The 144,179-nt window shown below is 42.8% G+C and overlaps 2 protein-coding genes across 5 annotated transcripts; both read left to right on the plus strand.

The window, feature by feature from the left end:
* The first annotated feature begins 8,080 nt into the window (after positions 1-8,080).
* LOC141147910 (olfactory receptor 5V1-like) lies at positions 8,081-9,010 on the plus strand. The gene has a single exon (XM_073635069.1). It carries the CDS (start codon positions 8,081-8,083, stop codon positions 9,008-9,010), a length of 930 nt encoding a protein of 309 aa, XP_073491170.1.
* Positions 9,011-38,303: 29,293 nt separating this feature from the next.
* On the plus strand, positions 38,304-101,655 carry LOC141148224 (uncharacterized). Of its 4 annotated transcripts, XM_073635470.1 has the most exons (10): positions 38,304-38,431; positions 45,295-45,585; positions 57,156-57,431; positions 61,935-61,985; positions 72,722-72,778; positions 75,712-75,725; positions 85,040-85,072; positions 85,215-85,250; positions 93,889-93,924; positions 100,780-101,655. In XM_073635470.1, exons 2-10 carry the CDS (start codon positions 45,309-45,311, stop codon positions 100,855-100,857), a joined length of 858 nt encoding a protein of 285 aa, XP_073491571.1. In that variant the 5' UTR covers positions 38,304-38,431; positions 45,295-45,308; the 3' UTR covers positions 100,858-101,655. The 4 variants fall into 4 exon arrangements, 3 of the variants coding, with proteins under 3 accessions (XP_073491571.1, XP_073491573.1, XP_073491574.1); XR_012245186.1 differs by lacking the exon at positions 75,712-75,725 and having other exon boundaries at positions 100,780-100,855; XM_073635472.1 differs by lacking the exon at positions 93,889-93,924.
* Positions 101,656-144,179: the final 42,524 nt, after the last annotated feature.

Genomic DNA, 144,179 nt, shown 5'->3' on the forward strand with positions numbered 1-144,179 from the left:
CCCCCTTTAACAGGGGGACCCCCAGATCCCGGCCTGCCCCCTATGTGAATTGGTAACTGGTACATTGTACCTCTACCATTTCACAAAAAAAGTGTCAAAAATAGTAAAAAAGACAGGAGACACTTTGGGACAAGTTAAAAGATAAAAAAACAAAAATGCCCCACAATGTAGATCCATCTCACGCCGCTCAACTAGCCAAAAAAAGAAAAAAAAAGCTGCAACATCCATGGCGTCAGAGGAGGGGTGGTGTCACCCGTTTATGTCAGTGGGTGGCCCCGCCTTCAGCTATATAACAGCTGTCACCGAGAAGAAGCGTCACTCGGTGGGAGTCTCCCATGGAGGCAGAGCTGTTGCGGCTTTTTTTCTTTTATCGGCTCGTCGGGCGGCGTGAGATGGATCTACATCGCAGGACATTTTTTACTGTATTTTTTTATCTTTTAATAAAGGACTTGTTCCAAAGTGTCTCCTGTCTTATTTACTATTTTTGACACTTTTTTAATGAAATGGTAGGGGAACAATGTACCCGTCACCAATTCACATAGGGGGGGAGGTCGGGATCTGGGGGTCCTCTTGTTAAAGGGGGCTTCCAGATTCCTATAATCCCTCCGCCCGCAGACCCCCACAACCACCGGGCAAGGGTTGTGGGGTTGAGGCCCTTGTCCCAGATAAGGGTCTGGTATGGATTTTAGGGGGATGAAATAAAACAAAACACCTTAAACCTAAATTAACTATACAAATAAAGAATGTTACAATATCAATTAAAAGAACTAGAAGTAGAATGGATCCATTGTAAAATTCTTTATTTGTATAGTTGATTTAGGTTTAAGGTTTTTTGTTTTGTTTTATTTCACTTTGTCTTATTTTACTTTTTTACAATAGGATCAGCATGGGTTAATTTCTTCCCCTTGGAATGGGGAGTGATTGCCATTTGTCTGCTATTGTTCTAATACCCACCAATAACAAAATAATCATGCGTTATGGATACAAGATAATTACTTCAGTTGTTCCTTGTTCAGTTCATTATTTTGTTTATATATATATATACTTGTGAAACATGTATGTTATTCAGATGATGTTCTAGCCTGAGGAAGGGCATTCTATACTTTGCCCAAAAAATTTTAAGTGCAGAAATCCTTCTTTGAATTTTCTATATATGACCAATGGGATGGTCTGATTGTTTTTGCGCTTTATCTGGAAACGTTGGGCTCACCGCACCTTTCTTGAAAATATATATATATATACAGTAAAACTTTGGATTGCGGGAATAATTCATTCTGAAAGCATGCTTGTAATCCAAAGCACTTGTAAATCAAAGAGAACTTCCCCATAAGAAATAATAGAAACTCAGATGATTTGTTCCACAACCATTTATTCATAGGTCTTTCAGTTTATAATCCATATAAAAAGATTATAGCAATGTGATTGTGTAACCATAAAATGTCCATCCACAAATGGCCGCCTCCACAAGGTGATTAGAAGCAAAATCCAGCAGGAGCTCCAGTGTAGAGAAGAGAGGCGCCTTTGAGTGTAGCAATATGGTTACATTTAACCACTTGGCTGGCCCGGACCATTTGGCTGGCCAAAGACCAGAGATTCGGCACTGCGTCGCTTCAACTGACAATTGCGCGGTCGTGCGACGTGGCTCCCAAACAAAATCAATGTCCTTTTTTCCCCACAAATAGAGCTTTCTTGGTATTTGATCACCTCTGCGGTTTTTATTTTTTGCGCTATAAACAAAAAAAGAGCGACGATTTTGAAAAAAATGCATTATTTTTTACTCTTTGCTTTAATAAATATTACCAAAAAATATATAAAAAAAATTTTTTTTCCTCAGTTTAGGCCGATATGTATTCTACATATTTTTAGTAAAAAAAAACACAATAAGCGTATATTGATTGGTTTGCGCAAAAGTTATAGCGTCTACAAAATAGGGGATAGATTTATGGCATTTTTATTAATATTTTTTTTTTTTTTACTAGTAATGGCGGCGATCAGTGATTTTTATCGTGACTGCGACATTATGGCGGACACATCGGAAAATTTTGACACATTTTTGGGACCATTGGCATTAATTCAGCGATCAGTGCGATTAAATATGCACTGATTACTGTGAAAATGTCACTGGCAGTGAAGGGGTTAACACTAGGGGGCGGTGAAGGGGTTAATGTGTGTCCTAGTTTGTGTTCTAACTGAGGCTGGATTCACACCTATGCATTTTTAGTGCTTTTTGCATTTTGCAGATTTGCACTACTGACCATTGTACATGTTTCCTATGAAACATGTTCTGTAGTGCAAACCTGCAAAATGCAGAAGCACTGAAAATGCATAGGTGTGAATCCAGCCTGAAGGGGGAGGGGACTGTGCAGGGAAACTACTCTGTATGAACAGACGATCTGTCAGTTCTCCCCTCAGAGAACCGGAAACTGTATGTTTACACACACAGTTCCGGGTTCTTCATGTGCCCTGAGTGATCGCGGGAGCCCGGAGGTGATCGAGACCACCGGGCAGTCGCATCTGCTCGGGAAGGGGGCGAGCGGGAGGCACGCACGTGCCCTCTATTGGCCACAGGGCGAAGTGACGTTAGACTTGTGAAGGGAACTCTTAAGGTATCACCATACCAAGACATTTTGGACAATTTCATGCTCCCAACTTTGTGGGAACAGTTTGGGGACGGCCCCTTCCTGTTCCAACATGACTGTGCACCAGAGCACAAAGCAAGGTCCATAAAGACATGGATGAGCGAGTTTGGAGTGGAGGAACTTGACTGGCCTGCACAGATTCCTGACCTCAACCCGACAGAACACCTTTGAGATGAATTAGAGTGCAGACTGCAAGCCAGGCCTTCTCATCCAACATCAGTGCCTGACCTTACAAATGTGTTTCTGGAAGAAGGGTCAAACATTTCCATAGACACACTCCTAAACCTTGTGTACAGCCTTCCCAGAAGAGTTGAAGCTGTTATAGCTGCAAAGAGTGGGCCAACTCAATATTGAACCCTACGGGCTAAGACTGGCATACCATTAAAGTTCATGTGCGTGTAAAGGCAGGCGTCCCAATACTTCAATACTTTTGGTAAAATAGTGTGTGTGTGTATATATATATATATATATATATATATATATATATATATATGTTTTTTGTGTATAATTTTTTTTCTGCACAATCTAAGTCAGGGGTCTTCAAACTATGGCCCTCCATTTATTCAGGAACTACAATTCCCATCATGCCCAGTCAGGTCTGTGAATGTCAGAGTTTTGCAATGCCTCATGGGATGTGTAGTTCCGCAATAGTTGGAGGGCCATAGTTTGGAGATCCCTGATCTAAGTATAGCATAGTTATTAATTTAATTTATGGTCACTATTAAACTAATAATGTCATAAAAGAGCTCATAAATAAGACATCAATAGATAAGGTTAGGTGTGCTGACTTATCACACTACAACTGGGATGAATGGACACTGTTTAGTTCTATCACTGAAAGTCCCTTTTACTGCCGGATTCATATCTTAAGGAGTTCAAAGAATTTACAAATGTCAATTCACAGACTTTGCACATTGTTTTGCTCATTTTAATACAGCTACGGACCTGACATATTATAATGATAGTAATAATAATAATAATAGTGATTTATATTAACCAACAACTCTCAGATCTCTCTCTGTATTGTTTTTTTTTTCTGTGTCTTTACAAGTATAATGTATATTGTACCCAAACTTTGTCATATGAAAATGAATGTATTTAAAAAATAAATAGGACATGAATACATTTTATTATGGCAGTCAGCTTCTTTAACCACTTGCCGAAAGGGCACTGTTACTCCCTTCCTGCCCAGGCCAATTTTGAATGACAATTGCGTGGTCATGCTACACTTTACCCAAATGAAATCTTTATCATTTTTTTCACACAGTTAGAACCTTATTTTGGTGGTGTTTAATCACCACTAGGTTTTTTTATTTTTTGCTAAATAAACAAATAAATACCGTCAATTTTGAAAAAAAACCCAAAAAACTGTTTTATAGTTTGTTATAAAATTTTGCAAACAGGTATGTTTTCTTATTTACTGATCTGCGCTGATGAGGCTGTATTGATGGGCACTTATGGGCAGTGATGAGGCGGCACTGATGGACATTGATGGACACTGCTAAGCTGCACTGGTCGGCGCTGACAAGAGGGCATTGGTGGGCACCTATGAGGCACTGATGGGCACTGATGAGACTGCAATGATAGGTGGCCCTGATGGGCACTGATATGCGCACTGATTGGTGACACTGATGAGCACTGATTGTCAGCACTGATGTGCATTTATTGGCAGCACTGGTGAGCACTGATTGGTAGCACTGGTTGCACAGTTTGGCAGCATTGGTGGGCATAGTTGGGATTGAACTGATAATCAGTGCCCTGATTATCAGTGTACATGTCCCTTTTAGAGAAGCTGATTATGGCCTCTCTTCTCCTCTGCTCATGCTGTCAGCATGAGGAAAGGAGTGCCAATAACTGGCTTCTTTTTTCATCCATAAACATCTGTGGTTGTGTCCTATCACAGTGCGCGCCACCCGCCTCCTGCAACGGGAGGTTGTCATATGATGGCTTCCCAGAACTAGCTGGCCGCCTGTGGCCATCATTCGGCTATAGTCCAGTCGGCAAGTGGTTAATAAGAATAAAAAGGTTAAATATACTCACTAAAAGGAGTGTGTGCGTGTGCAGTGCTCTATCGAATACTGCCTCCCAGGGAAAAACCCCTTAGATGGGTCTGCTCATGCATAGTACCAAACGTCACTCCAGCTGATATGTTGATCAGCTGGCGTGACGTCAACGCAGCACATGCGCAGATCGCTTGGTTTTAGATTGATTCAGTTTGAGGAAGTGATGTGACGTCCAGGCTGATATGCCTGTTAGTAAATCAGTGATGTGTGAGGAGACTGATGGGGTGAGCTGAGGAGTAGAGAGATATATTTAGGTGTCATTGGCATATAAATGGTATTGGAAGCCATGGGAGGTTAACAGCTGACCCAGGGAGGATGTGTAAATTGAGAATAGGAGAGGTCCAAGAACAGAACCTTGGGGGACCCCAATGTTAAAAGGAGTTGGAGAAGAGGAAGTAGAGTTGTAAGTGACACTGAAGGTGCAGTGAAACAGGTAAGATTTGAATCAATGGAGAGTGCAGCCATGGAGACCAAGCAAATTGAGTTTTTTGAGGAGGAGAGGTTGGTCAACTGTATCAAAAGCAGTAGAGAGGTCCAAGAGTAAGAGTACGGAATAGTGACCGTTGGATTTAGCTATTAGTACTGTAAGTTGTGAGTTTTAGGAGAGCAGTTTCTGTGGAGTGCTGCGGGTTAAATCCAGACTGAAGGGGATCAAGAAGGTTATTCTCAATGAGTTGGTCTCATAGCCGGTTGTAGACTAGACGTTCATGGAGTTTGGAGGCAAAAGGGAGTAAGAACATGGGTATTGGGTTGTTAGGATTCCTCATGTCTAAGCTCTGGGCGGTGGAGTAAAATGCATTGGGGGTCGTTGTCCAGGCTGAGGTTTGCCACTCCACTCATCTCTGCAAGACACCATAGATGTGTGGCTTCCAGGGGCTACCCTTCTTCCCTTCCCAGGATGGGCTCCATCTCTTGCCATCACTTTAGCAGCAGCTGCGGATGCATTGTCTACATACCCCCTCTCTATCGAGCCTGAGCAGCACACATACATTTCCCAGGTCGCAGGTTGTTAGGATTGGTGGGGTCCAGTGAGGTCTTTTTTGTTATGGAAGTGACTAGTGCATGTTTTAGAGGGTTGGGGAAGATTAAAGATATAAGGCAAAGCGGAGGTCCGCCCACCCCTGCAAAAATTAAAAGCCAGCAGCTACACATACTGCAGCTGCTGGCTGTTAAGCCAATGTCGGCACCGCACTATGTGCTGCCGCCACCATTGCCGCTAAGGGAACCCGGTAATGAAGCATTACGGCTTCACACTGGGTCCCTACTGTGAATGCGTGAGGCACCGCTGCGCTCTCCTACTGGCCCGGAGGCGTGGATGGAGGAGGGAGGAGGAGGGAGCCGAGCTGCTGACTTAATTTGCCGTGGCCCGGTCTCCCGGAAGTGGGTGAGGGTACTGTAAAAAAGGTACCCTGGTATTCGCTCCCCCCCGAAAGGTGCCAAATGTGGCATCGGAGGGGGGAGGAGACAAATGAGCGAAACTTTCACTTTTGGGTGGAACTCCGCTTTAAACAGTATAGGATAGAGCCAGAGGGTGACCGTAGTATTTAGGAAAGAACAGGGTCCAGGGGGCAGGAGGTTAGATGGGCGTTAAAAAAAAAAGTTTAGTGACTTTTTCTATAGTAGCAGGGTTAAACGAGGGAAGTATTGATTGTGCAGGAGAACAAGATGTGTAAGGTTAGGGAGATATCTGTACAGTGGAGATCTCATCACGAATTGTATCTTATTTTTGAAGTGATTAGCAATCTCCTAGGCAGTGAGTAAGTTAGTCGGTGGAGGTAATGGAGGACGAAGTAGAGAGTTGACGGGGATTCAGCCCTTCTCCTCTTATTTTTTATTTTTCTGTTGATTTTTTATTTCTAATTTTTGATCATTAATATTTACCTTTTTTCATTTTCATTCCTTTTATTTGTTCCTTTTTTAGTGTTGCATAACAATAAAAGTCATGCCAATAAGACTTATTTGCAAGTGCAAAGAAATTACCCATGTTTTGTAGCAGAAATATAATTTTAGTCTACTTTTAAATGTGTCAAAATATACAATAAAGTGCATGTTTTAATTTATAGTAACTACTAAAAAAAAAAAAAAAAAAGAAAATGGCATAAAAAATATTTATGTTTATAGATTTTAACCACTTGACCTCTGGAAGATTTACCCTCCTTCATGACCAGGCCATTTTTTGTGATTCAGCACTGCGTTACTTTAACTAATAATTGCGTGGTTGTGCAACACTGTACCAAAATAACATTTGTGGGAAAATATTTTTTTTCCCCACAAACAGAGCTTTCTTTTGGTGGTATTTGATCACCTCTGTAGTTTTTATTTTTGGCGCTATAAACAAAAAAGACAGACAAAAGTTATAAAGTCAACAAACTATGGGATATTTATATGAATTAAAAAAAAAATTATACTAGTAATGACGGCAATCAGTAAATTATAGCAGGACTTCGATATTGTGCTGGACAGTCATTGGACAACTGACTAACTGACACTTTTTACACTTTTTGGAGACCAATGACACTAATACAGTGATCAGTGCTAAAAATATACATTGTCACTGTACTAATCACATTGGCTGGGAAGAGGTTACATCAGGGGCGATCAAAGGGTTAACCGTGTGCCTAGCTGATGGGTTTGTGTAATGTGTGGGAGGTTCTTTTACTAGGGGGAGGCACGGATCCATGTCCCTTTGCAGGAACATAGGATCCATGCCTTTCTTACTGACAGAAGGGCAATAGGCCTTGATTACCTAGGCAGGTCGTCATTCTGGCTCTCTGCCTAATGATCAGCCGGTGTGCCGGTGGACATCGTTGAGGTGGTCGCTCAGCAGGTTGTAAAATAGATGTTCAAGGAGTTTGGAGGCAAAAGGGAGTAAGGTGATGGGTATTAGGTTGCTAGGATTTCCCATGACTAAGCTCCAGGGAGTGTAGCGAAATGCGTCGGGAGTGTGCCAGCGCCGTGCATGCATGCCCCAGATCTAAAAGTGTCATATCACGTACTCAGTGCCACCTTGCCACTGTATAAGTAAGTTATACAAGTGGCAAGTGGTTAAAGAAAAACACTACATTGCAAAACAATATTGCCAAAAGACTCGTTTTTTTTTCTGAATAAACCCAGTGTACAGTATTTATTACTCTGTTATTCTAAGATATGACAAAAGTATTGCCAAATAAACAAGCCTATTGTGGGAGTGCAAAAATGTTCTTGTCCATAAGGAGTATACAGATAAAACAGAAGTATTGAATACTGTATATGAATTTGCTTTTAATGTCTTGGTGTGCATGCACCTTTTACAGCCTAGTCAATAATGTCTTCTCCAGTACAATGTCTTCCTGAACCCTCACATTATCGCTCCCTCTCCTAGTGAATTATTTGGTTCTGATGGGAAATCAAACTTCTCAGTCTGAATTAATTTTGCTTGGTGTGTCAGACTTCACAGATTCTCAGATCCTGGTATTTCTGCTGATCCTCCTCATCTATGTGGCTACACTGTTTGGGAATCTTCTCATCATTTTCTTGGTGGTCTTATACTACCATCTACACACACCCATGTACTATTTCCTTGGAAACCTCTCGGTTTTAGACATCTTTGATTCCACCATCTCCGCATCTCATTTATCTTTTGACATAGTTACTGGAAACAGGCTGATTTCATACCCAACTTGTATCACCCAGGTCTTTTTCTTCACCTGGTTTGTTGGCACTGAGTCCTTTATACTTGTGATGATGTCCTATGATCGCTATGTTGCCATATGTCATCCTTTGCATTATACAACCATGATAAGCAATCTGCTGTGTTTTCAAGGGGCGTTCTTCTTCTGGGTCTTCAGATTTGCCTGTTCCTTGTTGCACACACTTTGTGCAGTAAGACTGGACATCCCTTACCGTACCACCATCCCAGGGTTGTTCTGTGAATTATATCAGCTGATTCAACTGTCATCTTCTGACACATTCCTCAATTACGTCATTTTATATTTTGACTCTGTAAGTTTTGGAATCACTGGCTTTTTCATTACTTTTCTTTCATATATCTACATTTTCAAAACCATCCTGAAAATAAAAGTGAAGGACGGAAGACAAAAAGCTTACTCCACCTGCAGTTCCCACCTCACTGTGGTCTTCATATTTTATGTGAGTGCTCTTTTAAACTACGTTCTCCCCAAAACTAAAGATTTTCTGGCAGGCAGATTGTTGTCCATATTTTACACGGTTCTCACTCCTCTATTGAATCCAATTATTTACAGCCTGAGAAATAGTGAACTTAAAGGAGCAGTTAAGAAAATTCTATCTAGAATGGACTCCACATCATGAACTGTCACTCAAGGAGAACCGCACAATATTACTGTTAATCTCACAACTGCACGTATTAACCACTTCAATACCGGACACTTATATACCTTCCTGCCCAGACCAATTTTCAGCGTTCAGCGCTGTCGCACTTTGAATGACAATTGCGCGGCCATACAACACTGTACCCAAACTAAATTTTTATTTATTTTAAATTTTATTTAAAAATTTTTAAAATTTATTTTAAATTTTTATCATTTTATTCCCACAAATAGAGCTTTCTTTTGGTGGTATTTGATCACCTCTGCAATTTTTATTTTCTGCTAAACAAATAAAAAAAGACCGAACATTTTGAAAAAAAAAATGTTTTTTTTGTTTTCGGTTACAAAACTTTGTAAACAAGTATGTTTTCTCCTTCACTGATGGGCACTGATGGTACTGCACTGACGGGCACTGATAAGGTGGCACGGATAGGCACCAATGAGGTGGCACTAATGATGTGGCACTGATGAGGTGGCACTGATTGGCACTAATATGCAGCACTGATAGGCGGCACTGATGGGCACTGATAGGTGGCACTGATATGCAGCACTAATGGGTACACATAGGTGGCACTGATGGGCACAGAAAGGCAACACGGATGGGCACTGATAGGCGGCACAGATGGGCACTGATAGGTGGCATGGATGGGCATGGATGGGCACTGATAGGTGGCACTCATGTACACTAATGGATGGTACTGATGGATGCCAATCAGTGCCAAACAATAATGCCTGCCAATCAGTGTTGCCCATTGTGGGCACTGATTGGCATCCATTGTGGGCTCTGATTGGCATCCCTGTTGGTCTAGGGTGGCATACCTGGTGGTACTGGTGGCATCCCTGGTGGTCCAGTCCAGTGTGGGCATCCTTGGGGGGGGCTGCACTGATAATCAATCAGCACAGACCCCCCCCCTGTCAGAGGAGCAGCCAATTGCTCTTCCTGTTTTCATCATGATCAGCCATGATTGGACATGATGATGACATGGTAAAGATTTACCTAGATCAGAGTTGTGGTGTGTCAGACTGACACACCGCAACAACCATCGACGTCATGTTTGCCCCCGGGGGCACGCAGAGGCCTAGATATCCTGGCGATGCCATATGACGTCCGGTCAGGATATCGCAACCACTTTGCCGACGTTATATTGCTATATGTCGGGTAGCAAGTGGTTAATAACTAACTTACCTGTTTTTAATTTTTTTTAAAAAGATTGTAACCCTAAAGAAAAAAATATCCTGTTCCTTCAACTACTTCAGCTCCAGAAGGTTTTACCCCCTTCCTGACCAAGCCATTTTTTGCAATATGGCACTGCGTTATTTAAACTGAAAAATTGCACAGTCGTGCGACGTTGTACCCAAACAGAATTGATATCCTTTTTTTCTACAATTACAGCTTCCTTTTGGTGGTATTTGGTCACCTCTGCGGTTTTTATTTTTTGCACTATAAACAAAAAAAGCCAACAATTTTGAAAAAAAAAAAATTTTTACTTTCGCTTAGAAAACCCAATAAAAAAGTTTTAAAAATCGAATGTATTCATCGATTTAGGGCAATATGTATTCTGCTACATGTTTTCCATAAAAAAAATCCCAATAAACGTATATTAATTGGTTTGTGCAAAGGTTATAGCATCTACAATCTATGGGATAGATTTAGGGATTTTTTTTTTTACTAGTAATGGCGGCGATCAGCGAATATTTAGTGAGACTGCTACATTGCGGCAGACAAATCTGACACTAAGTGACACTTTTTGGGGACCAGTGACACCAATACAGTGATCAGTGCTAGCAAAAAATGCACTGTCACTGTACTAATGACCCTGGCTGGGAAGGGGTTAACATCAGGGGCAATCAAAGGGTTAAATGTGTCCCTAGGGGGTGCTTTCTAACTATGGGGGGTGTTCTTTAACTAAAGGAAAACATAAATCTGTGTTTCTGCTTAGCAGAAACACAAGATCTCCATTTTCCACTCTGGCAGAACGGTGGTCTGCCTTGTTTACATTGGCAGACCCCCATTCTGCCTCTCTCCAAACAATTGGCAGGTTCCCGGCAGACATCGCACCTGTTGGACCCGCTGATCGGCTCCCGCTGTGTCCAATCACAGCAGGAGTGGGTCTCTGGCAGCGTGCGCGCGTCCCAGACTAGGAAGAAGAAATCACGTGCAGGTACGTGATTTTATGCTTAAGGGCCACCCTGCCACAGTGTATGTATGTGAAGCGGTCCTTAAGCGGTTAAAGAGGGTTAAACAGCATAGTGCTTGTGCTGTGTAATTTGTCCCTTTCTGTGCTGTAAAAAACCTGATCGATCCTGCTTGTGCCTGTGTACCCCTAGGTGTGCTGACCACAGTAATCTTTGCTGCTGATCTATGATACCGTGGTCAGTTTACATGCCTCCATCATCCCTCACAGTGGCACTCTGAAATAAGATATTTAGCGGCATAATTTTTAAAAAAACATTGGCATTGTGTATTATACCTTGTTATAACAGATGGGCTGCTAGTAATGCTCTTCACTGACCTTACAATAACTTTAACCACTTACACAATGCTGGATACCCTCATCATGTAGGAAAAAAAAAACACAGCCAAAATATGAGGCTTTACATCCAACACTATCAAAATTGCCTTTTACAAATTCAAACTAAATATATGCACAAATATAATTTTATTAATAAAGTTATCAGAAAAAAACTCTCAAAATGCACCCATAAAAAAATGACCTGTCTGTATGCAACATTTCTATGAGATTGACCATGCTAAAGCAACCTAGAATACCATCCTAAAAAAGCCAGCTGTAAAATATATTTTAACCCCTTCCTTACTGGCGCATTGTAAAATGATGTTGGCAGAACCCTTCCCTCCCTCCGGGCGGACATTATATGGCATATGCCCGCTCTCGCTGCTTTTGAGTGATCAGGGTAAAGGACCAATAAAAAAGGCTCTTTACCACGTGACTGGATGTGTCTAATCACAGCTGGTCTCATGCACTTGTCTTGCCACTCTGACACATCCCATCCCTGATCAGGGTAAGGAGGCAATGAAATTGGCTCTTTACCCTGTGACCGGATGTGTCCAATCACAGCCGGTCACAAATTTTAACAAACCGTGGCTACTTGCTGTTACCGGGTTCTCCTCCTCGCACGCTGATGCAGTGTGAGGAGATTGCAGTAACAGCTAGTTACCGATTACAGTTTACAGTAAAACACACAGATTGCTCCAGTAATAAAGAGCACCTGTCACCAGCCCATCCAAGTACCTGTCACCAGCCCATCAGAGTACCCGATTACCTATCTGCAGCCCATTAGAGTACCTGAGTACCTTTCTCCAGCCCAGAGTACTTGAGTACCTATCTGCAGCCCATCAGAGTACCCGATTACCTGTCTTCAGCCCATTAGAGTACTGAGTACCTATCTCCAGCCCAGAGTACCCGAATACCTGTATCCAGCTCAACAAAGTACCCGAGTACCTGTCTCCAGCCCGGAGTACCCAAGTACCTGTCTCCAGCCCAGAGTAACCAAGTACCTATCTGAAGACCATCAGAGTACCCAAGTACCTGTCTCCAGCCCAGAGTACCTGAGTACCTATCTGCAGCCCATCAGAGTACCTGAGTACCTGTCTCAAGCCCAGAGTACCCGAGTACCTATCTGCAGCCCATCAGAGTACCCGAGTGCCTGTCTTCAGCCCATCAGAGTACTGAGTACCTGTCTCCTGCCCATCAGAGTACCTGAGTACCTGTCTCCAGCCCAGAGTACCCGAGTACCTGTATCCAGACCAACAGAGTACCTGAGTACCTGTCTTCAGCCCAAAGTAACTGAGTACCTATCTGAAGACCATCAGAGTACCCGAGTACCTATCTCCAGCCCAGAGTACCCGAGTACCTGTCTCCAGCCCTGAGTCCCTGAGTACCTATCTGCAGCCCATCAGAGTATCCAGGTACCTGTCTCCAGCCCAGAGTACCTGAGTACCTATCTGCAGACCATCAGAGTACCCGAGTACCTGTCTACAGCCCAGAGTACCAGAGTACCTATCTGCAGCCCATCAGAGTACCGAATACCTCTGTCCAGCCCATCAGAGTACCTGAGCACCTGTCTCCAGCCCAGAGTACCTGAGTACCTGTATCCAGACCAACAGAGTACCTGCATACATGTCTCCATCCCAGAGTACCCGAGTACCTGTCTCCAGCCCAGAGTACCTGAGTATCTATCTGCAGACCATCAGAGTACCCCAGTACCTGTCTCCATCCCAGAGTAACTGAGTACCTATCTGCAGACCATCAGAGTGCCTGAGTACCTATCTCAAGCCCAGAGTACCCGAGTACCTGTCTCCAGCCGATCAGAGTACCCAAGTACCTATCTGCAGCCCATCAGAGTACCTGAGTACCTGTATCCAGCCCATTAGAGTACCCACGTACCTATCTGCAGCTCATCAGTGTACCTGAGTACCTATCTTCAGCCCATGCCTCAAAGAATATTTGTTGGGTGTTTGCTTTCCAAAATTGGGTCATTTTGTGAGCATTGTCCTGCTGCACCTGGGCCTTCAAAAGTGTGATCAGTAGTCAGGAAATTAGATATGTAATTTATGCTCCTAGAACGTCTGAAGTTGCTACTTGGATGTTGAGCCTCTGTATGTGGCCAGGCTGTGTAAAAGTCTCACACATGTGGTATCGCTATACTCAGGAGTAGTAGCAGAATGCATTTTGAGGTGTAATTTTTGCTATGTACATGCTATGTGTTTGAAAAATCTTATAAATTGACAACTTTGTTTTTACATTTTCCAAAAACTTGTGGAAAAAATTCATACAATAATACAAAATTAGTGCAGCGCAATATCAGAAATTAAAAGATAAGAGTCATTGAGATATTAAGACAATGCCAATTTTCTTGATGGAACAAACACCGGTGTAAATCTTCACAGGCATCAATAATATTCAAACCAATAGGAAAATGCGTGATGGACCTCTAAATTATAGGAGGTCAAATGAGCCTGGTTCCCAACGAATTGGTAACAGCCTGGATCGCTTGGAAAACATCAACATCCGCCAGTAATCTCATGCAAATTGCAGCAGTGAGTGAAATCAATTGATACATTCCTTATGGTAATCCTCAATGCGGTGTATAGTAAGGTTCCCCAAAAATAGAAACGGAAAAACCTCTAAGTGTACACTGTTAAACAGTTTATTAAAGGATTCCAAAGCAGGGTAATAAAAAACAGCGCTACAGCGCAATTTTATGTAAAAACACACAGCAGTTCAAAGCAATAGAATAATCCAGTTGGAACTGAGAAGGCTGCAGGTGACGTCACAGGCAAACTCCGCCCCGTATGCGGCGTTACGTCCACTGGACTTCGTCAGCGAGGGTGGAGTTTGTGAGTCACCCTAGCTTCCAAAATAGCCGCTGCCTGTCACTGGGGAGTGCCGGGTTCCCGGATACGGAACCCGCTCAACATATGCAAGAACCGCTAGTGGAGACACCAGCCCCAGACCTGACGGAGACCAAATAAAAGCTAATAAAAATTATAAAAAATATTATAAAAAATAATGGACTAAGTAGCCTCGTATATAAGGGACATTAGCACTAAATAGTAGTCTAAAAAACGTTGCCTAGTATTGAATAGCACATGCTCCAGTGTGAATGCGGTCTCCAGTATGTTGGTAGAACCTCTAGACCTATGGGAATTCGCATAGGGGAGCATGTAAATAATATTAAAAAAGGCCTCAAGACACATTTTGTGTCTAAACATTTTAGGTTATGTCACAATAGAGATCCTAAAAAACTCCAATTTTGGGGGATAGAGAAAGTGACAAAACACTGGAGAGGTGGCAATTTTATTAGGCAGCTCAGGCAGAGAGAATCCCTCTGGATACATGAGACACGGGTAGCTGTTCCAAGAGGATTGAATGTTGAGTTGGACCTCAACTGTTTTATCTCAGACAAATAAACAGTCATTTTGTGGGATTTTTTAGCCATGCATATTTATTTTATGAAATTATCTTCTATATACAAAAGATTATTTTTTGTGATATATCATGTATTTTTTATGTATATATTGTTATACTTAGGATATCAGATTTTATCTATTGTGAGAGAATGCTGCGGGTGCACACAGGTTATTGTGTATATATTTAATGTACAAAGATTTTTTTAGAAAGGTAGAATTGAATGTTTTTTTATTTTGATTCCCCCCTTTTTCTAGATGGAATTTTTGTGATAGATTCAAGTTGCTATTCAATACTAGGCAACGTTTTTTAGACTACTATTTCGTGCTAATGTCCCTTATATACTAGGCTACTTAGTCCATTATTTTTTATAATATTTTTTATAATTTTTATTAGCTTTTATTTGGTCTCCGCCAGGTCCGGGGCTGGTGTCTCCACTAGCGGTTCTTGAATATGTTGAGCGGGTTCCGTATCCGGGAACCCGACACTCCCCAGTGACAGGCGACGGCTATTTTAGGAGCTAGGGTGACTCACAAACTCCACCCTCGCTGACGAAGTCCAGTGGACGTAATGCCGCGTACGGGGGGCGGAATTTGCCTGTGACGTCACCCGCAGCCTTCTCAGCTGTTCGGACGTGAACAGTCTGAGTTCCAACTGGATTATTCTATTGCTTTGAACTGCTGTGTGTTTTTACATAAAATTGCGCTGTAGCACTGTTTTTTATTACCCTGCTTTGGAATCCTTTAATAAACTGTTTAACAGTGTACACTTAGAGGTTTTTCCGTTTCTATTTTTGGGGAACCTTACTATACATCGCATTGAGGATTACCATAAGGAATGTATCAATTGATTTGACTCACTGCTGCAATTTGCATGAGATTACTGGCGCATGTTGATGTTTTCCAAGCGATCCAGGCTGTTACCAATTCGTTGGGAACCAGGCTCATTTGACCTCCTATAATTTAGAGGTCCATCACGTCCGGTAAGCGCATTTTCCTATTGGTTTGAATATCATTGATGCCTGTGAAGATTTACACCGGTGTTTGTTCCATCAAGAAAATTGGCATTGTCTTAATATCTCAAGGACTCTTATCTTTTAATTTCTGATATTGCGCTGCACTAATTTTGTATTATTGTATGTATTCTTTAGGTTTGGTGAATCCTATAGTGTTCAGCTGGCAACCTATATTTTCTAATTATTTTTGCGCTGATTGTTCACAGTTTAATATTGTGGAAAAAATTATATGCTCAAGAGACTCATAATGCCTCACCAAATATATGTTGGGGTATTTTCTTTCCAAAAACGGGGTCATTTTGTGGGTAATTGCACTGTCCTGGTGCTCCAACGTCTTCAACAGTGTGATAGGTCGGGGGCGTGGCTTGCTACGGATGCGGATGGCAGCTTAACACGGAAGCTCCTGGCATAATGGAGACACAGCGGCACACAGCGACCCACCGGGACACTATTCCACCCGCTTTTTCAGGCAATCTGACTCCAGGACACCCTGGGATCATGCCTAGAAAGATGAAGGAGCAAAGGAAGCCACAGCGCTTAATGGACTTCTTCATACAAAAGCAGCATGGAGGTAGGCAAGATGGCGCTGGGTCATCATCTACCCCAGTGGCCAGATTACAAAAAAACTCCTAAATCGGGTGAGATGGCATAAAATAGTGGCTCCCCCAATAGCTCACAGTCCTATCCTCCTTCCCCAGCATCTGGCAGCCCGGCCAAAGCCAAATTCCGGATGGAGGGAGCAGGATGCAGCCCAGCACCAAGCCCTATCATAGATTCAGTTGATGGCATGAGGGAGCTGCCTAATTCTATAGAATCCTCCCCTACCATGCATCAGCCTGTGATGGACACTGTATTAAAGGATATGCTTCTGTCCCTCAGGAGCTCATTGCAGGCTGACATGATGAAATGCATGTACAGATTTAATAATGGCATCCAGGCTGCAGAATCTAGAGTGGAGCACATAGAAAACAAAATGGGAGAGTATACATCCACCATCAATGACTTAGTGGATTACAATGAAGAGAAAGAGAGGGATACTGAGCGGATTAAGGCTAAATTAGCAGATATTGAAGACAGGTCCAGAAGAAACAATATGAAAATAAGGGGGATCCCCAAATCAATCCAGCAATCTGACCAGCACTCCTTTGCCTCATCTCTGTTTAAATCTCTTATTCCTGACCTCTCTGATCTGGATGTCACAATAGACAGAATTCACCATTTACCCAAACCAGCATACTTACCTGAACAGGTACCCAGAGACGTGATTCTCCGTCTCCACTTTTACCATGCTAAAGAGCAGCTTATAATGATAATGAGCAAACGGGACCAAATCCCTACATAATATCAGAATTTGCAATTTTATGCTGACCTGTCCCAATATATTTTGCAAAAGAGGAAAAATGTAAACACTATCACCAAAGCACTCAGAAACCATAAGATCATTTACAGATGGGACTATCCCACCATACTTACCATCGTGAGAGAGGGACGCACACATACTGTAGAATCCCTGGAGAAAGGCCTTTCTCTATTGGAAGAATGGAAGATCCTCCCCGAGCGTACAGACAACCAAAACACCGCAAGGCCTGAAAGACGGGTTGAACCTGACTGGAAAAAAGTCACAAATAAAAATGCCAAATTGCATACTTAAACCCAGATGGGAAGTAGAGCTAACTTGAATCCCTGGAAGGAAACCCAGGAGAGCCTACAGGCTTGAACTTACCCCTCACCTAACTTGAGCAGCAAAGTGTTGCATACGGATATTTCTTTACCTATCACTGTTAAGGGAAATCCCTTAAATATGTTGGTATCACACCAGTAATATAGTTACTTAATTTTTTTATTTCTATGTTCCTATGTTCCTTCTCTCATTCTTTCACCTAAAAACACAGTCAGCAGCTGCAGGAGTACCACAACGAGTGGCAAGCTCCACACAGCAGATTCCTATGGAAGAATTCCTCTCTGGATGAACATGCAATCCTCCAGGAGTTCGAAACTCAACACAAACAGTGAGTACATTACAAACTTTTTTCCACATGTACCACCCTCTGCCTAAAGGTAGGTGCTATAGTAGTATTTTTCTAGCTGCGGGACTTAAGTGCAGGTAAATTTAGCCAGGCCTGTGCTTTGGGCTAGGCCTGGTTGTTTTGATTTGGGACTGGGAGTGTTCAGTGTAGTGCGGGGTGTGGTCACCTGTACTTTGGCTCAGAGATGCCTTCTCTGCCTTCAGATGGATTGTTCTGGAAAAGAGGTGGCACCTGAGACCTGAGTGGCAGGCAGCTCATGTGAGGAGCCCTGACCAATTATCTCTTGGTATTGGCAGGGGGCAGGCCTCCCATATAAGCTGGGGTCACATGCTTCCAGGGAGGAGTTCTGTGGAGCAGAAAGACAGAATTGATGTTTGAGTTGTTGTTCGACGCGTCCCCGCATTGGGGATGTGGCGGGCTTGGAGGAGGGATGGAGGAACCGCTAGGAAGAGGCCAAAAATACAGATCTTCATTGCTAAGAAGACATTCGGATGCTGTGACCGGGGAACACAGGACCTGGATGTAAAGAGGATCAAGCAAAGGGAAGTAGCAGTCAAGCGGAAGAGAGTAGAACAGCATTCTGTGACCGGGGACTCTTTCTTGAGGGAGTTAGCTTGCGGGCGTGCTCCTGTGTCATACACTTGGCGTCCATAGACGGTCCCGCCCCCCCAGCGGCCACGTCATTGGATGTGATTGACAGCAGCGTGAGCCAATGGCTGCGCTGCTATCAATCTATCCAATCAATGGCCAGACTCAGTGGAGAAGGAGATGCCGGGGAAACACACAGCAGGTTAACAGGCTCAGGTAAGTAAAATGGGGGGGCTGGTGGGGCCCATGACAGCGAGGTGATTTTTCACCTTAATGCATAGGATGCAATAAGGTTAAAAAACATGAACCTTTACAACCCCTTTAATATAAGCATACTAACTTATCCAAAATGGGAATTTATCTTCTCTCTATAAACTTGAAAGACCTTAATCACCCAGTAAAGAGGAAGTCCCTGTGGAAGGAAGCACTCTCTTATAAATGTGATATGTTATGTGCACAGGAAATGCACTATTGCAATTTATCTCCGCCTGTTTGCTCCCACAGAAACTTTTCCCACGTATTCACTGCTAACGCAGAAACAAAAACAAAATGAGTCCTCACGGCATTAGAAATTCTGTGGCATTTACCTTGCACAAGGAAGTCAAAGACTCTCAGGGCCACTTCCTAATTCTAGTTTGCAACCTTAACTCGATCACTTACACCATTGTAAATGTCTACTCCCCTTATCAGCCCCTACGCTTTTTACATAAATGAATGCGGAAGGTGCGCATCCATCAAAAGGGACTTCTAGTGCTATGCGGAGACTTCAACACAACACCGGACCCTTCTATAGACTAGATTGAAGCATGGGAACAAGACATTCTTATTCCTTATTTCTTATATTTCTTATACCACAGAACAATGGCAAAAAGCACTGCACGTTACATACACAGCTACCAAGAGTGTCAATCTATGGGAATTAACCCACAAAATACTGCTACGTTAGTATTTGACACCCTTTAGAATCTCAAAATTTAACTCTCAAACTTCCCTACTTTGTTGGAGGAACTGATTTAGTGGCACGTTGTATCACATCTTGTGGACATGTCCAGCTATACATGCTTTTTGGTCCAGAATATATAGATTAATTTCATGAATCATAGGGATACAGGTTCCTCTATCTGCTGGCATGGCTGTCTTATCCCTAGGAATAGAATACATCCCAGCGGCTTCAAGAGTCATAATAAAACACATTCTCCTTAGCGTTAGATTGTCAATAATGAGACACTGGAAGGACTTAAGACCACCCTCTGTAAAAGAGGTAGTTGAGACGACCAACATCCATGCCACTTATGAGTTAATGTTTGCGGCAGCAAAGGGTAGCTACCAAGTTATGAGTTCCCGTTGGAACTAGTGGGTAGAATGGTATAAAATAAGTAGTAACGGTTATGTCAAGTAATAATATAACAATCACACTCCATTTTGAATAAGCTGGACTGTGTACCTATACAATTTTCTTTTTTCTTTCCTCATTTCTTTTATTTCAACTCTGTTTTATTGTTTTACTGTTTTAAAACTATGTTTTATTGTTATACTCAATTCTAGTTTAACATAAATAAAAGTATAAATCTCAGAGCATACAAGAAACATCCAGGGACACATGATATCCAGGGACACATCCATGGACACATGATATGCTCTTTATATTTTATATTTAGTAGGTTCTTTTTGTAAATGTTTACAATATAGATGCTGCCTTAAGATGTTAATTGTATGTCTTTATACTTAAAGCGGAGTTCCACCCATAAAATTAACTTTGCATTATTCAGCAGCATTAAACCTAAGAAACAACATTTGGAATGTTTTTTTTTTTTTACTCACTTTTTCATGTCTGTTGCTAAGGGGTGCCTTGTAATCTGCCTCTTCCTCTCCCTGGTGCCTGACGTCATTTCCCTCAGCACCCCTGCTTGCTAGTGCTCCTGGGAGATGCTTGTCATCATTTCCCAGGAGTCACCTGGCAGTGCCGAGGGCTTCGTTGCCATCACAATGGGGCGGGCACTTCCGGTGTGATGGCACGCTGCGAGCCGTACATACTGCACATGCACAAGAAAGGGCAGTGCATGCTGGTCGCTCAGCTGCACCTGATCCCGGAAGATAGTGCTTGTGGGCTTCACATGCCCACAAGCAAGATGGAAATTGCCAAGAACGAGCAATATAACATATCTTCCTCTATTAAATAGGCAATCGAGCGGCGATTTATCAGAGAAACGTGAGTGCTATTAAAAAGGTTTTTTAAAAAAAGATATTTTTTAACAATTTTTTTAAAACAGTTGGAACTCCGTTTTAATAAAAACGATTGAGATTAAAAGTGTGATAGGTCGGGAGGAAATTATATGTGTAATTTATGTCCCTAGACCACCTGATGGTGCTCCCTGCATGTTGGGCCTATATATGTGGTCAGGCTGTGTAAAAGTCTCACACATGTGGTATCGCCATACTTGGGAGGAGTAGCAGAATGTATTTTGGGTTGTAATTAGAAGTATGCATTTGCTGTGTGTGAGAAATAACCTGTTATTATGACAATTTTGCTTAAAAAAAATATATATTTCTTCATTTTCCCAAGAATTGTGGGGAAAAAAATTACAACTTCAAAAAAACTCACCATGCCTCTTACTAAATACTTTGGGCTGTCTACTTTCCAAAAAGGGGTAATTTGGAAGGTATTTGTACTGTCCTGACATTTCAGGGCCTCAAGAAATGAGATAGGCCGTCAGTACATCAGGTGTGATCAATTTTCAGTGATTTGCACCATAGCTTGTAGAATCTATCATTTTCACACAGACTAAATAATATCCACTCATTTGGGTTATTTTTACCAAAGATATGTAACATTTTAAATTTTGGCACAAGTTTATGAAAAAAAATGTACTTATTTGCAACATTTTATAATAGAAACTAAAAAAAGTGTTTTTTTTTTTTAAATGTTTGCTCTTTTTTCACTTACCACAAATATAAAAAACTCAATGGTGATTAAATACCTCCAAAAGAAAGCTCTATTTGTGTGAAAAAAATGTTAACATTTAGTTTGGGTACAATGTTTCATGACTGAGTAATTGTCATTCAAAGTGTGAGAGCACTGAAAATTGGTCTCGGCAGGAAGGGGGTGAAAATGCCCTGTATTGAAGTGGTTAACACATAGGTCTACTCATTCTGAAACTCAAATCCACTTCCCTAGAAATGGAGGAGTTTTTTTTTTTTTTTTCATTTAGAGCTTTATTTATGAGCATTAGGTTGATATTCTCTCACATTCATTCACAGAAGTCTATAGTTTTGCATATCTAATTAATGTGAGACAATATTGACTTAATGCTGATGAATAAAGCGCTACATAAAAGAAAAAAAAAACACATCTTTCAGCCTTGAGTAAGTGGAATTGAGCCACCAAACGTCAAGACCTATAGTATGTGTTGCAGGATATTGTATAGCTGGCATTATTAAAATAATAATCTATGTTGCATTAGCATGGTCACATTTGGTACAAATACAGTGTATACTTTTTATGAATGAAGTTTGAGAGTTTTTTTTACAATAACTTTCCTAATAAAATGATGTTTTGTATTTTGTTTGAAGTTGTAAAAGTTAATGTTGTTATTGCTGGATGTAAAGTCCCATGTATTTTGGCTGTGGCTTTTTGTGACTGCTTGTTGTAGCCAGTTGGACAATAAAGATTTTGGACTTTCAATGAGCTTTGATCTATTACAGTTGGATTTCTCAACCCGAGTGAATGTTCCCTTTGGGGGATCCTTGCCTTTGTTGTGAGCTAACAAATACAGACCAATTGGACTCAAGTAATGATTCTGTCAACATTTTGATATTCTGTGAAAAACTGTGTCCAGAGCCCCTCTGTTATTATCTCTTGGTTAGAGTTGGGTGAACGGCTCGGGGCGAGCCAAAGTTCGGCCCGAACATTGCCTGTTCGACCATTTGGCGAACACCCAAATTGTGTGCACTGCACAGTAAACATCTGCAATTCGTTTCGTTCCGAATTCATTTTTTGCCGAAATTCTACAAATGTGTTAATTCAAGAAATATTCAAATTAACGAAAACCTGTTTAACAAATTTTTCCGAAAATTCATAAATTTGTAAATCTGTAAATTCGTAAATCCGAAAATCCGAAAATAAGAATGAAAATCTGAAAACTCCAAAGAACGAAAATCCGAAATTAAGAACGTAAATTTAAAAAGCCGAAAATGTGAAAATCTGAAACAATAATTAACTAATAATAACTTAACTATTACTAAATATTAAAATATAGGTATTGGAATTTCAAATTTGGCTGTTAGTGAACGTAACGAATACAAATGTATCCAAAAGTACGAATTATCCGAAATAACGAATGCCTCTGAACAAATGGAACGTAACAAATTAATAATAATAAATAAGAATTATAATAATAATAATAATAAAAGCTTTTTAATTAATTTAGCTAATTAAATGTATTTTGTTACATTCCATTTATTTAGATGCGGCATTCGTTATTTTGGATAATTAGTAACTTTGGATAAATTTGTATTCGTTATGTACATAAACAGCCAAATTTGAACGGAAATTACAATACCTAAACTCTAATAGTTAATTATTACTAGTTAGTTAGTTCTTATTTTGGTTTTTCTAATTTTCAAAATTTAGTATTTTCTGATTTTCAAACTTGTGAATTTTCGAATTTGCAAATTTCCGAATTTACAAATTTACAAATTTTTGAATTTGCGAATATCACATCTAAAGGAATGGAACATAACGAATTCAAATTTTTCCGAAGTTACGAATTTATTAGAAATAATGAATTGCCATCATAAAAACAAGCAAATGAAACAAAAATGAAAAACTGAAACATTTTTCGGCAGTGCACATGTCTACTGCACAGTGCATTCTAAACCCTGATTGGGAAAAGCTTTGCCGTCCGATGTGTTATTAACAACAGATGAGTCATCAGCAGTCAATGGGCTTTCCTTTGGGTCTGGTATGGATTTCAAGGGTAAACCCATGCCAAAATGAAAGTGGATGTAAACCCGAAATATCAAATTTGAAATAACCAGTCTATCTCACACAACAAAGCAATAGAAGCTATCTGCCCCCAGTCTGGTCAGGAAAGGAGCAGCCAGTCATCTACAATCCTCTCCGATTTCCTGCAGTAAAGAAAATCAACACACGAAAAAAATTTGCATCGCCACCTCCTCTCTCCTTTGATTGACAGACTAATTAGGAGACTTATGCATGGGCATGAGAGAAGGGACGTATGTCCCACAGCCAATCACAGATCGTTCCTGAAAGAGTTCTAGCGGAAGAGACTAATGCAGACTTTCATAGCAGGAGGACGCCATACACAGCGGACACTGCCATGCTTATTTCTGCTTATCTCTGCTAATGGAGGAGGAACAGAGATGAACAGCTTCACACAGATTTAACCCCACAGCTGCCAGGGAGAGAGCCGAGCAGGAGGATACAATTAACCCCATCAATGGCTGGGCACTATTACTGTGTAATTACTACTTGAAAGTAGGGCATTATAGTAAAAGTGCCCAGCCATAGAAGGGTTAATTGTATCCTCCTGCTCTGCTCTCTCCCTGGCAGCTGTGGGGTTAAATCTGTGTGAAGCTGTTCGGCTCTGTTGTTCCGCTGTGTACTAATACATGACAGTTGCTTGGCTTCCTCCTGCTATGAAAGTCTGCATCCTCTATATATTCTCTATATATTCACAGTCTTCAGCTTGGCATTCAAGCTGATGTGGTGTGATTGCCAGCAAAAATGGGGAGTATACAGATGGGAGGGGAGTCCTGTGTTGCGAGGACTCCACCTTCCCCTCCACCTCCCCCTCCTGAACCATAACAGATGTCAGGAAAAGATTCGCCTGCTGGTGGCGCTGTAGCTCCCAGATCTATGGGCTGCAGTTCTGGTGTCCACCAGCGGGTGTCTCTCTGCAGTCAGAGGCTGATGGTCAAGAAAAGATTCACCTGCTGGTGGCACTGTGGCTCCCAGAGCTTTAGGCTGCAGTTCCGGTGTCCACCAGCGGGTGTCTCTCAGAAGTCAGAAGCTGACATCATCCTTCTGCAATTAGGCATCAGCTGATGCTGATTGCAGGAAGTGTATTTAAAATTGATGCATGCTGTTACACATTGCCTTAGTATTTTCTCCATGTGCCCCTGATCTGTGCTCCTGAAGCTTGCTTCCTGTTTCCTGGACCCTGCCCCCGACCCAGCAGCCTGATCCCTTCCTACACATTCATTTCATCTCCTGCCTTGTTTCCAGATCCCTCTACTTTATCTCCTGTGTATGACCCTGGCTCTGTTATGATTACGATCTGGTTATCTCATTATCTGTACTTATTTGATTTAGGCAGTCGTTTATTGTGTGTTCACTGTTTATTTTGGTTCTCTGGTTGGATTACACTGTTTGTTATATTTGAGGTGCATTTTCTTTGTGTTATCCACTTATCTTTGAATAAACTATATTATTTACCCTTTACCTGTGGTTGGTTACTCTGTGGCACTCCACCTATATTTTTGGTCACACCGGTTCCTGACACCAGGCCACATGTTCTCAACATGGGGGAGTGCTTTGGGGCGGGAGGGCTCTGCCCCCCCACCCCAAAGCACCTTGTCCCCATGTTGATAGGGGCAAGGGCCTCTTCCCCACAACCCTGGGCTGTGGTTGTGGGGGTCTGTGGGCAGGGGGCTTATCAAAATCTAGAAACCCCCTTTAACAAGGGGGCCCCCAGATCCTGGCCCCCCATGTCAATGAGCATGGGGTACATTGTGCCCCTACTCATTCACCAAAAAAAGTGTCATTATGAAAAAAAAAAAAAAAACACAAACACAGTTTTTGACAATTTCTTAATTAAAAATAAAAAATATCCCAATATCCCCCGATGTAGATCCATTGTCAATCATGCCACCGCCACCACCGCTGGACCCGAAAAAAACAAAACACTCCGCTAACCGCTATCTGCCTACTCCGCCATTTGACATTTCTTATATAGGTAAGGGGCTGGGCCACCTGGTGATGTCACCTGGTGGCTCCACCCCCTCATGATGTCATGGACCAGTGCATGCTGGGTAGTTGATGCTGCCAGTTGGATTGGTACCGGGCTCCCTGATGGGATGGTAAAGCCCAATAAAGTGGTGGTGGGAGAGAGGACCTTCTTCCACCGCCTGTAAAAGTGATCCAGTGGCTGTATAGCAACTTAGATTACTTTTACATAAAAGAAAAAGGTCGGCAGTGAAAAACGGTACTGGGATCAAGGTTGTAGGATCAAGGCCGCGAATATACATACGGCAGTATTGAGGTGTTTGATAATGTACTGTATTAATGAATACAGAGTGCAATTATTTTGTGTCTTTTATATTTGCCCTTTAAGCTTTAAAATGAAATGGCTAGGGCAAACATAGTGGATGGTTACATAGTGGGGGAGAACATTTTCACTAAGCGTAGTAAACAAGACAAAGCTGTGTTCACATAACTGTTCAATCCCATCAATCATACCCTGTTTCCCCGAAAATAAGACCTAGCGTGATTGTCGGTGATGGCTGTAATATAAGCCCTACCCCCCAAATAAGCCCTAGTTAAAGTCCTTGTAGGTCTTATTTTCAGGGTAGGGCTTATTTTCGGGGAAACAGGGTAGGGCTTATTGGGGGGTAGGGCTTAAATTGCAGTCATCACCGACAATCACGCTAGGTCTTATTTTCGGGGAAACAGGGTAGCATCAACTCAAAAGGTCTGCTCACCACAGTCTCAGAAGCCCCAACAAGTGGCAAGTCACTGTAACCTGTAGATGTTATTAACCTCTTGCCATGAGTTCTGGCATGTCGGAGTGAGGAAATAACACAGTGGATCCTCGGCTCTTCAGAAAACTCTATCTAGAATAGACTGCAGACTATGAACAGTCACTAAAGGAGATCTGCTTGATACAATTGTTAATCTCAGAACTACTTTATTTATTATTATTATTATTGTATTTTGAATTGGCTTTCTGGGGTGTTATTTTAAAGAGATGAGATTTATAATTCTAGTAATCACTTTATGTAAAATGTTTGTTACCCTAAATGTTAATATTTGACTTGTATGAAAAAAAATGGAATGTTCTGTTTGTACAGCTTTAACTGCTTCAGCCCCGGAAGATTTTACCCCCTTCCTGACCAGAGCACTTTTTGCGATTCGGCACTGCGTCGTTTTAACTGACAATTGTGCGATCATGCGACGTTGCACCCAAACCAAATTGAAGTCCTTTTTTCCCACAAGTAGAGCTTTCTTTTGGTGGTATTTGATCACCTCTGCGGTTTTTATTTTTTGCGCTATAAACAAAAAAAGAGTGACAATTTTGAAAAAACGCAATATTTTTTACTTATTGCTATAATAAATATCCCCCAAAAATATATAAACAAACAATTTTTTTCCTCAGTTTAGGCCGATATGTATTCTTCTACATATTTTTGGTAAAAAAAAAAATTGCATTAAGTGTATATTGATATATATATATATATATATATGTATATGTATATTGATGTGTATATTGGTTTGCTTAAAAGTTATAGCGTCTACAAAATTGGGGATAGTTTTATGGCATTTTTATTATAATTTTTTTTTTTTTTTTACTAGTAATGGTGGCAATCTTCTATTTTTATCGGGACTGCGACAATATGGCGGACACATCGGACAATTTTGACACATTTTTGAGACCATTGGCATTTATTCAGCGATAACTGCTATAAAAAAGCATTGATTACTGTAAAAATGTCTCTGGCAGGGAAGGGGTTAACACTAAGGGGGCGATCAAGGGGTTAATTTTGTTCCCTAGTGTGTGTTCTAACTGAAGGGGAGAGGGGACTGTGTAGGGGAGATGACAGATATATATATACTCTGTATGAACAGACGATCTGTCTCTTCTCCCCTCAGAGAACCAGAAACTGTGTTTACACACACAGATCCAGTTTCTCCGTGTGTCAGCGACCATCGCTGGAGCCCGGTGGTGATCGTGACTGCTAGGCACTCGCATCGGCTCTGGGGGCGAGCAGCGGGCACGCGTGCCCCTAGTGGTCACAGGGCGAAGCGACGTAACATAACATTGTTTCACCCAGATGTGCCATTCTGCCACAGTACAACTGCAGCGGCTGGTCCGCAAGTGGTTAAAGTAGTTCTAAAGGCTGGGTTGTTTTTTTTACCTTAATTCATTCCCGTTTTAAGGTAAAAAAAAACCCTCTAGTTATTTTCTTTACCCCCTTATCTAAACACATACTTGATCCTGTGAGCGATCCAGTACTATACCTGGGATCCAAAAAAAAAAATTATACAGTTGAAACTCCTCTTTAAATTCCAACATTTTTACATTAATTATTAGGTAGCATTGTAAAACACTCTTTCACACTTGTTTAACCCCTTGCTGACAACCCCACGTACATATACTGCGGGGTGGCGGCTCCTGTGTGCGAAATCGAGTCTGCGCCACCAGCGTTCAGCTCCCGCTGTGATCAGACACAGGGGGAGCCAATCAGCTTGTCTGTAGGACCCGATGTCTCCCGGGACCTGCTGATCATTCACGAGAGAGGCAGGACGACGATCTGCCTATGTAAACAAGGCAGATTGCCATTCTGCTAGTAGGGGAGACAGAGATCCTGTGTTTCTGCTAAGCAGGAACACAGATCTCTTTCTTCTCACAGCCAAGGCACCCCCCCATAGTTAGAAAGCACTCCCTAGGAGCACATTTAACCCTTTGATCTCCCCTGATGTTAACCCCTTCCCTGCCAGTGTCATTTATACAGTGACAGTGCATATTTTTAACACTGATCACTGTGTTGGTGTCACTGGTCCCCAAAAAGTGTCACTTATGGCCCCTACACATGGTCGGATTTTCCGACGGAAAATGTTCGATGGGAGCTTGTGTTTGGAAATTCTGACAGTGTGTAGGCTCTATCGGACATTTCCATCCATTACTAGTAAAAAAATGAAATAAATAAAAATTCCATAAAACTATCCCATAGTTTGTAGACACTATAACTTTTCAATACATGCTTATTGGATTTTTTTCACCAAACATATGTAGCAGAATACATATTGACCTAAATTTATGAATAAATTCAATTTTTTTTACATTTTTTTATTGGAAATGTTTTATAGCATAAAGTAAAAAATATTGTTTTTTCTTTCAAAATTGTCGATCTTTTTTTGTTTATAGCGCAAAAAATAAAAACCGCAGAGATGATGAAATACCGCCAAAAGAAAGCTCTATTTGTGGGGAAAAAAGGACATCAATTTTTATGGGGTACAGCGTTGCACAACCGCGCAATTGTTAGTTAAAGTAATGCAGTGCCATATCGCAAAAAATGGCCTGGTCATTAAGAGGGGAGTAAACCTTTCGGATTTCAAATGGATAAAATATAGGGAGAAAAATACATTTTTGCTAATGTGTCTTTCCTCTTGCTTATTGGTTGAATAATGCATCAGACATATTACAGAAAATTGGTGGAATATTTCTTGTGAAGGAATGGTGGAATTGGACTCTTCTTATGACCTTTTATTACCAAATATTTTGCTGGTGGAGTTGCTATGGTCTATGTGTTCACTCATTACACTGTATAACAGATATTGTTCATTCACTTGGACTTTCTGATGTTGTCACTTTGCATTATTGCCCTCATGGAATGGACTTAAAGTGATAGTAAAACCTTTTTTTTTAAATAACAAACATACTTACCTGCTCTGTGTAATGGTTTTGCACAGAGCAGCCTCAATTCTCCTCTTCTGTTGTCCCCTGCTGGTGCTCCTGGCTCCACACCTCATCAAGTACCCCAGAGCAGGCCACTTGCTATGGGGGCACCCGTGCTTGCTTACTCCTGAGCTCTGCTCTAAGTGTCCATAAGACACAAAGAGCGGGACTTGGTCCCTCCTCCAATCTATCCTTACAAGCAGTAAGTGGCTCCTGCTGCTGTATCTGAGCCAATCTGGAGCGAGAGACCCAGGAGACCCTTGTCTCTCGTGTGCTTCACTGGATAGAGATCTGGCTCAGGTATGTATTTAGGAGGGGCTGTTGGGGGGAGGGGGAGATGCTGCATGAAGAAGGTTCTTTACCTTAATGCATGGAATTAGTGGCGGCTGGTGCTCCATTTTTTGGGGAGACAGGAAGAAAACACCTGACCCCCCCCTCGGTCAGTCTGCCGGACGGTTGAACAAACCAGCTCACCTCTCCCCAATGATTGGCGAACAAATCCCCCCATTGCTCGCCCATCCACACACAAGCCCTGCACTTACCCCATCCAGGTTGCTGGCAGCTTCGACGGCTTCCCCCTGTGTCTCCTCCTTGTCGGCCTCCCCCTGATTCTGCTCCAGGCTAATATGGTTGCTTCTCGTCTCAGCCGATCGGGTCTTAGTACTCCCCGCCAATCGGGTTTTGAGACCCGCTTCCTGATTGGTGAGGAAAAGCAGGAAGACAATATTGAATATTAATTCGCTATTGTCACACAACTGGGTGGGCTCCAGGGCAGTGCTCTGCGTCCCCGAGCCCACCCTTTTTGAAGACAATTAGAATCTCTGGCTCTAATCACGTGCTTAAAAAAAAACCACAAAAAAACACACTGAAATCCATGCATCAGGCACCCCGCATGTAGATTAGGGGCCGGGCGCATAGATTAGGGGGGTGGCGCCCCTGCTCCCCTAACGGAACGACCGCCACTGCATGGAATGCAGTAAGGTAAAAAACAAAACTTCTACCTTTACAACCACTTTAGTGGGTTATCTAATAAATTTCATTTACTTTGTGTTACAATGTTGTGTCTAGCACTGCACTTTGCTTTTTATATAAACAGAATTGTTAAAATCATTCAAACTACTACATTAAAAAAAACAAGGAAATATTGATCACTTTAATGATATATAGAAAAACAAGAACGTGTCATAAATAGTAGTATTGATGAAATATGGATCTACATTAACAGTTTTTATTTTTTGCTTTGTTTAATGTGATATTATTATAATAAAACAGCATCAATTCCACTGGGTGAAGGTCCCCCTTCCCAACAGTTATTCCCTCGCTACACCAGAGAAAGCAAAAGACATTTTTGCTTTTATTAAATAAAAGCCATTTTACTATATTTAAATATAATGATGTAATTGTTGTCTAATTAATTCCAAGAGGAATTTCTGCCGAAATAATTTTCTTTTCTATTGAATGGATTACTACAGGCAAAAAAAAACTCTTTCACAAATTCATTGGTGTCCATGTAGGGAAGATTGTCCATTTATTGTTGGCCTAAAACTTGGTGTCAACAGTGGAAGAAATTAGGGAAATTATTTTTGCAAAGACTTCGATGGTTTAGAACGTTAGTTGGGTATATATTGTATACTGCTATCTGTCACACCTACAGTGAGTCATCTGTGCACTTCCTGTCTTACTGATCAGTACCCTAACACAGGAAGTGAAGAGATGTCCCCCTAGCGGGGACACGTATAGTAATGCACATTTGTAAGAGGCTCTAAACCAGGGGTAGGCAACCCCCGACACTGGTGCCGCAAGCGGCATGCAAAGCCTTTTTTGCCGGAACTCGACTCCCGCCTCATCAGCAGAGCAGTGCAGGAAAGTGTCGGTGAGACACTGATGCATTCCAATTCCAGAGTTCTCCACGCCACACCTGCACTGAGGGGGAGGCACTGCACCCCCACAAAAGATGGGAAACGTTTGGTTCTCTAACTTTGCTGTAGCTGCAATCGTCAGCTTTTGTGATGGGGAAGAGATTGAGTGCAGTTCTGCTGGGGTTGGGGGGTCCCTGTTTCCAGGAGGAGGAGGACTATCATTGGCCACTGCTAAAGCCAATCACAGTCACAGGGGACAGTTTGTGGAATTGATGTTGAGCGTCTGGGAACTTTGTTGAAATTATTTGTGAACCTTTGCGTCACTTACTACTGAACCCCGGCACTCTGTGTCACTTTAAGCCACAGACAGTATTCAGCGCAATGAAAATCACACCCAGACACTTTTTCTCAGCTGCAGGGGTCCAACTTATGATCCTTCACACAGGCCCACTGCTTTTAGAAAATGCCCCTGACCTGAGCTCATCAATGCGCATCCATTCCAGATGCTTGTATGTGACATCACATAGATCCCATACATTCCATACATCACATACATCCCATACATCCCATACATCACATACATCCCATACATCTCATACATTCCATACATCCCATGCATCCCATACATCCCACACATCCCATACATCCCACGCATCCCGTACATCCCATACATCACATACATCACATACATCCCATACATCACACACATAACACACATCCCATACATCCCATACATCTCATACATCCCATACATCCCATACATCCCACACATCCCATACATCCCACACATCCCACACATCCCACACATCCCATACATCCCATACATCACATACATCACATACATCCCATACATCACACACATAACACACATCCCATACATCCCATACATCCCATACATCCCACACATCCCACACATCCCATACATCCCATACATCACATACATCACATACATTCCATACATCACACATATAACACACATCCCATACATCACATACATCCTTTACATCCCATACATCACATACATCCCATACATCCCATACATTCCATACATCACATACACCCTATACAGCCCATACATCCCATACATCACATACAAGCACGTGGGCTGGATGCAAGAGGTGGATCAGCAGGATGAGTGTGCCAAGACAGGTAGATGTGTCTCACCTCTGCTTCCTTTCACCACTCTGCATATCACACATATTATAGATGAGAAGAGGGTACAGCAGTGGGACAGAAGAGCAGGGGGCTACAGTTACGGGCCAGATGAGAAGGGCGTTCAGTGTTGGGGAAGGAAAGCAAGGGGGTAGAGCAGTGAGGCAGATGTGAAAGGAGGTGTATTGGTAGGGCAGATGAGCATGGGGTTACAGTGGTGGGGCAGATGAGCAGATGGGTTCAGCGTTAGGACAGATGAGAAGGTGAATTAGTAGTGGTACAGAAGAGCATTGGGATACGGCGGTGGAGCAGATGTGCAGGGAGGTACTGTGGTGGGGCAGATGAGAAAAGGGGTACATTGATAGGGCAGATGAGCAGGGGGGTTACAGTGGTGGGACAAAAGAGCAAGGGAGTACAGTGGTGGGGCAGATATGCAGGAAGTACAGTGGTGGGAGGGATGAGAAGGGGGTTCAGCGGTGGGACAAAAAAGCAGGGGGTACAGTGATGGGACAGATGAGCAGAGGGTACAGTGATGGGGCAGATGAGCAGGGGGGGTTCAGTGTTGGGCCAGATGGGAAGGGGGTTACAGTGGTGGGAAATATGATCAGGGGGGGTTCAGTGTTGGGGCAGAGGAGAAAGAAGGTACATTGGTGGGACAGATGAGCAGGGGGTTACAGTGGTGGGGCAGAGGAGCAGGGGGATACAGAGGCGGGGCAGATGTGCAGAGGGGTACAGAGGAGAAAGGAGGTACATCAGTAGAACACATGAGCAGGGGGTTACAGTGGTGGGGCAGAAGAGCAGGGGGAACAGAGGTGGGACAGATGTACAGGGGGTTACAGTGGTGGGGCAGATGAGCAGATAAGTTCAGTGTTAGGACAGATGAGAAGATGGTTCAGTGGTGGAGCAGATGTGCATGGAGGTACAGTGGTGGGGCAGATGAGAAAGGGGGTTACAGTGGTGGGACAGAAGAGCAGGGGGTTACAGTGGTGGGGCAGATGAGCAGGGGTTACAGTTGTGGGGCAGATGTGCAGGGGGTTGCAGTGGTGGGGCAGATGTGCAGGGAGTTACAGTGGTAGGGCAGATGTGCAGGGGGTTCCAGTGGTTGGGCAGATGTGCAGGGGGTTACAGTGGTGGGGCAGATGATCAGGGGGTTACATTGGTGGGGCAGATGAGCAGGGGGTTACAGTGGTGGGGCAGATGAGCAGGGGGTTACATTGGTGGGGCAGATGAGCAGGGGGGTACAGTGGTGGGGCAGATGAGCAGGGGGGTACAGTGGTGGGGCAGATGAGCAAGGGGGTACAGTGGTGGGGCAGATGTGCAGGGGGTTACAGTGGTGGGGCAGATGAGCAGGGGGGTACAGTGGTGAAACAGATTTGCAGGGGGGACAGTGATCTGAGGCGTGAGAGTGCAGGATGTTAATTTCTCACTACTAAAGTGACAAGTGCTACAAATGATGTAAAACAATAGTGCCTATAGAATGTGACTGATTAAAATGTTACTGATTTAATGTGTTTGTGCAATGCAATTGATCATATAAGGTGCTGCGGGGGGTTAGATCCCCTGCTGGTGTGTTTAAATGGTGCTAGTTGGTAAACTAATATAATATCTGTAATACCACACTTAAATATATATAAATTAACATCCACATTAAGCATATAGTCTGCACATAAAACGTATTATAAACTTTTTGCTGTTATAAAATAATAATAAAGTGATAGGTGCTCATTAATAAAGTGTCCAGTGCTGATTTTCCACAAATAAAACTGTTGTATTTTCTCCTCTTAATAAAGTGCTTGCAGTGCAGGTGACTAATCCGTGCTCTTATTCAGAATGCACTCACCAGATACTTCTTACCCCACCTGGGGTGCTATGCAGCCACAGTATTTTCTTCTTTACATACTAAACCTTGGAGGAACACCAATACCACAAAAAAGGACCAATCTCCCAGAGTGCTACACAGTGGCAAATACTGTGGCTGCATAGTACCCCAGGTGGGGTAATGCTGCATACACACGGGCGGACTTTACGATGGACTAGGTCCGGTGGACTTTACGACGGACTTTACGACTAGCTTTCGAATGAACGGACTTGCCTACACACGATCAACCAAAGTCCGATGGATTCGTATGTGATGACGTATGACCGGACTAAAAAAAGGAAGTTGATAGCCGGTAGCCAATAGCTGCCCTAGCGTCGGTTTTTGTCCATCGGACTAGCATACAGACGAGCGGACTTTTCGACCGGACTCGAGTCCGTCGGAAAGATTTGAAACATGTTTCATTTCTAGGTCCGTCAAACTTTTGGGGAAAAAAGTCCACTGGAGCCCACACACGATCAAATTATCCGTCGGAGTCCGGTCCGCCAGACCAAGTCTGCCGTAAAGTCCGCTCGTGTGTACGCGGCATAAGAAGTATCCGGTGAGTGCATTCTCACCGGAGCACCTTATATGATCAATTGCATTGCACAAACACATTAAATCAGTAAAATTTTAACAAGTCACGTTCTATAGGCACGTTAACTATTGTTTTACATCATTTGTAGCACTTGTCACTTTATATTTACATTTCATACCTTCTTATCACAGAGGAACAGCGCCACACCTACACCTTCTTTTTCACTCATTTCTGTACTCCACCTAGGTGGTAGTATATTGTAGGGGCTGCAGTTCCCTCTCCCCACTATCTGCCTTGTACTTTTTCCCTTGCACGGAATCACACCCCAATTTTTTCAGATTATTTTTATTATTATTATTATCCACTTCCCGCCAGGAGGGGGTACATGGACGTCCTCCCATTTAAGAGGTTACACCGGGCTGATGCCTGCACCTACAGGCATCATCCCGGTATTGATATTTTCAGACGGTGATTCCCTGCACCATAAGAACAATCATAGCGGCTGTTCAGTCGCTTGATTGGGAGGGGACGTCCCCCCTCAATGTCCCCCCTCCCGCCGTGCCTCTACCGGCTCACCTGTGCGATATCAACGAGCTGAAGAAGGAATCCACCACTGGTAGAAGTTCACTATAGAGAATACCGGTGACCAGATGGTCCCCGGCAGTCTCTATGACTCTCAGAGGCCCAGGTGTGACTTTATCATGTCGCGTCCGGCCTGGCAGTTGTAAATACTGCTGTGTTTCCAGCTGGAAAGCCAAGATCGTTTTTTTTTTATCTTAGGCTTTCCAGCCTGGAGCAAAGATGTGGGGTCTTACTGACCCCAGATCTCTCCATAAAGAGGACCTGTCATGCCCTATTCCTTTTACAAGGGATGTTTACATTACTTGTAATAGGAATAAAAGTGATAAATATAATTAAAGGGAAAGTGTAAAAATCAAAAAATGAAATTTAAATAAACAATAAAAAAAATTATAATTTTAAAGTGTCCCCGTCCTCGTGTGCTCGCACACAGAAGCGAGCGTATACGTATGTCGTGCCCACAGATGTAAACGGAGTTAAATCCACACATGTGAGGTATCACTGCGAACGCTAGAGTGCAAGCAACAGTTTTATGCCACGTACACACGAGCAGACTTTTAGACCGGACTGGTCCGATAGTCTATCCGATGGATTTTCAGCAGACTTCCGATGGACTTTCCGAACAAACGGACTTGCCTACACACTATTACACCAAAGTCCGACGGATGCATACGTGATGACGTACAACCGGACTAAAATAAGGAAGTTGATAGCCAGTAGCCAATAGCTGCCCTAGCGTGGGTTTTCGTCCGTCGGACTAGCATACAGACGAACGGACTCGAGTCTGTCGGAAAGATTTTCCAAATCTAAAGTCCGTCAGATTTTCAACCGAAAAAGTCAGCTGCAGGACCGATGAAGCCCACACACGGTCAAATTGTCTGCTGGACTCGGTCCGTCGGACCAGTCCAGTCGAAAAGTCTGCTCCTGTGTACGTGGCATAAGACCTTTCTCTGTAACTCTAAACAGGGAGCCTGTAAACATTTTTAAAGCGTTTCCAATGGAGATTTTTAAGTACCAATGTTTGGCACCATTCCATGCAATTTTAAAGCATGTTAGATACAGTATCTATTTACTTAGCATAACATCATCTTCACATTATACAAAAAAATTGGGCTAACTTTAGTTTTTTTTTTTTTTTAATTCATGAAACAAAAAAAATGTGTTTGAAAAACTGCTGCGCAAATACCATGTGACAAAAAAGTTGCAATGACTGCAATTTTATTGCCTAGGGTCTCTGTTAAAAAAAAAACATATATAATGTTTGGGGGTTCTGAGTAACTTTCTAGCAAAAAAAATATGATTTGTAGGATGTAGGAGCGGAGTGACAGAATTGGCTTGGATGGTAAGTGGTTATACAGGATTTACTGTATATAGCACCAACAGTTTTTGCAGCGCTTGTGAGGGGGGACAGTATAATTACAATACAGTTCAATACAGAAGGGACGGGAGAGCCCTGCTCGTGGAGCTTACAATCTAAAGGGTGGGGGAGGTGGTACAAAAGGTAATAGGGGGGACTAGGGAAAACCCCCAAACAGTATATATTTTCTGAAAGCAGACAACTTGGAGCATAAAATAGTGGTTGTTAAAATTTTATACGTCATACAATATTTACACTTTGATTTATCAAGTGCAAATTTTTAGTAAAAATACACTAGTGTATTTTAGGGCACACAAATGCAATATACTGCATTTCATAATAACAAAAATGAACTGCGCTTGTGAAAAAAAACAACAAAAATACAGCTGCACCACCAATATCAGATATTATCATGCTCTGGAAGAAGTCCTTCTTGTGACGAAACCGGTTGGACGGAGGTACAGATCCACGTCATTGCGTTTATCCAAATTAGCAATCGTTATTTGTATATTGGAATTGGTTGAAGCTGATTTTTATCCTGAAAAGTGTAAGTGCATTACTTTTAACACAGCTGAATTGTAAAAGGTTTTACACTATTGGCGCTTATATTTTCATTGGTGTATATCATCGGCTCTGACGAGACAAGAGGGATGTTGGTTCGTTTGTGGGCTCCTTAAAGTGACTTCCATTGCCTTCCCTTTGCCAGACATTAACAGAAGGTAAGCTGTATGAGACACACGAGCCTTTCCTGACCTCCCGTAATAGGAGGTCTACGCTCTCTGGTAAGAGCTTATCAATATGTGGTCACGGTGAATTCAAAAGGTGGTGTGAGGGATTCTTGAATTTAAGATCTATCTCACCAGTTACACTGAATTTGGGACTCTTGCGCTAGTATCAAGAAACTGACTCTTGGACTCACTTAATATTTCATTTTGATTTAGTGCAACACAGTTTATTTTTTGATATACTGTATTTCTCCTTCTTGGTAAAGTATAAAAAAATTAGGTTGTGCTGAGAAAAAAGATACATAACATGCCAAGCTTTAAAATTGCATGCATCTGGAAAATGACGATGGAATGTGGTACCCTAAATTTTCTACTGTCAACAATTTAAAATTCTCTCCAGGTCATCAGTTTAGAGTTAACCATAAATATTGGCCGTAGCATTATTTTTCTCATTCCGCTGTGAGTGGCAAGGGGGCAAATACTTTTTCACAGCACTGTATATACAATATTCCAGTATGACTGTACAGCAAGTCCGACTAGCACAGATCAGACTGGGGTTCTCAGTCACCCTGTGCCCCTAATAGACAAAGGGTGATTTAGACATACGAGGGGCCAGGGGAGCTGAACACAGAGTTTCCAGAGCTCTCCAAGGTAAGCTGGGTTCCACAAGCCCCCAACCCAAAGTGACTCCTGTCACACCACGTCTAATGCCGTGAACACACAATCGGGATTTTGGTCGGAAAAAGATATGATGGCTTTTCCAACAGGATTCCACTCAAGCTTGCCTTGCATACACACGGTCACACAAAAGTTTTTTTGTGTTGTTCTTTGTCTTTATATCACACTACATTGTGTAGCACGGCACTAATAAGGTACAGAAAGTGACTTTAGTTTCTGCAATAAATTCTTTATCACAAAGTATGTAAATGGGTATCATAAAAGTAGATAAGCTTCAGTCTCGCCACACCTCGAAGGGAGGAATAGTTTAGTTTCTCTTCCTGTAATGCCGGGTGTGTAAGAGGAGAGATCAAAGATCACATTTGCTGAATCTCACTGAGACACACACCAGAGAGGAGGACAAGGTAACATTCTATATTGGTGGGATGAAGGGAGAATTTATGGGGGTTACAATAGTCCTGAGACTTTTAATTACTCCTTAATCATGCTGGTTGACAGCCAAAGGATTAAAGTGCGTCATGTAACGCCCTGATTTCTACAAAACAACCATTTCTTTTTCACCAAAATCTTTAGTTTACATTACCTGTCAGTAACATGTTTTTACAGGGAATATGATACAAAATAGTAGAGAAAGGTCAACTCAAAAACAAAGGAGATGTTTTCAATAACCACCCATGGGCTTATCTGGGATATGAGGGGCTGCCTAAATCTGACCTCCAATTTTAAACAGATGTACATCCTTGCAAAGTTGTACCGGCTTCCAGTGGCGACTGGTGCTCCATTTTTTTGGGAGGGGCGGCAAACAAACCACCGACCCCCCCATTTGTTCAGTCGGTCAGTCAAATCCCCTGTCGCTCAGTCGATCGGCTAACAAACCCCCCCCGGTATATGGAATTGTATGATATTTTTTTTTATTTATTTTTTTTATGGTTGAACTAGATGGACTTGTGTCTTTTTTTTTTAACATGACTAACTATGTAACTATGTAGCTCCCCTGTCCGTCTGTCTACCCATCAGCCCTGCACTTACCCCCATCCAGGTTGCGGGCAGCTTCAGTGGTTTCCCCCTGCATCTCCTCCTTGGCACTTCCCCCCACCGCTCAGCTTCTCCTCTTAATCAATCGGGTCTTAAGACCCGCTTCCTGATTGGCTGGGAGAAGAGGCAGGAAGACAATAGCAAATATAAATCCGCTATTGTCACACAACTGGGTGGGTTCAGGGTGCAGTGCTCTGCGTCCCGAGCCCACGCTTGTTTGAAGCCAAGTAGAGCCTCAGGCTCTAATCATGTACTTTAAAAAAAACAAAACATTGAAATTCATGCATCTGGCACCCTGCATGTAGATTAGGGGTCAGGCGCATGGATTAGGAGGGCGGCCGCCACTGCCGGCTTCTCTCATTTACTGAAATTACTCTGATTACTCTGATTTCACGGCCTCTGCTAAATATATATACACAGGTGAATCTCAAAAAATTTGAATATCATCAAAAAGTTAATTTATTTTAGTAATTCAATTCACAAAGTGAAACATATATTTTATATAGAGTGATATATTTCCAGCATTTCTTTCTTTTAATTTTGATTAATATGGCTAACTGCTAGTGACAACGTGAAATTCAGTATCGCATAAAATTTGAATATTACATAAGACCAATAAAAAAAAAAGGATTTTTATTATAGAAATGTTGGAAACTTCACACTGGACCTCATGCAACTTGGATTCTGTGCCTCTCCACTCCTCCTCCAGACCTTGATTTCCAAATGAAATGCACAATTTTCCACAGTCCTTGATGATTTTGGGAGCCATGTCATCTGCTGGTGTTGGTCCACTGTGTTTTATCAAGTCCAAAGTCAGCGCAGCCCTCTACCAGGAAATTCTAGAGCACTTCATGCTTCCCTCTGCTGATCAGCTTTATGGAGATGCTGATTCATTTTCCACCAGAACTTGGCACCTGCCCACACTGCCAAAACTACCAATACCTGGTCACGTGATAATGGTATCATTGTGCTTGATTGGCCAGCAAATTCACCTGACCTAAACTCCATAGAGAATCTGTGGGTTATTGTCAAGAGGAAGATGGGAGACACCAGACCCAACAATGATGAGCTGAAGGCTGCTATCAAACCAACCAGGGCTTCCATAACACCTCAGCAGTGCCACAGGCTGATCGCCTCCATGCCACACCACATTGATGCCGTAATTCATGCAAAAGGAGCCCCAACCAAGTATTGAGTGCATACTATACTGTATATGGACAGACTTTTCAATAAGCAAACATTTCTGTATTACAAATCCTTCTATTTTATTGGTCTTATGTAATATTGTAATTTTCTGAGATACTGCATTTTGGGTTTTCACTCGCTGTAAGCCATAATCATCAAAATTAAAAGAAAGAAATGCTTGAAATATATCACTCTGTGTCACTTGCATCTATATAAAATATATAGTTTCACTTTTTTACTGAAATAAATAAACTTTTTGATGATATTCTAATTTTTTGGGAGGCACCTTTAAATAATGTCTGGGGGTTCTAAGTAATTTTCTAACAAAAAAGTAAATTTTTACATGTATGTGAGAAGTGTCAGAATTGGCCCTGTATCGAAGTGGTTAAAGTAAAGGAAGGATAAAATGTGTCTTCTTTATCTTTATGAATGCTTTGGAGGATTCTTTTTACTTCCTGCATGGCCACTGGGACAAAAGGTGAGAGAAAATCTCCCATTAGAGGTTTCACTTTTGAAATTTCACAAGTTTCCTGATTCAACGGAAGCAGGGTATTTTTTCAGAGGTTTGCCATTTCAGAAAATGTATTATCATCAGGAAAATAAGGTGGTTTTTGGTGGGTTTTAAGGGTGCAATTAGCTTCAAATGGCTGATTAAGGAACCTCCTTTAATTTTCTAGGACCAAAAACAGTCCTTCAACAAATGGAAACATGACATTAGATATTTAAGAACCCTAACTCTAATGCCCCATACACACGGTCGGATTTTCCGACGGAAAACGTTTAATGCAAGCTTGTTGTCAGAAATTCCGACCGTGTGTAGGCTCCATCGGACGTTTTCCATCGGAATTTCCGTCACACAAAATTTGAGATGTGGAACAAAATCTGTTGTCGTAAATTCCGATCATGTGTACACAATTCCGACGCACAACGCTCCACGCATGCTCAGAATCAAGCAGAAGAGCTGCACTGGCTATTGAACTTAATTTTTCTTGGCTCTTCATACATGTTGTACGTCACCGTGTTCTGGTCGTTCGGAATTTCCGACAAGATTTGTGTGACCGTGTGTATGCAAGACCTGCTTGAGCCAACATCCGTCGGAAAAAAAACATGGATTTTGTTGTCGGAATGTCCGACCGTGTGTACGGGGCATAATGGTAACCTTAGTGCTGGCCCTAATGCAGTGATGTAGCGTGAGGTGGGGGTGGGGGGCAACAGGGCCATTTGCCCTGAGCAAAAAAATTCTTAGAGGCGCAAAAATTTAAAAGGAAAAAAAAAGTAGTAATGATATATAAAAATAGTGCGCCCTCCCCTTCACACAGAAAATATTTCAATTTTCAGCCTCTCTACACAGATTTTCCACATGACAAGATGTGATATTATCCTTACCTAACCATTTCCATAGAGTACATTAACCACTGGCCGACCGGCTCACGAACATATACGTTGACAAAGTGGTTCGTTCCCGTGAAACGCCGTACTCGTACATCGGCTCATTTAAGAACCATAGCAGTTGCACCCGCTGCACAGCGGGGGACCCGATTCATGTGGCCTTTGGGCGCGATTGTCCGCTGGCCATGCGCAAACGTGGGCATGAGAGCCAGAACGGGGATGTGTGTGTGTAAACACACACACATCCCCATTCTGTCAGGACAGGAGAGACAGATCGTCTGTTCCTACTAAGCAGGAACAGTGATATGTCTCCTCCTCTAGTAAGTCCCATCCCCCCACAGTTAGGAACACCTAGCAGGGAACACATTTAACCCCTTAATCGCCCCCTAGTGTTAAGCCCTTCCCAGCCAGTGTCATTTACACAGTAATAGGTGCATTTTATTAGCACTGATTGCTGTATAAATGTCAATGGTCCCAAAAATGTGTCTCAAGTGTCCGATCTGTCCGCTGCAATGTCGCAGGCCTGCAAAAAATCGCAGATCACCTCCATTACTAGTAAAAAAAAAATAATAATAAAAATGCCATAAATCTATCCCTTATTTTGTAGACGCTATAACTTTTGCACAAACCAATCAATATACGCTTATTGCGTTTTTTCTTTTTACTAAAAATATGTAGAAGAATACATATCGGCCTAAACAGATAAATAAATTTGTTTATTAAAAACTTTTTTTGGGATATTTATCATAGCAAAAAGTAAAAAAATATTGTTTTTTTTTTTCAAAATTGTCGCACTTTTTTGTTTATAGCGCAAAAAATAATAAATGCAGAGGTGATCAAAAACCACCAAAAGAAAGCTTTATTTGTGGAAAAAAAGGATGTAAATTTTCTGTGGGTACAGCGTCGCATGACCATGCAATTGTCAGTTAAATCAACGCAGTGCTGTATTGCAAAAAAATGGCCTGGTCATTAAGGGGGAAAATCTTCCATGGCTGAAGTGGTTAAAAAAAAATCATAATGGAAAAACGAATGATTTTACAGAATTGCAACGGGCATATAGATAGCTTTGCTCCTCCTTCCCTACCCACCTCATCTCTGTGGGCTGGTGGAAGGGCCTCAGGGAGTCTTTGGGTTAGGGGGTGAAATCCTTGCCTTGCCCCGGGAGATGGCAACTTAAGCTGCACCACTCTCCTACTGCTCACCATAACCTTAAAAGACAAGTAAAGGAAAAAAATAAGTTTTCCTGATTAATACAAACCTAGATGGATGCAGCATCAGTCCAATGCTGCATCTGTCCCCTGGCACCTCTACACTGAGAACCAAGTGATCGGACATCACTCAGTTTTCAGAGCTTTGTGAGCAGAAAGATGCAAACTATCAGTCACAGCTCTCTGCTCTTCTTCCTCCTCGCTCACTGCAGCGCTGAGCTGTGGAGGGGCGGGGAGTGGCCATCTCAGGCTCTCAGCGGCTCGCTAAGAGGCTTATATGGGTGTCAGTCCTGGTGGATCCAGACTTTAATGTCGGGACGACCTGATCACCCCAACCCCTGAATGAGAAGCAAAAAGATATCCAGCAGTCTGATCATCCCCAGATGGAGAGGTGATCAGACTGCTGGATATATTTTTGCTGCTCACATAGGGGTTGGGTGATCTCTTTTTTCACATTGGATCTGACACCCACTTACAGGTTTTTATACTGAGAGTGGAGTCATCTTTCTCCCATCCCCCTAAGTCTCCACAGCTCCCGGTGGGAGAATAGTGGACCTTCTGGCTTCTGCATTACAGCCTCTGTTACCACATATATTTGGAATATATTTGGAAATATTTGACTCTAATCTATTTGTTGGCCAAACCACTATTGAGGTGGAAGCGGGCCACTACTTTTCAACAATTTATACTCTCCTGTGCCTCTCATAAAGAAGCAAGGTTTCTCTTGTGAAAGGTGTTGAGAACGTAAGCACAGAGTTTTCAGGTTGATGGTAGTCATTAATATGGACTGCATAGGTTCCATGCAAAGGTCTCTTTGTTGGTTGATTGATATTAGGTATTATATATGTATTTGTGTTTATCAATTTATGAATTATGTGTTGTTTTTAAATGTATGTCAATACATTTTCTTACTATTTTTATATACATGTTTGAGGTGTGACCCATTAAAAGTCCCGTGGGTCCAATATTGTTATTGTATGCAAGCTTCGGCTATACGTCTTCTTTAATAATGCAAACCATACTCTTTGTTTACAACCAAAGTCATGTGATCACCAGATCAGCACCAACATAGAAACCCCATGGTTTTGTTAGAAGTCAAACAGATTTGACTCAGTTTACAGTGAGGAGAACTTTAAGAAAAATTTCAACAAGGCTAGATTGATCATTTTATAGCAAAATCAAGTCATTTCATTAATCTCATCTCCCTTATCCGATCATTAGTACACAGCTTTTGAGAACCGGTCACAACAATTCATGCAAAATTATTCGGAGGGATGCATGCAAAAATGTTTCTTGTACGATAACAAAATATACGATATTCATTTAATCGATTCAGTATTCATCTGAAATATATCAGAAGACTCAATCCATGCATGCTCACAAAATGATCGAATACATTACAACACAACACATTACATCACTTCCGAAGTTGTATTCTGTCCTAAGAGAATTTTCATAACATAAGTAACCTCTTCATTTTCGATATGAGACTAGCATGCAAAAAACATGGACAATCATTTGTCCGATATTGTCATTGTGTGTACGAGGCGAACACAATCTGTGGCAAGAGTGATGATTTCCTCTTTATTTAACTCAGCTCCATGTCATTGTCTTTCCTAACCAACATTGCACCTGAGATAATGTTTTCCATCACATGATTCCAGACATGCCGGTATGTTAATTGGCTTCTGTCTAAATTTCCTTTTCGATATTTTTATTGAAGTTTTGTAATACAATCATGACAATAACAATCCATAAAATGTAACCCCTTGCCGGCCAACATAGCCAGGCAAGAGTAATGAACTTAAAAAGAAGAGATCTCAAACAGGGAGAATAAATTATTAAGGCTCAGACATGTCTCCAAATGTAATTCAATACTCACAGTGAAATAACTGCCCATTGTGTAACTTAGTAATTATAGTAAGTCAAGGAGGAAATTAAACCAGGGTGATAACGGAAAAAAAAAAAAAACACTTTATCGCAAAACATGGTGGTCCCTAAGAACGGACAACTCTTAGCATGTATGTGTTGTGGAGAGTAAAGTTGGCTCCTCTAGATATATATGATTTCTTCGACCAGGGGTAGAAGAAGAGTTCTAGCCCCTCATGTCCACTGCCTAAGTTGATGTTCTACCCAAGTATTTCACTGTGGATATTGGTCTTAATGAATGAAACTCAGCAAGGATGTCACCATAAGCAGGTCCCCGAGATCATCACTCCTCCCCTATGGGTGCTTACTGTGGAGTGAGAGAGCTCTTGGACCCTGCCCGGTGGGGCATCCCGCCCAGCTCCCCTCTACCCCTCCAGGGAAATGCACAAACCTAAATTCTGTCTAAATTCTCATGTGAGACAGGGACTTTAGATTGTAAGCTCCTTGAGGGGGGATTAATCTGTAATTTGTTGGCACTAAATAAATACCTATACTAAACACTTTTTTGATTTTTTTGCAAGAAACAAGAAAGAAGATGACCGTTCAAAAACTCAAAGTTGGGATCTTCTCAAGGGATGGAAAAGAAAATTACAAATGGTTGCTTAATGTGCTTCAGTTAGCCATGTTTCAAAGCTTTGTGGGAAGTGTTTTAGGCACATACATCACTAATAACTTCCGATCCTTCACTGATGATTTGACTCAGTGCACATTCGCCATCTTGTATCACACCAAGAAGAGAGGCCGCCTGAACATTGCCAACATCACAGATTCTCTCTATGATGAAGAGTTGAGGGACCTGGAAGATCATCTGGGTGAGAGAACATTAATATAACTTCATTTCTCTATTCTGAGTGTAGTAGCGTGGCCTGTGTCAAGGAGGAAATAAGCAGATTAAACCTACAGATTTATTGGCCTTGCTAAATATTATATTATAATATATGATGATGATGACTTTGAGAAATGAGAATGCAAGATGCAAGGTGTCACGTAAATGGTCGGAGGCCGAAATACAGAGAGAGCTCCCCTTGTGCATAAGTGCAGTACACCCCTGAAGATGGTACAGAAGGTGCAGTGCCCAAAGAAGCACAGGTTGCCAGACGGGTTCTGAGGAGTAGGACCGATGGTCACCTGATGTATACTGGATGCAGCAGGATACACAGCTGGGCAGGAGTCTCTTAGAGGACCTCAGTAGTACTTGGCAGTAGTGCAAACAGGAGACGATAGTGAAAAGCAGGCCAGGGGTCAAACACGGTGGATCCGTCAGGAGCAGAGGCAGGTAGCAAAACAGGAACTAGCCGAGGTCATACCTCCCAACTTTTTGAGATGAGAATAAGGGACACCTATTAGCAAAAGGTATGTAGGCATAGGGCACACCCTCTGACACGCCCCCTTAAAGGAGAATTCTACAAAGAATGATTAGGTAAACCCACAAGTGCTTTCTTTTTAACTTTACAATTACTTTATATTGTCTTTTGAAACTTACACATGCAGCAATTTAGAAATCGGATTAGTAGGTTACATAGTTACATAGTAGGTGAGGTTGAAAAAAGACACAAGTCCATCAAGTCCAACCCATGTGTGTGATTATGTGTCAGTATTACATTGTATATCCCTGTATGTTGTGGTCATTCAGGTGCTTATCTAATAGTTTCTTGAAACTATCAATGCCCCTCGCTGAGACCACCGCCTGTGAAAGGGATTCCACATCCTTGCCACTCATACAGTAAATAACCCTCTACGTAGTTTAACCTCCCTGGCGGTATGATTATTTCAGATTTTTGATGCTGAAAGCGGTACAATTCTTTTGCATGTAAATTTGGCGTTTTATATTGTAGGCCTGTAACTCACTTAAATCTGTCAAAACAAGAGTCTAGTAGACGTTCCGGGTATGATCAAGTTTGAAAAACGAAATCATTAATTATAATATAATAAATAACTATAAATAATTATAACAAATAATAATATAAAAATAATAAAAATTATTTAATAATGTAATCAAATCAAAAACACAGAAATGTGCTCAGTTGCAGAATTGTCACTGTCATTACTTTAAATAAAAATTCAGTGTTTGATGACGGATTTCCCCACAAATCACTATCACTCAATTCTGCAAGCGATTCTAATTTATTATCGCTGTTTTCTAGCTGGTCTAATACCACTTTTGATGTAGAGGGACGGTTTTGGTTGCTATGGACAATCTCCAGTTTCCAGGCAGAAAGAACAGTATTTATATTATAAAACTGCATGCAGGGCACTGGAGAAACCACTAGGGACAAAAGGGATGTGAAATAAATTGATACAGTAATGTAATCTTTAAGATTACAGTGCACTGTATATGTATTGTGTGTTCTACTTTTTGAATTTGGCACCGCTCTCCGTTCCCGTGCGTCGCAACGCTCGCAGGGAACGGAGCTCGGCTCTGTTATAGATCGAGCGGAGGACGGCTCGCACACAGAGCGGGGAGGAAATCGCAGGATCCTGGGGACAAGGTAAGTAAGCTGTACTTGGATCCTGTGATGCAATCCCGGGTGTGGCTCGGGGTTACCGCTTTTGGTGCTGAAAATCCATCCCGAGCCACACTCGGGAATACCGTCAGGGAGGTTAAGGTTAAACCTCTTTTCTTCTTATTTTAATGAGTGGCCACGAGTCTTGTTAAACTCCCTTCTGTGAAAAAGTTTTATCCCTATTGTGGGGTCACCAGTACGGTATTTGTATATTGAAATCATATCCCCTCTGGAACGTCTCTTCTCCAGAGAGAATAAGTTCAGAGCTCACAACCTTTCCTCATAACTAAGATCCTCCAGACCCTTTATTAGCTTTGTTGCCCTTCTTTGTACTCGCTCCATTTCCAGTACATCCTTCCTGAGAACTGGTGCCCAGAACTGGACAGTATACTCCAGGTGCGGCCGGACCAGAGTCCTGTAGAGCGGGAGAATTATCATTTTATCTCTGGAGTTGATCCCCCTTTTTAATGCCAATATTCTGTTTGCTTTATTAGCAGCAGCTTGGCATTGCATGCCATTGCTGAGCCTGTCATCTACTAGGACCCCCAGGTCCTTTTCCATCCTAGATTCCCCCAGAGGTTCTCCCCCCAGTGTATAGATTGCATTCATATTTTTGCCACCCAAATGCATTATTTTACATTTTTCCACATTGAACCTCATTTGCCATGTAGTCGCCCACCCCATTAATTTGTTCAGATCTTTTTGCAAGGTTTCCACATCCTGCGGAGAAGTTATTGCCCTGCTTAGCTTAGTATCGTCCGCAAATACAGAGATTGAACTGTTTACCCCATCCTCCGGGGATTAAAAGTTTAGCACTGGGAAACGCTTTTTGAAAGACAAAAAGTGCATTTTATATAACTATATAGATCAGACCAAAATGAGGGACAAATGAGGAGGAATGAGGGACAGAGGGACATTGTTTCAAATCAGGGACAGTCCCTCCAAATCAGGGACAGTTGGGAGCTATGGCCGAGGTCATACACAGGAAGGCAAGTCCGTAATGCAAGTCAGGGTCATATACTGGAGACAGCAGCAGAGTCGGTAGAACAGGCCAGGTGTCAAAGCCAGGAGAGGAGATCAGACAAGTCAGAGGCACAACAGGAAATCCAAGGGTAAATGCACAAGGCTCAGGAACACAGGAAGGCTGACGACAATCCAGCAATTTGTGAGAGGAGCTGCTGTCCTTATATAGGCCAGTGGATACTGGCAATTAGTGTGTGTGGCATACACAGATTCGCCATAGCGCGCTGTTTGCTACCGCTTTGGATGTTGGCATATTTGCCAAATCTTCTCGTAATTCTTCCCTGGCATTGCACTCGGAGCCAGGTGTGTTAGAATAGCAAATGAATATTCGCTATTCTAACACTGAATCGCCTCTCTGCCAATTAGGAAGCGTGGGTGTGAGATGCGTTTCTCGATTAGCCGAAAGGAGAAGCATTCTGATTGGCCGCTGAGGAAGGAGGGAGGAGATGGAAGCCACCGAGCATTAGAAGGAGATGCCCACTTGTGATGCCCGCGGAGGAGAGCCGGAGAAGCCGCCCATGGTTGAGGTAAGTGCACCGACCGACCGGACCCGATCCAGGGGGTGGTGGTTGCACTGTTTGCCGCTCTGGGTCCTTTCACTTTTTTCATAAGAATGGTCCCTGTTTTGAAGTGCGCTGCTTAACAAGAGCCAGCGTACCCGGTGACAATTTCAGTGACCCTTATGCCGCGTACACACGGTCGGACTTTATGACAGACTTTGCCCAGCGAACTTTTCGACAGACTTTACGACGGACTTTCTGAATGAACGGACTTGCCTACACACAATCCAGCAAAGTCCGTCGAATTCATACGTGATGACGTACGACCGGACTAAAACAAGGAAGTTCATAGCCAGTAGCCAATAGCTGCCCTAGCTTGGCTTTCTGTCCGTCGAACTAGCATACAGACAAGCGGACTTTTCGACCGGACTCGAGTTCGACGGATAGATTTAAAACATGTTTCAAATCTAAGTCCGTCCAACTTTTGAGAAAACAAAGTCCGCTGGAGCCCACACACGATCGAATTGTCCGGCGAAATCCCGTCCGCCGGGCAAAGTCTGCCGTAAAGTCCGCTCGTGTGTACACGGCATTAGAAAATCCAAATCCTGTTTGTTCATTGCTTTAGGTTTTTATTGCTGTCTGTGTCCCTATTAGAGGGATTCATCCTCCCTATTTGTCCTGGTGACCGTTATCATTTGAGAGTAAAAGAAAATCCAAAATGTTGGATGGTTGCCAAAATGGGAATAGAGGATTCCAATGAGGACACTAGTTCTGGTTACAACCAGGGATTACCTTGCTTTGGAGAGATTTTCTCTCACTTCCCGTGTTGGCTATGGGGCAGGAGGTGAAGGGAAATCTCCCCAATGGAACAAAGATGGCAAACAAAAAAAAAAAAACTGACCGGGGATTTAACCCTCCCTTACTCTACCCCAAAAAAACTTTTTTACCTTTGGTTTTACTTCAACCACTTTGGGACTGCCCCACGTACATTTACTGCAGCAGGGCGGCTCTTCAGCGCTAAATCATATACTGTACCAGGAGCCGATTGTTCCTGAGGCAGACAGAACGGCGGTAAACAAGGCAGATTGCTGTTCTGTCAGAGGGGAAGATGGAGGTCTCGTGTTTCTGCTAAGCAATAACACGGATCTCTGTCTTCCCACAGTCAAAGCACCCCCACAGTTAGCAAGCACTCCCAGGGAATACATACATTTAACCCTTTGATCGCCCCTGATGTTAACCCCTTCTCTGCCAGTGTCATTAGTACAGTGACAGTGCATTTTTTTAATCACTAAACACTGCATTGGTGTCACTGGTCCCCAAAAAAGTGTCACTTAGTAACTGATTTGTCTGCCGCAATGTCGCAGTCCTGCTAAAAGTCGCTGATCGCCGCCATTACTAGTAAAATAATAATTACCAATAAATTTCCCTTAACCACTTCACTACCCGCGTATTGTCAAGTGACGTCCACAGATGGGATCTCCCATCCTGGGTGGACGTCATATGACGGCCTGGGCTTCCCGGCCGTCTAGGGGGCGCGCGCGTGCCGCTTATTGCAATTTTTTTACCAAAAATATGTAGAATACGTATCGGCTGAAACTGAGGAATTTTTTTTTTTTTTTTAATTGGGATATTTATTATAGCAAAAAGTAAAAAAATATTGTGTTTTTTTCAAAATTGTCACTCTTCTTTTGTTTATAGCACAAAAAAAAAAAAACGCAGAGATGATCAAATACCACCAAAAGAAAGCTCTATTTGTGGGGAAAAAAGGACATCAATTTTGTTTGGGTACAACGTCGCGCGACCGCGCAATTGTTGTTTAAAGTGGGACAGCGCTGAAAACTAAAAATTGGTCTGGGAAGGAAGGGGGTGAAAATGCCCGGTATTGAACCGGTTAATATATCCGATAATTTGTAGACGCTATAACTTTTGCGCAAACCAATCAATATATGCTTATTGGGATTTTTTTTTACCAAAAATATGTAGCAGAATACGTGTAATATATAATATATATATATATATATATATATATATATATATATATATATATATATATATATCATACATTTTTCTTATTGGATGTGTTTTATAGCAGAAAGTAAAAAATATTGTTATTTTTCAAAATTATCGCTTTTTTTTTGTTTATAGCGCAAAAAATAAAAACCGCAGAGGTGATCAAATATGACCAAAAGAAAGCTCTATTTGTGGGAAAAAAGGACGTCAGTTTTATTTGGGTACAACATCGCACGACCGCGCAATCATTAGTTAAAGTAATGCAGTGCCTTATCGCAAAAAATGGCCTTGTCATGAAGGGGAGTAAACCTTCCGGAGCTGAAGAGGTTAAGCTTTATGGAGAAAGAAATATTGAATCTTCTCAAGCTTTCTGTACTGTACATCCTTTGTTTTGTACAATCATTGGTCTCCTCCCCTTCCCCAGCCTGTGATTGAACAGTGAATGGAGACGCAGCTCACTGGTGAGACCATCTCTCTGTCATTCTGCTCTCTCCTCCTATCCTTGCATTGCATAGCGTATATGTTACTTTTAACCACTTAAAAAGATTTACCCCCCTTCATGAACAGGCCATTTTTTTGCGATACGGCACTGCGTTATTTTAACTGAAAATTGCACAGTCGTGCGACGTCGTACCCAAATAAAATGTATGTCCTTTTTTTCCCACAAATAGAGAGTTTTTTTGGCGGTACTGTATTTGATCACCTCTGCGGTTTTTATTTTTTGCTCTATAAACAAAAAAAACCCAACAATGAAAAAAAATGTTTTTTTACATTCTGCTATAAAACATATCCAATAAAAAAAAAATAAAAAAATCAATTTCTTCATCAATTTAAGCCAATGTGTATTTCTGCTATATATTTTTGGTAAACAAAATCCCAATAAGCGTATATTGATTGGTTTACACAAACGCTATAGCATCTACAAACTATGGGATATATTTATGAAATTTTTTATATTTTTACAATGCTAGCAATGGTAGCAATCAGTGACTTATAGCGGGACTGCGACTGCAGGCATTCTGACACTAACTTACACTTTTGACACTTTGCGGGAACCAGTGACACTAATACAGTGATCAGCGCTAAAAATATGCACTGTCACTGTACTAATGACCCTGGCTGGGAAGGGGTGAAACATCCGATGATGTTAACTGTGTGCTTAGCCAGTGTTTTTGTGTACACAGTGTGCTGCTTTCACTAGGGGAAGAGATCATTTCTAGTCCCTAGACACAGGATCGTCCCTTTCCCCCTGTCAGAACTGAGATAGGCCTTGTTTACATAGGCAGATCTTAGTCCTCTGTGCTTTACTGATGATCAGCGGGTGCAAGAGGACATCAAGTGCCCGACACCCGCAGATCAGCTTCTGCTGTGAACTATCACAGCAGAAGTGGCCCACTGGCGGCGCGCGCCCCCTGCAGGCGGAAGTGCAAGATCACATATACAGTGGGGATAGAAAGTATTCAGACCCCCTTAAATTTTTCACTCTTTGTTATATTGCAGCCATTTGCTAAAATCATTTAAGTTCATTTTTTTCCTCATGAATGTACACACAGCACCCCATATTGACAGAAAAACACAGAATTGTTGACATTTTTGCAGATTTATTAAAAAAGGAAAACTGAAATATCACATGGTCCTAAGTATTCAGACCCTTTGCTGTGACACTCATATATTTAACTCAGGTGCTGTCCATTTCTTCTGATCATCCTTGAGATGGTTCTACACCTTCATTTGAGTCCATCTGTGTTTGATTATACTGATTGGACTTGATTAGGAAAGCCACACACCTGTCTATCTAAGACCTTACAGCTCACAGTGCATGTCAGAGCAAATGAGAATCATGAGGTCAAAGGAACTGCCTGAAGAGCTCAGAGACAGAATTTTGGCAAGGCACAGATCTGGCCAAGGTTACAAAAAATTTCTGCTGCACTTAAGGTTCCTAAGAGCACAGTGGCCTCCATAATCCTTAAATGGAAGACGTTTGGGACGACCAGAACCCTTCCTAGAGCTGGCCGTCCGGCCAAACTGAGCTATCGGGGGGAGAAGAGCCTTGGTGAGAGAGGTAAAGAAGAACCCGAAGATCACTGTGGCTGAGCTCCAGAGAGGCAGTCGGGAGATGGGAGAAAGTTGTAGAAAGTCAACCATCACTGCAGCCCTCCACCAGTCGGGGCTTTATGGCAGAGTGGCCCGACGGAAGCCTCTCCTCAGTGCAAGACACATGAAAGCCCGCATGGAGTTTGCTAAAAAACACCTGAAGGACTCCAAGATGGTGAGAAATAAGATTCTCTGGTCTGATGAGACCAAGATAGAACTTTTTGGCCTTAATTCTAAGCGGTATGTGTGGAGAAAACCAGGCACTGCTCATCACCTGTCCAATACAGTCCCAACAGTGAAGCATGGTGGTGGCAGCATCATGCTGTGGGGGTGTTTTTCAGCTGCAGGGACAGGACGACTGGTTGTAATCGAGGGAAAGATGAATGCGGCCAAGTACAGGGATATCCTGGACGAAAACCTTCTCCAGAGTGCTCAGGACCTCAGACTAGGCCGAAGGTTTACCTTCCAAGAAGACAATGACCCTAAGCACACAGCTAAAATAACAAAGGAGTGGCTTCACAACAACTCTGTGACTGTTCTTGAATGGCCCAGCCAGAGCCCTGACTTAAACCCAATTGAGCATCTCTGGAGAGACCTAAAAATGGCCGTCCACCAACGTTTACCATCCAACCTGACAGAACTGGAGAGGATCTGCAAGGAGGAATGGCAGAGGATCCCCAAATCCAGGTGTGAAAAACTTGTTGCATCTTTCCCAAAAAGACTCATGGCTGTATTAGATCAAAAGGAGCTTCTACTAAATACTGAGCAAAGGGTCTGAATACTTAGGACCATGTGATATTTCAGTTTTTCTTTTTTTAATAAATCTGCAAAAATGTCAACAATTCTGTGTTTTTCTGTCAATATGGGGGGCTGTGTGTACAATACGGGGTGCTGTGTGTACATTAATGAGGAAAAAAATAAACTTAAATGATTTTAGCAAATGGCTGGAATATAACAAAGAGTGAAAAATGTAAGGGGGTCTGAATACTCTCCGTCCCCACGGTATATATACATCAGTGGCGGCTGGTGGTATTTTTTTGGGGGGGGGGCGGCAATCTGGCACTTATCCCTTATATGTCGTGGGCTTCCTCTGGGCGGTGGGCAGCATCTCCTCCTTCCTCAGCTTCACGGCGGCGTGGCTTCCCCTGCGTCTCCTCCATACTCCTCCTTGGTGGCCAATAGGATCGCCTCTCCTTTCGGGCCAATCGGGTGACTGGTCTCAGGACCCTCTTCCTTATTGGCCGGGAGGAGAATCAGAAAAACAATACCGAATATTAATTTGCTACTGTCACACAAGTGGGTGTGCCCACCCTTTTTTGAAGCCTATTAGAACCCCTGGCTCCAATCACACGGTTTAAAAAGAAAAAAAAACATTGGAATCCATGCGTCCGGCGCCCCACATGTACATTAGGGGTCAGACGCATGGATGAGGGAAGGGGGCACCCCTGCACCCTGCATTATGGGCTGCCACTGATATACGTGATCCTATGCACAGCTGCCGCCCTGTAGCAGTAAAAGTGCTATAGGGTGGCCAACAAGTGGGTCATTTTTTTTTGTTTGTTTAATTCTTTATTTATATTCACACAAGAGCATGTACATACAAATAGAGAAGATCACATCTTCAAAAATAAGGCACGGTATGTGATTTGAACAGTAAAAAATCTTTACAGGAGATGTAAGGGTTACAGCGCTCTGTAGGTGGGAGGAAAAACCTCCATATTCTTTGGTGAAATAAGCAAGATCCATAATATATCAAGCCCTAAGTGTTTGTTTTTTATTGTTATGCAGAACAAGGTACAAAAGTAGTAGGGAATAAGGTAGAAAAAGAAAAAAAAAAGGGGTGGCTTGGAGGGGGGGGTATAGGGGAAAAGGGAGGGCAGGAGCGGGATAGGGTCAGTAAAGCAACCTCATCCATGGGGGGCATCAGACTGGTTTTGTATTGGGTTACTGGCTGGAGTAATGAGATCCCAACTATACAGGCCTTCCCTTTGCCAGAGAAAATGTAGTAATTCCAATGGAGCCAGGTAATTTTATAGGTGCCATGTTTATTTTGGACTGAGAGGCCTCCATGTGGTTTATATGGTTATTCTTGTAATGTATTGTATTCTTATAATAATTATCAGGGCTTTTTTTCTCAGAGAATAGGTGCAGGAACTCCCCTCTTCTGAGTCACCCTTCCTCTCTGCCCCCCTACCCACCTCTGAGCACTGTCTCCTGGCTCCTACCCACTTCCCCCTATTACCCCTTTTAGAGAATACAGAACCAAGTATCATTTTGTGCTACAAAGTAATTAGTATGGAATTTGATAGACCCCACCCCAGCAACAGTAGACCCCCCACCAAAATTAAACCCCACCCCAACAACAATAGATCCCCCACACAACAACAGACCTGCCTACCCCCCCCCCAGAAACAATGGACCTGTCATGTACCTAGTAGGTGAGCCTGACGTGTAGAGGAAGGTCTCTTGTACAGCTTCAGCTCGGGGACCACTGATAGTGAGACAGCAGTCACAGGATCATGGTGACGTATGAGAGCCTGTAGTCAGTCCAGTAGTCTGCAAGGCAGCAGTGAGCAGATGGATGAGTCAGCAAGCAGGCTGGTAGTAGAAGAGCTGGCACAGAGCTTGGCAGGCTGAAGTAGACAGCGTTGAAAGCAGGAACCAGATGAGGACTTGCTGGACTGAGAGTTGGTAGCAGGCTGGATGAGCAAGATGCAGGGTCAGACAAGCCGGGTTGGTAACAATTGGGCAGATCAGGCATACACAATAAACAGCAGGACAGTGGGGTCAGAAGCCAAGGCGGCACCAGGGGATCAATCAGGCAGATTCAGGAGGCAGAAGCAGAATACAAAGACAAGCCAGGTCAGGGTAAGTAGCAGACAAGCACAGGTTAGAGGTAAGCCAGATCAAGATCAGAGGTCACACGGAATCAAAAAGTCACACAGAAGCTGCAGACCAAACAACAATGAGTCCATGCAGAAGCCCTGTTTAAATAACCCACAAGGCGCCAGCATTCGTGGCAAGCGCGTGGATCGATGCGCGAGTGCGCATGCGCCAATTCGCGCATGAGCCTCCAACTGCACTATGGATCTGCCTTCCCTGACAGGACCCCCCCCCCCGCAATAAATTACCACTCCAGCAACAATAGACTCCCACCAGCAACAACAAATCTCCTAGCAGCCAGCATCAATAGATCCTCCAGCAGCCAGTAGCAATAGACCTCTCCCTCAACAGTAGATCCTTCCCAACAACATAAGACCCCCCCAGTAACAATAGACCTACCCAGCAACAATAGACCCCCCTCAAAAATAGATCCACACCAGTGTCAGGGAAATGGCCAAAGAACTGGCAAGATTGGATCTTACCAACACCCATCATGGCTGCATCAGGCCCAAACGGGCATATGCAGATGAGCGACGATGCTAAACGGGCGTACACAGATACGCAATGGCGCCTCCTGACCTATATAAACCTGCTGCTAAGATCCCTGAGTTGCTGGATTCTGATCCTGGACTTCCTGTTACCAACCCAGCTTCCACTATTCGCTGATCCTGTCTTCCCTGGTTTGACACCTGGCTTGTATCCTGACCTGCTTCTGCCTGCTCCACTACTTGATCCCTGCTTGGCTCACCAACTCTGCTTCTGCCTGTCTTACCAATTACTGACCCTGGCTTGTTCCAGTATTACTGCCTGAATCCTGAACCTGCTATTGACTGATCTTGCTGTGTATGACCCCCGGCCTGGCTTGTGATACTCCTTCTGGATCACCCAACTGGCCTGCCGCTACTGGCTCTCCACGAACACACCTGCCACACAGAGCATCTCCCTTGTTCCAGTCATCCCACAGCGATCAAGCCTTCAACCACGGCCACTGGCAAACCGTGCTTCTCTGGGCACTGCATTCCTTGTTTCACCTTCAGGGTTGCACTGCACTCAGCCGCAAGGGGAGCCCTCTCAGCACCTTGGCCACCAACCGGACTCCTGACAACCAGCGACAATAGATCCCCCAGCAGCCAGCATCAATAGACCCTCCAGTGCACTCCTTGCTATATAATACATTCAGTCCTGAAGGTGCCGAAACTGCATTCCTCCACGTTCCTGCTGAAACAAAGCCCAGATGATAATTATTATTATTATTATCATTATTATTATTATTATTAATATTAATATTATTATTATTAATAACAGTGTTGCTTTCAGTATCTACACACATTTATTTGTGTTAACTTGTGATGTTGTCACCCTATTAAGGAAAACAAAATGTGATTGTGTTGTTGGATGATCTGGAGGACAGCAGTGATGGTAACATGAAGAGAATATTGCAAGAACAGCCACTCATTGATGAATGTGCAGACAAGCTGATCCTCATCAGCGAGTTAGAGAAGCAAGCAGCAAATCTGACCGGTTCAGATCCGAGAATGAGTTCAACTCCCATTTCACAGACAATGCAGGATGCTTACAACTCCATACAGACCAAAATCAAAAGGATATGGAGCGTCATGGAGGAAGCTGTGGGTGTCAGTCGAGGTAAGCCTAAGGAGGTATACGTTTTATATTAAGGAGGAACTCCACTTTTGTGTAAAAAAAAAGACTATACAATTGTGTCTCAAGCCATTTTGTAATTGAATGTTATTAAAATATACCTTCCTTTTCAATCTGCAGCTCTGTACTTTTCTGTAAAATGCAATATGGCCGCCTGGAGGTGTTCTGTACACAGATAGTATACAGAACGACCCCCAGAAACACCATTTCCTGCTTGTGTGATTGGCTCACAGATTTTCCCAGAAGTCTGCACTAAGATACAAGTCAGAAATCAGGCATCCCCTGCAAAAAAATTGCATTTTTGGTGAGATACTCCCAATAGAAAATCACGTCTAAAGGGATGCAGACCCTGCCATTTTCCCTTATTGGAGCCCTTCAGGTGCAGCAGCTGATAGTTATGAAACCACTCCCATTAGATTCACTTATCACATGGACACAAACACACACACACATGGATATCTCCAGAATAACAAAAGGTTGGAATCTGCAACAAAGTTTGTTAAAATCAGTTCAATGTACATTGATCACCCAGAGGGGAATGATTTTTTTGTTAAAGTTACACTTTAAACATTCACCAACAGTCATTATGAAACTTAGAATTAGGAACATATAACCTCACAAACTTCTTAGGGGGACACATTTTAGCATAAAGGAAAGGCTAAGCCCATGACATTATATCAGACCAAAAACAGGGGTAACTGAGTAGGAACAAGATACATTAGGGCAGTGGCGGCTGGTGGGTTTTTTTTTGGGGGGGTGGCACTACGTCCCCTGGCGGCACTAACACACTCCCCCACCACCACCCACTGTGTCTTCTCTCTCCTCCTCGCGGCGCTAGGCGTACAATAGGATCGCCAGACATTTTGGCAAATCGGGTAGCAGGTTTTATACCTGCTTCCCGATTGGCCGGGAGAAGGATCAGTGCTGCAACAGCAAATTTTCATTCGCTGTTGCAACACACCTGGGTGGGCTCCAGACGCAATGCTCTGCGTCCCGAGTCCACCCTGTTTTGAAGCTTATGGCTCTAACCAGTGCTTCAAAAAAACCCTGGTCACTTTAATTCATATGCCCGGTGACCCGAAAGGGGCCAGACACATGAACAGGGGGCGGGCGCAGCGGCAGTGGATAGATTAATGCTATGCATGGATCTATCCATTGCATATAGGGGGTGGTGAGGATAGGAGGGGCGGCGTCCGGGGCGCCCCTAATGGACGGGCCGTCCCTGCATTAGGGGTCAAAAGAGGGACAGTTGGGAACTATGTATTAGTTATTTTCACATAAGCCATTAATTGATCGTTGTTTTGCTTTAGATAAATAAATTATTAAACCGAATCTAGGCAGTGCCCATCTCCACGTTCCCTGCACAATGAACAAAGAATTTCATGAATGGGTAATGACTCCAACTCTATATCTGGGTGCTAGTTTTAATGAATCTAGATCATTTTGTTGTTGTTTTGGAGATAGTAGGGTATTATTAAATCCCCCTCTCAGTTTTCTTTTATTGTCTATCCCATCAGCAAAGGTTTGCCTTTACTTTATGTCCCCAAGACACTGCAGTAAGGTGATCTCTCCAAAGTGAAAGCAAGGCTTCCACCAGAATAAGTGATTTCCCCTCCATTCCTGTTCCTTTGACAACTTAAATGCCGCGTACACACGACCAGACTTTACGGCAGACTTGGTCCGGCGTACCGGAGTCCGTCTGACAATTCGATCGTGTGTGGGCTCCAGCGGACTTTTTTTTCTCAAAAGTTTGACGGACCTAGAAATGAAACATGTTTCAAATCTGTCCGACGGACTCGAGCCCGGTCGAAAAGTCCGCTCGTCTGTATGATAGTCCGAGGGACAAAAACAGGCACTAGGGCAGCTATTGGCTACTGGCTGAACTTCCTTGTTTTAGTCCGGTCGTATGTCATCACGTACAAATCCGTCGGACTTTGGTTGATCGTGTGTAGGCAAGTCCGTTCTTTCGAAAAGTCTGCCGGACAAAGTCTGCCATAAAGTCTGGAGAGTGACTGAATACAGCTGTGTTTACCATCGTACATCCAAGAATATTAAGAAAAATATATGTGTATTGGGATTTTACAGCTAACCAGACTATTCATTCATAAAAGTACAATTTTTTTTGTCACATATTATCAAACATCTATTAAAGATACTAAAAAAATATAGTGCTCTCCATTGGGGATGTCTGATGCTTTTTTGGTATCTGACAGAGGTAGCATTATAATCTATGGTAGCCTTTTTCAACCAGGGTGCCCAGGAACCCTGAGGTACCTTGAGGCTTCTTCAGGGGGGTGCCTTGAGGCTTCTTCAGGGTTGCCTTGGCAAAATGGCTAAAAATTGCATACAAGCCAGCAGGTGGTTGAAGCCTGCCTTTCAGTTACACAAAGACATGGGTTTTCATTGTGCACCATTATGACCTTCTAGACACTGTCATCCTAACAACCAATGATGACATCAGTTGATAAGGAGGATGTCTGTCACCTCCACAGCATCCTCTTTTTGACCCTCCTCTGCCCCTCTCCCTCAGCACTGGGGTCACATTAGCTAACTGATGGAGAGAAACTGAGGGAGAAGAAAAACATTGGAATACCAGTCAGTACCAGTGTGGGAAAGTGTATTTGCTTTAACCACTTAAGGACTGGAAGGATTTACCCACTTAATGAACAGGCCATTTTTTGTGATACGGCACTGCGTACAACGGCACTGCAATGGACAATTGCGCGGTTGTGCGACGTTGTACCCAAACAAAATTGTTGTCCTTTTTCTCCCACAAGTAATTTCTTTTGGTGGTATTTGATCACCTCTGCCGTTTTTATTTTTTGCGCTACAAACAAAAACATGCAACAATTTTGGAAGAAAAACAATATTTTTTCTTTTTGCTATAATAAATATCATAAAACAAATGTAAAAAAACTAATTTCTTCCTCAGTTTAGGCCAATATGTATTTTTCTACATATTTTTGGTAAAAAATCCCAATTAGCCTATATTGATTGGTTTGCACAAAAGTTATCGCATCTACAAAATAGGGGATAGATTTATGGCGTTTTTTATTATTATTTTTTTTTTTTTAACTAGTAATGGCGGTGATCTGTGACTTTTAGCGGTACTGCGACATTGGGGCGGACAGATCGGACACTTTTGACACTTTTTTGGGACCAGTGACACTTATACAGCGATCAGTGCTATAAAAATGCACTGATTACTGTATAAATGACACTGGAAGGGAAGGGGTTAACACTAGGGGGCGATCAAAGGGTTAAATGTTCCGTAGGAAGATGCTTTTTAACTGTGGGGGGAGTGGACTGACAGGGGGTAGAGAGCGATCGCTGTTCCTGATCACTAGAAACAGAAAATCTCACTCTACTGCCCTGACAGAACGAGAATCTGTTTGTTTACAGATCCCCCTCTCTGTGGCATGATCGCGGGTGGCCGGTGGACATTGAGTCCGTCAGGTCCTCTGATTGGCTCCCCCGCTAGGGAATGGGTACGCGCGTGCCCACAGATCGCCATGTACGCACCCGATGTACAATGATGGCGATTCACGCAGGAGAGCCAACTGACCGCAGTACAACTGCGCCGGCTGATCGGGAAGTAGTTAAAAGAATAAATCACCTCTAACGTTGGGTGTCCTAAATGTGTGGATGTTGCTGCATTACATAAAAGTATTAGAATAGTTTTTTTTTTACATTTTTGGAATGGGGTGTGTCGAGACTGTCTATAATTTTAAAGGGTGCCTTGAGATTGTCCATAATTTTAAAGGGTGCCTTGATATTACCTATAATTTTAAAGGGTGCCTTGATATTACCTATAATTTTAAAGGGTGCCTTGATATTGCCTATAATTTTAAAGGGTGCCTTGAGATTGTCCATAATGTTAAAGGGTGCCTTGATATTGCCTATAATTTTAAAGGGTGCCTTGACTGAAAAAAAGTTTGAAAAACACTGATCTATGGACATTGATCTTTGCAACTTTCTACACAACTTTGGACCTCCATATTTCACCCTAGCCTGTGACCTTTTAATGGTTGAACGGCTTCAATATCTGCTAAGAGTGGAGCCTGTGATCCTGTCAAGCAAGATGTCCCTGAACCATCTGCATGGTAGTGGGCGAGCGTTCCCCTAATGTGATGAGTTTTTATCATAAATGTTCAGTGATCCCTTAGGTTCTTCTGTATCTTGTTTCCTTGAAGAAGAGAATATCTCAAAACGTATCGTACTATGAGAAAACTATACCCAACTTTTTGCTTTGATCACTTATCATTTTAACATTTATCTTCGTCATTTGTAATAGATATGTTATATGTGACAATAAAAACTGTATTTTTATGAATTAATAGTCTGGATGCCTGTAAAATCCCAATCCACAATTTTTTTTTTATCTTGATACATTGATCCGAAGGGATGATGGCATTCCTGGGTGAAAACACTCAATGTTTGTTCTAATTGTATATCCAAGAGTGAATCTCATTTTTCCTTTCTCTATAGCCCCCAGACAACGGAAAGACTCCTCCTCTGACTCTGATACACAAAATAAAGGTAAGATAACACAAGAACAGTAATAGTGTTGCAGAGATAAAAAAATGAAAGGTGCATTTTCTCATAGGGATAATATAATGAAGGTTTAACAGAACAGTCTAACTAGGGTTTCTAAACTTACCAAATCGGGTTAAGAGAAACATAATACATTCTTTTTTTCCTATGTTTTTTTGCTCTAACAGCTTACGTTTCTTTGGAATGCTGGACCACCTACATATCACTTCAGCTACTGTAGGTTTCAAGATGCACTATATTGTCAAAAGTATTGGGACACCTGCATTTACACGCACATGAACTTTAATGTCATCCCAGTCTTAGTCTGTAGGGTTCAATATTGAGTTGGCCCACCCTTTGCAGCTATAACAGCTTCAACTCTTCTGGAAAGGCTGTCCGCAGGGTTTAGGGGTGTGTCTATGGGAATGTTTGACCATTCTTCCAGAAGCACATTTGTGAGGTCAGGCAATGATGGTGGACAAGAAGGCCTGGCTCGCAGTCTCCGCTCTAATTCATTCCAAAGGTGTTCTATCGGGTTGAGGTCAGGACTCTGTGCAGGCCAGTCAAGTTCCTCCACCCCAAACTTGCTCATCCATGTCTTTATGGACCTTAGTTTGTGTTCTGGTGTGCAGTCATGTTGGAACAGGAAGAGGCCATCCCCAAACTGTTCCCACAAAGTTGGGAGCATGAAATTGTCCAAAATGCCTTGGTATGCTGACACCTTAAGAGTTTCCTTCACTGGAACTAAGGGGCCAAGCCCAACCCCTGAAGAACAACCCCCCACACTATAATCCCACCTCCACCAAATGATTTGGACCAGTGCACAAAGCAATGTCCATAAAGACATGGATAAGTGGCTTTGGGATGGAGGAACTTGACTGGTCTGCACAAAGTCCTGACCTCAACAGAACACCTTTGGGATGAATTAGAGCGGAGACTGTGAGCTAGGCCTTCTTGTCCAACATCAGTGCCTGAACCCTATGGACATAGACTGGGATGACATTAAAGTTCGTGTGAGGGTAAAGGCAGGTGTCCCAATACTTTTGACAATACAATGTATATCACAAATTGCTGTAGCTAAATAGATGAAAATTGAATTGTAAACAATTAGTTTATTTGCATGATTTAAAATCATAACATTTCTCTGTCTTGGTTGTCTAGCATGATACATCCAATCATTAAGATCACATGACAAGGAATGACCCTAAAGGTCGTTGATCTAATCCACATGAGCAAGCCCAACAGGAAGTTGTCAGTGTACTGGGCCAATCATCCATTGCCGGGACATCTCTTGTGTTGGCCTTGTGCAGCTGCTGGGCAGGGAATGCGTCAGAAGTTTATGTTTGGCCCGGGGTTCACTTATGTGGGTTAGGACAAGAATCCAAACACAGCCTAGCTCATTCCTATTAGGAATTAGCAGGCTTTATTTCCCTGAAATGTTAACAAAAATTTTGAGATTATGGCAAAATCTGGCCATTTTGATGAATTGCATTTGATTAAACATAGAAAATGTTTTAGCAACTCTTCAAGGTGGAATGGGCCTTTAATGGCCCCTGAGAGTTGCAGAAGTTTCTTTCAACTGCCTTCAACAAGTGAAACTGAGCGTTTTGGCAAAATTTGCCCAACAACAATATAAGTTCATTTTTACAATGTAATATGTTCATTTTACAAAAATGACTTTGTTTATCCCTACACATGACAATAAATAATTGCCATCTCCTACTGATTAAAGCACTTACAGTAGGTGCCGCCGATATTGTGTTTCCAGCGCGATAGGATCGCGCTGGAAATCACTGCTGCGAGGCTGTGCTTCTCGCGCTCGCCGCCCCCACGAGATGCAGCATATCCATAGGAATGTATTGGGGGCTGCGAGCCGGAGGAGCAACATAGCTCGGCACTGGCTCCCGCGACGGGGCTCGTGGTTGTCAATCTCGCCGCTAACAGTGGCGAGATTGACACAATTTTTATTATAAACATGTAGGATTTTTTAACCCCATTACAACCACGTAACACATATGCCCCATACACACGGTTGGATTTTCTGAAGGGAAATATTCGATGGGAGCTTGTTGTCGGAAATTCCGACCGTGTGTAGGCTCCATCGGACATTTTTCGTCGGAATATCCAACAAACAAAATTTGAGATCTGGATCTCAAATTTTCCAACAACAAAATCCGTTGTCGTAAATTCCGATCGCATGTACACAATTCTGATGCATAAAGTTCCACTCATGCTCGGAATCAAGCAGAAGAGCAGCACTGGCTATTGAACTTAATTTTTCTCGGCTCATCGTACGTGTTCACCGCGTTCTTGACGTTCAGAATTTCCAACAAGATTTGTGTGACCGTGTGTATGCAAGACAAGTTTGAGCCAACATCCGTCGGAAAAAAAAAAAACATGGATTTTGTTGTTGGAATGTGCGATCGTGTGTGTATGCGGCAATACTGTATATGCAGCATTCAGGAGATGGGCTTTAATCCTGGGCACTGCATATACACTGCCTTTACACGCACATGAACTTTACTTTCAATCTTTTTTATTGAAAATAAGCAAATATATGAAAACAAGCAAGATAAAACCATCAGAATGTCAATGAACATGGAGTTGAGAAACACATAAAAAAGAAAGAAAGAAACATTTGGTTACCTATAACCATGTTGTCCACCTGATGGGAGAACAATTGTCAAATGAAATACAGACCGGTCACAACAATGATCACGACATATTGCAAAGGCCACTGTGTCATAGGAAGGTGGGCTCCCGAGGAACCGTGCGCCGATTTAATGGTTGTGATACTAAGAGTCCATCGGGGCCTAGCCAACCAGGGGACAGAGCGGCTAAAGTGTTCAAAGTCACTAAGATCATCTGGGATGGTCAAATGCCTAACCAATATTCCAATGAGCCATCCAAAGGCTTCTCTGCCTCCTAAATCCCCTACAGGATTAGGGTATAAATTGGGTGGAGTCCAGTTACTCCTCCCCAAACCTGTAAACATGAAACCTCTTGGGATAGGCGGGGCAGAGATGCCTAGCCATGTTGGCGGCTAAAGTCAACCTAGTTTAACATGAGGAAGAGTAGAAAGCTAGAAGGGAGAGAGAAGAAAAAAGAAGGAAAGCAGAGAGGATAAAGAAGGAAGATAAAAACAAAAAGGAAAGATAGTCAACAAGGAGGAGGACAAAAGCACCCTAACCATGGCTATGGCCTTAAAGAGGTATTAACGTAAGCTTCCCAAGGCTCCCAAATAAGTTCAAATTTCTTATCTTGTAATACATCAACCAAACAGGAGAAGGTCATCCGCAAACAGGGCGCATTTATGTTCAGTCAGTCCACAGGACACTCCCCGAATATCTGGGTGAGTTCTGATAGCTATCGCCAAGGACTCAATGACTATAGCAAAAATTAAGGGTGACAGGGGGCAGCCCTGGCACATGCCTTTTGATATATTAAAAGGTTAGGAATAATATTCTTGTAAACGCACCTGGGCACTGGGTTTGGAATACAGTGCTCTCAGGGTTCACAAGAAGTATGTGTCAAAGCCCCACCTTTCCAAGACTTTAAAGATATATGGCCAGGCCACTGTGTCAAAAGCCTTCTGTAGATCAACAGTCAGTAGAAAGCCCTCTTATGGTGCTCCCCCATCCCAACGGATCTCTCCGTAGGTGCTCTCCGTATCTAGTCTAGGCCCTGTCTTCCCGGGATGAACCCCGCTTGGTCCTTATGGACATATTCGGCAATAAACACCAATAGTCTGTTTGATAACATTTTTGTTAAGATCTTTAAGTCAGTGTTTCTCAACTCCAGTCCTCAAGGCACCCCAACAGGTCATGTTTTCAGGCTCACCATTATTTTGCACAGGTGATTTGATCGGTTTCACTGCCTTGGTAATTACCACAGCCGTTTCAGAGGGAAATCCTGAAAACATGACCTGTTGGGGCGCCTCGAGGACTGGAGTTGAGAAACACTGCTCTTAGTCATTATTAATCAATGAGATTGGTCAATAATTACTAATGTCGCTAGTGTCTTTCCCGGTTTGGGGATGACCATCACAAAGGCCAAGTTCAGAGCTCTGTCCATGGGAGTCCCTGCCCTAAGCAAGTTGTAGAACCTGACAGAGCAAGGGTGGAAGCAAAAGTTTTGTAATAACAAACTGTAAAACCATCAGGGCCCGGTGCCTAGCCTCTCCTGAGAAACTTGATCACCTCCAGGACCTCCAGTTCCGAAATCCGTTTCTCCAAGCTAGAATGGTGTTGGGAGGTCAATTTCGGAAGGGGAAGATCATTGAGGAAGTCAGAAGCACTAGAGGTAGAAATCAATTTGTCTGCTTTATATAATTTGGAGTAGAAGTCTTGGAAAGAGTGCATGATGGTTGTTGGGTTTTGGGAGAGAACACCTTTAAGGAATGAGAATGATCACAGTTTAGGTGTCAATCCAGATGCAAGTCTTGGACCGATCTTGTCTTTTTGAGAGTAAAGATGCACACCTGACCACCTGAGGCTTTTTTTGGCCTCAGTGGTTGGGGCTAAATTTAGTAGAAGACGAGCCTCATCCAATTTAGCTAGTGAGGTTTTGAAAGGGTGCATTTGTGGGATTTGCTTATGCTAAAAAAGACCTTCTCTAGTTTGTCTATCTTAGCCCTCCTCTCCCGCTTAAGTCTGGAGGAGGTCTGGATAATTTTACCTCTGATCACAGCTTTATGAGCTGCCCATATAGTTTCTGGGGATATGTCTTCAGTGTCATTTGTGAGGAAATAATGCTTAGGTTCCTTCCCTAAAAGAGTGCACTGGACCAGGTCACTGAGGAGCGACTCACTGAGTCGCCATCAGAAGGGGCCGTTTGGTCTAGATGGCCATGTCAGCGTAGGGAGCACTAGCACATGGTCTGAAAGGAACATGTCTCTGATGAACGCCTTAGTTGCCAATGGTATGACTGAGGTGGGAACAAAGTTGTGGTCTATCCTGGCCTAGGTTTGATGGGGGCTGAGAAATGGGTGTACAGTAGTCATCAGATTTAGGATTGAGTTCCCTCCAAATGTCTACTAATCCTAGTGAGTGCAAGACCTTAGCAATTTGCATACTGTGTTTCAGGAGGTGTTTAAGACAGGATCTATTCCCCCCTGATTTGTCGAGGCTTTGGTCCAAGGCAATGTTGGAATTGCCGCTGAGTACCAATATTCCTTCTGCTTTAGCAGAGATGATAGGGGCCAGCTCAATATTGAAAGCTGCCTGACCACTGATTGGGGACATAATAAGAGATGACGGTGTAGACTTTACCATCAATAAATTCTGTTAAAATTATGTATCAAACATTAAGGGCCTCACCACCTGAATCAAAGAGAAGTTTAACCGCTTAGAGAAGAAAATGGCTACCCCTCTTGTTTTATCTTCGGCGTTTGACAGATAGAATTCTGGGTATTTCTGCTGGATAAATGAAGGAATGTAGTTGCTGGGGAAATGTGTTTCCTGTAGCAGTAGAATGTCTAACTTTTGTGAGTGTTAAAATTCGAACAGCTTACGTCTTTTGACTGGAGAATTCAGCCCTTGAAATTTATGTGATGCTATCCTAAGTGGAGGGGTGTCTGGATCAGATGTGGTCATGGATCAGGAGGGGAAGTATTCCCTCTAGAAAACAAAGGTCTGAATCCATGCTCTGGTTGGTAAGCGAATAAGCCCGGGAGCTGGGAACAGGTATCTTCCTTCGTATGGAAGTTCCTTGATGGCTGTAATGAGAGAAAAGAGAGAGAACCAGGCCAAAGGCAACCTTGGAAAGAAGGAGAGAAAAAAAAGTAAACAGTAAGACAAAAACATAAACTAAAACCCACAACCAAACCCAGTTAGATGAGAGGGGACCGGCCCTCTTCCAACTAACAAAAACCTTGAAGACTTGTCCTCCAAGCCTGGGGAAAATAGTTTACTGTGACAGGAGGAAAATTTCATCCTGCAGAGGTAAACAGAGGAGCATTAACCACTTAACCCCCGGAAGGATTTACCCCCTTCATGACCAGGCCATTTTTTGCGATAAGGCACTGTGCTACTTTAACTGACAATTGTGCGGTCGTGCAATGCTGTACCCAAACAAAATTGATGTCTTTTTTCCTCCACAAATAGAGCTTTCTTTTGGTGGTATTTGATCACCTCTGCGGTTTTTACTTTTTGCGCTATAAACAAAAAAAGACCGACAATTCTGAAAAAAAAAAACTATATTTTATACTTTCTGCTCTAATACATATCCAAAAAAAAAATAAAATAAAAAAAAAATGTGTTCATCAGTTTAGGCCAATATGTATTCTTCTACATATTTTTGGTTAAAAAAAACAAAAAACAATAAGCGTATATTGATTGGTTTGTGCAAAAGTTATAGCGTCCACAAAATAGGGGATAGATTTATGACATTTTTATTATTTTATTTTTTTACTAGTAATGGCGGCGATCAGCGATTTTTAGCGGGACTGCAACATTGCAGTGGACAGATTGGACACCTAACTGACATTTTTTACACTTTTTTGGGAACCACTGACATTATTACAGTGATCGGTGCTAAAAAATATGCACTGACATGGTACTAATGACACTGGCAGGGAAGGGGTTAACATCAGGGGTGATCAAAGGGTTAAATGTGTTCCCTGTTTGTGATTACTAACTGTATGGGGGGCTGTGTGATGGGGAAAACACACAGATCCGTCTTCCTGCTCAGTGTCATCCCCTGACAGAACGGAGATCTACTTTGTTTACTTTGGCAGATCCCCGTTCTGTCTCTGCGGGGAACGATCGCAGGCAGCCGGCGAACATCAAGTCTGTCGGACCCGCTGATTAGCTCCCCCGCTGGCCAACTGGCCAAGCACGTGTGCCAACGCATGCTAGTGCACAAATCGTCGTATTGGTATGTCGAATTTTTACAGCCGAGCCACCTTGCCGCAGTACATCTGCAGTGGGTGGTCGGCAAGTAGTTAAACCTGCTCCAGCCTAGAGCATGTGGGAGACTCCCAAAATGTATGGAGGAGGACCTCAATCCAATAGAAAATCTGTGGTCAACTTGAAGGAGCTGGAGCAGTTTTGCAAGGAGGAATGGGCAAAAATCCCAGTGGTAAGATGTGGCAAACTCATAAAGACTTATCCAAAGCGACTTGGAGCTGTGATAGCCGCAAAAGGTGGCTCTACAAAGTATTGACTTTAAGGAGATGAATAGTTATGCACATTGACTTTTTTCTGTTATTTTGTCCTATTTGTTGTTTGCTTCACAATAATAAAAAAAAAAACATCTTCAAAGTTGTGGGCATGTTCTGTAAATTAAATGATGCAAATCCTCAAACAATCCATGTTAATTCCAGGTTGTGAGGCAAAAAAATACGAAAAATGCCAAGGGGGTGAATACTTTTGCAAGGCACTGTAGTTGAATGAAAGTAACCATTACTAGATATATTGTGTATATCATGACCTGGATAAATGAGAAGCTTCAAAGAAATTGTCAGACGTTCTAACCCTTCCCTGAGCAAATGAATGTGTGTCTAGACTTTTGGTTGTCCCCATTAAAGAAATATTCCATTACTAATTACAATGAAAGGAAAGTGGTTCAGTAGACAACAATGAAATAAGTTTCAGGATATACCTGCCTCATAAGATAAAGACATACATGTGAAACATGGTGATTAACGCATAGATCATGTGTAGGTTGATTCAGTTTGTAATGGTAGTGACTCACTGCAGATCTAGAGCTTTCCACTCCTTACATAGCTAGTCAGTTTAAAAAAAAAAAAGAAAACAGACACAAGTCCAACTAGCTCAACCAATAGAAGAAAAAAAAATAGATAACCTCTTGGGAGGATGTCACTTACATGGTCGGAGGCTAAAGTGATGAGAGGACTTCCCTTGTGGCCAAGTTCAGAGTAGGGATGAGCTTTGAGTTCGAGTTGAACATCGGGTGTTCGCCGAACAGCAAATTTTATGGGTCGTTCGCGGCAAATTTGAGCACCCCATAATGCACTGTAAGACCGCAGTGCATTGCTGAATGATGATTAGCCAAAGCATACACCTGACCTGCATACTTTGGCCAATCACAGCACGCTCCTCAGCGAGAGCCATAATTGGCCAAAGGCAGGGTGGCTTTGGCCAATCATGGCTCAGGAGGGCTAAGTCCATGCCCCACACTATATAAGGCTGCTTACACAGCACCCGTATAGTGTGTTATAGTGGACGGAGATAGAGAGATTGAGCTAGATTAGGCAGACAGGTTAGTAAGTTAGTGGCAGTGTAGTGCGATGTTAAAAAAAAAAAAAATACCCATCATGTCTGGAAGGCCTCTAAGGAGAGGCAGACGCTCACAGGTCACTAAAAGAGGGCAAGCAGCCTCTGAAATAATATTTAACAGCAGGGCCCGTTTCTGCACCCAGCAAGAGTAACTGTGAGGGGTTACCGTGTTTTGCCACCACCAACACCTAAGGCCCAATTTTTCATCAGAGTATATAGTGCAGTCCGTATAGTATATATACTGCAGTTCAGAGTATATAGTGCAGTCTGTATAGTATATATACTGCAGTTCAGAGTATATAGTTCCCTCAGTGTAGTATATATAATATAGTGCAGGGTATATAGTGCAGTGTACACTATATAATATAGTGTATTGAACTGCTTAAGGGGAGCCCTATGACAGAATTAGGAAAAAAACGGCATGGGTTCCCCCCTGTCCATACCAGGCCCTTTGAGTCTGGTATGGATTTTGGGAGGATCCCCACGCCATTTTTTTTAAAAAATGTTGGCGTGGAGTTCCCCTTAATATCCATACCAGACCCGAAGGGCCTGGTATGGACTGTGGGGGGGAACTATACTTATTTTTTTAATTATTTTTTATGTATATTGCCGGGATCTGGCAATACATTACAGCCGTGAGCAGTTTTAAATGACATTTTTTCCTTTAGAAATGTCATTTTGCTGTGGTACTTTTCTAAACATGGGGAAAATGTGCTACTTTACAGGCAGACTAAGGGGACCCCCAGGCACAATATTTAAAGGAATATTTCATTTTTATTGTTTCACTTTAAGCATTCTTAAAATCACTGCTCCTGAAAAAACAGCCGTCTTAAAAACGTTGTTTTGCATTGATACATGTTCCCTGGGACAGGACCCAGGTCACCAGACACTATTTATGACAATAACTTGCATATAAGCCTTTGAAATGAGCACTTTTAATTTTCCACATTCGTGTCCCATAGACTTTAATGGTGTTCGCATGTTCGCACAAATTTTTTGTCTGTTCGCATGTTCTGTTGCGAACCGAACCGGGGGGGGTGTTCGGCTCATCCCTAGTGCAGAGTAATAGGAGGGTGACAAGAGGCGATGAGCACAAAGAAGCATGGTTTGTCAGCTGTGATATTGATGGATGAGTCAGATGTAATGGGGAGCTTTCTGAATACAGAGTTGGGCTGGGATAGCAGCTGGACGAGGGTGGCACTCTGGATGAAAAGACAGTTCCGACTGGCAGGACTGGACAGGAGATGTACTCAGAAATTTGAGCCAAGGTCACTTGTGGTAATCAGGCAGAAGCTTAAGCAGAAGCACAGTCAGAAATGAGCCAAGGTCTTGCACAGGAAGAAAGCAGGAGCACAGTCTGTGGGAACAAGTAGAGGTCAGAGTCAGGAGAGAAGCAGAAGACAATACATCTGCATGCATTCCTGTGCAGATGAGCGTGGCCATGTTGGACATTGATGACAGGGCTTCCCTGATGACTAAGTGCAGAATGACAGAAGGGTGATAGGAAGTGCTGACCCAAAAGAAACAAGTGTCTGTGTTGCTGTCAGACAAGTCAGCTGTAATGCACAGCCTTCTGAACAAAGAGCCAGGCTGGAGGCTGGCATGGCAGCTGGACCAGGGTGGAACTCTGGATGAGAAGACAAATCTGACTGGCAGAACTGGACAGAAGACATAGTCTGGAACTTGAGCTATGTCATGTTAATCAGGCAGGAGCTTAAGCATAAGCACGGTCAGGAACAAGCCGGGGTCATGCACCGGATGCAGGCAAGTGCAGAGTTCCTAGGAACAAGCTAAGGTCAGAATCAGGAGAGAAGCAGAAGACACATTCCTGTGCAGATGAGCTCGGCAATGTTTGACATTGGCAAGTTTGCCAGGCCTTTGCACATTCCTCTTCTAGGTTAGCACCCTGACAGAGTAGATATTTGTGATGATAGACCCCTTTTTCCAAAAATGTGCCTTGAGACCGGGCTCAGTTATCTCCAGTGGATTGTTGCTTCCATAATATGGGACACCATGGGCCAACCAGAAAGTCTTCAGTTTTTTTTCTCATCCGAAAGCTGAATATTTGCTCAGACCTTGCTATACCAAACTGAGTCTAATGTGAGCCATACCACATCTAAACACCCCCAGGCTGCAGGATCTGCCGTCAGGTACCTACAGTAAATAGAAAGTTGGTCTCCTCTGACACATTTGGAGTTACCTTATCTACAGAGGAAACATAGAAGTCATATAAGGCTTCCCAGTCGTTCACCAACTCCAGCAAGAAGACTGTTACAAACAAAAAAACTTTACCGAAGCCTTAGGAAGCTGCAAACTGCTCATAGTTTGGGGGTAGTGAAGTTAAATCCATTCAGATTCAGTCTGATGGCACTGCTCCCAAATGATTATTAATCAACAGGAGGCAGAGAATAAATGGTTTTATCAGGGATTTTGCCTTTTTTACTGATACCTTCTCTTTCCACGATATAATTAGTCATTCAATTTTAATCCCTTTCATTTCAGTTCAAAGCCATCTACCTTTAATAAACCCGCGTTTGTACCAACCTGAAGACATTCCAGGTAACGATCTGCTATATACTCTCTATGCATATTTACTGCATACCATATTTATTGTATATTGTCTTCTGTTTGCTGATGTAACACTTTTTATCCACAATAGTAATTGATCAATGACCACTAGATGGCAAACCAGGCCACCAAAAAGTGTTGCATCTTGTTGAAACTATTTTTTGAAGTTTTGCAACTTTAATAAAACTCTTGAGTGCTGCAACCGTTGGTTATTTCTCTATATTTAGGGTAGGATAGCCTTGTTGTATAGCCCTGACTCCACCTAGCCTAGGGACAATTCACATTTGCACCTTCACAGCTTAACAATATACAGTCTATAGTAAAGGTTGGAGGAGAATTTAGTAATTTCTGCTCAGTTTACAGGTCGAAGAAGAAGAATAGACCTGCTGGTGTTATCTCAAGTTCATTCGTATGTTGCATTTGGGAAACCTGGAGACCTGGGGGTTGATTTACTAAAGGCAAATAGGCAGTTTTTAAGGGAAATGTTTTACAGAGCTTAGTGTATGAGATGAAGTTCTGCTGACTTCCATCATCCAATCATGTGCAAGCAAATATGCTGTTTTTCTAGGATATGATTGGATATTCTTTGCAAAGCGGACATTCACATCACTCACAAAGCTCTGGGGATAATATCCTTGCAAAGTGAACAGTCTATGTGCCTTTAGAAAATAATTTCCTGGGACGTATTACTGTTGTAAGTCATGGCTAGAAGAGAATGTGCCAGATTGCCTGGGGTTGATTAACCTCTTCCCTCCCACCTTGACATCCTGTTATCTGGGCTATTAGGTCTTCCTACTCATGTGACCCCTGTGATTAGCTGTCATGTTGCCGGCTTCCTGAACATTACTACACACAGAGAACTGACTTTGACAACTCAATCTTTGTTCTGGGACTGATAGGAGAATGAGAGGGCACATGTGCACAGCATTACAATTCTCTTTGGAGCCCCCAAAGGTGTCCCAGATCTGTTACAATCCTATAGTGTATATTAAAAAATGGTATTTTGCGGTGCGCCGCTAAAGTGTTCGGGTTTGGCATGAAGAAAAAGTGGCAACCCTAGAGTGCACATTGAGTGCTCTCTCAGCACAGAAACTTCTATTGCCCATAAACACGTATGTGTGGGGTGTGGGCATTAAAGCCCACCCTTTTTGCCACTATACATTTGGGTTATGTGGGAGGTAAGAGGTTAAAGGCAAAGAAGCTGTTCACTTTGCATATGAAGGTGCATTTTACAAGGGAATTTGCACTTTGCAAGGGAATCTGCCCCAGAGAACATGGTGAAGTTTCATTCTGCAAAGAATTTTAATTTGCACATAATTGGATGATGGAAGTTAACAGATCTTCCCCTCATTCGCTGAACTCTGGGGGCAAATTCCCTTGTAAAGTAAAAAAACAGAAAATAAATACCGCGCTGAAACTAAAAATAGAACAAACAAAAACACCAAGCTGCAGCTCAATTTTGTAGGATATGAGTCAATCTTTGACGAAACGTACGTCGGGAGGCAGACATGCTGACGTCATCACGGTGTAGAGGTTGTGTGTGGACGCGTGTCTGCGAGCCGGCCGGCATTCCCTTACGAGCTTTTGATCTTCTGCTTTGTTGTAAGTGCATAATCTTTATCTACAATAAAATCTCTGGTTTATGGATTCACACTATGGTGAGTTTCATTTTATCCTCCCGTAACCTGGATCGTTGGTCCATCCATTGAGTCATGATCTTCCGGTGTATCCTCACCCTAATCAAGTGATTTACTGCTGGTGCTGATCTGACATCCGGATATCAATCTAAGATTACAGGCTTGTTATTGCTTGCCCTCTGGTAAGCGTGCATTTTGTACGGTGGAGGTTCACTATCACTGGTGTTTTTCATTTTGCACAGAAAGGATTGATTTATCAATATTCACTTCACTGGACTGTATATACCCATTTATATTCTTCACTGGACTGATTTTTATGTTGTCCCCTTGTATTTAGGGATTTATCACTATATTCCTTATTTGTTAAGATTGTTATATTATGCTTATTTGGGTACTTATATCAATTTTATAGCGCAGCTCTCTACTTCTTCTATATCCCTTGTAAAATGCAAATTCTCTTGCAAAGTGAACAACCTCCTTGCCCTTAGCGAATCAACCATGTGTGTCAGAACTTGTGATGGATTGGACTGGTTCGGTTAATACAGGCAATCTGTGCTTTATGCTTTCAGTACACACCCATCAGAAAGCTTACCCTCAATGGAAGGCTGGCTTCCCTCACTCATTAGGGTTTCCCATTTCTTTCCAGGATCCAAAAGGAATTTTACTTCCCATGCTACATAAAACTAGGTCCAGTAAATGATCATTTTATCTGAATATTTTTTTTTAATTAATATATACCTGTATCTTCCTACAAACTGTAAAAAAGGAGGAAGGGGCAGGCCGGACTTTTAAGTTACCAAAAAGTGGAATAATCAATCAATTTAGAAAAATATCAATTTTATTTAAACAATTCTTTAAAATCGCATTAAACATTTACAAGAATCACGTATTATTTCTTTTGACATGTACAACCACTTCTTATTCTACATGTTTCGCTCAGAGGAGCTTCTTCAGGAGTTTATTTGGAAGTGTCGCATGAAGTAATATATACTATAAGAGAAACAGTAAGTTAAGTATATATTACTTCATGCGACACTTCCAAAAAAGAAATGTCAAAAGAAATAATGCGTGATTCTTGTAAATGTTTACTGCGATTTTAAAGAATTGTTTAAAAAAAATTTATATTTTTCTAAATTGATTGATTATTCCACTTTTTGGTACCTTAAAAGTCCCGCCTGCCCCTTCCTCCTTTTGTTCTGTTTAAATGGGATGCTGTACAGAATTTTGATCTCTTATCACCCAGTTCTTAAATTCTTATAAACTGTGTTTCCCTTTTCTTTGTTCTAGCAATCCATGAAGAGGTAAGAATGAACCCGGCTTATTCCTCATTGATAGTAATTTATATAGATGACCAATATCAGGGCCATATTTGGACACAGAGCTGACCTAGGCACACCTCCTAACAGGTGACGCTTTTTATAAAAGTGTCTCCATGACATATTTTTTATAAAAATCAAATGCTACAATGCGGCAAGAAATTATGGGCTCTGCTTTAAATGAACAATGACTTTTAGGGCTCATTTACACTTCCTTCAGCTTCAACACACATTAAAGAGCCGACCTCCTTCAACATGCTTTTTTTTTTTTATTTAGTGACAGGGGCTTTGACTAGCGTTCAGAAACCTTTAGCCACTTGCCAACCAGCCGCCGTCATTATACTGTGGCAGGTCGGCTCGTTCCCGCAAATCGCCGTAGGTGTACGTCGGCTCCTATAAGAGCCATAGCAGGTGTGCACGGCATGGCGGGGGGACCCGATTCATGTGGCTGGTGGTGGGAGAGAGAGCCAGATGGGAATCTGTCAATGTAAACAGATGGATCCCCGTTCTGACAGGGGAGTAGAGAGAGATCTGCTGTTCTTAGTGATCAGGAACAGCACTCTCTCTCTACTCCCAGTCAGTCCTATCCCCCCACAGTTAGAAACACCTCCCTAGGACACAGTTAACCCCTTGATCGCCCACTAAAGTTAACCCCTTACCTGCCAGTGACATTTACACAGTAATTGTCAGGAACTGTGTCATTACTGGTTTCACCTGCTGGTGGCACTGTTACGCTCAGCACCAAAAGGTGTAGTTCTGGTGGCCACCAGCGGGTGTCTCCCTGCCAAGACTATCAACCAGCTATCGAGCACACCTGTTGTGGTTTGCTGGACTATATAAGCCCGCCCTTAACCAAGGCTCAAATGCTTCAGAATTCCATCTGCTAGCTGTGTCCCTGCCTGAACCTGCTTTTGTTCCTGCTTTTGTCCTGGACTCCATTCCGTGTACCCTGTTCTTGAGACCTGTTCCCTGTACCTGCTCCCATTATGGTCTGTTTCCTCTTACCTGGCTTCTGTTCCCCTTTTGCTTTTGTCCCTGCCTGGGTTATTTATGTTTGTTCCCTGTGCTTATGAATATATAATTATCAGTTAGATAGTCAGTTAGGTGTTTTGGGGGTTTTGCTGTATCTTGCACTTATTACTTGTTTATGGTTTGCTGTTTGGTTTGCACGTGTGTCTTTATCTTAAATAAACTTACTTTTTTCACTTACTCGTTTGTTCCTGATTCCTTGGTGCAGCCCAACGATCTGATCACCTGTATTGGATGTCTGTGTATGACATCCCCTGACAGTAATCAGCACATCTTCATAGCACCGATTGCTGTATAAGGCCCCATTCACACTAGCGCGTTTTTTGATGCATTTTGCATTTTGCAGAAATGCACGGGAATTTTTTAACATGGGTTCCTATGGAACATGTTCACATCAATGCTTTTTTGTATCTCTGCGTTTTTGGAAAGGGTCGGGGACTTTTTTTCATGCAAAAAGCAGCGTTTTGCATGTAATGGTTTTCAATGGACAAGCATCAAAAACGCAAGTGCACCGTTTTTGCAGCGTTTTTGATGCGTTTTTGGTGCGTTTTTGCCGTTTTTTTTTTTTTTTTTTTTTTAATTTTTTCTTTTTGTAATTTTTTTTTAAGACTGTAAAAAAAAATGAAAAAAAAAAAAAAAAACGCAAAACGCAAATCGAGGCAAAAACGCGGCAAAAACGCCGCAAAAACGCGGCTCAAAAACGTGGCAAGCATGAAAAAAAAACCTCCAAAAACGCTCAAAAGCAACATGCATAGGTGTGAATCGAGCCTAAATGTCAATGATCCCAAAAAAGTGTCAAAAGTGTCCGATCTGTCCACCGAAAATGTCACAGTCCCGCTAAAAATCACAGATCACTGCCATTACTAGTGAAAAATAAATAAATAATAAAAATGGCATAAATCTATCCCCTATTTTGTAGACTCTATAACTTTTGTGCAAACCAATTAATATACGCTTATTGCGATTTTTTTTTTTTTTTTTTTTTACCAAAATAGGTAGAAGAATACATATCGGCCTAAGCTGAGGAATTTTTTTTTTTTCTTAAATTGGGATATTTATTATAGCAAAAAGTAAAAAATATTGTGTTTTTTTTCAAACTTGTCACTCTTCTATAGCGCAAGAAATAAAAACTGCAGCAGAGGTGATCAAATACCACCAAAAGAAAGCTCTATTTGTGGGGAATAAAATTATAAAAATGTGGGGTACAGTGTGACAGCGCTGAAAACTTAAAATTGGCCTGGGCAGGAAGGTATGTAGAAGAATACATATTGGCATAAACTGATGAAGACATTTTTTTTGGATATTTATAATAGCAAAAAGTAAAAAAAATTTTTTTTTTTTTTTTTTTGCAAAATTGTTGCTCTTTTTTAGTTTATAGCGCAAAAAATTAAAACCACAGAGGTGATCAAATACCACCAAAAGAAATCTCTATTAGTGGGGAAAAAAGGGCGTCAATTTTGTTTGGGTACAGCATCGCACGACCACGCAATTGTCAGTTGAAGCAACGCAGTGCCGTATCGAAAAAAATGGTCTAGTCATTAAGGGGGGAAAAAAGCATGTAAGCTAGCCTTTACACCGTACAGATTATCATTGAACAGAACAAAGATTTGGGTTCATGTTTCCTCAACGCTCAGGGCCGCTGATAGAAATCATGGGGCCCGTACAGCCTACCCGACTGGGCTCTCTTCGACCCCACCCCTTGTCCCACCCCTGGTCCCTCCTTCAGCCCCTCCCTAGACCCTGCCTTGAAACAAAGTGCAAGTTTGTCTTCAAGTGATATTTACCACTGCAAACAGTGCCACCCATGCCTCCAATGCCATAATGTACTTCAGACAGTGCCACTAATGCCATAATGCCATTGGCAGCATGGATAGCACTGTCTCTGCAGGCAACACATGCCTTATGGCATTGGCGGCATGGGTGGCCCTGTCTGCAGTACATTATGGCATTGGCGGCATGGGTGGCATTGTCTGCAGCACATTATGGCGTTGGCGGCACTGTCTGCAGTAGATTATGGCATTGGTGGCATGGGTGACACTGGCTTCAGGCAGCCCATGGGTTATGGGCTGTAATGCATGTGCTGCCTGCAAAGTCAGTGCCACCCATGCTGCCAATGCCATAATGTATAGATGCTGCTCTAGTAGTAGTACGTCTTGAATCATCAGCCCCCCCTCCCCCCAAGCAAGCACACACCTGTGTTAGCCGGGTCCCAGGAGTCATTTGCTCTCTGATCCTGCTGCTGTCTGGACTGGAGTGTCAGTCAGTGTCACAAGCAATTTCAGTCAGTCTTTGAGCCGCTTCCTTCTTTTCTTCTTCCGCCGCCATTCACCTCACTGCTTCTTCTCTCAGGCAGTGGAGAACAGAGCAGAGCGCCAAGAGTGGAGGGAGAGGAATCACTCCGCAGCACCAGGGAAGGCAAAATGCAGGATGCTGGCCGGGACTTGAGCCAGCATGAAGAGCGGGCGCAGAAGAGACATTCTTCCTTGCCCGAAATAGAAGAAATAGTCCCTCCCTGCCACCCAGAAGAACACTGGTATGGTGTTACCAAAAATTAAAAAAACCCTGAAAAAGTTGGCGGGGGGGGGTGAATGTAGTTCGGTCATGGCTGGAGGAATTTTTTTTATTTTTTATTTTCTGCATGCATTCGTTCTCTGTTCAGGTTGCCCAGGCCCCCCTGCTGGCCGGGGCCCGGTACAACAGGGGCAGTTGTATTGGCCTATCAGCGGCCCTGTCAACGCTAATAAATTTTCCTCCTCCAAACATTCCATTTCCACGTCCTTCGTCCTACTCTTTTCTTGAGGAACTAAGTCATGTCCAGATGAGAACAGAAGACAGAATCAAATGAAGAAAAAAATAATTACAGTTAAACAATTGTGGATGTTGATACTACTCCCTCTTGTTCTGACCCCCTAAGTACCTGTCCACATACTATCATCATAAAGCCAGCCCTGGTTAGTTATGGTAATGCTAAAGAACTGTCCTTCAACTAAAATCCACAATTAAAATATAACAGTAAATGTATTGGTTTTGCTAAAGTCATGTTAACATTTAAGTACAACAATCACTACTGAATAGCAAAGAACTAATCAGCGCAAACAGCCCCAAAACTAACAACATGCAGCTGAACACTGAACGGTCAAATCACAACCCCTGATGCAGTCACAGAAATTTTGCAGTGTAAAATAAAACACAAATAATATTAACCACTTCAATACCGGGCATTTTCACCCCCTTCCTGCCCAGGCCAATTTTCAGTTTTCAGCGCTGTCGCACTTTGAATTGCGCGGTCATGCTACACTGTACCCACATTTTTATCATTTTATTTCCCACAAACAGAGTGACAAGTTTGAAAAAAAAACACAATATTTTTTACTTTTTACTGCTATAATAAATATCCCAATTTAAAAATAAAAACAAATTTCCTCATTTTAGGCCTGTACGTATTCTTCTACATATTTTTGGTAAAAAAAATCGCAATAAGCGTATATTGATTGGTTTGCGCAAAAGTTATAGCATCTACAAAATAGGGGATAGATTTATGGCATTTTTGTTATTTTATTATCTTTTTTTACTAGTAATGGCGGTGATCTGCGATTTTCATCATGACTTTGACATTGTGACCGACATACCGTACACTTTTGACACTATTTTGGGACCATTGGCATTTATACAGCGATCAGTGCTATAAAAATGCACTGATTACTGTATAAATGTCACTGGCAGGGAAGGGGTTAACACTAGGGGGCGATCAAGGGGTTAATTGTGTTACCTAGGGAGTGATTCCAACTGTAGGGGGAGGGGACTCACAAGGGGAGGAGACCGATCGGTGTTCCTCTGTACTGGGAACACATAATCGGTCTCCTCTCCCCTGACAGGACGTGGATCTGTGTGTTTACACACACAGATCCACATCCCTGCTCTGATAGCGGCAATCGCGGGTGCCCGGCGGACATCGCGGCCACCAGGCACGCGCATCAGCTCTCGAGTGATGCAGCGGGCGTGCGCACGTGACCCCCTAGGGATGCCGAGGAAGTCATATGACGCCCGCCCAGGATGGGAGATCCCTCTTAAGGACGTCATTTGACTATGGGCGGGGAAGCAAGTGGTTGAATATATAAAAGTCCATGTCTCCAAAATATAAATGTGGCTGAATGAAAGAAGTGGAAAAGCATATAAAAGTGAATATACAGTATATATCATGAACCAAAATCATGAACATATATCACTGCAAAAAAACACATATACCGTTCAACATATAACAAGCTAAAAAGTCCATTAGTGATAGTTTTCCCAACACCAACATTTTTTACTGCCAAGGCTGTTAGCTTTTCATGTAGCAAAGTGAGAAATTGGGCTCATTAAAGCATCGTGACTGCCCCCTGATGTGTCCCCTCCTGATCCCCCCAAAGAATGCCCTCCTGATCCCCCCAATGTGTGCCCTTCCAACCCCCCAGTGTATTCCCTCCTGATCCCCCCAATGTGTGCCCTACCGACCCCCCCAGTGGGTGTCCTCCTGACTCACCCGGTGTGTGCCCTCCCAACCCCCAGTGTGTGCCTCCTGACCATCCCCTGGTGTGTGCCTTCCTGACTCCCCCAGTGTGTGCCCTCCCAACCTCACCCCCAGTGTATGCCCTCCTGACCTCCTTGGAGTGTGCCCTTCTGACCTCCCCGGTGTATGCCCTCCTGACCTCCCCAGTGTATGCCATCCTGACCTCCCCGGTGTGTGCCATCCTGACCTCCCTGGTGTGTGCCGTCCTGACCTCCCCAGTGTGTGCCGTCTTGACCTCCCCGGTGTGTGCTGTCCTGACCTCCCCGGTGTGTGCTGTCCTGACCTCCCCAGTGTGTGCTGTCCTGAACCTCCCCTGGTGTGTTCTCCCAGCACCCTGGTGTGTACTCTCCCAGCCCCCTGGTGTTTGCTCTTCGCATCCCCCCATGTATGTCGTTCTGACCCCCCGGTGACACCTAGTCCTTTGCTCTACTGATCTCTGTACACTGTCCTACATTCCAATGACCTCTGTACACTGCTCTTCATCCCACTGACCCCTGTACATTGTTCTCTTGCCCCCTGTCCTCCTCCCTACTTACTCCATGTCCTCTGTCCTGACAACTCCTGTCCTCTGCCCTGCTGACCCCCTGTTCTCTGCCCTACTGTTCCCTGTACACCGCCCTACATCCTACTGACCTCTCTACACTGCCATACATACTACTGACCTCTGTACACTGCCCTATATACTGCTGACCTCTGTACACTGCCCTATATACTGCTGACCTCTGTGCACTGCCCTACATCCTACTGACCACTGTGCACTGCCCTACATACTACTGACCCCTGTACACTGCCCTACATCCTACTGACCCCTGTACACTGCCCTACATCCTATTGACCACTGTGCACTGCCCTACATACTACTGACCCCTGTACACTGCCCTACATACTACTGACCACTGTGCACTGCCCTGCATTCTACTGACCTCTGTACACTGTCCTACATACTACTGACCTCTGTACACTGCCCTACATCCTATTGACCTATGTGCACTGCTCTATATCCTACTGACCTCTGTACACTGCCCTACATACTCCTGACCTCTCTACACTGCCTTACATCCTACTGACCTCTGTACATTGCCCTACATACTACTGATCTCTGTGCACTGTTCTACATACTACTGACCTCTGTACACTGCTCTACATCCTACTGACCTCTGTGCACTGTCCTACATACTACTGACCTCTGTACACTTTTCAGGGCTGGCTCAGCCCTTCCTTCTCTGAGCTGGTCGCTCAGCTGTCGGCTATTTGCCAGCTCTTATCTCAATGGAGAGAGGCCCTGGACCCACCTGTCTATGGATTTCATTGTGGAGTTGCCCAACTCCCAAGGCAACACAGTTATCCTTATGGTGGTTGACCAGTTCTCAAAGATGTGTCATTATATTCCACTTAAGAAGTTGCCCACTTCTAAGGAACTGGCTTCCATTTTTGCTCGGGAGATCTTTCGCTTACATGGGCTACCCAAGGTGATTGTCTCGGACAGGGGTAGTCAGTTTGTGTCCCGGTTCTGGCGAGCCTTTTGTGCACAGCTGGAAATTCAGCTTGCTTTCTCCTCTGCGTATCACCCGCAGTCTAATGGAGCAGCAGAACGAGCCAATCAGTCCTTGGAGCAATTCCTATGTTGCTATATTTCTGACCATCACAACAACTGGTCTGACCTATTACCATGGGCAGAGTTTGCTCACAACGGTGCCTTGAATTCTGCTTCCCGATTGTCTCTGTTTATGGCGAATTATGGTTTCCAACCTTCCATGTTGCCTGACTCGTTTGTTCCGCAGAGTATTACTGCGCTAGAGGAGCATCTCTGTGGTCTTCGTTCCACTTGGACACAAGTCCAGGAGGCTTTGCGTCATTCTAATGATAGGTACAGACTCCATGCTGACTCCAGGCGCCTGCCTGCGCCTTCCTAACAGGTTGGGGACAGGGTCTGGCTGTCATCTCACAACCTCCGACTTCGTGTTCCCTCACTAAAGTTTGAAGCTCGGTTTAATGGGCCTTTCTGTATCCTTCGCAGGATTAACCCAGTGGCTTATGCGTTGGATCTTCCTCCTAGTATGCACATCTCAAATGTTTTTCATGTATTCTTATTGAAACCATTGGTCTGCAACCGCTTTACCACCTTGGTGCCACGTCCTCACCCTATACAGGTTGAGAACCATGAGGAGTATGAGGTACAATCCATTGTTGACTCCCGTAGGTTCCGTGGGCGCATACAGTACCTAGTGCATTGGAAGGGGTACGGTCCGGAGGAATGCTCCTGGGTCTCATCCTCGGACGTACATGCCCCTGTCCTCCTCCGTGATTTCCATAGAAATCCATAGGACGTACAAGCCCAGTGGTCCTCTGAGAGGGAGGGGTCGTTGAGGAGGGGGGTACTGTCAGGGCTGGCTCAGCCCTTCCTTCTCTGAGCTGGCCGCTCAGCTGTCGGCTAATTGCCAGCTCTCATCTCTCTTCACAGTTAACCAGCTATTGTAGATCTGCTCATCAGTCCCGCCTACTTAAAGACCTCCAGCTCACTTCATTCCTGCCTTCGCCTTGGTCACATCACAAGAAACAATCTCCTGCGTTCCTGTTTAAAGACTGGCTTTGCTAACATCCCTTCTGGCTCCTTATCCTGCTTGCTGTTGTTCTACTTGGATCCCTGACTTCTGGCCTGGCTGATTACCCGATCTGGTTACTGAACTCTGGCTTGGCTGATTACTCGATCTGGTTACTGAACTCTGGCTTGGCTGACTACCTGATCTGGTTACTGGACTCTGGCTATGCTTTGACTACGCTTACTCTATTTACCTTTTTATTTTTATTAATAAACAAGTGTGATTTTACTGTACTTCTGTCTCGGTCTGGTTCATGGTTTATGACAACACTGCCCTACATACTACTGATCTCTGTGCACTGTCCTACATACCACTGACCTCTGTACACTGCTCTACATCCTACTGACCTCTGTACACTGCCCAACATACTACTGACCTCTGAACACTGCCCTACATACTACTGATCTCTGTACACTGCCCTACATACTACTGACCTCTGTACACTGCCCTACATACTACTGACCTCTGTACACTGCCCTACATACTACTGATCTCTGTGCACTGCCCTACATACTACTGACCTCTGTACACTGCCCTACATACTACTGACCTCTGTACACTGCCCTACATACTACTGATCTCTGTGCACTGCACTATATACTGCTGACATCTGTATACTGCCCTACATACTACTGACCGCTGTACACTGCCCTACATGCTACTGATCTCTGTACACTGTATGATACATTAAATTCAGTTCTGTAAGCAACACCTTATTTTCTGGCAGTGCCCCTCCCGAGACTAGACTCTGGATCTGCCCCTAGGTCAATCAGCGCTTAGTTTCAAATAAGGGAGCCTGGATCCTCTGGTCTCCAATCACTCTCTGAAAGGTAGCCCCTCCGCAATGTATATACAAAACAAATGAAGCAACAAATACTGCTCTCTGCTAAAACTGTAACATTTATTCCATAAAACTTAAAAGATAAAATATACAAAGCCGGCACTTAAATTAAGTGCAATAACGAGCATGCATGGTATATAAATCAAACCAGAAAGATGGCCGCAGCTGACGTCATATATAGCTCCTCCTACGTATGTGTTACGCCCTGAGCGTGTTTTATTTTGCGCTGCATTGTTCCTGTGACTACATGTTAATATTTAAGTGTGTTTTTGTTTCATAGATTCACATTCCTATTCCCGAAAACAATGGCCAGGTAAGTGATGAAGCTTCTTTTTCTAAGAATGAAAATATTGACTAAAAAATAGCAAATAAAAAACTGAATACATTTAACATTTGCCATTTTAAATATTTTTATCAGTTACATTTAAAATACATGGGTTATTTATTTATTTTAGACTCACAATAAAAAACAGAAGACGCCGAGCCGCAGGGTAAGTGGACAATTTGCTGATTTTTTAACAAAAAAACTAAAGAATTGTGATAAATGCCTACATATAGTAAAAATCAGGGGATAACAGCTTTCTATCTTCATACAGTATAATGTCATCATCTCACTTTACAGAGAATGGTGTACCAGTCACATCAGTCTCTGCACTAGGGATGGGTCGAACACCCCCCGGTTCGGTTCGCATCCAGAACATGCGAACAGACCGAAAGTTTGCGCAAACATTCGAACACCATTAAAGTCTATGGGACTCGAATGTGAGAAATCAAAAGTGTGAATTTTAAAGGCTAATATGCAAGTTATTGTCCTAAAAAGGGTTTGGGGACCTGGGTCCTGCTCCAGGGGACATATATCAATGAAAAAAAAAAGTTTTATAAAAGGTTTTTTCGGGAGCAGTGATTTTAATGACGCTTAAAGTGAAAAAATAAAAGTGAAATGTTCCTTTAAATATTGTATCTGGGGGTGTCAATAGTATGCCTGTAAAGTGGCGCGTGCTTCCCGTGCTTAGAACAGTCCCTGCACAAAATGACATTTCTAAAGGAATAAAAGTCATTTAAAACTGCTTGAGGCTTTAATGTAATATAGGGTCCTGACAATATGGATGAAAATCAGTGAGACAAACGGCATGGCTACCCCCCCCCCCAGCCCATTATTAGGCCCTTTGGGTTTTGTATGGATATTAAGGGGAACCCCACATCCAAATTAAAAAAAGAAAAGGCGTTGGGCCCCCAGGCCCGATTTACTCTGAACAGCACTATACAGGCAGTGCAAACAAGATAGGGACTGTAGGTTTGTTCTTATGTAGAATCTGTTTGTAATTTGGAACAGGTACATTTTGTAAGTGTAGCTCCAGCCAAACAATTTATTTTAAAGCTTTTTGGAAAACATAGGGAAGGGTTATCACCCCTGTAACATTTGTTTTGCTGTCTGTGCCCCTGTTCAGAAGATTTCACCTCACTTTCTGTCCCAATGACAATTGGATTTTGAAAATTTGGGATTTTTAAGGGAAACAAGGATTGGTGATAAATCAGTGGAGGAGACACCTTTTTCCCATATTAACTCTTACAGGAGAGAATTTTTCCTTCCTAGGGGTAGATTTCCTCTCACTTCCTGTTGTCTCCCTCGTTTGTAAGTAGGAGTCGTTTGTAAGTCAGATTTTTTAAAATAGGGGACCGCCTGTATATACTATACGACCTGCCCTATACACTCTGTGGAAAATTTGGCCTTAGGTGTTGGTGGTACCAGAACACTGTAAGCCCTCACAGTTACTCTTGGTGGGCGCTGGAACAGGCCCTGCTGTGAAATATTATATCAAGAATTGTAATTACATGCCCCTGTTGAACAGGGTCAGAAAAATTGGGCCCTTGGTGGTGGTGTGGTGGTGTTGCCACAACACTGTAAGCCCTCACAGTTACTCTTGGTGGGCGCAGGAACGGGCCCTGCTGTGAAAAATTAGATCTAAAATTGTAATTACTCGCTAGTGCTAAACAGGGGCAGAAAAATTGGGCCTTAGGCAGTGGTGGTGGTGCCACAACACTGCAACCCCTCACAGATACTCTTGTTGAGCGCAGGAACGAGCCCTGCTGTGAAATATTACAGCAAAAATTGTAATTACACGCCCCTGTTAAACAGGGGCAAAAAAACTGGGCCTTAGCCACTGATGGTGGTGCCCAGAACCAAAAATGTTCTTAGAAGCTATCAAAATGAACATTGAGGAGGAATAGGATAGTCACTCAGCATAACAGGATAGTCACTCAGCATCAGTATAGGCAATCTTGAAGGGATCTCACATTCATAAAAAATTAATCGGTTACATCAGCATCAGGTGCTTGGTAGCTGGTGATCCAAGACTGATTCATTTTTATGAAGGCGAGCCGATCAACCGAGTCGGTGGACAGGCGCACTCTGTGATCGGTTACAAAGCCTCCAGCAGCACTGAATGTGCGTTCCGAAAGAACGCTGGATGCAGGGCAGGCCAGTAGCTCAACTGCATACTGTGCAAGCTCTGGCCAGTGATCCATCCTTAAGACCCAGTAACCCAGTGGATTTTCAGTTGGAAAGGTCTCCAAGTCTTGCCCCTAGGTATTCCTGCACCATGTACAACAGATGCTGGCAATGGTTGCTGGAACTGATCTGACCTTGGGGCTGTGGACTAAAAAATTGTCTGAAGGCATCGGTCAGACGGCTACCTTCTCCACCTCTCCTTCTGTGACTGACCGAAGCCTCAGCAACACGTTGTCCAGGAGGACCAGGAAATTGTAATCTCCCAGGCTCTGGAAACGCATTGCACAAACCTTTCTGCAAGGCCTCCTGAAGATTTTTCATCCTCTGCTCCCTCTGTGAAGGCTGGATAAGTTCCGCCACCTTACCCTTGTAACATGGATCAAGAAGGGTTTCCAGCCAGTACTGATCCCTCTCCTTGACACCATAAATCCAAGGGTCCTTTTGCAGGCTTTGCAGGATCAGGGAGGCCATGCAGCGTAGGTTTGCTGAGGCATTCGGTCCGGAGTCCTCTGGGTCACTAAGGATGACCTGATCTGCAGCCACCTCCTGCCAGCCACGTACAAGCCCATGGATTTCTGGGGACTGGAAACAATCCCTTGAAGACTGCTGCTGATGCTGAGTGCCAGGCTCCACCTCCATGCTGACACAGTCCTCCTCCTCCTCCTCTTCCTGTGTGATAGGCAGGCCTGCAGGAATACTGTCTGGATAAAGGGGGCCTTGAGAGGTAAGGAAGTCCTCCTCTTCCTCCCTCTGTTCTGCCTCAAGTGCCCTGACCATTATTCCACGCAGCGTGTGCTCCAACAGGTAGACAAGAGGGACAGTATAACTAATGCATGCACTGTCACTGCTCACCATCCTCATGGCCTCCTCAAATGGTGATAGGACAGTGCATGCATCCTTGATCATGAGCCACTGGCGTGGTAAAAAAAGCAAGCTCCCCTGACCCTGTCCTGGTGCCATACTCGCACAGGTAGTCATTGATGGCCCTCTGCTGCATGTGCAGCCGCTGCAGCATTGCCAACATTGAGTTCCAGCTGGTGGGCATGTCACAGATTAGGCGGTTCTTGGGCAGGTTGCATTCCTTTTGGAGGTCAGCCAGCCGAGCACTGGCATTATATGACCGGCGGAAATGCCCACAGACTTTCCTGGCCTGCCTCAGGAGATCCTATAAGCCCGGGTACCTACACAAGAACCGCTGCACCACCAAATTAAGGACATGAGCCACATTTCCATAATTTTACATTTCTAGTGAGTAGCACTTTGTGTGTGGCAGCTGCTTTAGTTTTCTTTTTCACTGTTTTTTCACCATTCAGTGCGAGTTTAAATTTTATATTATTCACTACCAGCTGAAAAGGCAGCAGTTAGAGTGCTAGCAATTTAGCCAAACTAGCATTCAGCCGCTGAGCATGTGGATGGCTGGGACCGCATTTCTTGAGCTGGTTTAGCAACTGGGGTAGGGAAATTTGCCTGCTACAATCCGATGTTGGTGTACCGCTAGCAAATTGCCCGGAAGTGTTTGGGACACCTAATTCTACACCTTCATTCCTCTCAGTGCAGGTCTCTGAGAGGACTGAAGTTATAGTGGGTTTGGAGATCCCAGCTGATGAGGAGCAAGGAGAGGTCTGCCTTGTTCTTTGGTGTGGGTCTTTTAAGTACTGTTGCCAACGGACTGCATGGGAGCTCGACATATGTCCGATCAAGCATGTGGCTGCTGTTTTGGCCACGCTTGATACGCTTCAGACATATGTTGCAAACAGCAACGGTGCGATCTGCTGCACACGTCTCAAAAAAGGCCCACACCAAAGAACTTTTGGAAAAACATGCAGAGACAGCAGCGCCCTGCACATGCGGAGCTCTGCGGTGTGATGCAGTTGGTTGCCTGCCCTTAAGCTGGCCCCTGGAGGGCATCCTGCCTCATTGGAGATGTGCCTCCTCCTCCTCCTTTCTTCTATCTGGCACTGACGTAGAGTCAGTGACCTCATCATCCCCTCCCTCCTCGCCACTGGAGCAAACCTGGCAGTATTCTGCAGCTGGGGGAACATGACTGCCAGTTTCTTGTCCTTCTTGGGCACCTCCTCTCTCTGGGCTCACTTTACTGCCTTCATCCTCAACCTGGGTACCATCATCAGAGCCTTCAAAACGCTGCGCATCCTCCTGCAGCATGTACCCTACACTGTGGTCGAACAGTTTGGAGGACTCCTCAGGGCATGATGGTGGGGCTAGGGAAGGAGTGACTGATGACATTGAGCTGAAGGAAGAGGCCGCTTTGGCAACTGCATTGGCAGACAAAGTACCCTGAGCCAGGGTGACAGAGGATGAGGAGGATGAGGACGGCTTGGTCATCCACTCTACCAACTCTTCTGCATGTTGTGGCTCAACACGGCCAGCTGTCGAAAAAAAAGGACAAGCATGCCCCACGGCCATGTGCTGAGGATGCACCGTGTCCATGACCAGCACTTTTGGCTGTAAACACAGAGCCTGCTTGCCCTCTTTTAGTGGCCTGTGAGCGTTTGCCACTCCTTGGTGGCCTTCCAGACATAATGTACAATTAGATTAGCAAAACAACACCTGAAGTTTACTAAAAACAGTACTCCAGGAATGGCCTACAGTTAGGTATAGGCTTGGCTGGACTACAATGCAGTGGATATATATATATATATATATATATATATATATATATATATACATATATATATATATATATATATATATATATATATATATATATTTTTTTTTTTTATGAACTACAGCTCACTGAGTCGCCTGCCTGCCTGAAAGTGTCTTTGAACACGCAGTCCAGGAATGGCCTACAGTCAGGTATAGGCTTGGCTAGAATATATATACAAGCCTGTATAAATACATATATTAAATGAACTGCAGCTCACTGAGTCACCTGCCTGAAAGTGTATTTGAACCACTCATTCCAGGAATGGCCTACAGTCAGGTATAGGCTTGGCTGGACTACAATGCAGTGGATATATATTTTATGAACTGCAGCTCACTGAGTCACCTGCCTGCCTGCCTGAAAGTATCTTTGAACACACACTCCAGGAATGGCCCACAGTCAGGTATAGGCTTGGCTAGACAATATATATATATACAAGCCTGTATATATATATATATATATATATATATATATATATATATATATATATATATATATATATATATTAAATGAACTGCAGCTCACTGAGTCACCTGCCTAAAAGTGTCTTTGAACACGCACTCCAGGAATGGCCTACAGTCAGGTATAGGCTTGGCTGGACTACAATGCAGTGGATATATATATTTTATGAACTGCAGCTCACTGAGTCTGAGTTTTATATATATATATATATATATATATATATATATATAAAATGAACTGCAGCTCACTGAGTCACTTGCCTGAAAGTGTCTTTGAACATGCACTCCAGGAATGGCCTACAGTCAGGTAAAGGCTTGGCTAGACTATATACAAGCCTGTATATATATATATATATATATATATATATATATATATATATATTAAATGCTCTGCAGCTAGCTGAATCAACTGCCTGCCTGAAGTATATTAGAAACCGTACACCAGGAATGATCTGCAGTGAGATCTACCTAAATTGTATACAGTGTGTATATATATATATATATATATATATATATATATATATATATATATATATATATATATATATATATATATATATATATTAGACTGACTGTATATATATATGAAATACACTGCAGCTAACTGAAGTATTAGAAACAGTACAGCAGGAACGGTCTGCAGTGAGATCTAGCTAAACTGTATGCAATGGATATATATATATGTATGTATATATATATATATATATATATATATATATATATATATATATATATATATATATATATATATATACTAGACTGACTGTATATACAGTCATGGCCAAAAATATTGGCACCCCTGCATTTCTGTCAGGTAATGCACCACTTCGCCCAGAAAATGGTTGCAATTACAAATGTTTAGGCATTCTCATGTTTATTTCTTTTGTTTGTATTGGTATGACACAACAAAGTGGAAAAGCAAAAAGCCAAATCTGACACATTCCAGGCAAAACTCCAAAATGGATTGGATAAAATTATTGGCACCTTCTCAAAGTTGTAAGAAATAATTGCATTCCAAGTTTGTGATGCTCCTGTAATTTGTAATCAAAGTCACCTGTATCCGGTAACACGTGCTGACAATATAGAAATCACACCGGCAACCAGTTAAAATGGTGAAAAATTCACTCAACCTTTCTGTTGTGTGTCTCTGTGTGCCAAACGAAGAATGGAGAAGAGAAAGAGCAGCAAAGAATTGTCTTGAGGATTTGAGATTAAAAATGTGGAAAAGCATGGACAATCTCAAGGTAAAAAGTCCATCTCCAGAGATCCTAATGTTCCTGTGTCCACTGGGTGCACCATTGTGAAAAGTTTACAGCCCATGGCACTGTAGCTAATCTCCCTGGATGTGGACAAAAGAGAAAAATTGATCAAAGACTGCAACAAAGGATTGTTCGAATGGTGGATAAAGAACCTTGACCACTTTCCAGACAAATTCACAGGGTGCAACTGTGTCAGCTCGCACTATACGTCTCCATCTGAATGAAAAGGGACAGTATGGTAGGAGACCCAGGAAGACCCCACTGCTACACAGAAACATAAAAAAGCCAGATTTAGGGTTTGACAAAACTTAACAGAGAAAGATAAAATCCTTTTGGGAGTATGTGCTGTGGACAGACAAAACAAAATTTACAGCTTTTTGGTAAAGCCTGTCAGTCTAGTGTTTTCAGAAAAAAATGAGGCCTTCAAAGAAAAGAATACAGTCCCTACAGTAAAACATGGTAGAGGTTCACTGGGGTGCAATGTAGGGCCCAGTGTCAGAAAGTTGGGTCTCTGTCAGAGGTCATAAGTCTTACAGCAGGACAATGACCCAAGGCACACGTCAAAAAGCACCCAGAAATGGTTTAAGACAAAGTGCTGGAGAGTACTGAACTGGCCAGCAATGAGTCCAGATGTAAATCTCATAGAGCACTTGTGGAGAGATCTCAAAACAGCAGTTGGGAGAAGGAACCCTTCCAATCTGAGAGACCTGGAGCAGTTGGTTAAAGAAGTGTGGTCCAAGATTCCAGTAAAGAGGTGTAAGAAACTCATTGATGTTTACAGGTAACGATTGATTTCAGTTTTTTTTTCCAGGGTGTGTGCTACCAACTATTAAGTTGAGGGTGCCAATAATTTTATCCAGTCCATTTTTGAAGTTTTGCATGGAATGTGTCAGATTTGGCTTTTTGTTTCTCACTTTTTTGTGTCATATCAATACAAACAAAAGAATGCTCAAACATTTGTAATTGCAACAATTTTTTGAGTGAAGTGGTGCATGATCTGACAGAAATGCAGGGGTGCCAATATATTTGGCCATGACTGTATATATGAAATACACTGCAGCTAACTGAATTAACTGCCTGCCTGCTCAAACTAAGTGAAATGACACTCTCTCTGCCTCTCTCTGTCTCTCTCTGTCTCTCTCTTAACAATGCCACCAACACACTACACACGGTCGATGTGCAGACGGCCTTATATAGTGTGGGGCGTGGACTTAACCCCCTGAGCCATAATTGGCCAAAGGCACCCTGACTTCGGCCAATTATGGCTCTCTTCGCTGACGGCGCTGTGATTGGCCAAAGCATGCGGGTCATTGTGCATGTTTGGCCAATCATCAGCCAGCAATGCACTGCGATGACGCAGTTATGGGCCATGACGCGCTGCTCAAATTTGGCGCAAACGGCTCATAATGTTCAATCTTCATCGAATGATCGAACAGCCGATGTTCGAGTCGAACTCATGTTCGACACGAACAGCCAGCCCATCCCTACTCTGCACCAGAGGAGCTCCCACTCTAATGTCCCCCACAGTCACACACATCCCCATACAGTTAGTTTCAAAGTCCTACCAGTGTCTTTCTACACAAAACCTATGTTGGTATCCAGAAGCTTAAAATAATTCTACAGAATTTTTATTTTAAATAACAAACATGCTATTCTTACCTGCTCTGTGCAATGGTTTTGCACAGAGCACCCCTGATCTTCTTCTTTTTGGGTCCAACGCCGGTGGTCCTGGCTCCTCTTACCTGCCGCGTGCCCCAAAAGCAAACTTCTTGCTATGGGGGCACTCAAGAAGGCTTGCTCCCAGGCCATGCTCTGTGTCCTTTCACACACTAGGATGGCTCAGCCCTGCCCCCCTGCTATCTCCTCATTGGCTCACTGGCTATGATTGACAGCAACAGGAGCCAATGGCTCTCGCTGCTGTGTCAGTCAATGAGGAGAGAGAGACCTGGCACAGCCGCTGCTCTCATGCACATCGCTGGATCCAGATGGGGCTCAGGTATATAGTATGGGGGGGCTGAGAGGGGGAAGTTACTCCCAGAAGGTTTTTTACCTTAGAACCATTTTAAACTTTAGTTTCCAGTCCCAATATCAGCCATAATCCCCAGTCCAATGAGAGTGTCAATCCATAAACCATGTGTTACATTGTAACATATAATACCAAAGACAATCTTACCTTGCACTCAAATGGAACGTTTGTAACTGGTAATTTGTTTGTTTTTTGTTCTCAAAAATTAGCAATCGTTTTCCTGCTGCAAAAATATTAGTGACAAGGTAATTCATGTTACTCTTCCACTTATTCAACCCAATTCAGTAGTCTATCTATCTATCTATCTATCTATCTATCTATCTATCTATCTATCTATCTATCTATCTATCTATCTATCTATTTATTATTTTACATAGGAATGGAATATCTCACCACCACTATTTAACTGAAGTCAGTAATAATAGGATTTAGTTTGATTATCATTTGATTTCATTTGGATAGCGCAGCATTATATTGGTATAACATTTAAGTGGTGCACATGGGACGTGATCAATGCTAGCAGCTGTCTTTTAATCTTCTCTAATTATCATTTGGATTTTCACATGGTAGCTCGCAAGAATTTGTTTTTAGACTATCTATCTATCTATCTATCTATCTATCTATCTATCTATCTATCTATCTATCTATCTATCTATCTATCTATCTATCTATCTATCTATCTATCTATCTATCTACCTACCTACCTACCTACCTACCTACCTATCTATCTATCTATCTATCTATCTATCTATCTATCTATCTATCTATCTATCTATCTATCTATCTATCTATCTATCTTATATAAAGTACATCCTAATAGTATAATAGGGACTAAGCTTTACAGTTTCTCTCTTTCAATAGTCCATCAGTAAACTTCTATTGGCAGTAAGAGCTCATTCACACATGCAGTCTGGGAAGAGGTGAAAATAGTAGTTGAGCTGTGGTTTTACAGCTTCTCAACAGCTCCTTTAACCTAACACAGTGGCCTGGAGGAGGGTGTGTACATTTACACTAGTGGCAGCCCTTGCTGACCCTCTGAAAAGTGTTCTATTGTGGACCGCTTTTAGGAGGGCTGTTGACAGGATACTGAGAGGCAACGTGTCACTAGGCATGTGCATTTCGTTTCGTTCCGAATCGAAATTCGGACGAATTTTTCATTATTCGGAAATTCGGATGCATCCGAATTTCCGAATTACAAAAGTAAAGAATTTAAACGAATCCGAAAAAAAAACGAACGAATTCGAAAACATATTCGAATCGAATTCGAAAACATATTCGAATCGAATTCGAAAACATATTCGAAAACATATTCGAATCGAATTCGAAAACATATTCAAATCGAATTCGAAAACATATTCGAAAACATATTTGAATCGAATTCGAAAACATACTCGAATTCGAAAAAAATAAAAAACGTTTTTCTAAAAAAAAACAATAAGATAGAATATAAAATAATAAAGCAATAGAATATATATATATATATATATATATATATATATATATATATATATATATATATATATATATATATATATTTTTTTTTTTTTTTTTTAATTATTCTCTTCTATTGTTTTTTTATGCTTTTCTTTTCTATTATTTTATATTTTATAATAGTCTTTTCAATTCAAATTCAAATTCATTCTATACGAAATTCGAATTTCGGTACATGGCTTCTGAAGTTTGAATTTCGTATAGAATGAATTTGAATTGAAAAGACTATTATAAAATATAAAATAATAGAAAAGAAAAGCATAAAAAAACAATAGAAGAGAATAATAAAAAAAAAAATTATATATATATATATATATATATATATATATATATAATTTTTTTTTTTTTTATTATTCTCTTCTATTGTTTTTTTATGCTTTTCTTTTCTATTATTTTATATTTTATAATAGTCTTTTCAATTCAAATTCATTCTATACGAAATTCAAACTTCAGAAACCATGTACCGAAATTCGAATTTCGTATAGAATGAATTCGAATTGAAAAGACTATTACAGAATATATAATATATATATATATATATATATATATATATATATATATATATATTATATATATATATATATATATATATATATATATATATATATATATATATATATATATATATATATTATATATTCTGTAATAGTCTTTTCAATTCGAATTCATTCTATACGAAATTCGAATTTCGGTACATGGTTTCTGAAGTTTGAATTTCGTATAGAATGAATTCAAATTTGAATAGAAAAGATAGAAAACAGAATAGAAGAAAATATAATATATATATTATATTTTCTTCTATTCTGTTTTCTATCTTTCCTATTCAAATTCGAATTCATTTTATAAGAAATTCAAATTTCGGAAGATGGTTATATATATATATATATATATATATATATATATATATATATATGTGTGTGTATGTGTATATTATATATATATATATATAACCATATATATAGTTTACTTTTTCAAATTCAGTTATTGTTTTTTTCAAATGCGGTAGAATTTTTTCAAATTTTATAGTTTTTTTCGAATGTGGTAGAAATTGTTCAAATTTGACAGTTTTTTTTGAATGTGGTAGAATTTTTTCGAATTTGATATTTTTTTCGAATGTAGTAAAATTTTTTTTGAATTTGATAGTTTTTTTTGAATGTGGTAGAATTTTTTCGAATTTGACAGTTTTTTTCGAATGTGGTAGAATTTTTTCGAATTTGACAGTTTTTTTCGAATGTGGTAGAATTTTTTCGAATTTGACAGTTTTTTTCGAATGTGGTAGAATTTTTTCGAATTTGATAGTTTTTTCGAATGTGGTAGAAATTTTTCGAATTTGACAGTTTTTTTTCGAATGTGGTAGAATATTTTCGAATTTGATATTTTTTTCGAATGTGTTAGAATTTTTTCGAATTTGACAGTTTTTTTCGAATGTGGTAGAATTTTTTCGAATTTGATAGTTTTTTCAAATGTGTTAGAATTTTTTCGAATTTTATAGTTTTTTTCGAATGTGGTAGAAATTTTTCGAATTTGATATTTTTTTCGAATGTAGTAAAATTTTTTTTGAATTTGATAGTTTTTTTTGAATGTGGTAGAATTTTTTCGAATTTGACAGTTTTTTCGAATGTGGTAGAATTTTTTCGAATTTGACAGTTTTTTTCGAATGTGGTAGAATTTTTTCGAATTTGATAGTTTTTTTCGAATTTGTTAGAATTTTTTCGAATTTGATAGTTTTTTCGAATGTGGTAGAATTTTTTCGAATTTGACAGCTTTTTTCGAATGTGTTAGAATTTTTTCGAATTTGATAGTTTTTTCGAATACGGTCGAATTTTTTCGAATGCGGTCGAATTTTTTCGAATTCGAATACGAAACGAAACAAATTCCGAAAACGAATGTAATGAATGCAACGAATTTAACTAAACGAATTTAGTTAAATAACGAATCGAAACGAAACTAAACTAAACGAATTTTTTCATCCTGCACATGTCTGCGTGTCACCTCCACAGTGCATGACAGCCGTGGCAAACATTATACCCCCGTCACACTTGGAGGGCAGTTCCACCACTGAGTGCAACCCATTCAAATAAATAGGGTCATATGCAACAGCAAGCAATGTACAAGGTTGCTGAGGGGTGGTGCAGGCTTTTCAGGGTTAAAGCAGGTGGAAAGGAGACATATCACCTACCATATGTCCTCTCTGGATCATCTTCCACAGGGGCAGCAAGGGCTACCACCAGTGTAAATGGGCTCCAATAAATTCTCTCTAATCAACAAGGAGACAGACAGTTGTAGCCTGCAGCACGGACCCATTTGCATCCATTGTGTTTACTGTTAAATATTAATGAAGAGCTGTAGAAGTTTTCCTTCATTCCATGTTAGTGATCTAGTCTCAGTCAATCACATTATTTATTACAGGTAATTATAGAGCACCAATGATTTATGCAGCGCTCTACATATATGAGGTGTGAAAATGTAATTCCCTGAATTGACTGTAAATCAAATGTTAGTGTAGGAGCATAGTCATGAAGAAGCCATTTGTTAGGCCAGAGTTCCGGTCTTTACCTCTGAACAGATTCCCATAACCCCTTCAAAATTTCCAAGTAACAATGTTGGTTGACCATTGTACCATGTCCTATGAACTCATAGTGAACTATTCTCTTGAGATAAAAAAAAAACACACCAGTATGAATGTATGAGGGTTTTGGTTGCCCACTTCTTGAGCCAATGTGGACATCTTCCAATCCCTCCTTAAACTGCCTATCTCATTAAAAAACACTGGATTTCTTTATGGAATGTTCACTGTAATGAATAGTCCCGCACTCCGCTTGAGTGCTTTCGCCATATACCTCCAGTCTGAATATAGATTTTAGATATTAGCCGCACATTACAACCAGGAACAAGGCAGGACTCATTTGGTTGCAAGCTGGAACATGAACTGTTTATTGAAACACATGTGCAGAGAGATAACACTTAGGGACAACCCCTTCCTTTGCATTCAGGGAGGGATAAACTGTTCAATAACAATAGACGCACAGGTCAGGTGTATTCAAACTTCTAATCAGTAAACAGTCTTATCAGCAGGGAGGGGTTGCTGGAGGAATTCCCCCCTCCACATAGACATACATCCCATAATATATTTTTCTCCCAAGGCAGACAGACACAATAGAACAATGGAATACAACCACAGCCCAAACGACCCAGCAAAGAGTACACAACAAAATGAGACAATATACAATATATATATATATATATATATATATATATATATATATATATATATATATATATATATATATATATATATATATATATATATATATATATATATATATATTTATATATATATATACAACATTCCAGTGTGGTTGTACAGTGAGTCAGATTAGTACAGATCAGACTGAATTTCTCGGTCACCCTGTTCCCCCTTTTAGAAAGACAGGATGACTTAGACATAGGAGGTGCATGGGGAGCTGTAACAAGGGTTTCCCAACCTCCCCTAGGGATTCTGGGTTCCACAGACCCCCCGTCCAAAGTGACTCCCATCACATCTCTCCCCTTTCAGTGGCAGACTAACACAGGAGGAGACCCCAGACAGGTTGACTCCAAAGTTAGTCAGTAGTTCCAGTCCCCCAATGCCAGTATCCACACAGTACCCCAAATAAATTGTCCCAAACATAGCATTACTCACCCAATACAACCTCTGCCTCTCTCAGAGAACAAATCTGCCTCTGGTGAGAAGTGCAGACTGGCCCTTCTCCCTGGAGTCCTTTCAGCCACTGGAGAGAAGATAGAATGGCTGGGATCACTTCATTGTGCTGTTGGGGATCTAGGCCAACTGCCCAGCATCCCTGGGGTATACAGATGGAGACCACATCTTTTGTTAGCTGAGGGCAGAGGCCAGCAGAACTCTGCCCTGTTGCCAGCCCTGGGCCTCTGGAACTGCCACAAGTGTAGTGCAGAGGTCTTGGACCCAGTGGCATAGTGTGGGTTGTCAGTGCCCAGGGCAGCGCAAGTAATTTGTGTACCCTAACCTGCAGACTTTTAGCACTCCCCATATCCCTTCCCTTCCAACAATACAATAGTACTGACCAACCTGATTCCAACACTGACCACTACACTGACTTACCTGATTCCTTCACTGACCACTACACTTACCTACCTGATTCCTTCACTGACCACTACACTAACCTACCTGATTCCAACACTGACCACTACACTGACCAACCTGATTCCTTTACTGACCACTACACACTACACTGACCACTATACTGTCCACCACACTATACTGTCCACCACACTATACTGTCCACTACACTATACTGTCCACCACACTATACTGTCCACCACACTATACTGGCCACTACATTATACTGTCCACTACACTACACTGACCACTATACTATACTGTCTACTACACTGACCACTACAGTAAACTGACCACTATACTGTCCACTACACTACACTGACCACTATACTGTCCACTACACTATACTGTACACTATACTGCCCACTACACTGACCACTATACTGTCCACTACACTACACTGACCACTATACTGTCCACTACATTACTCTGACCACTATACTGTCCACTACACTACACTGACCACTATACTATCCACTACACTGACCACTATACTGTCCACTATACTATCCACTACACTGACCACTATACTGTCCACTACACTATACTGTCCACTATACTGTTGCCTGGAGAACTGGTCAGATATGTGAGACCATTCATCTTTTATCCGATCCCCAGCCTGTTCAAAGGGGTGCTTACAGTCACTTTGGGTATGTTGAATCATGCCATGAGAATTATTCCTGAGGATGGAGTCTGGCCCTCCTTCCCCTATTTCAGGACTCTGACTCGGTTGTCAGGTTACAGGCAGAGGCACGACCCAACTTAATCATGTGGGACCAATGGGTGACTGTAATGGCATCTCCATGTTTACTCCACAACCATGAGCAGGACTCTCGAAGTGTTTCAGACGCAGCTGACTCAGTTGGTTTTCGGCCATCTTGCGTCATGAGTGGTTGGCCCCTTAAAGTTCATCTGCCCAAGTTTGTGCATACTTCGGCATTTTCGTTATTTGCCAATACTGGCAGTTAGTCATATGGGGACCGGTTTGTTAGGTAGCTCATTGTTTTTCTTTACGGATGGTTTGGCTATAGCCAAATTTTTAATAGGGTGGATCAGGGTCTCTTTGAATCATGTCCTTCTTGTCTTCTTCTACAAGTGAAAAGGCTGGACGGAGTCTGAGGGGTATTTACCCCCTCCTCCTCTGTCTGATCGTGCGTCGGCTCGTCTTCATGGTTCCCACCCGTTTCCCCCAAACCTTTCATATATGCTTATACACATCGTACATTTTCATATTCATATATTCAGGGTATGCCCTCTTTTAGGAGTACTGACCAGCTAGACAAAGGCACACCTCAGGTCTTGGTAGTTAGGGTATCACAAGACTCTGACTACAAACTATACTGACTATAGGAGGTCAATGTCCCTGAGGCTCAGGCAGAATTATAATAAAGGACAAGCTTACAATATGATATATATATATATTATTTCTTTATTTTTTTTTTACTAAAATAAGTATTTTTTTTCCTTACAGATGGTGTTTTTCATAATCGGTGGACTTGTTGGACTTTTATTGATTATTCTGATTATTATCCTGTGTGTTACTTTATAGTAGAATAAATGAACATTGGTCTGTGCACACGAGGAGGAAGCTGAAGTTGAATTTTCTTTAAAGTAGATATACTGTAAACCCTAACTGGTGACATTGGTTTGATCTGTGCACTTTGTATCATAAATAATTGATATTTTTTTATAAATAAATTCCTCTTTTCACCATTTCTTCCTCCTTTCTTCCATCTCAGTACTACTGATCAGGTTCCTGACTACTCTAGGGATGGCTGCATGGCATTTCTCAGAATGGGCCTTCATCAGTCAGACTAACACAGAGATCCTATTAGGGATAATTTAACATGATTCAACTTAGGCCCTTCCTGAGGCATGGCCGACTGCCCCCATGTTAACTGCTGCATTCCCTTCGAATGGTGGTGGGTGGCCAAGCTGCTGGTAGGGCTTAAGTGGAATCATGTTAAAGCACCCCTAATGTGATCTCTGTGTTAGTCTGGCTAGGTTCCTCCATGTGATGGGCTGGTTCTCTATACATGAGTTGCCATGGTTCTAACTTTCTGATCTCAGGCCATCTTGTGCTCACTATATGATTGCTAACAATTACACACTAAAGGTTGCCCCTGAGGAAGAGCATCTTTGGGCAGGCACTTTTCTATAGCAAACCTATTATATGACCCCCAAGGAGAGGTTTCCCATACTGTCTTTACTCTGCAAAGCTGAAAAGAAAAAAAAAATCTTTCTGAACTAGATCTGACATGTTGAGTATATTAAAATAATGGCCTGGATGTAATATTGTATTTGTCACTATAAAAATAAAAAATAAAGTTTTGTAAGTTTTTTATTATTATTGTGTGTGTCTGGTTTTGTGCCCATTAAAGTACCCACCACCCAATATACCACTTGGTTCTATGTATTGATCATTTTTGGGGGGAATGGGCATTGATGCAGTTTCCAACTACCTCTATTTCCATATAACACCCTCAATCAGCAACAAGTTTTTGTAACCCTTATGCTGCAAGACTTAGTAAATAGATAGGAAGGTATAAAAAAATTACTTGGTTTGAAATTTTTTAACATCTCTTCAGTTACTTTGGCCTAGGCCAAAATTATGCCATACAACCCATGGGAGGAGGGGCTTTTTCAGATAAGCACACCCTCCTGCCTACATGCCTGAGCTATGGGGCATACGAACTCCAGGAAGCAGGACTGATGTTAGAAATCACAGGGCCCCATGCAGCCTGCCTAATAAGGCCCACCCCACCTCTGAGACTAACAAATGATATTTTCTTTAAAATGCCATTGCTGTGATGCTGTGCTTTGCAGTCATGGCAGAAATGATACCTTCATCGATAAATACCCATTCAAATGAATAGCGCTGCTCTGAAACCACATGCAAAGTCTCCAGTTTTGGTGTGCTTGCGTGGGGTTAAAACAGGTAGCGAGAAGACAATATAAAACATTTGAAGTTCCTCATTTCTTTTTTTTATTACTTTTTCGAATGTTACAATTTTTTTTACTTTTTTTCAAATTGTATTTATTTATTTATTTATTTGATGTCTCACATTTGAGATGGAGAAAGGGACTGAGGACAGAGATTGATCAGTCCCTTTCTCTGCAGCCTCGGCTGCACTGGATCTACAAGTGTCAGCAATAAGGCAATACAGCTCAGCAGGTGCCCGGGCCCCTCTTTTGAACCGATGGGGCCTGGGCCCAGTACAGGAGAGCTGGCTGTACTGCCCTGTTGTCATCAGCCCTGCCAGGAACTAAATGCTACATGAATCATCTGCCCTTACTCAAGATGGCTGTGGCTAGAAATGCTAGGCAGAGAGTTTTTTCAAAGTGATTTCTCAGAAAAATAAAGCATGGAGACATGGATCCCTTGCTATGGTTTAAAGTGGTTCTAAACCCTAGAAAAAAAAAACAAAAACAAAAAAAACCTGCAAAACAAAGACATAATGAGCTAGTATGCATAGCATACTAGCTCATTATGAATTACTTACCTGAGATTGAAGCCCCTGCAGCCTTCCTCATACCCCACTCTGGTGTGGCCGACATCGCTCCCGGACTTACTTTCGAGTATCGCGGGCTCTGGCGCTTTGATTGGCCGGAGCCGTGATGACATTACTCCCATAGGTTTGGCTCCATCCATCTTCCCATCAACTCTGACCAGCTTCCCTGTCCCTGCTGAAGAAAAGCATCCCCACCACATGATGCTGTCACCACCATATTTCATGGTGGGGATGGTGTGTTCAGGGTGATGTGCAGTGTTAGTTTTCCACCACACATTGCGTTTTACTTTTAGGCCAAAAAGTTACATTTTGGTCTCACCTGACCAGAGCACCTTCTTCCATGTTTGCTGTGTCCCCCACATGGCGTCTCACAAACTGAAAACAGGACTTCTTATAGCTTTCTTTCACCAATGTCTTTCTTCTTGCCACTCTTCCATAAAGGCCAGATTTGTGGAGAACACGACTAATAGTTGTCCTGTGGACAGATTCTCCTACCTGAGCTGTGGATCTCTGCAGCTCCTCCAGAGTTACTATGGACCTCTTGGCTCTTCTCTGATGAATGCTCTCCTTGCCCGGCCGGTCAGTTTAGGTGGACAGCCATGTCTTGGTAGGTTTGCAGTTGTGCCATACTCTTTCCAATTTCGGATGATGGATTGAACAGAGCTCTGTGAGATGTTCACAGCTTGGGATATTTTTTTATAACCTAATCCTGATTTATACTTCTCCACAACTTTATCCCTGACCTGTCTGTTGTGTTCCTTGGCCTTCATAAAGCTGTTTGCTCACTAAGGTTCTCTAAGAAACCTCCGAGGGCATCACAGAACAGCTGTATTTATACCGAGATTAAAACATAGAGGTGGACACAGGTGGACTCTATTTACTAATTAGGTGACTTCTGAAGGCAATTGGTTCCACTAGATTTTAGTTAGGAGAATGAGAGTAAAGGGGGCTGAATACAAATGCACGTCACACTTTTCAGATATTTATTTGTAAAAAATGTTAAAACCATATTCCTTCCACTTCACAACTATGTGCCACTTTGTGTTGGTCTATCACATAAAATCCCAATAAAATGCGTTTACATTTTTGGTTGTAACATGACAAAATATGGAAAATGTCAAGGGGTATAAATACTTTTTCAAGGCACTGTACATAAATAGATTTATAAGGACATTTGCTGAGCTCTACAAAGTTAATGATTACAAGTTTACTGTGTCTCTTTTTGGACATGAACTACGAGACCTTCCTGCCCTTGATGTGAGCTGCCATCCTACTGTGTGATCTTGAATACTGAGACTGTGGAAATCTCCAGCCATGGAATCATTTAGATTTGGAATGTTCATCATGTTAGAACGGTCACTAAAATAAATATCACCTTAAACATTCAAGAACAAGGAAATATACAAATGTTGAACTTTGATACCACAAACCCAGAGAAGGATACAAGGAATTCCCCTCCTTCTTAGGAATGTGATATTACGGCTGAAACACAAGGAAGAGAAGTTTAATCCTTTCAATGGCAGAGATGTTTTTTAATTGTTTTTGTACATGATAAAAAATAATTGATTACCTAGATCCCCAAACATTATAATTATATATATATATATATATATATATATATATATATATATATATATATATATATATATATGTAGGAAGGCCAGTATGGTGGCCTGAATTTATGGGAGGAGCCCGGGGGGTACTTAAGCAGCCCGCTCACCTGTGGTGCTTGTCGGTTTCCTGTGCGCGATATACGTCACTAGGCCGACTATTCGATATACCAGCGTCCGCAAGTTCTTGCCTCGCAAGTTCCCGTATTTTCGATATTCCGTACTCAAAACCTTCGAAGTCCGCGTTTTTCGTTCGTATTTTGTACCACGCGTCTGGCTTGGCTGTCGCAGGTAAGGTCCCGTCGGACTTTTCGTTTTCATATCATGTCACTAAACCGTGATTTCAAATTTTCGTTTCACTCGCATTTCACAAACTGCAATGTATATCGCTTGTACGTTCGATATGTTACCATTTCGACAGCACCGCGACACAGACGTCGCTTCATTTCTAGCATGTCGGTATTCAAAAGAAAAAAAAAAAAAAATATATATATGCGTCGGTAGACAGCCATAGCGACTCGCAATTTGCAATTTATCAAGTCAGTTCGATACCAACCATTTCTCATTTCTGAAACATTTCTAAACTCATTTCTGACATTTCAAATCATTTCAAACATTTCTCATTTCGGTCACCTACCGCGCTCCGATTCGAATCCAGTCGCACCAAAAGATGCACCGATTCGTTCCGGTGTGCCCCAGTTGTTACGGCCTCATTTCTATACATGCTCCAGAGTTACGTTATTGTCTGACATTAGTACCTCTGTCATGTTTATCATTTCATTTCCACGTATCACGTCCCGACACGAATCCAGTCGCATGCAAAAGGCACCGATTCGTCTCGGCGTGCCCCAGGATTGGCCTCATTTCTATACATGCTCCAGAGTTACGTTTTCAGTCATTCATACCTCTGTCATGGTTATCATTTCATTTCCACCTATCACGTTCCGACATGAATCCAGTCGCATGGCAATGCACCGATTCGTCTCGGCGTGCCCCAGGATTGGCCTCATTTCTATACATGCTCCAGAGTTACGTTTTCAGTCATTCATACCTCTGTCATGGTTATCATTTCATTTCCACCTATCACGTTCCGACATGAATCCAGTCGCATGGCAATGCACCGATTCGTCCCGGCGTGCCCCAGGATTGGCCTCATTTCTATACATGCTCCAGAGTTACGTTTTCAGTCATTCATACCTCTGTCATGGTTATCATTTCATTTCCACCTATCACGTTCCGACATGAATCCAGTCGCATGGCAATGCACCGATTCGTCTCGGCGTGCCCCAGGATTGGCCTCATTTCTATACATGCTCCAGAGTTACGTTTTCAGTCATTCATACCTCTGTCATGGTTATCATTTCATTTCCACCTATCACGTTCCGACATGAATCCAGTCGCATGGCAATGCACCGATTCGTCTCGGCGTGCCCCAGGACTGGCCTCATTTCTATACATGCTCCAGAGTTACGTTTATCAGTAATTCGTACCTTCTGTCATGGTTATCATTTCATTTCCACCTATCACGTTCCGACATGAATCCAGTCGCATGGCAATGCACCGATTCGTCTCGGCGTGCCCCAGGACTGGCCTCATTTCTATACATGCTCCAGGGTTACGTTTATCAGTAATTCGTACCTTCTGTCATGGTTATCATTTCATTTCCACGTATCACGTTCACACATGAATCCAGTCGCATGGAAATGCACCGATTCATTATGGCGTACCCCAGGGCTCGGCCTCATTTCTGATACATGCTTCAAAGTCCGGATCATAGCTAATCGCAGACATCGGGGGATGGATCCATGTCTCTGCCATGCAGCTTACTACCATTTCACTCCCACAACGCATCACCGTTTCGGAACCAGTCGCATCTGACATGCACCGATTCTTTACGGAATGCCTCGCTGGTTCCAAACAGCATTTCATACCTATACCAGAGCTCGGTTGGTTGCCAGTCGCAAACACGGCACAACCAATTCAAGCCTCGGTCTAATAATCATTTCTCTCATTTCATTTCATACGGTGCTCCGATTCGAATCCAGATGCATCAAACAGGCACCAGATCGTCCCGCGTGCACCAATGTTTTCACTTGCCTCATTTCAATACATGCTCCAGAGCCCGGTTCTCGGTCGAATCGATGACGACGACCAGGCCGGACCTCTGTCATGGAGTCCATTCATAATCAACGCAAACATTTCGAATCATTTCATTGTCATACAAATCGTTGCTTCAAAAAATCAGTTAGCAATCCCTTCACGAATTGTCACCTTTTCGTTTTTCTCAGGTCAGTCAAAGTTCAGTAGGTCCACCCTGCACCAGGTTGGACGATATCCCCCCAGGTAAAAAAAAAAAAAAAAAAAGGGGGAATGGGAGAATAAGTCGGGTAAGTATGACTCAGCGGATCAAAGAAAAAAAAAAAAAAAACTTGAAATTCATCTCACCCCTAATAGGTTACAGTCAACCAGGAAATAAAAGCTCAAGAGAATCCTCACCAGAGCAACGATATCTCAGACCGGCAGCGAAGACCTCACGGCCCCTCTGTCACCTTCTCCAGTCTCAGAAAGCGGCAGCGTGCAATCCCTTAGGGGATGGACTATCCCCAAACTGACGGCAGAGCTCAGACGCAGAGGTGTCCCCTTCCCCGCCACAGCAAGGAAAGGCGAGCTTTTCAAACTCCTCTTTCCCCCACCAGCAGCAGGACCCAGTACCCAACAGGCATCCCTTCAGTCGATATCATCGGCCATTTCACAGTTACACACGATGGTGTCATCTCTATCCGCCTCAGTGGCAGACGTCCAAACCAGGGTTGCACTTCTGGAGGCCCGACCGGCCACGGCTGTCCCCGACCCAACGGCAACTCAAAGCTTGACACCTCTTCCTGCAGGTACCTCAGGCTCGAGCCATATTGTCTACCCCTCCCACCTGGTCCCAACCAGTATCAGGAAGGACATCTTGGACGGCAAGGACGTCAACCTGGCCTCTCTCCTCATTTCCGTGCATGATTTGGCAGAAAATAAAGCCTACTCCTGGGGTGACATATCAGTGGTCCTTAAAGCCAAAGACCCCAGATTGAACCGCAAGCTAACAGTCTCAGAGTTTACCCTGGCCTTTGGCATGTTCAGAGATGTCCTGTGCTCAGCCACCCCTAGCAGGCGGGAAGAGCTGGACTTGTATCTCCATACTGTGGTAGACTTGGGCCACAAGTACGGAGGTTTTGCCTTTTACGACTACCATCGTTCCTTTTCAGCCAAGGCCGCGGCCAGACTCATACAGTTCCAGATCACGACAGATTGGAGTCTCATGGATACAGAGCTCTTCTGCCGCCACTTTGCCGGCTTACGCTCACCTCTGTGTGCGATTTGCCAGTCTTCCACCCACACTGCCACCTGGTGCGCCAATACGGCAACCAGACGGCCTTTCGAGTTTCCCTCTACCTCAGGTTCAGTACAGGGTCAGCCGATCCCTGAACCAACGCCTCAGGTGGACAAACTCGGACGCCCAGTCCGAACCGTGGGAGGGGCAGCCATCTGTAATAACTTTAATCAGGGGTCCTGCAACTTCAGTCAGTGCCGTCTACTTCACCTCTGCACCTTATGTCATAGAGCACACCCTAGGATTTTGTGCGAAGTCAAGCAACACAAGAAGGCGTGACTAAGCCGGATCAACCTCTTATGGTTAGGATGGTATCTCACTTCACATCCCACCCCTTCCCTGGCCACCTTCCTTATCCAAGGCTTCACAGCAGGCTTTCACACCGGCCTCATTTCACTACCCCACACTACCCACGAATGTGCCAATCTTCGTTCGGCAGCCATTGACGAACAAGCCATAGATCAGCTCTTACAGGCAGAGGTGGATCGAGGTTACGTGATAGGCCCTTTCAGTTGCCCCCCTTTCAACACATGGAGAGTCAGCCCTATTGGGCTTGTCAAGGGCAAGTTTTCAAATAAATTGCGTTTGGTGTACGACTTGTCTGCGCCTCATTCTTCCCACATACCCAGCCTCAATTCCCTGATCCCCTCCGAGGAGTTTTCCCTAAAATATTCTTCCGTAGACATGGCAATACAAGCGATCATCAAAGCAGGCACAGGCGCCTGGCTCTCCAAAGCCGACATCTCGGATGCCTTCAAGCTCCTGCCCATCCACCCATCCCTTTGGTGCTGGCATGGCATCAAGTGGAAGGAAGCATATTATTTTGCTACAAAGCTCACCTTCGGTTCGAAGAGTAGCCCGTGGCTCTTCGACACGTTCGCCCAGTCCCTCGGTTGGATACTATTACACAAGGGTCAATGCCATGAAGTCATCCATTATCTAGATGACTTCCTACTGATAGAACCACCCAGCAAGCCCCCAGGAGATCTCGACAAACTTAGGGTAATTTTTGGAAACCTCAATGTTCCTATTGCCGAGCACAAAGTCGATGGCCCAGCAAATAGCATCACTTTTCTCGGGGTCAGCTTGGATACCTGCGCAATGCAAGCCAGTCTCCCCCTCGACAAACTAACACGCATTAGGGCAGTCCTTCACGAGTTTACACACACCAAGGACTGTACCAAAAAACAGTTGCAGTCCCTCCTGGGTATGCTCAACTTCGCTATGCGAATTATTCCACAAGGCCGCACATTTGTATCACGCCTACTCAGATTTCTGTCGGAAACTCAAGACCCTGATCAGATTCTGAATTTAGACTCCGCAGCCATAGCGGACCTATCCATGTGGGAGGAATTCTTGTCCGCCTGGAATGGCATATCTCTATTCATACCTATAGTTTCGGTCCGTTCACCCCAGGTGGTAACGGACGCCGCAGCCTCCACAGGTTTCGCGGCAATTTTTGGCCATCATTGGTTTTCAGGACCCTGGCCTCAACAGATACTATTGATACCCGGCTTTTCCCAAACATCTGCCCTCTTTGAGCTTTACCCCATAGTGGCAGCCGCACAACTCTGGGGCCACCACTGGACAGGACAAACTGTAGTCTTTAGCACCGACAACCAGGCCACGGCAGACATCATCAACAAAGGCAGGTCCAAGTCCTTAGCAGTCATGTCCTTCCTGCGCAGGTTGGTACAACTGTCTTTACAACATCAGTTTAATATACACGGTGCATTTATTCCCGGCAGATACAACTCAGCAGCTGACGCATTGTCACGTTTCAATTATTCCTCCTTTTTCAAACAGGTTCCCGATGCCGATCCAATGTCGGCCCCTATCCCTGTCTGGTCACAACTGACCCTGGACTAGATCAACATTTACACGGAGCTACACAACTCATAAATCGTTCCCTCTCCTACAACACACTTAAAGCCTACCAGACAGCTTGGAAGGCCTTTAACAAATTCCTCACGTCCTGCCGTAAAGGACCAACAGATATCAAGCAGGTACTGGCCTTCACTGCACACTGCCACACGCAGTTGGCCTTATCCTACAATACCATCCGGCTATACCTAGCCGGCATTCAACATTTTATGGCGCTTGAAGACCCCACGAAATCTTCACTATTCTCATCTCACGCTATACGAGCCGTTTTAAGGGGAATCCAGAAACAACAACCAGTCATCAGCACTAAGCGCTTGCCCATTACGGGACCCATCTTTAGGGACATGTCAACTATTCTGGCTACCTCGCCATTCGGTCTGCTCCGCAGCACGGTCTTACAAGCAGCGATATATCTAGCGTACTATGGGTTCATGCGCCCTGGCGAATTCACCTCTAACAAACCCACAGACCGAGTACTATGCAGACGACACTTACTTAGATACCAAGACCACTTCATCCTGCACCTCGAGGTCTCTAAAACCCAGCAAACGGGCTCAGGAGCGAACATTCACCTCTTCAAAACCGACAACAGCTGGTGTCCAGTCGCCGTACTCAACCGGCTCCTGTCACTCCTGCCTGAACAACCAGACAGCAGTCCCCTTCTACCGTTCCCAGTTAAACCCTTAAACGCCTCTCAGTTTGTGGAACACATAAGAATACTTCTCCGCAATCTTCATCTTAACCCTAGTCAGTATTCCGGACACTCGTTCCGCATCGGAGCAGCCTCCGCGGCATCCCGCCACGGGGTTCCGGACCACATCATCAAAAGACTGGGCAGGTGGAAGTCAGCCTGCTTCGCCCGGTATATCCCCAACCCACAAACAGAGATGGCACAGGCATTCTCCAAATTGGCTCAATAAATAATTGAAAATCAATAAAATCATAACCCTACCTGAATGTTTTTGCCCCCTTATTTTGGCATACCGGCCATTAGACCAAGGCACACTTTCAGGTCCATTTCATAAGCTAAGTCCACACTTTCAGGTCCATTTCCGATGCTAAGTCCTATCTTTACTATAAGTGGTATCCATGTACATACCGGACATAGGGCTCCAACCATAAGTAGGAAGGCCAGTATGGTGGCCTGAATTTATGGGAGGAGCCCGGGGGGTACTTAAGCAGCCCGCTCACCTGTGGTGCTTGTCGGTTTCCTGTGCGCGATACCCACCCTCCCATCCCCATTTCACAGCATTTCTCAAACTATTCATTTCATTCATTTCTCTTACAGAATAATCATTTCTTAAACCAGGGTATGCCCCCTTATTTTGGCATACCGGCCATTAGACCAAGGCACACTTTCAGGTCCATTTCATAAGCTAAGTCCACACTTTCAGGTCCATTTCCGATGCTAAGTCCTATCTTTACTATAAGTGGTATCCATGTACATACCGGACATAGGGCTCCAACCATAAATATATATATATATATATATATATATATATATATATATATATACACACACACGCAGTCAGGCCCATAAATATTGGGACATTGACACAATTCTAATCTTTTTGGCTCTATACACCACCACAATGGATTTAAGATGAAATGAACAAGATGTGATTTAACTGCAGACTTTCAACTTTAATTTGAGGGTATTTACATCCAAGTCAGGTGAACGCTGTAGGAATTACAACAGTTTGTATATGTGATTCCCACTTTTTAAGGGACCAAAAGTAATGGGACAATTGGCTGCTCAGCTGTTCCATGGCCAGGTGTGTGTTATTCCATCATTATCCCATTTACAAGGAGCAGATAAAAGGTCCAGAGTTAATTTCAAGTGTGCTATTTGCATTTGGAATCTGTTGCTGTCAGCTCTCAATATGAGATCCAAAGAGCTGTCACTATCAGTGAAGCAAGACATCATTAGGCTTTAACTGCAGACTTTCAGCTTTAATTTGAGGGTATTTACATCCAAATCAGATGAACAGTGTAGGAATTATAACAGTTTGGATATGTGCCTCACACTTTTTAAGGGACCAAAAGTAACAATCATCCATCAAACTTTCACTTTTTAATACTTGGTTGGAAATCCTTTGCAGTCAATTACAGCCTGAAGTCTGGAACACATAGACATCACCAGACACTGGGTTTCATCCCTGGTGATGTTCTGCCAGGCCTCTACTGCAACTGTCCTCAGTTCCTGCTTGTTCTTGGGGCATTTTCCCTTCAGTTTTGTCTTCAGCAAGTGAAATGCATGCTCAATCGGATTCAGGTCAGGTGATTGACTTGGCCATTGCATAACATTCCACTTCTTTCCCTTAAATAACTCTTTGGTTGCTTTCACAGTATGCTTCTGGTCATTGTCCATCTGCACTGTGAAGTGCCATCCAATGAATTCTGAAGCATTTTGCTGAATATGAGCAGATAATATTGCCCGAAACACTTCAGAATTCACCCTGCTGCTTTTGTCAGCAGTCACATCATCAATAAATACAAGAGAATCAGTTCCATTGGCAGCCATACATGCCCACGCCATGACACAACCACCACCATGCTTCACTGATGAGGTGGTATGCTTTGGATCATGAGCAGTTCCTTTCCTTCTCCATACTCTTCTCTTCCCATCACTCTGGTACAAGTTGATCTTGGTCTCATCTATCCATAGGATGTTGTTCCAGAACTGTGAAGGCTTTTTTAGATGTTGTTTGGCAAACTCGAATCTGGCCTTCCTGTTTTTGAGGCTCACTAATTGATTACATTAGTATTCACTTCATTCTGGTGAAGTCTTCTCTTGATTGTTGACTTTGACACACGTACACCTACCTCCTGGAGAGTGTTCTTGATCTGGCCAACTGTTGTGAAGGGTGTTTTCTTCATCAGGGAAAGAATTGTTCAGTCATCCACCACAGTTGTTTTCTGTGGTCTTTTGGTGTTGCTGAACTCACCGGTGCGTTCTTTCTTTTTAAGGATGTTCCAAACAGTTGACTTGGCAACACCTAATATTTTTGCTATCTCTCTGATGGGTTTGTTTTGTTTTTTCAGCCTAATGATGGCTTGCTTCACTGATAGTGACAGCTCTTTGGATCTCATATTGAGAGTTGACAGCAACAGATTCCAAATGCAAATAGCACACTTGAAATGAACTCTGGACCTTTTATCTGCTCCTTGTAAATGGGATAATGATGGAATAACACACACCTGGCCATGGAACAGCTGAGCAGCCAATTGTCCCATTACTTTTGGTCCCTGTATATGTGGGAGGCACATATACAAACTGTTGTAATTCCTACACCGTTCACCTGATTTGGATGTAAATACCCTCGAATTAAAGCTGAAGGTCTTCAGTTAAAGCACATCTTGTTCGTTTCATTTCAAATCCATTGTGGTGGTGTATAGAGCCAAAAAGATTAGAATTGTGTGGATGTCCCAATATTTATGGACCTGACTGTATGTTTTTGTGTGTATGTATGTGTGTATATATATATATATATATATATATATATATATATATATATATACAGTATCTCACAAAAGTGAGTACACCCCTCACATTTTTGGTAAATATTTTCTTCTATCTTTTCATGTGACAACACTGAAGAAAAGACACTTTGCTACAATGTAAAGTAGTGAGTGTACAGCTTGTATAACAGTGTAAATTTTCTGTCCCCTCAAAATAACTCAACACACAACCATTCATGTCTAAACCACTGGCAACAAAAGTCAGTACACCCCTAAGTGAAAATGTCCAAATTGGGCCCAATTAGCCGTTTTCCTTCCCCGGTGTCATGTGACTCATTTGTGTTACAAGGTCTCAGTTATGAATGGTTATACAAGCTGTACACTCACTACTTTACATTGTAGCAAAGTTTCATTTCTTCAGTGTTGTCACATGAAAAGATAGAAGAAAATATTTACAAAAATGTGAGGGGTGTATGTTCAGCATTGACTGCCTGGGGTGGTAAAAATAGTGGGAGGTATTAGAATTACACCAAGGCCCTTAAGGTTTATACTAAACAATTACACTATTGCCCTAAATGATATGTTTCATAGAGAGACCTCTCTATGACAGGGAACTTACACTGTATTTATTTTAAATCATTTGTAATACTAATTATAGATCTGCATAATTAGCCTCTTGTATATCTGCCTGAAGTTCAGCTTCAGTCATTATGTGTGTATGTGACTACCATCCACTGTTAGATCTAGTGGCACAGTGGTGTAGTGGTTAGCACTCTCACCTAGCAGTAAAAAGGGTCGCTGGTTCGAATCCCAACCACGACACTACCTGCTTGGAGTTTGCATGTTCTCCCTGTGCCTGCGTGGGTTTCCTCCGGGTGCTCCGGTTTCCTCCCACACTCCAAAGACATGCTGGTAGGTTAATTGGCTTCTGTCCAAAATTGGCCCTAGTATATGAATGGGGACCTTGGATTGAGGGTAGGGACTGATGTGAGTGTGCGATGTACAGGGTTAGGGACAAGGGTCAGGGTTGTAGACACACACTCACTCAGGTTGAACTGGATGGACTGGTGTCTTTATTCAACCTTACTAACTATGTATGTACTATGTATATTGCTTTCTTGCTTTTCAGGTTCTGTTGTGACAACTGCAAACATTATCACCATGAACTTCACAAGCATTGTTTTCTTTAAAGGCTCGTGTTTTTTCACCTTATGGCATCCTATGCATTAAGGTGAAAAAACACCTGTCAGTCACCGCCCAACCCCCCCCCCCCGTTTTACTTACCTGAGCCCCTTCATCTCCTTGGCAGGGACGCCCTGTCCCTTTCTCCATGGGGTCCCGGCTCTTGATTGGATAGATTGATAGCAGTGCAGCCATTGGCTCCAATTGCTGTCAATCAAATTCAATGACGTGGGCCGCCGAGGGGCGGGGCTGAGTCCGGCATTTATGTCTGTGGACGCAAATGCTGGATTTGGGAGCGTGCGCGCAAGGTAATCCCCTCGGGAGAGCGCTTCTCCTAGGGGGTTATCTAATGCGGGGAGGAGCCACGAGAGCCGCCGGGGGACCCCAGAAGAGGATGTTCGGGGCCACTCTGTTCAAAGTGAGCTGCACAGTGGAGGTAAGTATGATATGTTTGTTATTTAAAAAAAAATAAAAAACGATCCTTTACAATCATTTTAAACCTGCCAGTCCACATGAACTGATATGACATGGGAAAAAAAATGTGTATAGTGATTGGGTAGGTGAAGAAAATGACTGATTAAATATTCACAAAACAGGAGCTGGCAATCACACAACAGAACTTTTGTGTAACGTATTAGAAAATAAAGATTGTTGTGCTAATGAAACAATATAACAAAAAAAAAAAGAATGTCATTAACCACTTCAGCCCCGGAAGAATTTACCCTCTTCCTGACCAGAGCACTTTTTGCGATTCGGCACTGCGTTGTTTTAACTGACAATTGCACGGTCGTGCGACGTTGCACCCAAACAAAATTGATGTCCTTTTTCCCCAAAAAATAGAGCTTTCTTTTGGTGGTATTTGATCACCTCTGCGGTTTTTATTTTTTGCACTATAAACAAAAAAAGAGCGACAATTTTGAAAAAAAAGCAATATTTTTTACTTTTTGCTATAATAAATATCCCCCAAAAATATATAAAAATATATAAAAAAAAACAATTTTTTTCCTCAGTTGAGGCCAATATGTATTCTTCTACATATTGTTGGTAAAAAAATTGCAATAAGAGTATTATGGTTGGTTTGCGCAAAAGTTATTGCATCTACAAAATAGGGGATAGATTTATGGCATTTTTATTATTATTATAATTTTTTTTTTTTTATGGCAGCGATCTGCAATTTTTATCATGACTGCGACATTATGACAGACACATTGGACACTTTTGACACTATTTTGGGACCATTGTCATTTATAGAGCGATCAGTGCTATAAAAATGCACTGATTATTGTGTAAATGATACGGGCAGGGAAGGGGTTAAACACTAGGGGGTGATCAAGGGGTTACGTGTGTCCTAGGGAGTGATTCTAACTCTGGGGAGGGTGGGCTACTACTCACATGACAGCGATCACTGCTCCTGATGATGGGGAGCAGTGATCTCTGTCATGACACTAGGCAGAACAGGGAAATGTCTTGTTTACATCGTTCTTCCGCTCCGTGACACAATCACGGACATTGAGTCTGCGGGACCCACGGCCGCAGTCACGGAGCGCACGCCCACAATGCTGCATATTAAAGGGGACGTACCTGTACGCCCATTTGCCCAGCCGTGCCATTGTGCCGATGTATATCGTCATGCGCTGGTCGGCAAGGGGTTAATATATAACATTGATCAGTCCATAAAGAAATACAAATTAAGTGAAATATCCTTTACATTCGTGTCTCAAAGGTGTTGAACGACAGAACACCCGGAGTGCACCTCCCACCATGATAGGAAAAAAGGCTGTGCCCTTACCAGAGAACTAGACTCCACGCTATAGGACCCTGGTAAAGCGGGGGTGTTCATGCGGCACATGGTATCCGTCCTCTGGATGTAGACAATGTAATATGGATATCAACACCACTGGTTGCTCTCTTTTGTCTTTTCGCTCACAGGTAAATGTAAAAAAACAGAGGAGAACGCCAACATAGCATAAAACCGTGATTATGCAGCGATCAGTGCTATAAAAATGCACTGATTACTGTATAAATGACACTGGCAGGAAAGGGGTTAAACACTAGGGGGCGATCAAGGGTATAGTGTGTCCTAAAGAGCGATTCTAACTGTGGAGGGATGGGCTACCTAGGACATGACAGAGATCGCTGCTCCCGATGACAGGGAGCAGTAGATCCCTGTCATGTCACTAGGCAGAAATGGGAAATGCCTTGTTTACATAGGCATCTCACCGTTCTGCGGCTCTTTGACACAATCGCAGTCCCCGGGTGGACAACAAGTCAGTGGGACCCGTGGGCACAGTCACAATGTATGCAGTGGGCGCTCGCTAGCTCTGCCAATTAAAGATGACGTACAGGTACGCCCATTTGCCCACCGCTGCCATTGTGCTGACGTATATCGGTGTGCAGCGATCGGCAAGTGGTTAATGGACTTTTAACCCAATGTCGACTTAACTCCCACTTTATTTCCCCAATTTTTGCGTCAATCATCTCTATTTATTTTTTATTTTTTGGTCAACTTTATTGCTATCACAAGGGATGAACATCATTGCATGTGATAACGTTGGCTGTAACAGGTCCTCTTTATGGAGAGATCTAAGGTCTATTAGACCCAGGGTCTCCCATCTGCCCTCAAAAGCATCTGATAAAACCAAGATTGGTTTGATCCGCTGCTGTACAAGCCGGTAATGGTTTGTAAACAAACAAATGGAAACCAGAAGTGATGAAATCCTTGTCTCTTCCAGTTTCTGACTGCACAGAAGCGGAGGAACAATGGTTTCTCCCACTCTTCCTAGTGCATCTGATGCTACAAGTCACTTCAGTCCTGGGTTTCCCAAGGGGTTGGGAGAGACCAGGAAAGGCAGCAGGATGGATCCCCTTCTGCATCCTGTGAATGTGATTGGGTGGCTGTATAGCTGCATGGATCACTTTTACTTTGTAGAGAATCACCGACTGAATATAATATCAGGATCATGGCTGCAGCCATGACCCTGGTACAACCTGGTACAACCCGCTGACTTTTATTAGTAGAACACTTACCTGCAGTGGCAGCTGGTGCTCCATCTGTCGGAGGGGCAGCAGACAGACCTGACCACAGACATCCCCCCATCGATCCAGCCTGCCAGCCCCCCACACAGTAACCCTTCCCCGGTTGCTCGAGCCCACCACAGTACACCATACCCACACCCCACCCCCCAGTCACGGCCTCTTTTACTCACCCTCTGGCCCGCCAGGCCCCCCATCAGCCCTGCACTTACCCCATGCAGGCCCAGCTGTGGCGGTGGCTTCCCCCCCTCCGTCTCCTCTGTGTCCCAGCCAACGCTTCTCTTCCCTGCCAATCGGGTCTTCAGACTCCTGGCCAATGGGGTCTCAGGACCCACTTCCAGATTGGCCAGGAGGAGAAACAGGAAGACATTAAAGAATATTAATTTACTAATGTCACACAATAGGGTGGGCTCAGGGCACAGTGCTCTGCGCTCCAAGCCCACCCTCTTTTGAAGCTCTAATCACATGCTTCAAAAAAAAACATTGGAATACACGTGTCCAGCACATTAGGGGCTGGGTCCATGGATTAGGGGGGCGGTGCCCCGTGCCCCTAATGAGCACCCATCACTGCTTACCTGTCCAGAAATCCAGCGGTATTGGCACCCAAGCCGATTTTTTAATCGGTTATCAGGCGCTGCCACAGCCATCTCCACTAAGGCCTTATGGCTTCACAGCCAGTTCCCTGCTGCGTATGTGCGAAGTGTGTTGCACTCTGTGAATGGGCCGCCTGCAGGGGAAGGTAGAGGGGGGCTGAACTTTTGGCTGTGGCAAATTCAGCCAGAAGTAGAAAGTGGGTACCTGTTAAAATCAAGTACCCGCTCCTCCAAATGTGGCAGCAGAGAGGGGGGAGGAGGAAGACAAGCAGAGCTTACCCTTTTGGGTGAAGCTCCGCTTTAAGTAATTTTATAGCCAGAAATTCAGATTTTACCTTGTGTGCAAAAAAATGCAAAAATACTTAAAATTTTATATGAGATTTTTTTTTTTCATGAAGAACAGATATTCTTTAATCTGACCAATCATAAATAAGTAAAAAATTGCATTATTAGTATCACTGTTATCTTATTGATGCCCGAGAATAATTGCCAGACATGAAAATGACCTCCATTTTATTTTTTTATTTACATAGTTAGTCAGGTTGAAAAAAGACACAAGTCTATTTAGTTCAACATATAAAAAAAGAAAAAAAAGGAAAAAAATCAAACAATCCCATATACTGTACACAATCCTTCACCCACAATGAATCCAGAGGAAGGCGAAAAACCCCAGCAGAGCATGATCCAATTTGCTCCAGCAGGGGAAAAAATTCCTTCCTGATCCCCCGAGAGGCAATCGGATTTTCCCTGGATCAACTTTATCTATAAATGTCAATACCCAGATTTATATTATGTATATTTAGGAAAGAATCCAGGTCTTTTTTAAAGCAATCTACTGAGCTGGCCAGAACCATCTCTGGAGGGAGTCTATTCCACATTTTCACAGCTCTTACTGTGAAGAAACCTTTCTGTCTTTGGAGGTTTACTTTTTTTTCATCCAGACATAAAGAGTGCCACCTTGTCCTCTGTGATGACCTTAAAGTGAATAACTCAACACCAAGTTCACTATATGGACCCCTTTTATATTTATACATGGTGATCATATCCCCCCTTATGTATTTATACATGGTGATCATATCCCCCCTTATGTATTTATACATGGAGATCATATCCCCCTTATGTATTTATACATGGAGATCATATCCCCCTTATGTATTTATACATGGAGATCATATCCCCCCCTTATGTAATTATACATGGAGATCATATCCCCCCTTATGTATTTATACATGGAGATAATATCCTCCCTTATTTAATTATACATGGAGATCATATCCCCCCCTTATGTAATTATACATGGAGATCATATCCCCCTTATATATTTATACATGGTGATCATATCCCCCCTTATATATGTATACATGGAGATCATATCCCCCTTATGTATTTATACATGGAGATCATATCCCCTTATGTATTTATACATGGAGATCATATCCCCCCTTATGTATTTATACATGGTGATCATATCCCCCCTTATGTATTTATACATGGAGATCATATCCCCCCTTATGTAATTATACATAGAGATCATATCCCCTTATGTATTTATACATGGTGATCATATCCCCCCTTATATATGTATACATGGAGATCATATCCCCCTTATGTATTTATACATGGAGATCATATCCCCTTATGTATTTATACATGGAGATCATATCCCCCCTTATGTATTTATACATGGTGATCATATCCCCCCTTATGTATTTATACATGGAGATCATATCCCCCCTTATGTAATTATACATAGAGATCATATCCCCCCTTATGTATTTATACATGGAGATCATATCCCCTCTTATATATTTATACACGGAGATCATATCCCCCCTATGTATTTATACATGGAGATCATATCCCCCTTATGTATTTATACATGGAGATCATATCCCCTTATGTATTTATACATGGAGATCATATCCCCCCTTATGTATTTATACATGGTGATCATATCCCCCCTTATGTATTTATACATGGAGATCATATCCCCCTTATGTAATTATACATGGGGATCATATCCCCCCTTATATATGTATACATGGAGATCATATCCCCCTTATGTATTTATACATGGAGATCATATCCCCCTTATGTAATTATACATGGAGATCATATCCCCCCTTATGTATTTATACATGGAGATCATATCCCCTCTTATATATTTATACACGGAGATCATATCCCCCCTATGTATTTATACATGGAGATCATATCCCCCTTATGTATTTATACATGGAGATCATATCCCCCTTATGTATTTATACATGGAGATCATATCCCCCTTATGTATTTATACATGGAGATCATATCCCCCCTTATGTAATTATACATGGAGATCATATCCCCCTTATATATGTATACATGGAGATCATATCCCCCTTATGTATTTATACATGGAGATCAAATCCCCCTTATGTATTTATACATGGAGATCATATCCCCCTTATGTATTTATACATGGAGATAATATCCCCCCTTATGTAATTATACATGGAGATCATATCCCCCCTTATATATGTACACATGGAGATCATATCCCCCTTATGTATTTATACATGGAGATCATATCCCCCTTATGTATTTATACATGGAGATCATATAACCCCTATGTATTTATACATGGTGATCATATCCCCCCTTATGTATTTATACATGGAGATCATATCCCCCCTTATATATGTATACATGGAGATCATATCCCCCTTATGTATTTATACATGAAGATCATATCCCCCTTATGTATTTATACATGGAGATCATATCCCCCCTATGTATTTATACATGGAGATCATATCCCCCCTTATGTATTTATACATGGAGATCATATCCACCTTATGTAATTATACATGGAGATCATATCCCCCCTTATATATGTACACATGGAGATCATATCCCCCTTTTGTATTTATACATGGAGATCATATCCCCCCTTATGTATTTATACATGGAGATCATATCCCCTCCTATATATTTATACATGGTGATCATATCCTCCTTATGTAATTATACATGGAGATCATATCCCCCCTTATATATTTATACATGGTGATCATATCCCCCCTTATATATGTACACATGGAGATCATATCCCCCTTATGTATTTATACATGGAGATCATATCCCCCTTATGTATTTATACATGGTGATCATATCCCCCCTCATGTATTTATATATGGAGATCATATCCCCCTTATGTATTTATACATGGAGATCATATCCCCTCTTAATCTCCTCTTCTCAAGAGAATACATTCAGTTCCTCTAATCTCTCCCCATGCCTCTTATCGGTTTGGTTGTTCTTCTCTGCCTTTGGAAAGACATTGATACAATACATGAATAATACTCTTTGTCTCGTGGTCTGTTGACATTTCAATGACACTATTATGTAGATATAGAAAACAGAAATTGATCTCTGATTCGGTTTACTTAGAATAAATGATGGGGAAAGATTTGAGATCTTGTGTAAACAATCTTGCTTCACGTCTAATGGAGCATTCAAAGATATCTAAGCAACAGTCCTCCAAACAGGATTGACAACATTTTTTTGTTAGAGCGGTGAACATAAAGAATGAGGAAACCTGAATACAAAGAAAGGGGAAGCCAAAGTAAAAAGAGCAGCAAACGGTGAATAAGGCGATTTGAAGATTTTCCCTTTGGTAGAACAATACGGAGGTGGTGAAGATCAAATCTTATCTGTGAACCGACGGCTTCGGGAGCAAATTCTGCTCATGGAGGAGTGATAGGCAACAAAGATTTCCAGGATGGAAAAACGATTGTATTTCCTCTTCCTCCTGGTCCTTCTGTGTGCTTCCCATGGAGCAACAGGTGAGTGGATTCAACAATATCCCAACTAAATACACGAGTAGACTTTTGAACAAATTTTTTTATATGAAAATTCCCAGTACATTTGATGACTGGATGAATGTCATTTGAAAATACTTTAAAATTTAATTTGCTTTTAAAAAGTGATTTTGGATCGGACTTTCCTGAATGAAAACCACATACATTGTTAGAAATGTGTTTGTTCATTCGTTAATTTGAAAAAAAAAAATCCCCAATCCTGCTCTTGAATTTTCTAGTCATAAAAAATAAAATGTTGAATTGACCCCACTAATCATTAGAAAATCAAACAAATGTTCTTATAACAAAAACATTAAAGAAAATTCTACTGGTGTGTGTGTGTGGTCACCTTGATGCCCCGTACACACGGTCGGATTTTCCAATGGAAAATGTCCGATCGGAGTGTGTTGTCGGAAATTCCGACCGTGTGTAGGCTCCATCGGACATTTTCCATCGGATTTTCCGACACACAAAGTTGGAGAGCAGGAGATAAAATTTTCCGACAACAAAATCCGTTGTCGGAAATTCTGATCGTGTGTACACAAATCCGACGGACAAAGTGCCACGCATGCTCAGAATAAATAAAGAGATGAAAGCTATTGGCCACTGCCCCGTTTATAGTCCTGACGTACATGTTTTACGTCACCGCGTTTAAAATGATCGGATTTTCTGACAACTTTGTGTGACCGTGTGTATGCAAGACAAGTTTGAGCCAACATCCATCGGAAAAAATCCTAGGATTTTGTTGTCGGAATGTCCAAACAAAGTCCGACCGTGTGTACGGGGCATAAGACTTTCTTTTTAGTAACTTCCATACAATGTCCTCTGTTTTGTTTGATACATATATATATATATATATATATATATATATATATATATATATATAATATATATATATATATGTTTTATATCTGACTCCTGTGTGTTGTTACATAAACTGGATGTCTGCTATGCATAAGAATTGTCTGCCCTCAGTGCAATGGATACATTGTATCAATAAACAAATCCTGCATGCTGTTATATCAAATATTGGATACAAAGTATCCCTCTTCATCTATACAAAGAAACTCCAGCAATTCTATAATAATATATTAGATCCTCCAATCTGTACATTTACAAACCATCAAATACCATCTCTTTCTAGACATGTGCAATTTGTTTAGTTCAGAATCAGTTTTTTTTTTTTTTATTTCAACAAATTCATTAATTCGAAAATATTCAAATTAACATAAACCTGTTTAACCACTTTAATACCAGACACTTTCACCCCTTCCTGCCCAGGAGACAATTTTCAGCTTTCAGCGCTTTCGCACTTTGAATGACAATTGCGCGGTCATGCTACACTGTACCCAAACTAATTTTATATAATTTTGTTCCCACAAAAATGCTACACACGGTCGGATTTTCTGATGGAAAATGTCCGATCGGAGCGTGTTGTCGGAAATTCCGACCGTGTGTGGGCTCCATCGGACATTTTCCATCGGATTTTCCGACACACAAAGTTGGAGAGCAGGAGATAAAATTTTCCGATAACAAAATCCGTTGTCGGAAATTCCAATCGTGTGTACACAAATCCGACGGACAAAGTGCCACGCATGCTCAGAATAAATAAAGAGATGAAAGCTATTGGCCACTGCCCCGTTTATAGTCCCGACGTACATGTTTTATGTCACCGGGTTCAGAATGATCGGATTTTCCAACAACTTTGTGTGACCGTGTGTATGCAAGACAAGTTTGAGCTAACATCCGTTGGAATAAATTATAGGATTTTGTTGTCGGAATGTCCGAACAAAGTCCGACTGTGTGTACGCCCTAATAGAGTTTTCTTTTCATGGTATTTGATCACTTCTGAGATTTTTTTAAATAAAAAAACCCCAAAAATTTTGAAAAAAAAAGTTTTTCTGTTTCTGTTATAAAATGTTGTAAATAAGTAAGTTTTCTCCTTCACTGATGGGCACTGATGAGGCTGCACTGACGGGCACTGATAAGGTGGCATTGATGAGGTGGCCCTGATGGGCACTGATGATGGGCACTAATATGCAGCACTGGTGGGCACTGATAGGTGACAGTGATAGGTGGCACTGGTATGCAGTACTGATCAGCATTGCTAGGTGGCACTATTGGGCACTGATAGGCGCACTGATGGGCACTGAAAGGCTGCACTGATGGGTACTCATGGATGGCACTGATAGGTGACACTGATAGGCACTAATAAGTGGGCACTGATAGGCACGGATGGGCACTGATAGGTGGCACTGGTATGCAGCACTGATCAGCATTGATAGGTGGCACCAATGGGCACTGATAGGCAGCACTGATGGGAACTGAAAGTCTGCACTGATGGGTACTTATGGGTGGCACTGATAGGTGGGCACTGATGGGCATGGATGGGCACTGATAGATGGAACTTAGGGACACTGATAGATGGCACTAATGGGCATCACTGATAAGGAGACATCTGGCAGGCATTAGTGATGGGCACTGACTGGCACCATTAGTGGGCACTGATTGGCATTGATTTTGGCAAAGATGCTATCCCTGGCCATGCGTGGCATACCTGGTGGTCATCAGTAGTGGGCATCCCTGGTGGTCCTGGTGGTATCCCTGGCAGTCCCTCTAATATTGTTTGGACCCTAGGCAAAACTTTTCTTGGGCCCCCCATGCAGTTTTGCTCTTACACTGAGTTATTGGAACACAGCACAGGACTAAAACCTCAAGGGACAAGGGAAATTTAACCAGGATAGTTGTCAAGTATGAGACAGCTGCTTCCGGCCCCACAACAATGACAGGGCCCAGAGCAGCTGCCCCTTTTGCCCTGCCTTAAAAATGGCCCTGATCCCTGGTGGTCCTGGTTGGGCCTCTGTGGGGGGGCTGCGCTGATATTCAATCATTGCATACCCCCGTCATTAGAGCAGCCAATCGGCTCTCCTCTACCCGTGTCTGTCAGACGCGAGTGAGGAAAAGCCGATACATGGCTTTTCCTGTTTACACTGTGATCAGCCGTGATTGGACACGGCTGATCATGTGGTAAAGAGCCTCTGTCAGAGATTCTTTACTGAGATCGGTGTTGCGGTGGGCGCGGGGGCGCGTTGGCTGTTAACCTGAAAGATGTCATATGACGCCCAGTCAGGATAACAGAACCACTGCCCGGCCATCATTCTGCCATAGGCCAGGCGGGAAGTGGTTAACACATTTTTCCGAATATTCAAAAATTCGTCAATTCGGAAATTCAGAATTCAAAAATATGAAAATCCAAAAATGAGAAATTCAGAAAATAAGAAAGAAATTCAAAAGAGCGAAATCCGAAAATAAGAATGAAAGTCCGAAAATTTCAAAAATTAATTTGTGAGGTCAGGTACCAATGTGGGATGAGAAGGCCTGGCTCTTTGGATCGACTCACAGGTGCTCCCGGCGCCATTCCTGGTAAGGAAACCAGGCAGTGAAGCCTTTCGGCTTCACTCCTGGTACCCTACTGCGCATGAATGAAGTGCATTGCGCCTTCTAATTGGCCCGGCGGCGGGGAAAGGAGGAGGGGGGCCGAACTTCCGGGGGATCGGGCTGCAGCCAGTCTCTGGAAGTGGGGAAGGGGACCTGTCAAAAACAGGAGCCCCATTCCCCCTCGTCTTTGAAAGGTTCCTAATGTGGTACCAGAGGGGGGGAAGCGTATAAGCGAGAGTTCCACTCGCAGATTCGAAAGCCACGGAACACCCTTTAAAAGTCTATGGGAGAAATCAAAAGTGCTAATTTCAAAGGCTTATATGCATGGTATTGTTATAAAAAGTGTTTGGGGACCTGGGTCCTACCCCAGGGGACATGGATCAATGAAAAAAAAGTTTTAAAAACGGCCGTTTTTTTGGGAGCAGTGATTTTGATAATGCTTAAAGTGAAACAATAAAAGTGTAATATTCCTTGAAATTTCGTACCTGGGGGTTGTCTATAGTATGCCTGTAAAGGGGCGCATGTTTCCTGTGTTTAGAACAGTCTGACAGCAAAATGACAATTCAAAGGAAAAAAAGTAATTTAAAACTACTTGCGGCTATTAATGAATTGCCGGTCCCACAATACACATAAAAGTTCATTGATAAAAAACAAGTCTGGTATGGATATTAAGGGGAACCCCGGCCAAAATTAAAAAAAAAAAAAATGGCGTGGGGTCCCCCTCAAAATCTATACCAGACCCTCCAGGTCTGGTATGAATTTTAAGGGGAACCCCGTGCCAAAATTGAAAAAAAAATGGCGTGGGGTCCCCCCAAAAGTCCATACCAGACCCTTATCCGAGCACGCAATCTGGCAGGCCGCAGGAAAAGAGGGGGGACGAGAGAGCACCCCCCCTGAACTGTATCAGGTTCAGGGGGGCCCTGAACCATGCCCTCAACATTGGGAGGGTGCTTTGGGGTAGCCCCCCAAAGCACCTTGTCCCCATGTTGATGGGGAAAAGGGCCTCATCCCCACAACCCTTGCCCAGTGGTTGTGGGGGTCTGCGGGCGGGGGGCTTATCGGAATCTGGAAGCCCCCTTTAACAAGGGGATCCCCAGATCCCGCCCCCCCTGTGTGAAATGGTAAGGGGGTACAAAAGTATCATTACCATTTCACAAAAAAAGTGTCAAAAATGTTAAAAATGACAAGAGACAGTTTTTGACAATTCCTTTATTTAAATGCTTCTTCTTTCTTCTATCTCCTATCTTCTTTCTTCTATCGTCTATCTTCCTTCGGTTTCTTCCTCCATCTTCTTCTTCTTCTGGTTCTTCTGGTTCTTCCTCCGGTGTTCTCGTCCAGCATCTTCCTCCACGGCGTCTTCTTCCCTTCTTCTCCTCGGGCCGCTCCGCATCCATGAAGGGAGGCTCCTGCTGTGTGACGCTTCTCGTCTTGTGACGGTTCTTAAATAATGGAGGGCGGGGCCACCCGGTGACCCCGCTCCCCTCTGACGCACGGGGACTTGACGGGGACTTCCCTGTGGCATTCCCCGTAATGTCAGAGGGGGGCGGGGTCACCTGTTATGTAACGGGTGACCCCGTCCGAATTCCCATGCCGTTTTTATCAATGAACCTTTATGTGTATTGTCGGACCGGCAATTCATTAATAGCCGCGAGTAGTTTTAAATGACTTTTTTTCCTTTGAAATGTCATTTTGCTGTCAGACTGTTCTAAACACAGGAAACTTGTGACGCTTTACAGGCATACTATAGATCCCCCCAGGTATGAAATTTAAAGGAATATTACACTTTTATTTTATTGTTTCACTTTAAGCATTATTAAAATCACTGCTTCACTTTTTTGCATTGATCCATGTCTCCTGGGGCAGGACCCAGGTCCCCAAACACTTTTTATGACAATAACTTTCATATAAGCCTTTAAAATTAGCACTTTTGATTATTCATGTTCGTGTCCCATAGACTTTAACGGTGTTCGCGTGTTCGAACAAATTTTTTGCCTGTTCGCATGTTCTGGTGCGTACCAAACAGGGAGTGTTCGGCTCATCCCTACTGACCACTAATGTAATAGGAGCATTCACAGGAACCACTAATGTAAGGAGCGATTTACACTGACCACCAATGTAAGGGGGACCTTCACACTGGCCACTAGTGTGAATAAAAGGATTATACACCAAGCACTAATGTAATGAGAAGATTTACACTGACCAATGTAACTGAGACATTTAGCCTGCTTTGACATTTGTGTGTGTTGGGAATGCATGCAAAATCACTTTCCTGACACCACAGAAACATACTGCCCTTGTTAATGACACCCTCACGCATCTGCTGAGATGTGCGTATTCACATGCACCACAATTCACGGTGCTGTGGCCCCGTGTTATTTTGAAAAAGGGTTCCACCTCCAATTTTCTTATCTTTGCAGAACAGGCTGATGTTAGGCTTAATGACCACAGTTGTAGGCAGGACTATCAAGCATGCTCCTTTACCTCCCCAGTGGGCAGCATTCAGAAGAAGTGATGCTTGATATGACCTCAGGGGGGGCATGATATACATATGAATGCCGCCACTATTTACATATCAATGCATGTTATTTACATGTAAACACAGAGTCTGCAGGTGAGTCATCTGTCCATAGTAATAGGCAGAACTGGACAGCATTAGTAACAGAACTTTACACTGAGATATTAAGCCACAGTACAGGACTAAAAAGGGACAAGGGAATTTGAACTGGGAAAGTATGTGGCAACTGCTTTGGGCCCCACAACAATGATTGTTGTGGGGCCCAGCCGAGGCGGCGCTGTTTGTTTTAATTCAGAGGTTGGGCGTAACATCATAACATCGCGCCCGGCCTCCGAACAATCATAGAAACCTCTATGGTAAACATCCGGGACCAGTGGATCCATTCTCCGACTCACCGATGGCAGAGGACGGCAGCAGGGGGGGACACGTCCCCTCTTGCCGCCCGTAAGATCGATCAAGAGGCTGACCAGCTGCTATGATTATTCTTACGGTGTAGAGAATCACCAGCTGAAAAAGACAATATCTGAATGATGCCTGTAGCTGCCTGCAGGCATCATTCAGATATACCCGCAGAAAGTCAAGGACGTCATATGACGGCGAGCGGGAAGTGGTTAATAGTGATGGTTTCTTCCATTTCATAGGTTGCGTTCGTTTTTAGAAGCCAACCTTTTATCAATGGTGTGTGTCTAGTTCTCCATTTTAGTGGTATGAGCACTTGTTTCAGAGTTTAGTAGGTGTCTCACCAGAGATTTCTAGTATTTCCTATACGAGAGATTGTTAACATGGAGAATGCAACAAGCTGGGTCTAGGTCCATTTTTGTTTGTGTAATGTGTTTTATCCATTTTATATTATCGTTTTTTTCAGTAGCTTTGAATTTTTAGGACAAGGCCATTAGATATAGAGAATTGGCAACATACAATCCTGCCGCTCTCCATCCTGACATAAAAAGACAGCAATCAGATTGCAAGAATGAACACCAGTATCCTAGTCAGTTGTAAACAAAATGGCAGCAGGAGTGCTTTGCCGGTAGCAGAAGGAGCCATTGGGGGCTCCACCAGTGAATGTAGGGTTGCCACCTGTCCGAGATTCACCCGGACAGTTAGGGTTTGGAATCATGCATCTGGGTTTCAGACCACCTGAAACCCGGACACATTATTCTGATTGGACTATGACTTCCTACCAGGGTTGCTGGCTGCAGTTGTGTAAGTTGAGAGTGTCTGTTACACTCTCTTTCACACTGTCCAAAGCCAGCACTAACACTTCCCCCCTACACACACACACACACACACACACAGGGGAGAGAGGGCTCAATCTACTCCTCCTCCTGCCCCCACCCCTCTGGGCCTGCCCACACTCCAATCCCCGGTGCTGTGCCTCAGAAAAGGAAAGTGGGGGCCAGAAATTTGAAGTCTAGATGCGTCAGATAAATCTGGATGTGAGGTGCTGACTGCCAAGGGTTGAGTGAGTTTACTATCCATCCCTGTCTGTGACTGTCTCCCCCCTTCGCTCTCCTGCCTTTGAGTGAGTAGACTAAAGTAAATCAGGGTTCTCAGAGCACCCCTTACATCAGAGTTCCCTTTTACACCAGAGGCCACAGTGTTCCCCCTTACGTCAGAGTCCTCTCCGTACATCAGAGTACTCAGTGTTCCCCCTTAAATCAGGGTTCCCAGAACACCCTTTAGGTTACAGTCCCCAGAGTTCACCCTTACATCAGAGTCTGTAGAGTCCCCCATTACAGTGTAAGGGAACTTTGTGAGTTCAGATGTAAAAGGGAAACACTGCTGTTTCAGATGTAAAGGGGGAACTCTTGTGATTAACTTCATATGATTAGAAATGTTATTATATCAAATATATGTATAGTTTATACTATAAAAAAAATGCTCTATGCCACTAAAGTGTTCGGGTTTGACTTGAAGAAAAGGTGGCAACCCTAAGTGAATGTGATTGGCAACCTGACAACTGCTAATCTCACCCATACCTAAGAAAATGACTGCAGGTTTGTGGTTGCTAAAGGGATCATGAGCTTACAGTCTGTGTAAATGCAGTTTAGTAAGTAGTAAGTAGGGATGAGCTGCGAGTTCGAGTCGAACCCATGTTCGACTCGAACATCCCATATTCGACCGTTCGTCGAATTGCAAACGTTATAGGCTGTTCGTGCCAAATTCAAGTGGCGCTTCATGGCCCAAAATTCACTGATGATTGGCCAAGCATGCTTGGCCAATCAAAGCGCCGTCTGTACAGAGAGCTGTAATTGGCCAAAGCCAGGGTGGCTCTGGCCAATTATGGCTCCGGGGGTTTAGTACACGACCCACACTATATAAGGCCGTCTACATGGCGGCCCTGTGTAGTGTGTTGTAGCGGCGGAGAGATAGACAGAGAGACAGTGTCATTTAATTTAAGTTAGATAGAGTAGGCAGGCGAGTCAGTTAGCTGCTCTTACAGTGTATTGTGTATATATATGCATCCAAGGTGTTGTGTATATATATATATATATATATATATATATATATATATATATATATATATATACACACTGTATTCAGTTAAGCTAGATCCGTTCCTGTTATTCTCTTCCTACTGACAGGCAGGCAGGTGTTTTTACAGTATTTACAGCTACCTGAAGAAAATTGGTGGTGTTCTTCTGATCCTATTAGTACCACAGGCAGGCAACTACAGTATTTACAGTTATGCCCCGTACACAGTCGGACATTGATCGGACATTCCGACAACAAAATCCTAGGATTTTTTTCGACGGATGTTGGCTCAAACTTGTCTTGCATACACACGGTCACACAAAGTTGTCGGAAAATACGATCATTCTGAACGCGGTGACATAAAACACGTACGTCGGGACTATAAACGGGGCAGTAGCCAATAGCTTTCATCTCTTTATTTATTCTGAGCATGCATGGCACTTTGTGCGTCGGATTTGTGTACACACGATCGGAAATTCCGACAACGGATTTTGTTGTCGGAAAATTTTATAGCCTGCTCTCAAACTTTGTGTGTCGGAAAATCCGATGGAAAATGTGTGATGGAGCCTACACACGGTCGGAATTTCCGACAACAAGGTCCTATCACACATTTTCCATCGGAAAATCCGACCGTGTGTACGGGGCATTAGTGTAGTACGTCCTCTGCACAGTGTGCACCTAAAGCTACCTGAAGAAAATTGGTGGTGTTCTTCTGATCCTATTAGTACCACAGGCAGGCAGATGCAGATTTACAGTTAGTGTAGTGTGTCCTCTGCACAGTGTGCACCTAAAGCTACCTGAAGACAATTGCTGTTGTTCTGATCCTATTAATACCACAGGCAGGGAGCTGCAGTATTTACAGTTAGTGTACTGTGTCCTCTGCACAGTGTGCATCTAAAACTACCTGAAGAAAATTGGTGGTGTTCTTCTGATCCTATTAGTACCACAGGCAGGCAGCTGCAGTATTTACAGTTAGTGTTCTGTGTCCTCTGCACAGTGTACACCTAAAACTACCTGAAGAAAATTGGTATTGTTCTTCTGATCCTATTAGTACCACAGGCAGGCAACTACAGTATTTACAGTTAGTATACTGTGTCCTCTGCACAGTGTGCACCTAAAGCTACCTGAAGACAATTGCTGTTGTTCTGATCCTATTAATACCACGGGCAGGCAACTGTAGTATTTACAGTTAGTGTACTGTGTCCTCTGCACAGTTTGTACCTAAAGCTAGCTGAAGACAATTGTTGTTGTTCTGATCCTATTAATACCACAGGCAGGCAGCTACAGTATTTACAGTTAGTGTACTGTGTCCTCTGCACAGTGTGCACCTAGAGCTACCTGAAGAAAATTGGTGGTGTTCTTCTGATCCTGTTAGTACCACAGGCAGGCAGCTAAAGTATTTACAGTTAGTGTACTGTGTCCTCTGCACAGTGTGCACCTAAAGCTAACTAAAGAAAATTGGTGGTGTTCTTCGGATCCTATTAGTACCACAGGCAGGCAGCTGCAGTATTTACAGTTAGTGTACTGCGTCCTCTGCACAGTGTGCACCTAAAGCTACCTGAGGACAATTGCTGTTGTTCTGATCCTATTAATACCACAGGCAGGCAGCTGCAGTATTTACAGTTAGTGTACTGTGTCCTCTGCACAGTGTGCACCTAAAGCTACCTGAAGAAAATTGGTGGTGTTCTTCTGATCCTATTAGTACCACAGGCAGGCAGCTGCAGTATTTACAGTTAGTGTACTGTGTCTACTGCACAGTGTGCACCAAAAGTTACCTGAAGACAATTTCTGGTTTTCTCATACTAATAATACTACAGGCAGGCAGTTGATTCTGCTAGCTGCAGTATCAGTATATGTATACATCCCAGCTTTGTGCAGCTACATCTCACTGCAGGCCATTAGTATGTCTGGAAGGCCAACAAGGAGAGGCAGACAGTCATAAGACAATAAAAGAGGGCAAGCAGGCTCTGTGTCTAGAGGCAACAGTGCTGGTTGTGGAGACAGTGCATCCTCATCAGCATGTGGCCGTGGGACACGCTTGTCCTTTTTTTCGGCAGCTGGTTGTGTTGAGCCGCAACATGCTGAAGACTTGGTTGAGTGGATGACCAAGCCATCCTCATCCTCCTCATCCTCTCTCACCCAGGCTCAGGTTACTTTGTCTGGCAAAGCAGCTGCCAATGCGGCCTCTTCCCTCGGCTCAATGGCATCAGTCACTCCTTCCCTACCCCACCATGTCCTCCTGAGGAGTCCCCTGAACTGTTTGACCACAGTGTTGGGTACATGCTCCAGGAGGATGCCCAGCATTTTGAAGGCTCCATGATGGTACCCAGCTAGAGAAAGGCAGTAACGTGAACCCAGAGAGAGGGGGGCCCAAGAAGGACAGCAATCTGGCAGTCATGATCCCCCAGCTGCAGCATACTGCCAGGTTTGCTCCAGTGATGAAGAGGGAGGGGATGATGAGGTCACTGATTCCACGTGGGTGCCTGATAGGAGAGAAGAGGAGGCACATCTCCAATGAGGCAGGATGCCCTCCAGGGGCCAGCTTAAGGGCAGCACACCGACTGCATCACACTGTGGAGCTCTGCATGTGCAGGGCGCTGCTGTCTCTGCGCGTTATTCCAAAAGTTCTTTGGTGTGGGCCTTTTTTGAGACAAGTGCATCAGATCCCACTGCTGCTATTTGCAACATGTGTCTCAAGCGTATCTCGCGTGGCCAAAACATCACTCGCTTGGGCTCCACATGCTTGACCAGACATATGTCGACCTGCCATGCAGTTCATTGGCAAGCGAATCTAAAAGACCCACACCAAAGAACAAAGCGGACCTCTCCTTGCTCCACATCAGCTGGGATCTCCAACCCCACTATACCTTCAGTCCTCTCTGAAACCTGCACTGAGAGAAATGAAGGTGTAGAATTAGGTGTGTCACAGCTAAAGTACTTGTGGGCAATCTGCTATTGGTACACCGACGTCAGATTGTACCAGGCAAATTTCCCTGCCCCAGCTGCTGCACCACTGAAAGAAGTTCGCTCCCAGCCATCCACATGCCCAGCAGTTGAATGCTAGCTTGGCTAAATTGCTAGCACTTTAACTGCTGCCTTTTCAGTTGGTAGACTCTGCCCCCTTCTGTGAGTTTGTGGAATGTGCTGTTCCTCAGTGGCAGGTTCCCAAATGCCACTTTTTCTCACGGAAGGTGATTCTGGTGATTCCGGCTCTCTACCGGGATGTGGATGGCAATGTCTTGGCGTCGCTGGACAGTACTGCAGACTCATGGTCCAGCAGGCATGGACAGGGACGTTACCTATCTTTCACCACGCACTGGGTGACTCTTCTATCAGCTGGGAAGGATGCAGGACAGGGTGCAGTAGTGTTGGAGGTTGTTCCGCCACCACGCCTCCAAAATTCTACTAGTGGTGATTCTGCCACAGCTCTCTCCTCCACCCCCTCCTCTTCTTCTTCTTCCTCCTCCATGGCCTCTTCCTGTGCTGATTTGTCCTCTGAACCAGCGGTGCTCCATAGGCGTTCAAGGGGCTATGCAAGCTTGAGGCAAAAAGATGCCATGCGGTGCTTGAGCTGTTGTGCTTGGAGGACAGGAGCCACACTGGGGCAGAGATTCTGTCAGCTCTGCAGGGGCAGGTTCAGAGGTGGTTGACGCCACGCCAGCTTAAGGCAGGTATGGTGGTTTGCGACAATGGCACCAACCTCCTCTCCGCCCTCCGACAGGGACAACTGACCCATGTGCCCTGTTTGGCTCACGTCCTTAACTTGGTGGTGCAGTGGTTCTTGGGCAGGTACCCGGGCTTACAGGATGTCCTGAGGCAGGCCAGGAAATTCTGTGTGCATTTATGCAGGTCATATAATACCAGTGCTCGGCTGGCTGACCTCCAAAAGGAATTTAACCTGCCCAAGAACCGCCTAATCTGTGACATGCCCACCAGGTGGAACTCAATGTTGGCCATGCTGCAGCAGCTGCACATGCAGCAGAGGGCCATCAATGAGTACTTATGCAACTATGGCACCAGGACAGGGTCAGGGGACCTTGTTTTTTTTCCTCACGCCAGTGGGTTATAATAAGGGGTGCATGCACTGTCCTGTCACGATTTTAGGAGGCCACGAGGATGGTGAGCAGTGACAGTGCATGCATCAGTGACACTGTCCCTCTTGTACACCTGTTGGAGCACACGCTGCGTGGAATAACAGACAGGGCACTTGAGGCAGAACAGAGGGAGGAAGAGGCGGACTTCCTTACCTCTCAAGGCCCCCTTTATCCAGGTAGTGTTCCTGCATGCTCGCCGATCACACAGGAAGAGGACAAGGAGGAGGATTGTGTCAGCATGGAGGTGGAGCCTGGCACTCAGCATCATCAGCAGTCTTAGAGGGATCATTTACAGCCCGAAGAAAACCATGGACTCGTACGTGGCTGGGAGGAGGTGGCTGCGGATCATGTCATCCTTAGTGACCCAGAGGACTCTGGACCAAATGCCTCAGCAAACCTGTGCTGCATGGCCTCCCTGATCCTGCAAAGCCTGCGGAAGGATCCTTGTATTCGTGGTATCAAGGGGAGGGATGATTACTGGCTGGTAACCCTCCTTGATCCACGTTACAAGGGTAAGGTTGCGGACCTTATCTTGCCATCGCAGAGGGAACAGAGGATGAAACATCTTTGGGAGGCCTTGCAGAAAGGTTTGTGCAACGCGTTTCCAGAGCCTGGGAGGTTACAATTTCCTGGTCCTCCTGGACAACGTGTTGCTGAGGCTTCAGTCAGTCACAGAAGGAGCAGTGTAGAAGGTGGCCCTCTGACCAATGCCTTCAGACAATTTTTTAGTCCGCAGCCCCAAGGTCTGATTGGTTCCAGCAACCATCGCCAGCATCTGATTCACATGGTGCTGGATTACCTAGGGGCAAGAACAGGCTTGGACATCTTTCCCACTGAAAATCCTCTGGGTTACTGGGTCTTGAGGATGGATCACTGGCCAGAGCTTGCACAGTATGCAATTGAGCTACTGTCCTGTCCTGCATCCAGCGTTCTTTTTGAACGCACATTCAGTGCTGCTGGAGGCTTTGTAACTGATCACAGGGTGTGCCTGTGCACCGAATCGGTCGGTCGGCTGACCTTCATAAAAATGAATCAGTCTTGGATCACCAGCTACCAAGCACCTGATGCTGATGTAACTGATTGATTTTTTTTTAATGTGAGATCCCTTCAAGACTGCCTATGCTGATGCTGAGTGACTATCCTGTTATGCTGAGTGACAATCCTCTTCCTCCTCAATTTTAATGCTGATAGCTTATAAGAACATTTTTGGTTCTGGGCACCATCACCAGTGGCCAAAGGCCAATTTTTATGCCCCTGTTTAACAGGGGCGTGTGATTACAATTTTTGATGCAAAACTTTGCAGCAGGGCTCATTCCTGCACTCCAACTATAGTATCTGTGAGGGGTTGCAGTGTTGTGGCACTAGCACCAGTGCCCAAGGCCCAATTTTTCAGCCCCTGTTTAACAGGGGCGTATAATTACAATTTTTGATGCAATACTTTGCAGCAGGGCTCATTCCTGTGCTCCAACTAGAGTATCTGTGAGGGGTTGCAGTGTTGTGGCATCAGTGCCTAAGGCCCAATTTTTCTGCCCCTGTTCAACAGGGACATGTAATTACAATTCTTGATCTAATATTTCACAGCAAGTCCCATTCCTGCACCCACCAAGAGTAACTGTGAGGGCTTACAGTGTTGTGGCAACACCGCCACCACCACCAAAGGCCCAATTTTTCTGCCCCTGTTCAACAAGGTGCATGTAATTACAATTCTTGATATAATATTTCACAGCAGGGCCCGTTCCAGCGCCCATCAAGAGTAACTGTGTGGACTTACAGTGTTGTGGCACCATCACCACCACCAAAAGCCCAATATTTCTACCACTGTTCAAAAATGGCATGTATTTACAACACCAACACCTAAAGCCTCAATTCCTGCAGAGTATATAGGGCAGGCCCCTACTTTCAAACATCCAACTTACAAACGACTCCTACTTGCAAACGGAAGGAGACAACAGGAAGTGAGATGAAATCTACCCCTAGGAAGGGAAATTCTCTCCTGTAATGCCCCGTACACACGGTCGGATTTTCTGATGGAAAATGTGTGATAGGACCTTGTTGTCGGAAATTCCGACCGTGTGTAGGCTCTATCACACATTTTCTATCGGATTTTCCGACACACAAAGTTTGAGAGCAGGCTATAAAATTTTCCGACAACAAAATCCGTTGTCGGAATTTCCGATCGTGTGTACACAAATCCGACGCACAAAGTGCCACGCATGCTCAGAATAAATAAAGAGATGAAAGCTATTGGCTACTGCCCCCTTTAGAGTCCCGACATACGTGTTTTACGTCACCGCGTTCAGAACGATCGGATTTTCCGACAACTTTGTGTGACCGTGTGTATGCAAGACAAGTTTGAAGCAACATCCGTCGGAAAAAAATCGAGTTAATATGGAAAAAAACGTGTCTCCTCTTCACTGATGCTTTATCACAAATCCTTGTTTAACTAAAAACCCACATTTTCTAAAAACATTTGTCATTGGGACAGAAAGTGAGGTGAAATCTTCTGAAGAGGTGCACAGACAGCAAAACAAATGTTACAGAGGTGATAACCCTTCCCTATGTTTTCCAAAAAGCTTTAAAATAGATTTTTTGGCTGGAGCTACACTTTAAAAATGTACCAGTACAAAATTACAGATTCTACTTAACAACAACCCTACAGTCCCTGTCTTGTTTGCACCGCCTGTATACTGCTGTTCAGAGTATATAGGGCCTGGGGGCCCCACGCCTTTCCTTTTTTTAATTTGGGTGCGGGGTTCCCCTTAATATCCATACAAGACCCAAAGGGCCAGTAATGGACTGGGGGGGTACCTATGCCGTTTGTCTCACTGATTTTCATCCATATTGCCGGGACCCGACATTACATTAAAGCCGCAAGCAGTTTTAAATGACTTGTATTCCTTTAAAAATGTCATTTTGTGCAGGGACTGTTCTAAGCACGGGAAACGCGCCACTTTACAGGCATACCATAGACACCCCCCAGGTACGATATTTAAAGGAATATTTCACTTTTTTTTTCACTTTAAGCATCATTAAAATCACTGCTCCCGAAAAAACGTCCGTTTTTAAAACTTTTTTTTGCATTGATACATGTCCCCTGGGGCAGGACCCGGGTCCCCAAACCCTTTTTAGGACAATACCTTGCATATTAGCCTTTAAAATGAGCACTTTTGATTTTGAACGTTCGAGTCCTATAGACTTTAATGGGGTTCTAAAGTTTGCGCAAACATTTGGTCCGTTCGGTGCGAACTGAACAGGGGGGTGTTCGGCTCATCCTTAGTAGTAAGTAGTAAGATCTGCTGACCTGCCTTGCTGCAAGCAGCACTGCTCAGTCATAACTATTTCAGCGACAACAATAAAAAAGGTTTTGTCTGTGGGATCCACCAACATGCTGATAAGATCTTCTGCAGAAACTCTGCTGTTGACATTATTCTGCCTAAAACTCATCATTGAGATGACTTACTAAAAGGGTAAAAAATGTTCACCTAACAAAGTCAAGTTTCGGTAACATTATGTGATTCTCATGATTGATTATGATTCTTCTATTTGACTCTAGGTTACGGTATTTCAAGAATTATCACCTTGCTCCTTTTACTGTTTATTACGCATGTCCAGCATTGTTTCTTTGACAAGGAACATTGTTTGTGCATAATATAGACAGATTGCATGACAGATACTAAATTATTTCCCCTCAAAGTACCCAACATACCTGTTCAACGGAAAAATAATTTCTTTTGTCCTTTGTCCTCTGCTGGAACTAAAATCAACAAAAAAGTAAAATTAAATGTAAAAAATGTCAAACACATCTGAAAGTCTGCAAAGCCTGACAAACAGAAAAAAAAAGAATTTCCAATATATAAATCAATAGTGAGATTCCAGGTTATTGCCAATTCTATGGTGACCTAGGACACACGCTATATAAAAAAACCTTCATGTAATTATTATTGACAGACAAATCTTTATTATATAAACAGTTATTATTTATTAAACATTATTATTATAGTAAAATAAAAATAAAAAACGTTTTGGCCTTCCCATCTCCTCCAGGAAATAAAATAGTTGGGTATGTATGTACTGATGACTGTTTTACCCAGGGGGTCTAGTTTACAAAAACTCAAAATGTTGTGGGTTTGTATCCATCTTTTCGTGTTTTACATTGTTATAGGAAAGCTAAGTGACTTTAAAGAAACCTTGTCACCAGACCATTCATTTCAACAACAATCTTCTCACAAGTTTATTTTATGCATAATTTTTACCTGTAAAAGCTTCCCTTGTGTAGACATCCAAAAAAAACCCGATCCTGCTGCTGGGCACCACCATCTTGAATGGAATAGCAGAAGCCCCAGATGACTTAGGGCTGTCACCCAAGTGACATTCTATAGTATTTTAATCCACTTCTCTCCTGGGAGCCACATAAAACATTATGTTGGGAGATAAAGGGAAAGACAAATGAGCTTGGCCAGCACAGACATAGTTAGACACTTTTAGAAGAGGAGAGGGATGTGATGTGCAAGGTGGGAGATGGCTGTGCTAGGAATTGACTGACCCCGGAATGCCAATTCCATAGAAAGTTCAGAGGCACATTGCAAGTCAATAAAAAAGAAAAACACTACAAGTAAGAACTTTTCTGTGCTTTTGCCTACATTTTTTTTAAAGTTGGGATTTCAGGTTTTATATCACTAATCGCGTATTTCCTTTTTTTATAGAGATAGCCAGTAGCACTCTCAGCACTGGTAAGTGTGTTTGTCCTTCAGTTGGCTTTCAACTTTTGTCAGCTGGGAAAATTGAGAATTACATTAGTAAAGATGAATTCAATGTAACATTGTCGTTAACCACTTGCAGACCAGCCGCTGTCATTGTACTGCGGCAGGTCAGTTCTTTCCCACAAATCGCCATCATTTTACAGCGGCTTGGGATCTCTGGTTTGTGGGCGCGCACACCCTGCCGGAGGCGTGGGCGGGCACGCGCTGCCGGAGGCATGTGCGTGTGCCCACTGGCCAACGTGGAGCCAATCAGCGGGTGGGGCAGACTCAATGTCCGCCGGCCACCCGCAATTGTTCCCCGCAGTGACAGAACGGGGATTTGCCTGTATAAACAAGGCAGATCTCCATTCTGACAGGGGAGATCACACAGCTATGCAGGAAGATGGATCTGTGTGGTTCCCCAGGCAGCCCATCCCCCATACAGTTAGAACACACCAGTAGGGAACACATTTAACCCTTTGATCACCTCTGATGTTAACCCCTTCGTGCCAGTGTCATTATTACAGTAATGCCCCGTACACACAAGCAGAAATTCTGCCAGCAAAAGTCCTTTGTGAGCTTTTGGTTGGAAATTCCGACCGTGTGTATGCTCCATCGGACTTTTGCTGGAGGAATTTCTGCCAGCAAAAGATTGAGAGCAGGTTCTCTATTTTTCCGTTGGAAAAAGTACCTATTGGAAATTCCGTTCGTCTGTATGCAATTCCGACATGCAAAAAAACACGCATGCTCGGAAACAATTCAACGCATGCTCAGAAGCATTGAACTTCATTTTCTCAGCTCGTCGTAGTGTTGTACGTTACCGCATTCTTGACAGTCGAAAGTTCAGAGAACTTTTGTGTGACCGTGTGTATGCAAGCCAAGCTGGATCTGAATTCTGTCAGAAAAACCATCCATGATTTTTCCGATGATATATTCTGCTCGTTTGTATGGGGCATAACAGTGCCAAATTTTAGTACTGATTACTGTAATAATGTCACTGGTTTCCAAAAAAGTGTCAAAAATGTCAGTTACCGTAGGTGTCCGATCTGTCCGCCACAATATCGCAGTCTCGCTAAAAATTGCTGATCACCACTATTACTAGTAAAAAAAAAAAAATAATAATAAAAATGCCATAAATCTATTCCCTATTTTGTAAACACTATAACCAATCAATGTACGCTTATTGCGATTTTTTTTTTTTTTTTACCAAAAATATGTAGAAGAATATATATCGACCTAAACTGTGGAAGAATTGTTTTTTCATATTTTTTTGAGGATATTTATTATAGCAAAAAGTAAAAAGATTGCTTCTTTTTTTTTTTTTAATTGTCGCTCTTTTTTTTGTTTATAGTGCAAAAAATAAAAACCGCAGAGGTGATCAAATACCACCAAAAGAAAGTTCTATTTGTGGGAAATTATAAACAAATATATACCGCGCTGTCTATAAAAGAAATCAGAAAAAAAAAAAACTAAAGCAGCCAGCACAGCAGTGGATAAAGTTGCAAAAATGACAAATTGGGTGAAATGTGCAGCGCTTATGTGATCATATAAACCATAACAAATAATATGAGTGCAAAAAATGTGAATAATAAATGATGTGCTCAAAAATACTCCAAGCAGTCCTCTATTATGACATGTGATGTCTATAAACAGAGGAACTTGGACGTGTGATGTCCAAAAAAGAAAAAAGTCAGTGACAAGCTTCAATCATGTGTGATGATAATCCTCAACCACATGTGGATATAATATAGTGACAGTCTTTAGCTTCATATATGTAGGATGTAATAAAAGTTGATAGTAGATCCACCACCAAAGACACCAGAAGCTGCTTACCAGAGGGATTGAACTCAAATAGGTCTATACCTAGTGAGTCAATCAAGCTTTGTGGTATAGTATACCAAGGGGATCAGATGCTCTATCCAGATATGACCTCCAGATGGACCTCCAAACAGGTGTAAGGTATGGATGGACTCAGTAGATATAGGCAGTCAGCCCCACCATTAAAAGAAAGAGGAAGGCATACAGCGTAACTCTGTATGGAAATTTTAATACATGAAAAGCAAAGGAAATACACTCATGTGTTTAGCAGTAAAATAGAGCGCTTGTATAAAACAAGACAGTGGTCTCAGCATATCCTCCTGACGCATTTCGACTTAGAAGTCATCATGTGGGGTCCTGGACCACTGTACTGGCTGAGTATTTATAGATACTGGTTACCTCCCATAACAAGTGGCAGCTCCGTCTGATTGAAAGTGCAAACTTCCTGGTTCCTCCAAAATGGCACCCAGGCCTGCATTCCAAGCCTCGTTTTCATATGTAGAGGAGGATTACTTCCTGGTTCTGCCAAAATGGCACCCGGACAAGAGTTCCAAGCCTCATTTTAACATGTGAAAGAGGATGTGACATCATGTGGAACAGTGACTGGTTTAAACAGCCAAAAACATGGCACCGCTATTCTGGGGACATATAGGAGCAGATGTGGCTTAAAACAGCACAATGTCTGGTGTATCCAATACGTCTTCTCAATTTCAAAGAGCTGCTTTTCAGGCATGGTACATTCAGGGCTGTCTAATCCATCTTTATTCAGCCCCCCTGTACCTGCAGCTCCTGCCGTCAACATTTTTAGGGACCTAGTTTTGCAAGATTAAGCCAAGCTTCCTCCCAAAAAGACATATAACCAGTCCTTTCCAATGCTCGGGTTCAAATCACCGTGCGAGAGGAAAGACATTGTAGTCCATCCTGCTGATAAGGGCGGAGGCATAGTCGTGCAGGACAGACTGGACTACATTCAAGAAATGTATAGGATATTAAGCGGCCAGGACACATATAGGGAACTTACCAGAAACCCTACTGCACAATATAAAAAAGAGCTAGACCAACTAGTTTTAAAAGGTTTTAATGAGCAGATTCTAAATAAAAAAGAAAGGGCTTACCTAGTACCTACTGCACCTAGAATCCCAATCATGTACCATTTACCCAAGATCCACAAGGATCCTGTTCACCCTCCGGGTCGACCAATCATAAGTGGAATCGACTCTGTAACATCACGTATTGGTAAATATATCGATTTCTACCTTCAACCATTGGTCAAAGGCACTCCATCGTATCTTAAGGATACGACTGATTCCATTAGGCTACTTGAAAATGTGGAGATTGGGGGGGACCTTCTGATGGCCACTGCAGACATGGCATCATTGTACACATGTATCCCCCATACCAGAGGTATAGAAGTGGTCACACATTTTCTGAACAGGGACCATTCCATTACCAATAAACAAAGTGAATATATTATTGAGCTATTACAATTCGCTACCAAACACAACTACTTCTGGTTTGACCAAACTTTTTCTTGCAACAGAAGGGTGTGGCTATGGGGGCTAAATTTGCCCCTAGCCTTGCCATCCTTTTTATGGCAAAATGGGAGGAGGATGTTGTCTATTCTAAACACAGGCCCTCATTGGTACTGTGGGCCAGATATATAGACGACATTCTCCTCCTATGGGACAGTGCCCCCGAATCCCTCAGGGATTTCTTTGTGTTTTTAAATGACAACGATCGGGGGATTTCGTTGACATATGAATTTAGCTTATCTAAAATTCACTTTTTGGATCTCAAAATCGAGATGGTTTCACATCAATTTAAGTTTAAAACTTACTTCAACAATACTGACCGCAATAGCTTTATACCAGTTGACAGCTGTCACCACCAATCCTGGTTACAGTCTGTGCCTTGTAGTCAGTTCCTGAGATTGAGCAGGAATTGCACAGATGTAAACAACTATTTTACTCAAGCATCAACACTGAGGGACAGATTCATAGAAAAACATCGTTAACCTCAGAAATAGAGTGGCTGCAATTGATAGAAATTCTTTGCTGACACCAAAACCTCCTCGTGAACAAGATAGCTCCTTTAAGTGCTCTATGCTCACCACTTTTTCAGTCCAACACAGGGAAATCAAAAACATAATTTACCGACATTGGGATATACTTAGGAATGACCGTGTTTTAAAGGAAATACTCCCAGAACAACCTAAGGTCATCTTTAGAGGTGTGCCTTCTTTGCAGGGAAAAATTGCACCTAATATCATAAATCCCCCCCATATGACCTTCTTTTTTTCATAACTTAGTGGGTTATTTTCCCTGCAAAAAATGCACTGTATGCCAATACAATTCCTGTGGTAGACATAAAAGCCTCGAGTTTAAATCAAGCACTACAAACTGTACATATCCCATTAAAACATTCTGCACTTATGCTACCACACATGACGTTTATCTGATTACCTGCCCCTGCGGGAAGCAGTATGTGGGCCGTACAATTCGAGCTTTCTCTGTTAGAGTCAGCGAGCATATCGCTAAAATAAAAAGTGGTGACGTCAAACATAATGTGCCTCGACATTATAGAGAGCATCACAGACGAGACCCTACTGGTTCTCAATTTCTTGTCATAGATAAATATACACTTCCATGGAGGGGAGAAGCTAAGACAAGGGGAGTCTCTCGCTTGGAGACTTATTGAATCCACCAATTGCAGACCTACTCCCTTTTGGGTTGAACATAGAATGGGACATCAATGCTTTTATCAACCAAGCATGATGCCTTTTCTCTATTTCTGGCACTTTAGGGTCCAGTTGGTACCTATTAGAATATCTTTTATGAGAGGTTTTTTATAAGTATTTTTAAATGTTTTTATGAGGGTATTTTTATTAATTTCTTATTAATTTTTCTGATAACACATATTTTAGAATGTATTTTGGATTTCTTATTCTAATATATACTGGTTTGGTCCCTATCACAAATATCAGCTCGATCCAACCAATAATGTGTCCTACCTACCCCCACATGAAATCTCGGGATTCAAACCCGTGACCCCTTTTTCTGCTGGGTGGGAGTTCTGGCCACTACACCACTGCCCATGTTCAGGCTAGAGCAATGTTTGTATTGTATTGTTTTCCATTTTTGCTGCCAGAAGGGCGATACCTTGTGACTTAGTGTATTAATATACATGTCCTTATGCCAAACGGCACAATGTTGTAGGTTATAAACACCAGACATTGTGCCGTTTTAAGCCACATCTGCTCCTATATGTCCCCCAGAATAGCAGTGCCATATTTTTGGCT

This window comes from Aquarana catesbeiana, linkage group LG06 (genome assembly GCF_042186555.1).
Source record: "Aquarana catesbeiana isolate 2022-GZ linkage group LG06, ASM4218655v1, whole genome shotgun sequence".
Taxonomy (NCBI): domain Eukaryota; kingdom Metazoa; phylum Chordata; class Amphibia; order Anura; family Ranidae; genus Aquarana; species Aquarana catesbeiana.

Coding starts and splice junctions, on each gene's coding strand:
- LOC141147910 (XM_073635069.1), top strand. CDS start 8,081: ATGGGAAATCAAACTTCTCAGTCTGAATTAATTTTGCTTGGTGTGTCA.
- LOC141148224 (XM_073635470.1), top strand. CDS start 45,309: ATGACCGTTCAAAAACTCAAAGTTGGGATCTTCTCAAGGGATGGAAAA. Junction 85,073..85,214: donor TTCCCGAAAACAATGGCCAG/GTAAGTGATGAA, acceptor TATTTATTTTAG/ACTCACAATAAAAAACAGAA. Junction 85,251..93,888: donor AGAAGACGCCGAGCCGCAGG/GTAAGTGGACAA, acceptor CTCAAAAATTAG/CAATCGTTTTCCTGCTGCAA.